Below are 144,179 nucleotides of genomic sequence, written 5' to 3' on the forward strand. Positions count from 1 at the left end.
TATTCTGTGGGAAGGTCTGTTGAACCTTACCAGGAGGCTTTTATTTGAAAATAACTATCATGCTTTCATAAACAGAATCCCAAGAACAGAAATAATCTGACTTTATAACAAAATCAGCTCCTTTCACAGCATACTTTGCAATGCAATTTGTGCTTGTACATCTTTCTGGGGTATCTTGAAACTAAAAGACAAATTACAAAAAGAAATATACTGTCTACATTCCAGTAAATCCCATAGTTCCATCGTTTACAATGAAAAGCTGATTTAATAAGCATTGGGGCATTTTACATATGGAAAAATCTGACCAGATTTAAGAGAGAGAAACACAATACAGAAATACAGATCTATGAAGCCTGACTGCTATTTCATCTTGAGATAACCAATTTCAAGTCTTAATCTTTAAATAAATCTAATTACTCAAATTCCTTTCATAAAAAATGCAGGTATTCATTCTTTTAATCTCATTTAAAGTTTATGGGGGCACTTCAACAAGTAAATTTTATTCTTTACAAAGTGCTAGGGAAAATTCCATAGGCTGCTAGCTCTGTAGCTATTTAAAATTTTAAGTTAATGAAAAATTACGCTCTGCAGTCGCACTAGCCACGTTTCAAGGGTTCTGTAGCCACAGGTGGCTGACTGGCTAGTTGTTCAGGGCAGGATGTGCTGTTCAGTGGGTTTCAAAATACTTATCCACGCCATGATCTCATAATCTCACTTCATTTCTGTGCCCTTCCCTTACTATAGGGTGCTTTTATATACTGAGTAAATTAAATGCCACGCAACTTCTAATATTTACGAAAAAATTTATATTAATAAGCCACGTTTTCAGAATATTTGGTTTTTGAACGTGTCACAACATCACTGCTCTCGGGGGCTTGTGGAAAAGATACACGCTGGCGTAAGGAGCTGTGGAGCTCCGAGACCAAAGCAACACCTTGGCAAAAGTAGAGACCCCTGACCCGCTCATTACAGGTATCTAAAGGAAGATCGTCTGTGACGGCGTTCTGGTATCCCTGTTCGCCACGTCTGCGGACACCGCCTCCTCTCGGGGCAGACTGCATCCCTTCTTTCCCGGGCTCTCCTTCGCCGCCGCCTCTCCAGGACGCCCGAGTCCTCTCCCGCGTGGACCCTCGTCCTCCTCGCACCCTGTCAGTTCGGCGGCTGCTGCCTCCAGCGCGTCCAACAGCAGGAACGTATCCTCCGCGGACTCGTACACATTGGTGAAGGCGCCGTGGCCCACGTGCCCATAAAGCGGTGTGGGGAAGCTCGGAGCTGCCACCTTTCTTCCCTCCGTCCCACGCGCAGGCGCCCAAAATCCCCGCGCACGCCCGGCAGTGGAGGGCGGGTCAATGGGGGCGGAGCAATGGGGGCGGAGCAGTGGGGGCGGGGCGCCAGAGGCGGAGAGACGAATCTGGGCTTGTTATTTCTAACAGTTTGTCGGTAAATGTTCTTGGAAATCCTAAGTAAAGGGTTATGTAATCTGGAACTGCTGACCTTTGCTTTCTTATTTACAATGTTTAAATTTATTTTATTTTATAGGTTAGCCCTTGATGCAGGGCATCCTCGATTGTTTTTGACTAAGGGGAGTGTTTTTTCCTTTATATTCAAAAGTTTTCTTCTATTTCTTGTTTGCAAAGAATTGAAAAAATACATATGGTTACTAAATTTTACTTTTTTAATATCAATTGAACTTTAAGTTTTGAGCTTTAAGATTAAAATTTTTTCTCACTTAATTTTTTACTGTAGTATATTATAAAAATTACCTTCCTAATGTTGAATCATGAAGGCACTTTTTATAAGTCTCACTCAAGCAAGATGATTTTTCTTTTAACATCCTGCTGAATTTGGAGTGCTAATAATCTAGCTCTGTTTTGATCATGCTGTCCTCACAGGATGAGTTAGGACATTGTTTCTGGAACATTTGGTAGAACTCACCCATAAAATTGGATGGATTTAGTGCTTCTTTTTTTTTTTTTATTTGACAGACAGATCACAAGTAGGCAGAGAGGCAGGCAGAGAGAGAGAGGAGGAGGAGGCAGGCTCCCTGCCGAGCAGAGAGCCCAATGTGAGGCTCGATCCCAGGACCCCGGGATCATGACCTGAGCATGACCTGAGGCAGAGGCTTTAACCACTGAGCCACCCAGGCGCCCCTAGTGCTTCTTTTTTTTTAGTGGGTGGTTCTCTGCTCTTTGGGGGCATCTTCTATAGATTGTTAGATTCTTCAGGCACTTGCACTCTTTTTGAGTCAATTTTTGTAATTTCCCAATAAGACATTTTTACATCTAGTTTTTAAAAATTTGAGTAATAAAAATACAGGTAAATACCTAGATACCATTTTTTTAAAACCTGAGTACCTATCACCCAGAATTGATCATTAATACTACTTTCTCATATTTCCTTAGGAGTGTTTATTTTATTTTTAAAATACATATTATACTATATATTACTATTTAATAATTGTGTTAAATGTAATATTTATTTATTTATTTTTTAAAGATTTTATTTATTTATCTGACAGAGATCACCAGTAGGCAGAGAGGCAGGCAGAGAGAGAGGGGGATGCAGGCTCCCCGCTGAGCAAAGAGCCCAATGTGGGGCTCAATCCTAGGACCGTGGGATCATGACCTGAGCAGAAGGCAGAGGCTTTAACCCACTGAGCCACCCAAGCGCCCCAAAAGTAATATTTATTATAGCGAATTAGCTCACATGGTTATGGAGACTCACAAACCCAAAATCTGCAGAACCAATTTCCTATCCTTAAAAGAGATTTTAAATATAAGAACTAACATAATACAGATGAAGTGGATGTTTTTTCTGTATTCACCCTCAGTTTCATTTTGTAAACTTCTCTCCAACCCGACTTCTCTCATGAATTTAGCGTGTATCCCTCTAATCAATGTTTTTATGTTTTTACATTCAGATATTCATGAGCAGTGAATGGCTAGTATGTTTTCAAATTTGTTTCGCTGGTAATAGGTTGGACAAATTGTTCTTCCCATTTATTTTTCACTGAAAATTCTCACTCCGTGTCTTCATATATATAAAGTTAGTTTACTCCTTTTCATTCTTTTTCATTGCCAGATAGTATCATATGTAAATATAAAATATCCTATCTGGAATGGATAAATATCTATTGTGTAAACATTTAATCCTCTCCAGATTTTCATTATTTTAAACAACACTGTGATTAACTTTCTCAAACAAGCTTTTTTCTGATCCTGTACAAAAGTTTCCTGGGATCCAAGCCAGAATGGATTACAATATTGTATACACATTTTCAATTTTACTAAACATTTTCAAATTTCTTTCCAAACTAATTGTGCTTAGTTGGTGGGAGACTTAACATTTGATTTTTTATTATTAGACTTATTTTTAAAATTTATTTTAAACTGAATTGGCCTGGTTGTCATTGAGTTTAGGCATGTGTTCATATGCTCTTCATTTGAACTTCTTCCTTTGTGAACTGTCTGTCCATTTTTGCCTATTTTTTCCTTTTGAATTTTGTTTTTATTTCCATTAAAATTGATACATGCATAATTTAATAAGCCAAATAGTGCTACATGAGTTATGAAAAGCAGTCCAGTCTAGTGCACTAAGATCTAACTTCTCATGTCTCATTCTTCAGAAATGTCCATTTTCAACTTTTATCTGCTTCTTTGGCCATTTATTCATATCTCTATGTACGAAGCTTATAACAATATTACTTCATTTCTCAATTTTCACGTTATCTATTGAGTTCTTATGATAGAAGGTAAAGTTCACGTGATAGAAGGCAAGAATTTGATTCTCCTGCTGCCCGTAAACAAATGTAATTGCCAGGCCCCCTCTCCCTCTTTTCCCAATATGGTTATATTGTGATTGATTGATTGATTGAGTTTTACATTATTCTGTCTATAGAAATGGTATCTGGACCTGATTTCTGTATTATACCTATTACTTCCTTGCACAACTCTTTGCATTTCCTTAAAGTTAATAATCATCTGTTGTTTTACTTTCCTAGGTCTGCCATAACAAATTATTTCAGACTAGATGGCTTAAAAGAATAGAAATTTATCCTCTCTGTCTTGGAAGTCTGAAATCAAGGTGGTAGAAGGGCCATGGCTCCCTATGAAGGCTATAGGGAAGAATCCTTCCTTGCCTCTTCTAACCTCTGATGGTTGACAGCAATCTCTGGCCTTCTTGGCTTGCATGAGCAGCATAACTCCCATTTCTGCCCTGGTCTTCATGTGGACTTCTTTCGGGCGTATCTTTCTTCCTCCAAAGCTCTTTCCTTATAAGGACAGCAGTCATGGGGTTTGGGGCCCACCTTAATCCAGTATGACTTCATTTTAACTTGATTACATTTGCAAAGACACATGTGTGTGTGTGTGTGTGTGTGTGTATGCATATGTATATGTGTATATGTGCATATGTACATACATATATACATATACATATATATGTATGTGTGTATGTATGTGTATATATATATATATATATTCAGGATTTCAGCAAATCGTTTTGGAGAATGTGATTGAACCCACACCTAGTAATAACTGCTCTTTCATTTGCATAGGTATCTATATATCACAGTTCAGCCTCAAAGTCTTTTTTAGTTGTTTACCCCCTGCCTGACTCTACCTCACTCCAATACATTTAAAGACATTGAGCATCCTGGTTAATTCTGTCTAATCTATTTAAGCACCACTTTATGTCTCTGGGACCCATTCCCGGGTTCTGTTTCTTCAGCTCTATCCTCAGGCTAACCCTCGCTCTGATGCCAGGATGGTTGCATCTTACAGCTTCACTCCATAAATTCAGTGGCAGAGTCTTTTTCAGTCGCTTGCACTCAAGTCCTGTCATTCACTCCTTCTTACTGGCCCCAAATGTGTCCTATGCTCATGCTTGAATTGATCCTGTGGCCAGGTATACGATGAATTGATTTCCTCACACCTGTCTTGGGGCCTGGAGGGAGGTCTCATCACCACCAGATAGCCAGCATGGTAACCCAAGAGCAAAATCATAGTGCTGATATAGGTGCTGGGCAAAAACACAAAACACACTGAAGCATGTTGGTGATTACTTTACTCTGGCTTGCTATTGCCTTTTTGTTTTGTTTATAATATATCTTACTCTGCAGATATTTAAAAATGATTAAATCTGGTTTTTTTTTTTGTTGTTGTTGTTCGTTTGTTTCTGATTTATGTGTTGTGCTAAGAAAATACTCTCTAAGAAAAGTTTATTTTCTGGCTTCAAAATATAGACGTCACTATATTAATTGGATCTACCTTATTAACTAGGTCGTTAGATTTTTTTAAAAAAATTTTAAAGATTTTATTTATTTAATTGACAGAGATCACAAATAGACAGAGAGGCAGGTAGAGAGAGAGAGGGAAGCAGACTCCCTGCCGAGCAGAGAGCCCGATGCGGTGCTCGATCCCAGGACCCTGGGATCATGACCCAAGGCGAAGGCAGAGGCTTTAACCCACTGAGCCACCCAGGAGCCCCTAGAACATTTTTGAGCCCTAAAAAGAAATGAACTATCAAGCCATAAAAAGATATGGAGGAAACTTACATATATATTATTAAGTGAAAGAAGCCAATCTGAAAATGCTATGTATGTTATGATTCTAATTATATGACATTGTTGAAAATGCAAAACTATAGAGACAGGAAAAAGATCAGTAGCTGCCAGGGGTTAGCGAGGAGGAAGGGATGAATAGGTGAAGCACGGAAGATTATAGGGCAGTGAAATTATCCCATATAATACTGTTATGGTGGAGAATATGAAATATATATATATTTTTTTTTAACAAAATCTTTAGAATGTACAACACCAAGTGTGAACCTTCACGTAACCAATGGACTTCAGGTGATAATAATGTGTCACTGTAGGTTCACTGATAGTAACAAATGTATGTCTTTGCTGTGTGTGTAATGTTGATAGTGGAAGAAGCTTGGTGTGTGTATGTGTGTAGGAGGTATATGAGAACTTTTCACTTTCCACTCAGTTTTGCTGTAAATCAAAAACTGCTTCAAAAAATAAAGTCTATTTAAAAGAAACTTTATGTGGGGTGCCTGGGTGGCTCAATCGGTCATGTGTCTGCCTTCTTTTCAGGTCACAATCTTGGGGTCCTGGTATCAAGCCCCATATCAGGCTCCTTGCTCAGCAGGGAGCCTTCTCCTTCTGCCTCTTATGACACATTAATAAAAAAATATTTTTAGGGACACCTGGCTCATTCAGGAGTGCATGCAACTACTGATCTTGGGGTTGTGAACTCAAGCCCCACATTGGGTAGAGAGGTTACTTAAAAATAAAATCTTTAAAAATTATATATTTTCTGTTATTTGTTTAGACTTAGAAGGTAATTTTAAGTATGTTTACTAAAGTAGAGTTAAAAGATAAGCATGTTTTAGTTAACAAAATGCCTCCTGTTATTATCGTCATAATCATTATTATTTGACTTCAAAAATCCTCAATAGGCTTTAGAAATGTAGTGATCAGTGATGTTCACGTTGAGAAAAAACATATCTACACAATATTGCTTTTGTACTTCTGATGTTGCTATTGCCTTTTTTTTTAAGATTTTATTTATTTGACAGAGAGAGTGAGCGAGCACAAGCAGGGCAGCAGAGGGAGAGGGAGAGGCAGGCTCCCTGCTGAGCAAGAACCCCCCCCCCCACCATGTGGAGCTTGATCCCAGGACTCTGAGATCATGACCTGAGCCAAAGGCAGATGCTGAAATGACTGAGCCCCCCAGGCACCCAAGATGTTGCTATTGTTAATATTATCATGCTATAATGATCTCAGTTAAAAGCATAGGAAAGATTCCCTCTAATACAGCATGGTCAGTACAGTAAGCGGGATGCTTCCTAACCAGACAGCTTTGCTTGCCTCAGCCAGTTGAACTGTCAGGATGGTTACTCATCCACTGGATGATTTCACAACGCTCTTCTTTTTTTTTTTTTAAGACTTTATTTATTTGACAGAGAGAGAGAGATCACAAGGAGGCAGAGAGGCAGGCAGAGAGAGAGGGGGAAGCAGGCTCCCCACTGAGCAGAGAACCGGATGTGGGGCTCTATCCCCACTCTGAGATCATGACCTGAGCCGAAGGCAGAGGCTTAACCCCTTGAGCCACCCAGGCGCCCCTCACAACCCTCTTCTTAAATTTGGTTGCTTTTGGACACATTTTATCCTGGAAACAAAATCTAGGCTCCATAATACATTCAGAAAGAGGAAATTCCTGTCTTTTTTCCAGCTGGTACTGGTAGGGTTTACACATTTACTCCTGCACCATAGGAACAGCTGTTAGAAAAGCCGAGGGAGGGTGCGTTCAATTCCATTACTTTGGCACAATAGAAGGTCCTGTAAAAGAGGGAGACTCTCCCAGCTTGTCCATAGTTGGAAAACTAACTCTTTCAAGTGCTCTAAAAAAAATCTCTACAGGTGGTCAGATCTTATGAACTTAGGACCAGCAATGACCTAATCACCGTGAGCTAGTTTAAAAGTTATCTTTGGCTGCTGAGCACTTTATGAAATCTTGTTAATTATGATTGTTTTTCCTAGTTATAAGTCCTTCTGGATAAATTTTTACAAAACATTTATTTTTATTGTTTACATAACTACATAAAATATTTTCATTGGTGTCAAAATGTCATGTTATTGCCAAACAGATTCCATTTCAATTCCTAGAAATTATTGGAAAGTTAATATTCACATTTTAATGGCACCCTTGCTGTAGTATTAAATCATGCTTTACTGAAATTTACAACGGAAGTCATAATTACATTGCATTTTACACAGAATAAAGCACAGAACAGACAAACTTTCCAGTTAATCTCTATGGTTAATAATTATATTTTCCTTTCTTTAAAGGATAAATCATGAATGAAATTCAGTGTCTTTTTGAAAATGAGTTTTCACAGAAATGATTTGCCTGGATACTCATCATTCATCTTTGTTTTCAACACAGTAGCATTTTAGTTTAGAAATCATAAATTGAATTGTTCTTCAGGTTTGTGAAAATTTACCCTATCCATTTCTAAGTCAAGAAAAGTAAAAATACTTTAAAAAAGTAAGATTAGTTAAGAAAGTCATACTCCTACCTAGGCATTTGTTTTCTCCTTAGAGATGTCATTTCAGGAAAACTCACTGTCCATAGGCATCATTTCAAAGATGTAATTGTTTAAGTGTAAAGTTACACTTTGGGGTAGAAAACATCCTTCAGGGTTACACAATGATGTTCATTCATTTAGTGATCCTGAGAAATGAGCTTTCAGCAGTTACCACATTTACTCTTTGTTCCCAGACTGGAAGAAACCCCAGAAGAGCTGGAGGATAACAAAAGAGCTGACTTTAGTCAGGTTTCCCAGAACATGTACCATCCCTTGGAGGCTCTTCTTTGTCTGGATCTTGCATATCCCCTCCTATGGAGTGAATTGCGCAACCTCCTCACCCTCTCCCCTTTCTTTTGGAGGTGTGGCCTTTGGGAGATTAAGTAGATCTATATTATGTCAGGAGAGAGCAGGCCTTCATAATGGGATTAGTGTCTGGTTAGAAGAGAAGTCAGAGAGCTTGCCATCTCTCTCTTTCTGCCCACTGTGTGCTCACTGTGAGCACACTGAGCACACAGTGAGAAGCCAGTCATCTGCAAACTGGGAATAAAGCTCTCCACGGAATTCAATCCTGCTGGTGCCCGGATCTTGGACTTCCGGCCTCCAGAACTGGGAGAAATAAATGTCTGTTGCTTAAACCACTCAGTTTCTGGTGTTTTGTTATGGAAGCAGCTGACTAATACATCCTCTGAGAGACTTGGGGCCTGAGCACAGTGGGGAATTCAGATGGTGATCTAGGCAGTTCAGGAACACAGGGTCATAAAATTTCATTGATTGGCTCAATACCCTCTTTTAGCATATAAATAGAACAGCAGAAGAAGATTTAAGTTGAAGAGATGGAATAAAAAGGACAACATTCTGTCGGGTTCAGTTAAAAGTTTGTAAGTCAATTACCATTTTGCCTGGACTGATTTTTCAGTGAAAGGAAATTTTAAAAGGTGAGGTTTTTTTTTTTTTTTTTTTAAGAAAGCTCAATTTATAGTTTAAGCAATTGAATATTCCACCATAATACTCTCATTAAATATTTGTTGATTTGACTTAAATATTTGTTGATCTACTTTATAGCACAAATTTAGCAAAGAATAGGACTCCTATCAAAATGTTTATTACATTTTTTTGTGGGAAAGTATACCTTTATGCTCACTCATGCTAGATGTGACACTAATTACTTGGGAGTGAGAGTGAAGATTTGCCCCAGGAAATTTGGAAAAGCATCTTAAAATAATTAATACAAACCTGGAGTCCCTTTCTCATGAGCCCCAACTCAGGCACCTGTTTATCTTGTTTTTCCCTAAGTCATCAGAGCATATCTTTAAATTGCTTCCATCTCCCCATCTTATTAAAATGTAATTGCCTTATAAACTTGCAACGATCATCACAGCAAGTTTTTAGTAAATGTCCATCACCTCATATAGTCACAATTTTTTTCCTTGTGATAAGATCTTTTAAAATCTAGTCTTCTAGCAAATTCCAAATATACTCTTCAGTATTGTTAACTATACTCATTATGCTATATGTTATATTCCCAGAACATATTTATTTTGCAAGTAAAAGTTTGCAACTTTTGACATATTTGCACCTTTTGAATTGGGTGAAGGTGGTCAAAAGGTACAAACGTCTATCTTAAATTGCTTCTAGAAACTGACAAATCCTACTTAATAAAAAACAAATGGGGTGCGTGGGTGGCTCAGTGGGTCAAGCCTCTGCCTTCGGCTCAGGTCATGATCTCAGGGTCCTGGGACCAAGTCCACATGGGCTCTCTGCTCAGCGGGGAGCCTGCTTCCCTCTCTCTCTGCCTGCCTCTCTGCCTACTTGTGATCTCTGTCTGTCAAATAAATACATAAAATCTAAAGGAAAAAAAAAAAGTCATGAGCCCTGATCTACAGGGTTATTATTAAAAACAAACAACAAACACCAAAAACCCACAAATGCATATGTTTAACATTGTACTACATTTTTATTCTTGTGAAATATTGCTTGAAGTAAGCAGGGTTCATCTAGGACGTAGCTAGTTTTCAGTCACATGTCGCTCTCTGTCATAACTAAGTGTTACTAGATGTGACAGTATTCTACTGTAGACCTGAGTAGGACATATTCCACTGTGAGAGACAGAATAATGCTCCCCAAAGATGTTCACATCCTAACCCCCAGAATATGTGACTATGTTACCTTATCTTGCAAAAGGGACATTGCAAATGTGATTAAATTAATGATTTTGATAGAGGAAGATAGAGATTATCCTGGATCCTCCCCAAGGCTCCTTCTAAGAAAGAGCAGGCAGAGTAAGGGTAGACGATGTGATGAAAACAGAAGTCAGATTGAGAGGGAGAGAGAGAGAAAAGGGCTTGGGAAGAGAAACAGAGACAAAGGTATTGATGCTCTGTTGCTGGTTTTGAAACTGGAAAAAGAGGGCAAGTCTAGGAATACAAGTGGCCTCTAGAAGCAGGAAAAGGCAAGGAAATGGATTCTTCCCTAGAGCCTTCAGAAGGAATACAGCCCTGCTAACCCATTTTAGACCTCGGACTTCCTTAATTATAAGAAAATAAATTTGTGGTTTCCTTCCTTCCTTCCTTCCTTCCTTCCTTCCTTCCTTCCTTCCCTCCCTTCTTCCAGTAATCTTTACACACAATGTGGGGCTTGAACTCACCACCCCAAGATCAAGAGTCACATGCTCTATCGACTAAGCCAGCCAGGCACCCCTGTTTTGTTTCAAGCCACTAAGTTCATGGTAATTATAGTTGCAAAAGGGAAGTAGTGCATCAATAGCCACTGATTTTATTTTCTTAACATTTTATTTTTTTTAACTTTCTTATACCTAATATCAATTAAAAGCAATTTAAACCTTAGGCTCTAGTTTTCAGATCTTTAAAGAAACAAGCATGGTGGGTTATTAGACTGGCTAATTTACACTTCTGACATATAATGGAACTTCAAACCCTGGAAGAGCTGGTGGTGAGCATCGTGTGTGTGTCCATTACTACTCGGCATGCTGTAGACTTGCATGGTTGACCCACCTGGGACCATTGAACACTGGAAATTGGGCCAACGAGAGGCATGCTGCAAGTGTAAAACACAACGTGAATTTTATAAAGAAGAATGTAAAATAGCTCATTAATAATTTTTTAATATTGATCACATTGTCATTGAAATGTTACTATTTTGGAGAAATTGGGTTAAATAAAATTCATTACTCAATTTCAATTTATTTTTATGTTTTTAATGTGAAATGAAAAAATTTAAATTACATTTGTGCATCATGTTATGTTTCTGTTGGACAGTGCTTCTCTAAACAGATAATTCTATGTAATGATGTAATTAGCATGCTATAGATTTACCATGTTGATTAATATATTGTTGAGTAAGGAATATAGCAATGCAGCTAAGAGTGTGGATGTGTTTATTTTCATCTGTTTTATACATTTTAAAACTAATATCTCCAGTTTTTATAGTCATAGTCCCCTGAGCACCACAATCTCCAATTAAACTGTGGTGAGGTCAGTCAGACTTTATTTTTTTTATTTCATTTTTCAGAGATTTTATTTATTTATTTATTTGAGAGAGAGGGACAGAGATAGTGATGGCGACAGAGAGCATGAGCCTGGGAAGAGAGAGAGAAGCAGAGTCCCCTCTGAGCAGGGAGCCAGACCCGAGGCTGCATTCCAGGATCCTGAGGCCATGACCTGAGAAGAGTATGTGGCATAGGATAGGCACCCGGGAAATACTTGTGGAATGCAGTAATGGATTTACCTAAATGAGACGTTAATCATGGGTAACATTTATGTTTACTAGGTTTCTCAACACTGCCTCATTGAGCTTCAAAACTCTTGAGGTAGGAAGTATTAATATTCCCATTTTGGAGATGGGGAAACCGAGGCTTAGGGAATTAGGTAACTCTCCCATTGGTGACCCAGGACTTTGTACCTAAGTCATCTGGCTCTGAAGTCCATACCTTTGGCCACTCTGTTGCCCTGCATGTTATGCTGCCATCTTGCTTGGGGCAAAAGATACTCCTACCATGGTTTTAGAACTATAATCAAGGAATGTTTACAATGGAATCTCACTTGTGGTATAAACAGTAAGCACATTAGAAAGTTTTGTAGAGGGGTGTCTGGATGGCTCAGTGGGTTAAAGCCTCTGCCTTCGGCTCAGGTCATGATCTCAGGATCCTGGGATTGAGGCCCACATTGGGCTCTCTGCTCAGTAGGGAGACTGCTTCCTCCCTCCCTCTCTGCCTGCCTCTCTGCCTACTTGTGATCTCTGTCTATCAGAAAAATAAGATCTTTAAAAAGAAAAAAGAAAAAAAAAAGTTTTGTAGAGTCTGAAACAAATGTGGAACCAAAACTGCCTGGGGGGGATAGGAAGGATTTAAAAGGTGAGAAGTAGAGTTCATCTCCCTTTGACTTCTGGGAGATGACCTTGAAAATCCTCTTTGCAATATGATTATATTATAAACATATACAACATTATGACATTATTTTTCTTCTTCATTCCCATTTCATCACATTAGACAGTTCGTGTGGGGAAGAATTCAGTCTTGTTTATATTTTGCTTTACCCTCAGTACTAGCATGGCACCTTTCCACTGATTTGAAAGGAATTGAAGTTTCACTAGGATGGTAAGCTTGATGGATTGGGGAAGGCTAGTTACACCAACATACCCTAGACAAATTTGAATTCTGATAAGCTTGCCTCTTTCATGCTTTTCTCCAATCCATCCTTTTCTTTTTAAGAAGTCCCAAAGAAGAAAAAAAAAAAAAACCCACAGGATTTCATATAAAATCATTTTTGACCCTTTAGATGTCTAAGCTCTGGTCCAAGCCTGAGTATTGTTCAATTCTACCTACATTCTTCCTACACTTGAGGGATTTCAAAAAATGTACTTAATGATTTGGACTTGTTTTAATTTTCTCTAACTCATTTTCTCTTGAGGTTAAGAACATTTTGTAAATCTGCAAATACCAAAAGTATTTTGCACACAATGAATAGGTTTAAAAAATAATCAGATCAGATTCAGAACATTTCCCCAAGGAAAGGAAGTGCACAAAACAGCCAAATGACTAATTGAAAAAGAAAGCAAAGGCACTAAAATATCTCCCTGAACTATTTCCTAAGGTAAGCTCTTTTTCCATTATGAAACACCGACTAGTCTGCACTCTATGTTTTTTGAAGTAAAACTTTGGTGGGAAAATTAATAACTGAATCCACTGTGTATTTCACACTAACATTAACATTCCCTTTCTTGCCAAACATTTTGCTATGAGCTTAGGCATTCATGCTCTATACATTTTCAGCCTGTCCACCTTTCTTGTTCCCATAAATATTCTACTAAATTTTCAAGTGTTACTCCTGGAAAGGTAGAACATCACCATATCGCTGTAGAGATTGATAATAAAACCACATTTTCTTTTCTTGTCCATAGAGATAGCACAAACTCCTAGTTTGAGTTTCACTCCATTATGTAGGGTCTCCATAGGATCTGATATTGGTAAACTACTCAGTTTTGGAAATGCTTGGTATCTGAAGAAGAGTGACAAACGATGCAGGACCTAACTGACAAACTGATAAACTGGTTGAAATTGCTAAATTGACAAAATGATTAAAGTTGATAAATCGATAACTAAGTGTTTCTTGAGCATGACTATTTTCAAAGCCAACTTCAACTTGGGACTTGCTACCTACTAGACAGAGGCAAGGATGTAGGGTCTTGAGTACAGACCCAGTTAGGGATGTGCTTCCTGATATATTGCCAGCAAATCATGGACAAGATTCAGCTTTTCTTTCTTTTTTTTTTTTTTAATTTTTTATTTCTTTTCAGCATAACAGTATTCATTGTTTTTGCACCATACCCAGTGCTCCATGCAGTCCATCCCCTCTCCAATACCCACCACCTGGCTCCCCCAACCTCCCACCCCCGACCCCTCTAAAACCCTCAGATAGTTTTTCAGAGTCCATAGTCTCTCATGGTTCACCTCCCCTTCCAATTTCCCCCAACTCCCTTTTCCTCTCTAACTCCCCTTGTCCTCCATGTTATTTGTTATGCTCCACAAATAAGTGAAACATATGATAATTGATTCTCTCTGCTTGACTTATTTCACTCAGCACAATCTCTTCCAGTCCCGTACAAGTTGCTACAAAAGTTGGGTATTCATCCTTTCTGATGGAGGCATAATACTCTATAGTGTATATGGACCACATCTTCCTTATCCATTCGTCCGTTGAAGGGCATCTTGGTTCTTTCCACAGTTTGGCGACCATGGCCATTGCTGCTATAAACATTGGGGTACAGATGGCCCTTCTTTTCACTACATCTGTATCTTTGGGGTAAATACCCAGTAGTGCAATGGCAGGGTCATAGGGAAGCTCTATTTTTAATTTCTTGAGGAATCTCCACACTGTTCTCCAAAGTGGCTGCACCAACTTGCATTCCCACCAACAGTGTAAGAGGGTTCCCCTTTCTCCACATCCCCTCCAACACATGTTGTTTCCTGTCTTGCTAATTTTGGCCATTCTAACTGGTGTAAGGTGGTATCTCAATGTGGTTTTAATTTGAATCTCCCTGATGGCTGGTGATGATGAACATTTTTTCATGTGTCTGATAGCCATTTGTATGTCTTCATTGGAGAAGTGCCCGTTCATATCTTCTGCCCATTTTTTTTTATATGATTGTCTGTTTTGTGTGTCTTGAGTTTTTCTTAGCTTGTTCTTTCTAACTTACAGTAACTGGGCAAGAATTTGACTTTCACACCCAAATCAGTTCCTCAGTGTAACTGACACTTTCTAACGTGTTATACTCCTTAGCAAACCATGCCACACTCTATATTACTCTTGGCTTACATTGGAGTTAACACAAACTTTTCTTTCTCTGGATCTCATCTTGCTAAGAAACATTCCCCATGCCTGCAAGATCTAATTATATCTGTTTTCGTAAGTCAAACTCAAAAATGTTGATAGACTTATTGAGTCCCTTATGTCAGGGACTTAGGAGACTGTAAAGTGTCATGAATAATAGTAGCAGAAACAGCAGTAACAATAGTAGTGAAAGTAATAAGAATGGCAAAAGTTAATATTTACTGATGCCTTCTATGGAGCACTGTGCTAAACACTTTACATGCAATAATGTAACAAACAAACCAAAATGCAGAGAGTTGAAATAACCTGCCCTAAAACACACAGTCCTGTGGTCGACATGGGAAATGATTTTTTCTGTAAGGTTTAGCAGAACTCACCATCTGAGAATTTTTTTTAAAGGGAAAATTTTTTTACTATCATTTCAATTTCCCACTATTTCCTGGATAGGTTTTCTTCTTTGGGTTTAGTAGAGATACATTCGCTTTTTCTTCTTATGGTGGTTGCTCCTCACTTAAGCACATTGTATTTTTCTGTCGAGTTCTGAAATTTTTTAATGTCCATTTTTTTCCCTGAACCAGACAAGTTATGTAGTATGTTCTCATGTCACTTTGCTTTCTTCCCCACATCTTATGCTGGTATTTTTCTAGAATAATTTTGGGTCATTGAGGATATATATTCTTCTTCTTCTTCTTCTTCTTCTTCTTCTTCTTCTTCTTCTTCTTCTTTCTTCTTCTTCTTTTTTGCTTTCATCTTACCCTTTCACAAGTAGGCAGAGAAACAGGCAGAGAGAGGGAAGGAAGCAGGCTCCCCACTGAGCAGAGAGCCCAATATGGGGCTTGATCCCAGGACCCTGAGATCATGACCTGAGCTGAAGGCAGAGGCTTAACCCACTGAGCCACCCAGGTGCCCCAGTTAATTTTTATTTTTTAAAGTAGGCTGCATGCCCAGCTTGGAGCCCAATGCAAGGCTTGAACTCACAACCCCGAGATCTAGACCTGAACTGAGATCAAGAGTCAGACACTTAACTGACTGAGCCACCCAGGTGCTCTACATCTTACCCTTTTAAAGGCTCTTTTCATGAAGTTTAAGTCTCTCTGCCCTTATTGATTTGTTTTTGTCTTCTTGCTCTATCAGACAGAAAGAGATGTACTACATTCTCCCCCTGGGATTGCTTTTTCTTTTAGCTTTTTCAACTTTTGCATTATAGATTTTGAACCTCTCTTAACAGATGATCACACTTGTGATAAATATGTATTCTCGGTGAATTGAGTCTTTATCATTGTGAAATGTTTCATTTTTAGTAAAGCTGCTTATCTGAAAGCATATTTTGTGTGATACTAGGATAGCAAAACTAGGTTTTCTTTGATTGATGTCTAGCATGTCTTGACTTTGTCCATCATTTTACTTTGAATCTTTTTGTATTTTTTTTAGCTTAGGTATATATCATGATATATATATAATGTGAATTGGATGTTTCTGTCCCCCACCAAATACATATATTAAAGTGCTAACCCCTCATGTGGCTGTGTCTGGAGAGAGGTCCTCTAAGGAAGTAACTAAGGTCAAATGAGGGTATAAAGGTGGGGCCCTGATCAGATAGGGTGAGGGTCCTTATAAGAGACATCAGAAAGATTGTTCCCTCTCTCCATAAAAGGGCCTTCACACAGCAAGAAGGCAACTGTCTATAAGGCAGGAAGAGAGCGATGACCTCCATCTTGCACTTCCCAGCCTCCGGAAATGTGAATAAATTTCTGTTGTTGAAGTCACCCAGTCTGTGGTATTTTGTTGTGGCAGCTGACTTATAATACAGATTTTGGTACCAAGAAGTGGGATGCTGCTGTATAATTACCTCCACCTGTGGACATGGCTTTAAGACAGTAATGGGCAGAAGCTTGGAGAGTTTTGGAGTACATGCTAGAAATTCTCAATTGCCCCGAAGGGAGTGTTGATAGAAATATGCACACTAAAGGTAATTTTGGTAAGGTCTCAGGTGGAAATGAGGAATAAGTTAACAGGAACTGGAAGCAAAGCAAACTTCATTAAAAAGTGGCAAAGAGCACGGCTGAATGATGTTCCCTGTTCTGGGGAAGTTAGAGCCTGTGAGCAATGAAATGGGCTATTTAGGGAGGGGGTGTCTAAGTAAAGTGCTGAAGGAGCAGCGTGGTTTCTCCTTATTGCTTACAATAAAATTTGAGAGGAGAGAGATACATTGAAGGAATTGTTAAGCAAAAACGAACCAGAACTTGGAGATCAGGATGTTTTCAGTCTATCCATATTGTGAAAATGAGGGACTGCTGCAAGAATGAGGGACTGAGTACTAAAGAGAACAGGAAGGGAGTGGCTAAACAGCCATTTGATAGAGATTGAATGAGCTTCACGGACTTAGTGTACTTCTCAGGAGAGGCCAGGGGTAAAAACTGAATTACACCAGTAAGATGTTGCCAGTTTGAACTAAAGGAGACAGAAAAAGTGCCTTTCTCTGACTGACTTATTTTGCTTAAGCTTGATATTCTCTGTTCCATCCGTCTTGGTGCAAATCTATTATCTTTTATCTTATTTATTTCACCTTGAGCATAAATTACTTCTCTGGGTTCTAGTGTCCTCATTTATAAAGTGAGGTGGTTGGCTTAGATAGTGGTGCAGTCATAATTTGCTGGTTAGAAGGCATGAGCCCAAACAAATGATCCCTTCAAACTCCTTCTATTTAATCAGAGTATTCTACCCCCAAATTCAGACAACTTTACAGAGAGCCTGTTAATTTCACATCAGGCAGGTTTTTTGTTTTTAGTTTAAACCAAAATAAATGTTAGTAAGCAATATTTTTCATAAGAAAGTGTAGCTGACCTTTGAATAATGTGTTAAGGGTGCTGAACTCCCCACACAGTTAAAGATCCACATATTAATTTTGGTTCCTCAAGAACATAACTATACTAACAGCCCACTGTCGAAGCCTTACCAATAACATCAACAGTTGATTAACAGATATTTTGTATGTCATATGGGATGAGGGAGCATAAGGCAAGCTGAGGACAAAGCCCAAGCTGACAACCCTCCCCCCACCACCCACCATAGGATATGTGTGACATTCCTTCTGGAAACTTCCAACTATCTTAATGTTAATGCTGTGCCAGGGGGAAAAACAATCGTAGCTTGACAATGGCAAAGCCTCCAGAATCCTGAGAGTCTCCTTTAGCAGACTCCTTTTGGACACCTCCCTTTGCCCTTATCTCCCCCAACTCCCATGTATATAATCAGCCATTCCTCAGAACCCCAATGCAGCTCTTTCTGCCCACAGGTCCTGTCCCCATGCTTTAATAAAACCAGCTTTTTCACCAAAGACATCTCAAGAATTCCTTCTTGGCTGTCAGCTCTGGATCTCACTTACACTGAAAAACTACATCAATATGAACTAACATAGTATTCTTACAATAAGGTAAGCTAGAGAAAAGAAAATCAGGAGAAAATACATGTATAGTACTGTGCTGTATATGCTGAAAAAATGTCAATATAACTGGACCCATGCAGTTCAAACTTGTTGTTCAAGGGTCAGCAGTAGTAGGGAAAACAGTTCTGTGTTTTCAGCTTCTGTTTCTGGTTTCCAGTTTTTGGCTTATTGACTATCAGACTCTAAAACCCCAAGGACCACCTTTTAGGAGTTTTCTGGTATTGCTAAATGCTCCTGGTGAGCTTAATGTACAGACCACGATAATGGGAGAAGATTTGGGAAAATAGAAATTGGCAAAAGGAAGAAATAATTGAGGGGCACTTGGGTGGCTCAGTCTTAAGTGTCTATCTCTGGCTCAGGTCTAGATCTCAGGCTCTGTGTTCAGCTCCCTGCTCAGTGCAGAGTCTGCCCCCCACTCCTGTGTGCATGTTCTCTCTCTCAAATAAATAAATAAAATCTAAAAAAAAAAAAAAAGGAAGGAATAATTGACAAAAGAGATAAAGGAAAGAGAAATAAACCAGTATGGGAGGAGAAAGAGATTGGAAGGGAGTGTTTTGTGGGGAAAAAAAAAAATGTGATGACCCTACCTCAGGTGTGCTGATTACCCATTAGAAACAGCACCATTTTATTAAAATAATCTGAAAAAGAGACATTTTGGAAATGTTAGGTTGTTGAATTATGAGAGGTACAAACTGTTTAACTCTAAGGGCATGGGTTGGATGAGAATCCACTTCTTCCTGGCCTGTGAACTTAAATTGTCATTTCCTCACCTGTAAAACGAGTGCCTTAGTGAGAGTGTGCCTCATAATGTAGTTCTGGGGATTAAGTATTCATGGTTCAGATTTTGACACATTGTAAATCTTTAGTAAGTGTTACCTTCTTTCAATGTTATTATTATTGTTACAATTATTATTGTTGGCATCCTAGGTGGGCAAAAGAAAGTGATAAGCCTCATGCTTTAATTCAGCCCTAACTAGAGATTATAATTCATTCTAGCAGCCATGAGTGTCAATCAGCTGTTTCATGAGGAACTAGCTGTCATAAAAATTTAATTATGTCTATTTGCATTTAGTTTCTTCTTATAATAAAATCGAGTTCTTTTCCTGTCTGCTAAGAATGGAAAAAAGCTTTCCTGAAATAAGTTTCTTTTTTTTTAAAGATTTTATTTATTTATTTGACAGAGAGAGAGATCACAAGTAGGCAGAGAGGCAGGCAGAGAGAAGGGGGGGAGGAGCAAACTCCCTACTGAGCAGAGAGCCCGACGTGGGGCTCGATCCCGGGACCCTGAGACCATGACCTGAGCCAAAGTCAGGGGCTCAACCCACTGAGCCACCCAGGCACCCTGAAATAACTTTCGTTTAATAGTTTTAAGGACCATTAATTTCTAACTTGGAGATGTTCTAACTTTAAATCTGGTTAAAGAATGTAAAGATGGAACCACATGTAGAATGTACTATGTGTCTGCTATCCTTGCTCCTTCTGTGACGTTGCATTTGCTAATTATATGAAGGTTAAAGTAAATTGTATTTATTAGAATATGTTTGCTCTAGGAATTACATTTACTCACCAAGCCTTATAATGTACACCAGCACTATAATCTTAAACTCGCCATCCATAATTTCTGACTCGAATCTGGGACTTCATTAGAATAACAATGACCTTTGTCTCTAGAGGCATATCTGTGATAAACTTACCTGTGGTTTTGCTTTCTGTGGCCAGCCGTGGTCTGGAAGCTGATGATCCTCCTTCTGACATGTGGTCAGGAGCTTCGATTAGCCCAGTACTATGTCACAAAGCCTGTGGCATTTACTTCCCCTCATCTAATCATGTAGGCATTTTCTCATCTCATCTCATGACAAGATGAAGGGTGACTACAGTAAAAGAAGACATCTTGAGAGACCATAGTCACATAAACTTTGTTACAGTATACTGTTATAATTGTCCTATTATTAGTTATTATTGTTAACTTTATGGTGCATAATATATAAATTAAAATTTATCATAGGTATGTGTGTATAGGAAAAAGCAGAGTACCTGTAGGGTTCAATACAGTCCATGGTTTCAAGCATCTGTTGGGGATCTTGGAACACATTGCTTATGGATAAGGAGGAACCACTGTGTTTTAACAGATTTAGTTAGTAAAGCAGATACAAGGGTTTCTCTCACTATAAATGCAGCATTGTAGAAATAACATTATGTCCTTGTGAGATGTTTTCTGAGGAAGATAATTCTCCAAAAATTCCTTATGTCATCAGAGTTTATGCTGTTTTCTGGAGTGGAAGGCTATTATTCCTATTTTGTCAAAGAGTACGTGGGGATGAGGGGCTTCATAAATGCCAACAGCAGCTCTCCAGTGTGACCAAGACCATAGCCTGAATCCTTTATTATAGATTCTCTTTTCAGTCTACACCATTGCTGTACAAAATTACAATAGTTATGTAACACCAAAAAAAAAAAAAAAAGAAAGAAAAAGAAAAGAAAGCCAAACCCCAAGCTAGTAAGTCCTAAATTAGATGTAAACCCTTTATATAGTTTCTGGATAGGAAACTAATAAAGTTTATTTGCCCTATTGGATGGAATTCTAAGAAGCTATTTTTGTTGGATTGTGAAAATTCATTAAAGTCTCTACATGAACAGCAATAAAGGTTTCCTATCTCTTGAAAGTTACCTGCTAGCTGATTTTGCCCACAGTTTTCAGGTATGAGACTTGGCATTTCAACAAAATTAATGACCATCCTATTTTGGGTCACCAATTCCTTGCAGTTGATTATTGTTCCCCAGAAATTTCCCTGGTCCAAGTCTTAGAGCCAAACTAATTCTTTAAGAAAAAGTAATAATTGTGAATAGGTGTCGTAACTCCATAAAGTCATAAAATAGATGGAGCTTCCAGTGTTTGATAAATTGAGAGAATAAATGAATGATATATACATAAAAGAGTAAATGACCATCAATAAGTAGTACCTTCACTCTTCCACCTACCAGAAATATCACCTTTGTGGTTGTGGGTAATGCTAATTATTGAAACAATTAAGCAAATATGGGAGAAAACCATAGACTAATATACCGAAAAACCAATGTGTTCATGTCTATCCTGAGTGTGACATTTCCATAGATTCTATGGGAGCTAAAGATATGTTTAAGGCACATCTACTATTTCTAAATACTTCATAATTTGACTCATAAAGCAATACTTGATACAGACAAATAGAATTTTAGATCATGAATTAAATAGGGAAAGTTTTATAACTGGAGGAGAACTTAGAGATCACCTAGCCTAATCTACATGATTAAAGAAATAATTTAGTAAGATTTTAAAATTAGTTGGCTCCTTATAATTGCAACTGACATGACAGGCTCAGTCATCTATTTTTTTCCTCCCTCATACTGAGTGCTATGGTCTCAGCTAACCATATAAATTGATTTATGAATTCAATTCATAATTGAATTAGGAATAAGAATTGAGTTTTCAATACACATGTTGAAATGCTCCCCCCCAGGGCAAAAGCATCAGGAGGTGGGTCTTTTGGGAGGTGACTGGGTTATGAGGGTGGGGTTCTCAAGAGTGGGGTGATTGCTCTTAAAAAAGGGATCTCACAGAGCTCCCTTGTCTTTAGTCATCTATAGGTGTCCCTTTACTATGGAAGGCTTTTGGTTTTAGAACTTTCTAGAAACTTACAAGGGGTGTGAGTGGCTAAAGTTCAAGCATCAAGTGCTAGCTCTTTTGTGGCCACAGCTTATAACCCCCTCATTAAGCCAAAAGAAGGGTTCTGCTTAGTGGAATGGATAAGACTGTTTCTGGGAACAGAGGCACAAATGTTCAGGAAGGGCAAGGTTTAAGAGCAATTTCATTTTATTTTTTTCAGTGTTCCAAAATTCATTGTTTATGCACCACACCCAGTAAAATTAAAAAAAATAATAAAATAAAATCTTTTAAGAGAGAGAGAGAGAAAAAAAAAGAGCAGTTTCAATGATCCTGCTGTCTGTGGTCTGAAAAGCAGAGGAGTGACAGAACTGTTGCTCTTTGGCGATCTCTTTGAAGTTCATGGACTTCAGAGATCTGGCAACTCTCTGAATGCACATGAAAGTATTTTCCTTCTAGAGAAAGAGTGTCTACCTTTTTTCAGTTTCTCACCCACATCTGTTATCCCCCTGAAGTTAAGAACCACTTATTTCCTAAAGGCCTGAAAACACGATAAAGTCAAACCTCAATTTATCTTGCTACAAAAGATAAAGCTCAAACAGTTCATTTATTAGTTCATTAAAAACAAACGTTGAGGAAAAGGATGGATACCAGGAGCGCTCTGGGGGAAATGGTCACCTAATTTTGGTTCTTTTTCTCTTTACAGGAAGAGACTCACAGGCCTACCAAGCAGAGGCTGCTTCTCCTTCCAGCACCAGGGGAGTCTAGCCATTCAGAGCTCTCCGCACCAGGACCTGGTCCCCATGAGCTGCCAAAGATAAATGGCAATGTAAGGGTCTCCTAGATGAGGGGGGAAAATGGAAAAACTACAGCACAAGTCCAGTGCAAAAGAATTGTTAGAAGAACAGAAGAATGATTAAAACAAAAACAAAAGGAGTGCTGTTATAAGCAGCAGATACGAGACTTCTATGAATTTGAATTTGACAGCATGATGTCTGAATTAAACAACTATGCAGGTAAATTGAAGGTAAGGATGGTTGTTACTGATGCTTCCATGACCAGCTGCAAGGACATCCTCAAAGCACAAGGGGAAACCCTGGCTATAGGCAGCTTGTGGCAGCCAGAGCCCCACCACAGGGTGAGGCCAGGAGGGCACGGAGAACCGCACAAGCCCGTGCGCATAAGGGAGGCCATGACCCCGGGGCTCTATCTGAGACCTGTTCGTGGTGCTGGCTCTTCTTGTGGCATTGTGCCACGTTCCACTGCCTCTCAGCCCACCAGATGGTACGGTATGGTCTCCTCACCTGTGCCTGGAAGGGGAGCGTCGCCCGGTGGTCTTCAGTGACCAAGGTGTGCAAGTGCGTTCCACCAAGGAGGCCTTTGGCTTCGAGGTGACCGTGGTCGCCCCCACCGTCCATCACGCCATCATTCTGCTCATGTCCGTGGCCTTCCTCACCCGCTGCCTCATCCGCTGCGTGAAAAGGAGCGAGCAGTGAGGGACACGGCCACCCGAAGGTGGCTCCGGCTGAGAACCGGGCACCTGGAGACGGTGCAGGACGTCTACCTGGGCCCTTGTCAAGGGCCCGAAGAGCAGGGTGGCATCGGGGAGCTGGGAGCAGACCCTGCCGCTGCCCGACCACCGCAGCTTCCCCGCAGAGCTGGACAAGGGCTCCGGAGGTCTGGCCCGCGCGGACCGCGACGTGGACTAGGATCCCCGGGCCCGCCATCCTGGAGGCTCGCCTTGCGCACAGGACATGCTTCCCAAGAGGAGAACCTGGGTGCACCCCGCCTGCCCCACCTTGGGGATATCCCCACAGCACGCAGCCTGAGTCCCCCCAGGGTGACGGAGAGTCAGGTCTGACCGCACCGCTGGCCACTTGCACCTTGAAGTGTGTCCAGCCTGAGAATGGTCGGAGAAATCAGCTTGGCGATCCCACAGGGAGCAGCGCTGGGACTCCAGCGGGATGTCCTGTCCCAGGGGAGCTCAGCTGGAGCAGTTTTTTAGATGCTTCCCTAAAACTGTCGCGGCGGTTCTGGAACCAGCTGGGTCCTCCCTCTAGCCGAGCCCCTTCAGAGTGGCTGTGGGACGTTTTAAGCAAATCTACCTCTGCGTGGTGTAGGAAGCCGACTGCAGACTTCCCGAAGCTGCTGCTGGCCGCCTGGTCGTCCTTCGCGGGTCAGGGCCTGTGCCTACAAGCAGGGACCTCGCAGGGGTGCTGCGTCCTTTATCTGCAAAGTAGTCATGAGGGAGGAGAGATGTGGAAGAAACAATTCTAATACTGAAAAAAAAAAAATTTAGGCAACTTGGATGTATGATTTGAGGATCCCCACCATGGCAATAATTGGCATTTCTGAAGTGAAAAAAACAACAAAACAAATACTAGAAAGACATTTATCCAAAGTAAATAAATTCTTGAGATTGTAGATTGTAAGGACTGCCTGAATTACAGGCTTTGCTGATGAGAAAAGACCTGCGTGTGTATCAGTAAAATCCTGGAACTTTCAGTAAGGAAGAGAATATTAGGAACCTCTAGGCAAGAAGAAAAACCAACCAACCAAAGCAAATTATCAGTGAAGCATTGGACAATGGCATTCTGTCTAATATTTAAAATTATTTCCTGAAACCTGACAGATCGTGGAATAACAGCAGTCAGAGAGCTGCAAGCTAAGTTGTTGTGAGGTAAGATACCATGGGCTGGAATGATAGAATGAAAGACAGATAGGTGAGCATAAGTAGGAATGCAGAGTATATCAACTACGCACCTTAACAAAAATGCCTTGTGAAAATGGCTGAACAGTAATTGAACCACAATGGAAATCTTAAGGTGGAGAAAATAAAGAAGCAAGGCAACCGTGGTGAGCAGCAAAAAATGTCCCTCCCTCCTGTCATCCCTTCTTCCTTCCTTCTTAACTTCTTTCATGTTTCCATCTACACATCTATCTGAATAGAATTTATTATCTTGAAATGTGATCCATAAGTATTATGCAAGGTTTTTGAAATAGGAGGATATGCTTTAAGGAAATTTCTTTTCCTCCCTCTTTCCTTCCTCCTTCCTTCTTCCCTTCCTCACTCCCTTCTTTCCTTCTTCCTTCTTCCCTACTCCCCTCCCTCCTTCTTCCTTCCTCTCCCTCCCTCTCTCTCTTTTTCTCTTTCCTGCCCTCTCCTCTCCTCTCCTCTTCTCTCTTCTCCTCTTTTATGGTCTTTCTAACCAATTAGTCTTAAGGGCAAGGAATAAACCTCACACTGAAGAAGTCTACCTTCGTGAACTTGGGTGTTTCTTCTGCCCTGTAAGTGCTCCTTTTCTTTGTTTTTAAACCACTTTATTGAGTATAAGTATTTAGTGTCTACAACTTGATGGAGTTCGAGGTACACACCTGTGAAACCATCACCATAATCAATACCATAAACATATCCATCAACTCCAAAAGTTTCCTTCTGACCTTTTTACTTTTAGTTTTTATATTTGTGATTTGGGGACCATGAAATATTGGTTCTTTTGTGTCTGGCTTATTTCACTTAATATCCTCTAGGTTCATCCATGGAGTCACATATGACAGTATTTCCTTCTTTTTTAAAGGCTGCATTATATTCCATTGTATATATATACATCATATTTTCTTTATCCATTCATATGTCATTGGACATATGGGTTGCTTCCATGTCTTAACTATTTTGAATAATGGTGCAATGAACATGGAATTACAGATTATCTCTTTGAGATCCTGATTTTGATTCTTTTGGATATATGCCCAAACATGAGATTGCTGGATCATACGGTAAATCTATTTTTGATTTTTTGAAGAATTCTTATACTGTTTTCCACAGAGGCTGTGTCAGTTTACATTCCCACCCACAATATAGAAAGATTCCATTTTCTCTACATCCTCACCAACAATGTTATCTTTTCTTTTATTGATAACAGACATCCTAATAGGTGTGAGGTGATATCTCCTTATGGTTTTGATTTGCATTTTCTGATGATTAATGCTGTTAAGTATATGTTCATATGCCTCTTGCATGTCTTTTTTGGAGAACTGTCTATTCAGATCCTTTGCCCACTTTTAAATTGGGCTATTTGGAGGTTTTTATTTTGCATTTGCTTTTTTCCCTATTGAGTGCTTTGAGTTCCTGAGATAATTTGGATGTTAACCCTTTATCAGATACATGGTTTGTGAATATTTCCTTCCATTCTGTAGGTTGCTTTTTCACTCTGTAACTTTTTTTTCTCTGTTGTACATAAGTACTTTAGTTTGAAATTTTTAATATTTACTATATTAACTCAGAAAAGCCTGGGAATTGGTGATTGTGGAGAGTGGTGGGAAGTAGAAACATTCCATGGGTCTCATCAGGGGCAGAAGGTCAAGGAGGCAAGGGAAGAGGGGAATGAAGTTACTCTATGGGCCTCTTCTTACTGGCATTGAGAGAAAAGTAGAGGTGAAGCAGAGCAACCTGGTTGGGAAAGAGTCGTTAGGGACACAGTTGACTAAGAGTGTAGACTGGGCTACAAATAAAATGTAGCTACATGCTACCTACAAGAAAATAAAACCTCCTTTAGGCCATGTTAACAACTATAACGAAAGATTGGACAGAGAGATAGGATATTATTTCAAATTTAAAGAAAAAAAAAGGAGTGTGTAGTGGATCTTTGTAGCTGTTAGGCAGTCCAGTCACATAAAGATAAGAACAAGGATAGAAGGTCTTAACAGTGAGATTACAGACTGCATTGGGTCAGCATGCCTCTGAAACAAGAATCTGTTATTTACTAAAAGAAAAACCAACCATAATACCTGCTTTCATCTGGATAGTGTTTAAATGAACATCTGACACTCAAGAACACTGTTCCTAGAACATACATAGCTTTATGACATAAATGCATGCTAGTTAAACAGTATCAAGACTTATAGAGAGTGTAGCTCATAGAACACCTTTCCCAAAAGGAGGGCATTCTTTGGCCATTCTACGTAATATCTGGAACATCTAATTTCTGATATATGCATGCAATTTGTTTTATGCAACAAATGATAATATTAATAACAGACAAGGTCAAATTTAAAGTTAAATGTATTGGAGGGTTACATTATGTAATAATGAAAGGAAAAGTTCATGAAGACTATATTACATTTCTAAATTTGTTTGCATAGCAGCTAACTATACAAAGCAAATCAGCATAACTTACTGTGTCAACACATTGAAGAAAAAAATTGTAATTATACCAATAGATGCTTAAAAGTCATTTGGTAGAAAACATCAATCATTTCTAATAAAACTACTGAGTAAAATAGAATGTAATGAAATATGAAAATATAAAGCCATTCAGCAAGTAATTTGAATTTAAAAACATGAAAACTATTTTAATTAAATTAGTTACTAGATAGGGGTGATCACTATTACCATTATATTTAGCATTATTTTTGGAGGTGCTAGTGAATGTAGAAGGTAAGAAAAGAAAACAGATATAAACTTTGAGAAAAAAAATACAAAATTATCTTTTTTTGCTGATGATATTATTATACATCTAGAAAAGTCAAGATGCTCTAGTAAATATTACTGTATTTAAAAAGCAGAATTTGGGGGCGCCTGGGTGGCTCAGTGGGTTAAGCCGCTGCCTTCGGCTCAGGTCATGATCCCAGGTCCTGGGTTCGAGCCCCACATCGGGCTTTCTGCTCAGCAGGGAGCCTGCTTCCTCCTCTCTCTGCCTGCCTCTCTGCCTACTTGTGATTTCTCTCTGTCAAATAAATAAATAAAATCTTTAAAAAAAAAAAAAGGCAGAATTTGTTAAGGGCATGGATATAAGATAAACTTTTTTTAAAAGCAAGAGATTTTATCTACTTTAGCAAAATACATACAAAGGGGAAAATTTTCCTACTTACAGTCACTGAAAAATATAAAATACTTAAGAATAAATTTAATAAGAAAGACAAAGTATCTCTATAAAGACTAAAAAGTTTTACTGAAAGGGGCTCATGAGTGGCTCAGTCAGTTAAGTGTCCAGCTCTTGATTTCTGCTCAGGTTGTGATTTCAGGGATGTGAGATCAAGCTCGGTGTCAGGCTCCATGCTAGGTGTGGAACCTGCTTAAGATTCTCTCTCTTTCTCTGCTCCTCCCTACCCCCTCCTTTTTTTTTTTTTAACTGAAAGAAATTCAATAAGATTCAAACAAATGGAAAGGCCTATGTTGGAAAAGAATACTTAATACAACAGACATTAAGTCCATACACCTAGTGGACGTACAAACATAAATACTAAAATTAGAATTGGCATTCTTTTGGGGCATTTTAAAAAGGAAGATAAAGGGGCACCTGTGTGGCTCAGTAGGTTAAAGCCTCTGCCTTCAGCTCAGGTCATGATCTCAGGGTCCTGGCATCGAGCCCTGCATCGGGCTCTCTGCTCAGCAGGAAGACTGCTTCCTCCTCTCTCTTTGCCTGCCTCTCTGCCTACTTGTGATCTCTGTCAGTCAACTAAAAAAATAAAATCTTAAAAAAAAAGGAGGTTAAAGTCCCTACTAAAGAATAACTTCCCCACGATAGCTCAGAAAATATACAAGGGAAGTATAGTGGGAGATCTTTTCTTACCGGATATTAGTACGAATAATAAAGGTATTGTGTGTAGGGGTGCCTGGGTGGCTCAGTGGGTTAAAGCCTCTGCCTTCGTCTCAGGTCATGCTCCCAGGGTCCTGGGATCGAGCCCTGCATTGGGCTCTCTGTTCGGCAGGGAGCCTGCTTCCCCTTCTCTCTCTGCCTGCCTCTCTGCCTATTTGTGATCTCTGTCACAAATTAAATAAATAAATAAATAAATAAATAAATAAATAATAAATAATAAATAAAAATAAATAAATAAATAAATAAATAAATAAAATATAAAAAAATAATAAAGGTATTGTGTCTCAGTCATATGGTATTGGTAGAGGAATAGAATAAATAAAGGAATAGATAAAGAATAAAAATAGAATAGAATAAAATAAAGAAAGAGACCAATGAAGATGATAGTTTAATATATTTTTAAAGTGGTAGCTCATTTTAGAGGGAAATGGATCAATTATTTAATAAATGGTATTTGGACAACCGACTATACATCTGGAAGAAAAGAAAAATGGATCCTTATCTCATTCTACATTTAAATGTAAATTTTAGATGGCTGAAAAGCTTACATAGTAAAAATAAAATTGCATAAGTCTTGTAAGAAAATCTAAAAACTAAATGTATAAAATCTATAGACCAAGAAACATATCTTCCAAAAGCTCTGGAAATACAGAATCTATAAAATATAGAAAAGAGAGACAGGGGTGCCTGGGTGGCTCAGTCAGGTAAGTGTCTGCCTTTGGCTCAGGTCATGATTTCAGAGTCCTGGGATGGAGCCCAACCTCAGGCTCCCTGCTCAGTGGGAAGCCTTCTTCTCCCTCTGCCCATCTCCTTCCCCGCATTCGTGTTCTCTCTCTCTCACATAAGTAAATAAGATCCTAAAAAAAAAAAAAGAAGAAAAGAGAGACATATTTGAATTTATATTACAAAAGCTAAGAATCTTGATATGACAAAAGATCTCATAAATAAAACAAAGACAAACATTCAATTTAGAACAAAGTACTTGTAACTGATGGGTCCAAATAGCTAAACATTTGACAAAAAAAAGAAAGAACTCAGTTGAAAAATGGACAGAGAACAGTGAATGCAGATGGCCAAAAAATTTATAAAAAGATTTTCAAATTCATTATTAGTAAGGAAAATTCAAATTAATGTAAAAATAAAATGTCCCTTTACATCAGACTGACAAAAATAGAAAAGAGCTATGATAACTGTTATTGGTGGTGGGGGAAAGGATTACTGTCACGGCAGGCAGAAATATGGGGTGTTATAGGTTTTGGAAAATCCATCTGCCAACATTTATTAATTTTTTAAAAATATGTATACTTTTTGGCCCAGCAGTTCCAGTCCTTGGACTCTTTCCCATAAAAAGAAAGGCATCAGTATGTAAGGCCATGTGTTTGTAGTGGCAAAAACCTCATTAGAAGTAATGAATCAGTGCAGCATCTTTTGACTTGTAGTGATTTCCACAAAGTATTTTTGTGAGAGAAGAGCAAGACATGGAAAGTTCAAGATCCTCTTTTGTAAAATTACCAATAATACTCACATATGTAGACATATTTACATGTACATTTTTTTTTTTAGATTTTACTCATTTGACAGAGATCACAAGTAGGCAGAGAGGGGGAAGCAGGCTTCCCGTTGAGCAGAGAGCCCGATGTGGGGCTTGATCCCAGGACCCTGAGATCATTACCTGATATGGGGCTTGATCCCAGGACCCTGAGACCATGACCTGAGCCAAAGGAAGAGGCTTAACCCACTGAGCCAACCAGGAGCCCCTATATGTACAGTTCTATATAGGATTATATGGCCAGGGATTATATGGAAAGTTAGGCTAATGTGGGGAATGGAGAGAAAGAAGATGGGTAGCTAAAGAAAACAATTCCTTTTTCCCTTATAAAGGGTGAATACTAGCCATAGTTGAGGATATAAAATTTCATGATATGAATTGTGAATAAAATTCCCAATGACAAATTCAATCAAATGGATCCTGTCAAATCATCCACTTTGGAGGATATATAGACTTTTGGTATTTGTGTATGTGTGAAAGTATATGATTTTTTTTGCTTATGTTTATTTATAGTCTCACATTTTTGAAAGTAGATGTTATAAAACCCATACATAAACAATAGATTTTTAAAAACTTTTTAAAAAGATTTTATTTATTTATTTGACAGAAAGAGAGAACACAAGCAGAGAGAACAGTAGAGGGAGAGGGAGAAGCAGGCTCCCCACTGAGCAGCAAGCCTGTCCCAGGACCCTGGGATCATGACCTGAGCTGAAGGTAGATGTTTAATCGACTGAGCCACCCAGGTGCCCCTAAAATCTTTTTTCTAAAACAGTCATACCTATAATACCCTAAATAACATTTATAAATATATGTCTTATATTTCATTTTAAATAACTGATGGAAAAGTAAAAGTAAAGGATTTTGATGTTAGAAGACAGTCTATTTCAGACTGATGAAAATAAATATTTTCTTCTTCTATTTATATAGTTATTTTTCCCTTCATGTTCTTTTACTACTTTCAACCAAGGGAAAAACCTCTGTTGGAAATTAAAATTGGACGATAGAATGCTTTTGAAGGAATATGAAGAATGAAAGCCAGACATTTTCTAGGTGTCAGCATCAGTTTCAGATGATCTTCTTTAGAAGAAAAACCAGGGATGTTCTTTTCCTGTCTGTCTGCTAATTATCTGAAGTATTTGAAAACTCAGCATTGTTCATAGAGGTTTCAACATTTAGGTCTGTCAACTCTTAAATTCATATTCCAATTTCAGAAGTATTTTTAACTCAAGTTTTGGACCAAGGTATGGGATGTAGAATTTCTGTCCATAGTTTTCAAGTGAAAACCCTGTCAAACCTCATTTGAGGTAGTGTGACATAGAGGTGGACTTCTCTCACCTCACCTCCATCTCCCCACCACAGTAATGAAAAGTGTAGGCACTGACACATTTTACTTTGATAAACACCTTGACTTTTATGCTCAGCTATATTGAATTTCAAAGAAGCATATATGGCCAATTTCAACTATTGCAGAATAATGTACAGGAGAACTAAGCCTAAGTCATCAGAAACAATTCAAATAACAGTAACCATCTTTGGAGTAGATGACCTAAAACCACCTTTGAAAAAGGAAATTAAAATATTTAAACTTTGGAGGTGTACCTAATGTACTCACAGGATAAATGCAAATTCAAATTACGGTAAGAAATTATTCTCCTACTAGTTTGGCACTGAAAAGCGCATATTGACAAAGGTATGGAAAAACAAGAACTCTCATTTATTACTGGTGGAAATATACCCTTCCAAGTTTTTTGAAAGGTAGTTGCCAATATCTGTAATAATTTAAAATAAACAGAATCTTCAACCCAAAATTCACTCTACTGGAATTTTTCTACAGATGAGTTTTTTATGTGTATGCACAAAGATGTTCATTGTAATATTTATTTGAAGTAGCACAATACTGGAAGCAACCTGGATGTCAGCCAGTAGGGATCTGGTTAAATAAGTTATGGTATAACTATAAAATGGAATATTATGTATAAGTTAGAGAGGGAATTGTCAGATCTACATGGGTCAATATAGAAATATCTCCAAAATATTTTATGTATTTAATTAATTGTTTTAATTTTTAAAAAAGATTTTATTTACTTGAGATAGAGGGAGCATGAGCAAGGGAAGGAGCAGAGGGAAAGAGAATTTCAAGTAAACTCCACCCTTGGAGTGGACCCTGAAGCAGGGCTCGATTGCATGACCCTGAGGTCATGACCTGAACCAACATCAAGAGTTGGAGACTTAATTGACTGAGGCACCCAGCCACCCCTCCCAAATATTTCAAAAGAGAAAGCAATGTGTGTAGGGTATGCTTACATTTGTGAAAAAAGGAAAACATGCATACATATTATATAAATATATACTTAAATATGTGTGTGTGTGTGTGTGTGTGTGTGTGTGTGTGTCTATATGTACGTAGAATATATATACATAGAATATATGACCTGATACTAAGGCTCATCTGGGGAGGGAAACTGGGAAACTGGAGGTCGTGGATGGGCTTAACTGTATATTCTTTTATACTATTTGAATTTAAAAAGATAAGCATTTATTTATCACTTAATATATCCCAGATTTTATGCTTATTTTATGGATGAAGAAACAAGCCCCATAAAGCAAGTTGCTTGTGTTTCCATAGCTGGTAAGTAATGGAACCTGTGTTTGCACGAAGGCAGTGTAAGTTCAGAGCCTACCATCTTACCTAAACATGAATATACATGACCTCTTTCCACAAGTTAAGACAAAACAAAACAAAAACCTAAAGTTCATTCACCAAGTTAGAAAATCCACAATAGTGGATACTATTTAAGAGGTATCATTTCACTTATGCTTGTGTAATTGGGAAATGGTTTCTGTTTGGTTAAAGTGCTGGGTTGCACCTAGTAAATCATTCTCAGTCTTGGACATGTTGTAAAAGTCATTTAGAAAAATCTTGAAACTACATAGCTGCTCTCACTGGACTATGTCACATCCATCTGCTTATGTGTCTCTGCTCTGAAGTTGTTAAGTAGTAGCCTTATGGCCCTGGGAGCTGAAAAGCTATGATAACATGTACCACATCATTGAAATTTACATTTGCTTGACATTGTGTGAACTAATCTATCAGCCCATGGGCAAAACTGATTCCAGGTGTCCGTAGTTTCATTTCTGTCTGATTAATCTATAAGTGGTTTTGCTTCTTCCTGATGAGACACTCTTTTACATAAAGCAGGGAAGTTAAGGCATGAGCATAAGACAGAAAATATTACCAACTGGAAAGAACCAGAGGAGTTAGGACCAAAATACAAACTTTAAATCTTGGCTGATTATATGGCTTTGGACAAATCACTTAACTTTCTGAGTCTCAGTTTACTATCTATATAATTAAAAATGCTTCTACCCACCACAGAGGTTGTTATGAAGATCAAGTGAGGTAACATGTCAAAGTAACTAGCTCAATACCTGGTAATGATCAATGTCTTCATGAATTAAGAGTGTTCAGCTCAATACATAGTGCATGGTTGCTTCTCAAAATAATGAGCTAAATCAGAATTTGTGTTCCTTGAGAGTAGGCACTCATAGCTGTTACTTGACTGTATAAATTAGTGAATGAATGATTATGATTATCACAGCTGTGTGCAACCTTTGTGTTGTAACTTTACCTTCTAATTATGGATAGAGAGCCAGGCTGAAGACCCAGAGTGTGAATATTTGTCATGGGGGTATGAGAATGGGGGACTTAACAGTTCTTAGAGGAAGTGCAATTTAAAAGAAAAAAAAAACTTTATTTATTTGAGAGAGAGACTGTATGAGAGGGAGAGCATGAGAAGGGAGGAGGGGCAGAGGAGAGAGGGAGAAGCAGACTCCTCACTCAGCAGGGAGCCAGATGTAGTCCTCAATCCCAGGACCCCGGAATCATGACCTGAGCCCAAGGCAGATGACTAACTTAGCCATCCAGGCACCTGAAGTGTGATGTTTTGAGAGAGTTTTAACTCAGGGAGTATAGTTTAGAACAATTTTCTTAGTTAATATCACAGTACAGTTTCTTTAGTTCAGTAGGATCGGCCTTCAATTTAGTGATTCATTTGTTAGTTTACTACTGTAATTATATTTGTGTTCAAGAAAACTTAAGTGTTCAAAAACCTTTGCTTCCAGCTCTTATTACTAATTATTTACTTCAGCAGTAACTGAAGCTCTTGGAGAGTTAGAAAGGGAAAAGAACAGGAAGAGGCCAGGCATTGGGAACACACTCAAGACAACTCCCGATTGTCATTTCCTCTCTCAGCCCAGTCTTGTGATCATATCATCCTTGGCTGAACCACACCCTGAAACATGACTGTGCCTCTTTGTCTTGGCTCAAGAGTGTTTGCCCTACAATGTGAGATTTTTGTGCCCCTTCCAAGGAAGGATATTTAAGTCCGGTGCTGATAATAAGGCAGAGTGACTCCAGGGAGAAATGCCTAGTGTCTGGTCCCTGCTCTGTTGGGTTTATGCTGAAAAACTGCAAATCGAGAAGTCTTAAGCACAATAATTATGCTTTTAAAGTCAGGAAGCACTGGGGTGCCTGGGTGGCTCAGTGGGTTAAAGCCTCTGCCTTTGGCTCAGGTCATGATCTCAGGGTCCTGGGATCAAGCCCTGCATCGGGCTCTCTGCTCTCCAGGGAATCTGCTTCCCTCTCTCTCTGCCTGCCGCTCTGCCTACTTGTGATCTCTCTCCGTCAAATAAATAAATAAAATCTTTTAAAAAAATTTAAAAAAATAAAGTCTGGAAGCAATACATAAGTGTGTGAATCCTGTTCAGAATAGTTTAATTAGTGAATTCTCCTTAGCAATTTGCTAATAACTTAAATCCTGTTGCCCCTAGTTTTTTTTTTATTTTTAGTAAATAATTATACTGTATATATTACATTAGAAAAAAAGAATCTGAACTAAACAGTGATTTTATGTTGTTGTTGTTTTCTGTTAAATTGTGCAAAAATAGTGAAAATGACAGAACATAAATATTCATGAGTCTGACAATACTTGGCATATAGATGTCAGGGATCAATCATTGTTTGAAAGGGGATAGCACTATTTTCTTTAAATTTAAATTACCAAGGCACTGTTGTTTTTGTAGTCCTGGCATCCCACTTTATCTCTCTTGTCCCCATGAACTGATTTCTACTCATTTACTGACTACCGGAGATCCTTGGCTCATAGACCCATAAATTGAGTCCAAAAGGAATCATAATGGAAGATAATACACATTTTTTAAAGTTTTCTTTTTTCCCCACTGATGGAATTTTTCTCTTCCTTCCTGCCTTCTTACCCATTTTTATCTTCTACCTACCCATTAAAAAACATTTTGAAGATATTTCCTGCTTCAAGTGTAGGGATGTACATGTCCAGTATTCTTGGTCTCAAATAACTGGGTTTGACTCTCATTAACTTAGGCTAAAAAAAAAAAATTACATGGACCTACATGGGATAACTCACAGCCTGGAGGACAAAGCTCTGGAAGAATTTGGGGAGGCAGAGCCTGGCTAAGATCTTGGTGGAAGAAAGACCCACTCTCTGTGGGAATAGGAAAGATCTTCTGCCTTTTAGGCTTGCATATAGGTCATAGTGGGACCTTTACCTGCCACCTTTTTAGAGATTTCCTCCAAATGAACAGAGCATTTCATGATACTTGGCCTAATGAAATACGACTTACATTGGGTATCAATGAAACTTTTGCTCGGGTGGAACTGCATCTCTGTTTTCCAAAGTTCTAGGAACAAGTAAAGAGCTCAGGTTCTCGTCCTGATTGTCCTCTTTGAGGGGACACACTTAACTCTCCCTGCCCAGATGACTTAGTATCCATGGAACTGCAGTTGAGAATGGGACACTGAGGAGCAAATCACAACAAACAAGATTTGGGTGATGGGAGATGCCCAAGAACATGTTGTATAATTAGAAATTTCACTGTTCTAAGGAAGGATTCCTCAAAAAGCAGCCATAGACCATCATCAAAATCCTTGCTTAAAAAAAAAATCCTTGCAGGGTGCCTGGGGGGCTCAGTGGGTTAAAGCCTCTGCCTTTGGCTCAGGTCATGATCCCGGGGTCCTGGGATCGAGCCCCGTATCGGGCTCTCTGATCATCAGAGGGCCTGCTTCCTCCTCTCTCTCCACCTGTCTCTCTACTTGAGATCTCTCTGTCAAATAAATAAATAAAATCTATAAAAAAAATCCTTGCTAAAAATGAAAGTTCTTAAGGATCACTTGAAGCTTACAGAATTTGAAACTCTGGGAGTAGCTCTAAGAGTTGGCAATTTTTATAAACTCCTAGATGCACTTTAAGCCCACTAAGTTTGAGAAACACTAGGAATGTAATGGAATGTAGATCCATCAAAATTTTGTTAAAGTTCTTGTTACAATCACTCATTTTTTTGCTTCTCATTTCCCCATTTACACATATCTATCTATCTCTCTCTATATATATATTAAAAATTACAGTTATACTTTATGAAGAAAGATACTATTCTAAGGTTTAATGAGTTTTAAAAGTAAAAACAGGTTGTTGCTGTTGATTAAGGCACTTTATAGAAAGATGGATATTTGTAAAGTGCTAGCCAACTATTTGGGTAAAAGGTCAATGAGCCCAGTGGAAACTCTTAGAAGGTGAGCAGGTATGGAGTTTCTGGAAGGAAAGGGCACATTTCCTTTTCCTTTTTTTTTTTTTTTAAAGATTTTTTTTGGGGCACCTGGGTGATTCAGTTGGTTAAGTGCCTGCCTTCAGCTTAGGTCATAATCTCAGAGTCCTAGGATCAAGCTCCCTAGCAGGCTCTTTGCTCAGTGGGGAGCCTACTTCTCCCTTTGCCCTCTGCAGCTCCCTCCGCTTCTGCTCTCTCACTCTCACTCTCTCTCATATAAATAAATAAATAAGGAGCACCTGGGTGGCTCAGTGGGTTAAAGCCTCTGCCTTCAGCTCAGGTCATGATCTCAGGGTCCTGGGATTGAGCCCTACATTGGGCTCTCTGCTCAGTGGGGAGCCTGCTTCCACCTCTCTCTTTGCCTGCCTCACTGCCTACTTGTGATCTTTGCCTGTCAAATAAATAAATAAAATCTCTAAAAAATATATATAAAATAAATATATAAATAAATAAGATCTTTAAAAAAGTTTTTTTATTTATTTGTGGGAGAAAGAGAGAGAGCACAAGCAGGGAGAGCAGCTGGCAGAGGGAGAAGCAGGCTCTCTGCTGAGCAAGGAGCCTGATTTGGGACTCAATCCCAGGACCCTGAGATCATGACCTGAGCCAAAGGCAGAGGCTTTAACCCACTGAGCCACCGAGGTATCCCAGAGAGGGTACATTTCTGACAGTGGTTGGTCAGCGGTCAACTTCTCTCCACTTATTTTGAGTTTCAGAAGATTGGCAGTCCAAGGTCTCCATGAACTCAGCGGCAAAGAGTCTGTCTGTGGGTTTTCTTTTTGTTTTTGTTTTAGCCGCTTAGTGTCTAGTAGCTTCTCAATTAAAGAAAAAAAAAACCTTGAAGCTTTAATTTTTTTCTTCCAAATTTGTTCAGAGCAGGTACTGCTATCATGAGAGGTCACCTAGTAGGTCTTAGAGCCAAGCAAATGTTAAAGACACCTTACCCTCAACTTTTCAGTGGTACATCAAGCATTAAAAGGGCAGATTCAGTGTCTGGTGAATCTTTCTGGTTTGCAGATGGCTTTTTGCTGTATTTTCATGGGACAGAGAAAAAAAACAAGCTCTCTTGGGTTTTTTTCTGAGATCTATGAGGTTACCTACTAAAGGCTTCATCTCCAAATACCACCACATTTGGGGTGAGGATTTCAATGTAGGTACTTGGCAAGGGGGACATAAACATGTTCATAGCACATCAGATGTGGCTTACTTATGACTCCTAATAACTACTTGCTGAGTGAATGATTGCACGAGTGAGCAACTTATGTTCCTTCTAGCATTCTCTCCCAGATTTTCTGGGAAATTTTCATTTTCTTCACTCTTCTCTGAACTCTCACTTAAGCTCTGAGACCTGTCCTTGTTGGATCCTTCTGCTGCAGCTTATTGGATGATGTGGCTCGTTCAGAAAGGACTCAGCTGCATTTCAAAGACCCAGGTTAGGCTGAAGTCTTCTCCATCAAGAAGACTTAGCATATTGGAGCCCTTTTCTGTCTAACCCATGCTGGCTGAAGTTCATCACCGTAAGTGTGAGTGAGGAGATTGTTTCCATGTAAGCAGCATTTACATACTTGGTTGCTGGGAAGATGGGCTAGTTCAGGGTTTGGCTGCAAATTCTTTATACCAGTTGGATATTCTCCTTGGGGATGATCTTCATTACTGTTGGAAACTTTTCTGTTCTTAGTTTATTTTTCTATAGTATGTAGATGTCCTTTATGAAGAACACCTTAAAGAGCAGTCATTTCACAGGATGTGCTATTGTCATTAGGGGCTTCACAGTCCTCATTCTCATGGAATATGAATTGATATTTAGTCATGGGAGAGATTTAAATGGCTCTGGCATGCTCGCTGATGGCACTAGAGATCTTACACATAATCCATGTTCCCACCATAGAGATTCTTTCCCCTTGGACTTAAATGTTCTTTAGTGTTTCAATCATCTTAAACTGTGTGTTTATTCCACTTAGCTTTGAGAAAAAAAATTTTTATAGGGGGAACCAAAATAACATAGGATAGTCTGCCAATATTTACAATTTTGTTTTCCTATTGGGTGTGTGTGTGTGTATACATGTCAGAGCCCTTTAAGACTATACTCATGATGGTATCTTAAGTATGTGTGAAGATTTTCAAAAGGCAGCGAGGGTGATTTCCATCTACGGGGTGTCTGGGTTGCTCTGTTTTTGCTGAACTTTTCCACTTTGGTGAGTTTAGGAAAACTGCAGGCCTGTGGAGTCCTTCTACGTTTATTGACCATTTAAAGCAAATACATTCCATCATTTATAGACTACTTTTCTGAGTGCCCTTTTCCCCTCCCTTGAAGGTAATATGCTGAAATGGCCAATCTGGTGCCCATTCCAGCTGGGCCCTTTTCTATCCACTTGTTCCTCCTCTTCTGTGCCTGCAGCCTCCTGACCAGGAGATGCAGGTGGGTCTAGGCTCCAGTCTCCTGAGATTACTTTTAGATAATCAACTGTCCTGAGACTGAGAAGTTTTCTAGGCCATGGCTTGATAGCGTTAAAAATTGGGAAAGTGCTAGGCAAACCAGGATGGTTGGTCATTCTTCTTTAATTCTTATCAGAGGATCTTTAAGAATCCCTAACTCAGTAACTCTAGTGACTGCATGTAAAGGTCACTCTAGTGACCTTGCATTGTTGCCCCAGCACTGAACTTTGCCTTGATCTAAGGTCAAGAGCTCACCTTGCACCTATACCGAATAGAATGGTGTGGCCATATTTCTTTACAATGGAAGTCCTGTTTTGATTATCTTTCTTGTTCTGTGTAGACTGGGTCATGTTTTGCCTGCTCTGATCTGCTCACGGTTTCCTTGAGCCTACATCTCCGTATAATGTGGTCTGCTTCTAGCTCTTTGTTACCAAGATACCCCCTGCACCACCTGTTACTTATGCTACCGAACTGGCAATCTACTTAGGACTTAGAGCAGTGGTTCTCAAAGTGTGACTTGGGACCAAGAACATCAGCATCATATGGGAATGTGTTAGGAATGCAAATACTCAGGCCCCACCCTAGCCCTGCTGAATCACAACTCTGGGGGTGGGTCCCTGCAAGTGGTGCTGTAACTAGCCCTCCAGGTGAGGATAATACACCCTCAAATTTGAGAGCCACTGCCCTAGATTGTGTACACTACCTTTCCAGCTAGACCTTGAAGCCTAAAGGCAAGCATGCCTACTTTGATAAATATTTATTGTCTTACTCCCTGTCCATTGCTGGTGTGGCCTCTTTCCTGACCAGCCTCCAGTTCTGATTCCTGCATAGATCCTTCCAGCATTGTTAGTTCCGCTACTGAGGGGTTTACTGGTTTAGTTTTCTGGATGAACTGGACAGATGAAAACCCTAACTGAACAGCCTATTAACCTATTCAATGTTTATTAATGTGCAGAGAGAGTAAAAATAGGGAAATAGAAGGAGGATTATTGATCCTTCAGGATATCCTCTCATTTACAACCGAAAAAGAAAGAATAGTCAAAAGGAAGAACAGTCTATTACAGGGTATGAGTATACTGATTATGTATTGGAATAATTTTCAGAATCAAACAGGTTACATTTCAACCAGGACTGTTTAAAGAATTTTTTTTTTTTCCTTTCTGGAAAGTAAATCCAGTGGAATCAGGTTTTTAGAATGAACTTGCTGTGTTATCTCAGGCAAAATAATGGTCTTCTTTATCTGTAATTGGGGCAGCAATAAATTTTTCTACTAATTGCATTATGGGGGATGAATTGAGGATAAATGAGATTAAGTGGTGTCTGTAAAAATACTGTTTCTTGGGCGGATGCTGTATAAATATGTCATTTTGTTAGTGATAATAAACCCATATACAGACACTGTCCAAAGAGAACATAATGTCTTTTGCAAGATATGAAAAGAAACTAAAGGTAGCATCTGATCTCCCTAAATGGGAATTATTTCTGCCTCTTGTGAATTCCTGGAGGGCTTACAGTGCAGGCTGCTTCTCATCCTTGACTGCACATCAGAATCACTTGGGGATCCCTTCGAAAACAAAACCCAAAACAACAAACTGATCTCAAGGTCCCCTTCCCTCCACCGGGCATGTCTGAACTGATCTGCTGTATTACTTGGTCTCCTGTGGCTTTAAATTCACAGATGATTCAGATGTGCAGCCAGGTTCTATAGTCATGGGTCTAGAATAGTTCTCTAATATTAGTCATAAGAATCACCAGGGATGGTGTTAGAAATATAAACTTAGCCCCTCCATTAACCTGGTTAAGTAGATCTAGGGTAGGATTCAGGATCTGCTCAGTATGTAAACTTATCCAAAGTTTCTGATGGAGCTGGCTGGACGTCTGGTCACTTTTCAGAAACCTTCCACTCTGACGTGTGTTGTTTTTTGTATTTGTATTTGTTTTTGTTTTTAATTTTGCCTATTATGTAGAGCATGGTTGGTAAACTTGGTTGGTTGGTTGCCTAATGTGTGGCAGGTATCTAATAAATGTATACTGAATGAGGCTTGCTGGGTTTTGTCCCCTGAGTGACAGTGATTTCAGTTCTTAGATTGTAGGGCACCAGGTCTTTGGACCTGGGGACTACTTTTAAAATGATCTGTGCTTTGGTTAAGCTTGACACCAATGAGGTCATGTAAGACCTCAGTATACATCTCCATAGCATTGAGGACCTCACCCAGCTGGAAAGTGTCCCAACAGTAGAAAGATCACCCCACACTGTGTTTATAACTCAGCCCTGTGATTCTGTTTCTGAGATGGTTCAGCAGAAACAGAGATCCCATGCATACTCTAAAAAGGTATCAGCCAAAAGAAATGAACAGAGTGCACCATGATATCCAAATTAATGATTTTATTCCATTATTATTTTTTTCTTTTACAACCCATTTTTCTAAGGTTGAATTCAGCAAACAATGATTTATTGACCTTGCTAAGTGTTATCATGGCCTGAGAAAGGATCTTCCCCTCCTCCACCCTGCTCCTGCCCCAGGCACTTTGAACTTTCCTGATGAAAAGTCACAATAGAAAAGCATAGCCTTCAGATACAAAATTTTCAAAAGCCTTTGGATATAAAATTGTCAACTTGGCAGTTTAACAAGACCCATCCTGTACATGGCAAAGGCTGAAAGTCCAAGACAAGCGAAGGCCTATAGCAATCACTTAACAGAATTAGCCCCACTACCTGTTCATATTACATTGCATTTGTCAAGCTCAATAAGGATCTCTCTCTTCTTGGATGAACTAACTTCTTTTTTTTTTTAAGTTGATTTTGGTTTTCTGAGCCATGCCAACATTCCAGACACATGAGAAAGCCCGAACATATTTAAAAGCCCACTTTAAAAGTACTGTCTGTACTACAAACATGTTCCAGTTGACAGTGAACAGTTCACAGACATATTGGGGAGGAGGGTTTTCAAATTGGATGGACGTTAATTTCTGGGGTTAGCTGCCAGGGGCAATGCTATATTTCAGAAGGTCTAGCTATCCAAACTACAATAGCCTTCTCAATGGTGTAGTTCAAGTCATTATGGGACAAAGCTTTGTTGATGCTAATTACAGCAGCTCAGCTAGATAATTAAATCAAACCTTCACTAACAATTGGGGAAAGGAAAAGACTCTGGCTGGAGTTCCTTAGCTCTTTCATAGCAAAGCTCCTCTCAGCTAACAATCCAACAATTAAGAGGGCCCAGGAACATTATATATATAAAAGTGGTTATAACCGCTTGTATGGTGTGGCTCATTTTAAGGAAATAAACTGGAGAAATTCCTCACATATTTTATTCCACAAATGTTCTATAAAATTCTTGCTACAATCAGTCCCTTTAAAATATCCTTTTAGAACATGGGTCAAGAAATTGAGCATTTTAAAAGAAAATTACACTTTCATATGATTTGTGATTTATTGTGGATATCTTAATATTGTCAATAAAACTTAAAACAAATTTTCAAATGTTTAAAATAATTTTATTTTATTTTCTGCTTAATTTGGACTGATACCATTAAAAATTTGTAAGCTAAGGAAATGAAAAAATACTTTATTTTCTTTGTCCCAGAAGGTATATAAGATACTTCTCCAAGGGCTTCTAAATCCATTGGCTTCACTATAATTTTGAGTGGGAAAATGACTTTTCAGAATGTGGCTACTAAATTGTTGACTAGAATTTTGAAGGACAAAATGTCCATAAAAAGGGAACAGAGAGAGAGGAGTCAAGATGGCAGAGAAGTAGCAGGCTGAGACTACTTCAGGTAGCGGGAGATCAGCTAGATAGCTTATCTAAAGATTGCAAACACCTACAAATCCAACGGGAGATCGAAGAGAAGAAGAACAGCAATTCTAGAAACAGAAAATCAACCACATTCTGAAAGGTAGGACTGGTGGAGAAGTGAATCCAAAGCGACGGGAAGATAGACCGCGGGTAGAGAGGCAGGCTCCTGGTAAGCGGCTGAGCAACGGAGCACAAAATCAGGACTTTTAAAAGTCTGTTCCGCTGAGGGACATTGCTCCAGAGGCTTAACCGGGTGAAGCCCACGCGGGGTCAGCGTGGCCTCAGGTCCCGCAGGCTCACAGAAGGATCCGGGGTGTCTGAGTGTCGCAGAGCTTACAGGTATTAGAACGGGGAAGCCGGCTACAGAGACAGAGCCAAGGAGTGAGCTCTAAGCTCGGGGTTACCTTGAACCGGTCGCAGGCTTGGTCAGTTCGGAGCGCGGCCGGAGGCCAGGGTGACGGGAGTAATTGGGCGCTGTTCTCTGAGGGCACACTGAAGAGTGCGGCCCTGGGCTCTCGGTTCCTCTGGGACGGAGACCAGGAGGCCGCCATCTTCATTCCCGTCCTCCAGAACTCTACAGAAAGCGCTCAGGGGAACAAAAGCTCCCCAAAGTGAACCCAATCGGATTACTCAGCCCGGCCCCGGGTAAGGGGGCTGCAACTCCGCCTGGGGCAAAGACGCTTGAGAATCACTACAACAAGCCCCTCCCCCAGAAGATCAATGAGAAACCCAGCCAGGACCAAGTTCACCTACCAAGGAGTGTAGTTTCAATACCAAGGAAAGCTGAGAAATTCCAGAGGAGGAGAAAGCAAAGCACGGAACACATGGCTTTCTCCCCATGATTCTTTAGCCTTACAGTTAATTTAATTTTTTTTTCTTTTTCAATTTTTTTTCCTCTTCTGCTAAATTTTTTAAACTTTTACACTTTTCTTTTTTAACGTTTTTTAACTAGTTTATCTAAATATATATATATTTTCTTTTTATATTTTTTCTTTATTGGTTTTCTTTTTTTTAATTGTTTCTTTTTTTTTTCTGAACCCCTTTTTATCCCCTTTCTCCCCCCTCACGATTTGGGATCTCTTCTGATTTGGCTAAAGCATATTTTCCTGGGGTTGCTGCCACCCTTTTAGTATTTTACTTGCTCCTTCATATACTCTTATCTGGACAAAATGACAAGGCGGAAAAATTCACCACAAAAAAAAGAACAAGAGGCGGTACCAACGGCTAGGGACCTAATCAATACAGACATTGGTAATATGTCAGATCTAGAGTTCAGAATGACGATTCTCAAGGTTCTAGCCGGGCTCGAAAAAGGCATGGAAGATATTAGAGAAACCCTCTCGGGAGACATTAAAGCCCTTTGTGGAGAAATAAAAGAACTAAAATCTAACCAAGTTGAAATAAAAAAAAACTATTAATGAGGTCCAATCAAAAATGGAGGCTCTCACTGCTAGGATAAATGAGGCAGAAGAAAGAATTAGGGGTATAGAAGACCAAATGACAGAGAATAAAGAAGCTGAGCAAAAGAGGGACAAACAGCTACTGGACCACGAGGGGAGAATTCAAGAGATAAGTGACACCATAAGATGAAACAACATTAGAATAATTGGGATTCCAGAAGAAGAGGAAACAGAGAGGGGAGCAGAAGGTATGTTGGAGAGAATTATTGGAGAGAATTTCCCCAATATGGCAAAGGGAACAAGCATCAAAATCCAGGAGGTTCAGAGAACCCCCCTCAAAATCAATAAGAATAGGTCCACACCCCATCACCTAATAGTAAAATTTACAAGTCTTAGTGACAAAGAGAAAATCCTGAGCAGCCGGGAAAAGAAGTCTGTAACATACAATGGTAAAAATATTAGATTGGCAGCAGACTTATCCACAGAGACCTGGCAGGCCAGAAAGAGCTGGCATGATATATTCAGAGCACTAAACAAGAAAAACATGCAGCCAAGAATACTATATCCAGCTAGGCTATCATTGAAAATAGAAGGAGAGATTAAAACCTCCCAGGACAAACAAAAACTGAAAGAATTTGCAAACACCAAACCAACTCTACAGAAAATAATGAAAGGGGTCCTCTAAGCAAAGAGAGAACCTAAAACTAGTAGATCAGAAAGGAACAGAGACAATATACAATAACAGCCACCTTACAGGCAATACAATGGCACTAAATTCACATCTCTCAATACTTACCCTGAATATTAATGGGCTAAATGCCCCAATCAAAAGACACAGGGTATCAGAATGGATAAAAAAACAAAACCCATCTATATGTTGCCTACAAGAAACTCATTTTAAACCTGAAGACACCTCCATTTTAAAGTGAGGCGGTGGAAAAGAATTTACCATGCTAATGGACATCAGAAGAAAGCAGGAGTGGCAATCCTTATATCAGATCAATTAGATTTTAAGCCAAAGACTGTAATAAGAGATGAGGAAGGACACTATATCATACTCAAAGGATCTGTCCAACAAGGAGATCTAACAATTTTAAAAATCTATGCCCCGAACGTGGGAGCAGCCAACTATATACACCAGTTAATAACAAAATCAAAGAAACACATTAACAATAATACAGTAATAGTAGGGGACTTTAACACTCCCCTCACTGAAATGGACAGATCATCCAAGCAAAAGATCAACAAGGGAATAAAGGCCGTAAATGACACACTGGACTGGATGGACATCACAGATATATTCAGAACATTTCATCCCAAAGCAACAGAATACACATTCTTCTCTAGTGCACATGGAACATTCTCCAGAATAGATCACATCCTCGGTCCTAAATCAGGTCTCAACCGGTATCAAAAGATTGGGATCATTCCCTGAATATTTTCAGACCACAATGCTCTGAAGCTAGAATTCAATCACAAGAGGAAATTTGGAAAGAGCCCAAATACATGGAGACTAAACAGCATCCTTCTAAAGAATGAATGGGTCAACTAGGAAATTAAAGAGGAATTGAAAAAATTCATGGAAACAAATGATAATGAAAACACAACGGTCCAAAATCTGTGGGACACAACAAAGGCAGTCCTGAAAGGAAAGTATATAGTGGTACAAGCCTTTCTCAAGAAACAAGAAAGGTCTCAGGTACACAACCTAACCCTACACCTAAAGGAGCTGGAGAAAGAACAAGAAAGAAACCCTAAACCCAGCAGGAGAAGAGAAATCATAAAGATCAGAGCAGAAATCAATGAAATAGGAACCAAAAAAATGATAGAACAAATCAACGAAACTAGGAGCTGGTTCTTTGGAAGAATTAATAAGATTGATAAGCCCCTGGCCGGACTTATCAAAAAGAAAAGAGAAAGGACCCAAATAAATAAAATCATGAATGAAAGAGGAGAGATCACAACTAACACCAAAGAAATACAGACAATTATAAGAACATACTATGAGCAACTCTACGCCAACAAATTTGACAGTCTGGAAGAAATGGATGCATTCCTAGAGACATATAAACTACCACAACTGAACCAGGAAGAAATAGAAAGCCTGAATAGACCCATAACCAGTAAGGAGATTGAAACAGTCATCAAAAATCTCCAAACAAACAAAAGCCCAGGGCTAGACGGCTTCCCGGGGGAATTCTACCAAACATTTAAAGAAGAACTAATTCCTATTATCCTGAAACTGTTCCAAAAAATAGAAATGGAAGGAAAACTTCCAAACTAATTTTATGAGGCCAGCATCACCTTGATCCCAAAACCAGACAAGGATCCCATCAAAAAAGAGAACCACAGACCAATATCCTTGATGAACACAGATGCAAAAATTCTCACCAAAATACTAGCCAATAGGATTCAACAGTACATTAAAAGGATTATTCATCACGACCAAGTGGGATTTATTCCAGGGCTGCAAGGTTGGTTCAACATCGGCAAATCAATCATTGTGATACAACACATTAATAAAAGAAAGAAAAGGGACCATATGATACTCTCAATAGATGCTGAAAAAGCATTTGACAAAGTACAGCATCCCTTCCTGATCAAAACTCTTCAAAGTGTAGGGATAGAGGGCACATACCTCAATATTCTCAAAGCCATCTATGAAAAACCCACTGCAAATATCATTCTCAATGGAGAAAAACTGAAAGCTTTTCCGCTAAGGTCAGGAACATGGCAGGGATGTCCGTTATCACCACTGCTATTCAACATAGTACTAGAAGTCCTAGCCTCAGCAATCAGACAACAAAAGGAAATTAAAGGCCTCCAAATCCGCAAAGAAGAAGTCAAACTATCACTCTTTGCAGATGATATGATACTATATGTGGAAAACCCAAAAGACTCCACTCCAAAACTGCTAGAACTTGTACAGGAATTCAGTAAAGTGTCAGGATATAAAATCAATGCACAGAAATCAGTTGCATTTCTCTACACCAACGACAAGACAGAAGAAAGAGAAATTAAGGAGTCCATCCCATTTACAATTGCACCCAAAACTATAAGATACCTAGGAATAAACCTAACCAAAGAGACTAAGAATCTATACTCAGAAAACTATAAAATACTCATGAAATAAATTGAGGAAGACACAAAGAAATGGAAAAATGTTCCATGCTCCTGGATTGGAAGAATAAATATTGTGAAAATGTCTATGCTACCTAAAGCAATCTACACATTTAATGCAATTCCTATCAAAGTACCATCCATTTTTTTCAAAGAAATGGAACAGATAATCCTAAAATTTATATGGAACCAGAAAAGACCTCGAATAGCCAGAGGAATATTGAAAAAGAAAGCCAAAGTTGGTGGCATCACAATTCCGGACTTCAAGCTCTATTACAAAGCTGTCATCATCAAGACAGCATGGTACTGGCACAAAAACAGACACATAGATCAATGGAACAGAATAGAGAGCCCAGAAATAGACCCTCAACTCTATGGTCAACTCATCTTCGACAAAGCAGGAAAGAATGTCCAATGGAGAAAAGACAACCACTTCAATAAATGGTGTTGGGAAAATTGGACAGCCACATGCAGAAAAGTGAAATTGGATCATTTCCTTACACCACACACGAAAATAGACTCAAAATGGATGAAGAACCTCAATGTGAGAAAGGAATCCATCAAAATCCTTGAGGAGAACACAGGCAGCAACCTCTTCGACCTCAGCCGCAGCAACATCTTCCTAGGAAAATCGCCAAAGGCAAGGGAAGCAAGGGCAAAAATGAACTATTGGGATTTTATCAAGATCAAAAGCTTTTGCACAGCAAAGGAAACAGTTCACAAAACCAAAAGACAACTGACAGAATGGGAGAAGATATTTGCAAATGACAAATCAGATAAAGGGCTAGTGTCCAAAATCTATAAAGAACTTAGCAAACTCAACACCCAAAGAACAAATAATCCAATCAAGAAATGGGCAGAGGACATGAACAGACATTTCTGCAAAGAAGACATCCAGATGGCCAACAGACACATGAAAAAGTACTCCACATCACTCGACATCAGGGAAATACAAATCAAAACCACAATGAGATAGCCCCTCACACCAGTCAGAATGGCTAAAATGAACAAGTCAGGAAATGACAGATGCTGGCGAGGATGCGGAGAAAGGGGAACCCTCCTACACTGTTGGTGGGAATGCAAGCTGGTGCAACCACTCTGGAAAACAGCATGGAGGTTCCTCAAAATGTTGAAAATAGAACTACCCTATGACCCAGCAATTGCACTGCTGGGTATTTACCCTAAAGATACAAACATAGTGATCCGAAGGGGCATGTGCACTCGAATGTTTATAGCAGCAATGTCTACAATAGCCAAACTATGGAAAGAACCTAGATGTCCATCTACAGACGAATGGATAAAGAAGATGTGGTATATATATACAATGGAATACTATGCAGCCATCAAAAGAAATGAAATCTTGCCATTTGCGACGACGTGGATGGAACTAGAGGGTATCATGCTTAGCGAAATAAGTCAGTCGGAGAAAGACAACTATCATATGATCTCCCTGATATGAGGGAGAGGAGATGCAACATGGGGGGTTAAGGGGGTAGGAGAAGAGTAAATGAAACAAGATGGGATTGGGAGGGAGACAAACCATAAGTGACTCTTAATCTCACAAAACAAACTGAGGGTTGATGGGGGGAGGGGGTTGGGGGGGTGGGGTTATGGACTTTGGGGGGGGGGTGTGTGCTGTGGTGAGTGCTGTGAAGTGTGTAAACCTGGCGATTCACAGACCTGTACCCCTGGGCAAAAAATATATTATATGTTTATAAAAAATAAAATTTAAAAGAAAAGGGAACAGAGAATGTGATTTTCCACAAGATAGAATAACTCTGTTCTTTGCTGTTGTTTGTCCAAATTCCCTTTTTCAGTTATCCTAATATTTGTGTTTATGTCACTTTTTGGTCCTCCAGAATGTATTGCTAGTGTAAGCTACTAATATCATGCTCTAAAGAAGTAGACTCTGAAAATAACCAGGATAAACTACAAATAAATGTTCCTAATCACCGAACAGGAATAGGACAAAGTCTTGAATTATTTTCTGACTTGTAAACAAAATACTACATTAAACTTTTTTTTTTTTTAAGTAGTCTCTGTACCCAGCATGGAGCCCAATATGGGGCTTGAACTCCGACCCTGAGATCAAGACCAGAGCTGAGATCAAGAGTCAGATGCTTAACTCGCCAAGCCACTCAGGTGCCCCAGCAAAATACTACATTATCCTTTAATTGGAATTCTTAGGATACAGAGTCGACCACCCCTCAATTAGACAGAGAACACTCTCGATAATGCAAATCACACAGAGGTTTATTTCCAGTTAGCTGGGTTCCAAGTATCCGCCCTGCATAGCGGGTTTCAACAAGGACCCCGAGCACTCAAAGCCAGGGGTTTATATAGCATTTTCAAGGCACTTCTTCATAGCTAAAATCATATCTTGCACCCTACTTTGACAGTCTAACTTTGTTTAACCTTTTGCCACCCCGGCATCACCCTGGCGCCATCCTGGCGGTTAAGTGAGATTTAGGTTTAGAAGAAATTTACCTTTATTTACATTTCCTTCTGCCTCAGCCTCCCTCAGTTTTATGGTGGGGAGGGCGACCTTAGGCTTTGAGGAACTGAGCCATTGTCTCTGGAAATTGGGCCATTGAAGAGATAGCCTTTTTGTTGTAAATCACCAGGACACTTGCAAACCAAGGGAGACTCCTGTCTTGCAGGATTGTGATCTCTGCAAGTGAACTATTTGTTTTCTTTAACATCTGGTCCCTGTAGCGCCATCGCCTAACCGCCCTGGTGGTATATGATTAAGTTGTTTCTTAGGTTTTAGCTACTTTCTCTTATCTCAAGTTAAGTGCACCTGTGGGCTGGTTAGGGACGTTCAGTAAAATGGCTTCCTGGCCTTCAGGATGGCCATTCTTATGCTAACCCACTCATACAGTGCAAGGTGCCTGCTTTTGCTTTGCCAAGATGGCTGTACTATGTCAGGGCTAGACTGGAGGTGGGTACAGCCTTGTTTTTCTTGGCCTCCACACCTAGAGCTGGTTTCTGGGACTTGTTTTTTAAGTCCCCTGGGGGAATGGGAGCAGGGAAAGTTTAAGGGTTAAACAACAAATTTGTTGTTTAACCTCAATGGAAGCCTCTGGCTAAAATAAAAATATAAAATAGGTCTTTACAGAATGTATTTGGTTATATTAAAATTTTACTCAAGACTGAACCACCACTGTATTCTATGTTTTTTTTAAAGATTTTATTTATTTATTTGACAGAGAGATCATAAGTAGGCAGAGAGGAGGAAGCAGTCTCCCCACCGAGCAGAGAGCCCGATGTGGGACTCGATCCCAGGACCCCAGGACCATGACCTGAGCTGAAGGCAGAGGCCTTAACCCACTGAGCCACCCAGCCACCCCCCCACCACTGTAAAAGTCAAAAATGTCATTTCTGTTGGTCTTATCATTAGCAATTGGTGGAGTGATGGTGGAATTTCTTGGTAAGAGTATTCTGGGTTGTTTGAGACTGCACTTGGCAGAGGATTTTTAGTGATTTTTTTTTTTTTTTTCGGACAAACATTTTAGGCTCTTTTCTTTGGTACACTGCCCTTGAATGTGCATTGAAATTCTTAAGATAAAGGTTTGTGGAGGTCTAGTGATACAAGTTTATAGACACATATACTGTTGTTCTTCCTTCCACATCCCTCAAACCAGGGAATAGAAACCAGTGCTTACTAAGCATCTGTTATGGGCCAGTTTCTTTCACATGGGTCAACTCATTTAATCGTTTCAAGATGACCTTGTGCTATTATCTCCATTTTTACAGGTAGGAAAATGGAGGCTCAGAGGATATAAGACCTTGCATGATATCACCCTAACACTTAGTAGGGTGGCAGAAATTCAGACTGAGTTCACTGACTCCAGAGCACACACCTGCTTCCACTCCAGTGGCCTGTGAGGCTAGGTGTTTGAATGGGATTTGGATGGAGGCAGAGTGAGGGTACTCAAGGAAAAGAGAACAACTGGATGAGTACCAAGTCAGACGAAAGATACATTTCAGGCATGTCATGTCTGTAGCTTTACTCTGCCTGTTTCTTTGGGTTATTGCCTTTTTGGGGCCCCAGGTGGCTCAGTTGGTTAAGCTTCCTACTTTCATTTCAGCTCAAGTCCCAATCTCAGGGTTATGGGATTGAGCCCCACTTGGCAGTGAGTCTGCATGGGACTCTTTTTCCCTTTCCCACTACCCCCAACTTACACACTCTCTCTCCCCAAAATATATAAGTAAATAAATCTTTAAAATACTAAGAACTGGGATATAGTGAGGAAAAAAAATTTACAGCCTTTTGGAGGCATCTGACTGGGTCAGTTGGTAGAGCCTGTGACTCTTGATCTCAGGGTGGTGAGTTCAAGCCTCACACTGGATGTGGAGATTATTTAAAAATAAAATCTTTAAAAGAAAAAGAAAAGAAAAAAAGAAAAGAGTTACAACTTTTTGGATATAGGGAATGAAAACATTTGGTTTGTAGAAACCTGAAAAGAAGAAACACCCTTGTTGTGGGCAGGGAGTGTTAGGATAGCAGGGCTATATTTAGAATTTATTCTCTGATGTAGATACGTGAGGAAAAGCCACCTTACTTGGGTATTTTGTATCAGAGGTCAAACCAAACCATATAGTATTGTTTTGGATTCCCTGCATTTTAGGTTCCCCACATTTTATCAGATAAAGAAAATCCATTATCATAAACATTTATAAAAACCCACAAAAAACTAGTGCGAGGAATATATTCAATCAAACCTTAACATGCTTTAAAGCATTTGAACGTCACAACGAAATTTGGAAATTTTGTTCCCTTAACATTTTATGAAAAGGAGGTAAAGTGCCAACACAAATTTTTTGGATTTTGAAAAGTATACAAAGGTCATCACCTGTGATGGACATGCTATCAGTTTAACTTCCCACATTCTGTGCCTGGATTCATATCATTTACAATAAACTGAAAACCAGAATGACATTTCTGAGGCTTTTTTTTTTCTTTCAGAGAACATATTTTTATTCCTGTTTCTCACCTCTTAGGGTAAAACAGTTTGGGGCACACTGAGGTCAATATCTGCTCCTCACCAGACCCCCCCCCACTTCTCCCCAGGCCAGTGCCAATTGATGAGGAGCTGAGCCAGCCAGCTTTCCTCAGGATGGATGATGGCTTCATGAGATACAAACATATTTACAGTGAAAGAAGGGTTCTCTATCTTAACCAGAAAGGGGATGTACATGGTAGCATCTCAGGCACTGAAGCAGGCTAGGGGAGATGAGGTATGGGGTTTCAGGGTCTCCTACAGTGAGGGAGGACTGTCCCCCCCTCTATGCATTGTTGCTGGCTGTGAGGAGAGACATTGTCTGATCCCATGCCAGTCTTCTTCCCATCTCCACTTCTCTCTCTTGGAATATATTTGGTTATATTACAATTTTATTGAAGACTGAACCACCACTGTATTCTAATAGTAAAAAATGTCAGGTCTGTGTGTTTGACATTAGCAATTGGTGGAGTGATGGTGAAAGGAGCTGTTGTCTGAAAGGAGCTAGGAGGGAAATTCTACTTGATGACACAACACTAGATATGTGAGGTTCAGCCCTGTCAGGTAGTCTGCTGGAGGGACAAGAGGACAAGGCCCCAGAGAGTGTCCATGTAAGCTGCTTCAAGTTGACCAGAACACTTGGGTGTAAAATCTTAATGGGATTGATCCCAGTGTCCTGGCCTGAGACTTGGTGTAAGGGCCTTGGGTCTCACCTCTGAATCTGAGTGTCTGTACACCCTTCAGACTGAGAACCCATGTTCCAGAAGCTTCCTCTCCACTTTCCTGCCATTGCAAGGGCCTGTCTTCATTGAAGCCCTTACCCCCAACTTGGGGATGCAGGAAGTACAGAGGTGTAGGCAACCTTACTCTGAGACACCTCCTCCTGCTTCTGTGGGTAGAGGATGTTGTCTTTGGAAATGGCTTCCATCAAGTGATTGTGGAGAGTGGGTTCCGTCAGGTCTGAGACATTTTAAAATAGTGCCTCAAATCATTGGTGAAAACAATTGTGCTCCTTAACATGATATACCTATTGAGTCAAGGATCTGATTTTTTATTTTTTTTATTTATTTTTAAAGATTTTATTTATTTATTTGACAGAGAGAGAGAACACAAGTAGGCAGAGAGGCAGGCAGAGGGGGAAAGCAGGCTCCCCACTGAGCAGAGAGCCCAGGATGGGCCTCGATCCCAGGACCCTGAGACCATGACCTGAGCTGAAAGCACGAGCTTAACCCATGGAGCCACCCAGGCACCCCAAGGACCTGATTGGTTAAAGAAATCATTGGAAAATAGAGATGGAGAGCTGAAGGAATATGGGCTAAATCCTCCACTAACTAGGAATTCCATAAGCCAAAAAACTGCACAACTATTCTATGTATTTGGTTTTTAATTTTTTACTGTGACCTGTGATTAAATAAAAGAAGTTAAATGTCTTCACACATAAAGTATGTAAAAATACTTACAAACAGGGGCGCCTGGGTGGCTCAGTGGGTTAAGCCGCTGCCTTTGCCTCAGGTCATGATCTCAGGGTCCTGGGATCAAGTCCCGCATCGGGCTCTCTGCTCAGCAGGGAGCCTGCTTCCCTCTCTCTCTCTCTCTCTCTCTCTCTCTCTCTCTGCCTGCCTCTCCGTCTACTTGTGATCTCTCTCTGTCAAATAAATAAATAAAATCTTTAAAAAAAATACTTATAAACGCATGAATGACATATATTTAAACGAGCATCATTTTTTAAAGCTGATACACTATATGGTTGTTATTCAGTTTAGAGGCACATTTTGACTCTGCAACACAAAAGACTTTGTGTATCCTTATATCCTGTGTCCCCGACAATATCCATTGAGGCTTTTCTTTACCCTATTATTTGTTGACTTCTTCTTGAACAACTAACTACCAGAACTTCAAAAATTCCCGTTTCTTCAAATATTCTCTGACTGAATGCAACTAAAACATTAATGACTGATTATAGATAACCTGTAGTTCTAAGGCTTGGAAGTGGTTAGGGAGTGGCAGATAAGGAAGAACATTTAAGATAAAACAAATATAGTGATCATTCAAAACAGCTTTTAAATCAGTAAGAACAGGGCCCTGTAATTCTGCTCCATTTGGCATTAAGGAATAGATCCGAATGCCTTTCTCTGTGGTACGATCCCCTTCTTTCGATGAACAATCCAACATGATTTGTGAAGATTAGGAAAACGTAATTCTTCACCTCAGTATGGTGGTGATCAGTGTTGAAACAAGCCGATACTGCAGGGCTTGACACCAAACCCCCTGGGCTGTGATGAAGATTCACTGTTGTGACTCTTTCCGCACACAAATGGCTAGTGATGGAAGGGGCGACTGAGGAATTTCATTGCTCTCTGCCCCTGTCATAAGCCCATCCTTCATTCCATCTGAAATCTCTTAGCGGGTATTTGGTACAATTACTAATCTTAACAAGATCCCTCATTTCCCTTAAGGACTCCTGCAAGGTATGTATTTCTCAAAAATGAATACCTAGGAAATGAGCCATTTTAAACTTATGTTTTTCTTTTTTTTTTTAAGATTTTATTCATTTATTTGACAGAGAGAGATCACAAGTAGGCAGAGAGGCAGGCAGAGAGAGAGGGAAGCAGGCTCCCTGCTGAGCAGAGAGCCTGATGCGGGGCTTGATCTCAGGACCCTGGGATCATGACCTGAGCTGAAGGCAGAGGCTTAACCCACTGAGCCACTCAGGCGCCCCATGATTTTCTTTCTTGAAAAAGATTGTATTTATTTATTTAGAGAGAGAGGAAGAGTGTGAGTGAGGGGGAGGGGCAGGGGAAAAGGGAGAGAGAGAATCTTTAAGCCAACTCTGCACTGAGAGGGCTCAACCTCAGGACCCTGAGCTGAAATTGAGAGCAGATGCTTAACTGACTGAGTCACCCAGGCACCCCTAGGCTTATGTTTTTCAGTTGAAATCTAGAGTTAATAAGTATCTAAATATTACTCCCAAACAAGAAAGGTATGCTTTCACTTTTCTTCCTTATTGATTAACTCCATACCTGCCATGTTGACGTTGTTTGTGATTTTGGTTATAAATGATTATTAAAATTTTTTTTTAAAAATGATTATTAAATCTAAGAAATACATCAATAGCTTTTGGAATAGCTACTGTTCTCTTTTACGTTCTACAATTTATTGTATTCTACATCTTCTTTCTTTTATTTAATTTTTAATTTTGGGGGGAGTATATCCCTTGAAAAGTTATTTCAGAAAGGTTAAAAAAATAAGTTTTCTGAGTCCCTGTGTTTCCCCTCGAAATTTGGTTGGCATAGGATTCAAGGTTCATGGTACTTATTTTTAGTATTTCGAGTATGGTACTCCAGCATCTTCTCAAGTTCAGTGTTGGTGTTGAAATGACAGATAGTAATCTAACTGCCATTCCTCAGTTGATAATCTTTCTCCTTCTATGGAAGTATTTAGAATTTTTTTTTTTTTAATCATTGGATTTTTGAGGTTTCGTGTGGTTGTGACTTACTGTGGTTCTCTTATTCATCCTGATGCACACTTGATGGGGCATTCAAATGAAAAGACTCAAGTGTTTCTTAATCTCTGGGGGAAGTTTCTTCAACAACTTCTGTGTTATCTCCGTTTTCACCCTGGGATACCTATGAGACAGATATTGAAACTCTTGGATCTGTCCTCCTTGTCTTCTACCTCCTCCTGCATGCTTTCTATCACATTTTTCTTTTGTGCAACATTTTGAAAGAATTGCTTAGTCTGCTCTTCCAGTTCACCAATTCATCCTTCAGCTGTATCTGTTCTATTTAATATAAAAAAAATGAACACAATAATAACATTTTAAATTTCTAAACTCTTTAGTTTGGGTTGTTGCTTTAGTGTGTGAGGGCTGCCATAGCAGAACCATAGGAGAGACCTGGGGGCTTCAACAAAAGAAACTTATTTTCTCACAGCTCTGGAGGCTGGAACTCCAAAATCAAGGTGCTGTTAAGTTGTTTTCCTCCGAGGCCTCTCTCCTTGGCTTGCAGATAGCTGCCTCTTCATGTGGTCTTCCCTCTGTGCATGTTCATAGTGGGTGTCCCATTTAGGTCCTAAGCCCCTCCCTTTCTTTTTAGGACACCAGTCAGATTGGATTAGGCCCCATCTTGATGACCTCATTTAATTTACTTACCTCTTTAAAAGCCCCATCTCCAAATACAATCACATTCTAAGGTATTGGGATTTAGGGCTTCAACATATGAATTTTAAGGGGACACTATTCAGTCTATATCAACTCCATATAAATTTTACTCAAAGTTCTTATCCTTTTGATTGTTCTATTATGTTGTCTCAGCTGTTAGTTACTTGGTTGGTTGGATTTGGTGCCATTCATTGATGGTGTTCCTTTTACTCAAATATTTGGTAATTTTTGGTGGTTTTACCATCTTTGTCCTTGTCCCGTGCATGAGAATGCTGATTGTGGTAACTGTATCTCACTTTTAGCGATTGTGTAGGAGGAATGGAATGCATAGCTGGCTGAGAAGGGCTGTGTAAGGAGTTCTCCTCCTGGGGTCAGTTTCTACCACCTTGGTCTTGGACCCTGACATCATGGCTTATTTTGTTAAACTCTCTCCCGGCAGCTGTTTAGCAGAATATGGAAATGATTGACCAGCTTTGCATCTTCAAAGCTATCTTCAGACCCTTCCCTATTAGTTTATTTATTGACTCTGGAACTTTCTGAACTGCATGTAGCCTTCTCCTGTATGTGTTTCACACTGAGGCTCTCTTCAGCTTTGTGACTCTAGAGATATGATTCTGTCTGCTTACCACCTTTTGGACAGTCCTCAAAATGTCTTCAGATAGTACACTTCCATTTCTTCTAACGTGATGGTGGTGAATTTATGTTCATTTGTGTCTTTTTATTGATTTATTTTTTGGCTTTTCATGAAATTTGGGACAGAAGTGATAAAATTTCAATTGTTCCTAAAATTTATTTTTTTAATTGTATTTATATATTTATTCATGAGATATATAGAGAGATAGAGAGGCAGAGGGAGAGGCAGATTCCCCATGGAGCAAGGAGCCTGATGCAGGACTTGATCCCAGGACCCGGGGCTCAACTACCTGAGCCACCCAGGCACCCTGCTCCTAAAATTTTATATCATGGTGGGAATGCCATTATTTAATAGCAATGGGTATCAAGATACTTTAAAAATGCCATCAGTACCTCTGGATAGATCACAGTTAGTTATTGCCCAATGCTCAATAATTTTCATTTTTGTCTTCCTGGAAAGTTTGTTCTCTATTTTTGTTCCCACATCTCTTAAGTGTCTTCAGTAGCTACATGGATCCAAAGGACATCTAGATCTGAGGGTTTATCCATTTTTTAAAAAATCACTATTATCTTGTTGAGAGAAGAAAAATTTAAGAAATAAATTGATTTTATTTTGGATATCCTATGTTTGAAGTGACTAGATGATTATACACAGGAACGTTGAACAGCCAGTTAGAGATATGGTAGAAAACTTTTCAAGCTCCATCTTAGCATTCCATTTCTTCATGGAAATCCTGCCACATAGTTGGTATCATATTATGCACCAGAGATACAAAGATGAGCAAACCATGATACTCGCACTCAAGTAGCTCACAACCCAGGGAGAAAGTCAGATACATGAGAGAGACACATACTGAATTACTATAAAAGATACGTGTGTGCAGTGTCTGAGTGGCCCATTCAGTTAAGCGTCAGACTCTTAACTTTGGCTCAGGTCATGATTTCTGGGTTGTGAGATCCAGCCCTGTGTGGGGCTCTGTGCAAGGATCCTGCTTAAGATTCTCATTGTTCCTCTCTCTCTGCCCCTACCCACTGCCTCCCACTCACCTGTCTATGGTCTCTCTTTAAAAAATAAAAAGGAAATGTGTGCAGTGGGTATGGAGGGTGAGTGGAATAATGAGGATCAGACACACCAAATCTCTGCCTACTCTGCAGATTGTTTTTAGGTTGGAATATTCCAAACTAAAGTAAAGTACGCACTTTTTGATTTTTTTGTATGTACTTGGCTGATGAACTGGTCACTGTTCAGTAGGTTTTGCACAACCTATTTTCTTCTTGTGAGGGTCTTCATCTTGGGTTTAGTGAAAGCCTCTCTACGCTATTCTTCCTCTACTTCTCCAAACATGATAGCCCACACCCTGTGTTATCTGAACTATGGAAAAATGACTCTTTGGAAGATTAAATATAGTTTCCATAGGAAAGTAGATATAGTTACAGATGACTGGAAGAACACAGTATAGGGAAGGAGGAACACTGAACTACATCTCTGAAGGGAAGTCACAATGAGAATACTATGAGGGAATGAGTCTTGATTTCCTGGGAATGGTCTTAGCTATGGAAATCAAGAAGAAAAGTTGTGCTGGATATTGGTTGTCGGCAATATCCTTGTCTTTCTAAGCCCCTTGCTGCATCGCAGGGCTGGGATGCTAAAAATTACATTTCTCAGTTTATCTTGTCACCAGATTCCAGTTTAGGTTCTCTCAGTGTGAGGAATGTGTGTGAGTTTGAGAAAGTGGAAAATATATTTGAGATTTGAAAAATAAATATTTTAATTATATTTAACAATCATCTTGCTTTTTTCACCTTAAGTAAAATTTTTTCTCCTCCTTGGTGTAGAGTTCTATGCATTTTAACACGTTTAGATTCATGTCAGCACCATCATAATCAGTTACAGAACAGTTGACTCACCCCCTAAAAATCTCCCTGGAACTATCATATATTTAAGGTAAGATCATCATACTTTTCATAGTCCCTAGCAATCACTGATTGCTTCTGTATCTCAATAGATATGACTTTTGAATCGTGCTATAATATTAGAATCACACCTTTTGACACTGACTTCTTTTATTCAGCATTAACAGTTTGAGATGCATTCTAAGTCTTGCATACTTCAAAAGTTTACTCCTTTTTCTTGTTGAATAGTATTCCACTGCATGGACAAACAAACCATAATTTATCCATTCCTTGAAGAACATTTGGGTTGGTGATAGTTTTTGTCAATTATCAATAAAGCCACTATGATATTTGTGTTCAAGTTAATGCATAAACATACGTTTTCATGTCTCTAGAATAGACACTCAGGCATGAGATTGCTGGAAGCTCAGTTGATTAAACCTCCATGTCTTGATTTTGGCTCAGGTCCTGATCTTAGGGTCCTGAGATTGAGTGTGTGGGACTCTGCCCTGGACATGGAGCCTGCTTGAGACTCTCTCTCTCCATTTCTCTCTGCTCCTCTCCCTGCTTACATGTGCCTGAGCCACGTGCACATACTCTCTCTCACCCTCCCCCCCCCCCGAAAAAAAGGTGGGAGGGGGAGTGGGATTTTTGGGTCACAAGTAAGTTTATGTTTACCATTCTACCAAACCTTTTGCAAAAAGGCTGTGCCATTGTGTATTCCCGCCAGCAATGTTGTGGAAGTTCCAGTTGCTGTGCGTACTGTCACTTTGTGAACTTTTAAACGAATACATAGAAACACACGCGTGCACACACACACACATACATACATACAAATTTAAGCCGTCTAATGGTTGTGTAGGAGCATCTCAGCATGTTTCATTTTGCATTTCCTTAGTGGCTATCAATGTTGACTATCCTTTTTGTTAATCCTTATCTCTTTGGTGAAGTGGGTATTCGTGTCTTTTGCTAATTTTTAAACTGGAAGGTGTTTTCTTATTTTTGAGTTTTGAGCTTCCTTTATATATACTCTGTACACCAGTTATTTGTGGGCATGTGATATAAAAATATTTTCTTTCATTCTGTGGCTAAACATTTGAATCTCTTAGCAATGTGTTTTATGGAGTTTTGGGTTTTTCTTTTCTTTTCTTTTCTTTTTTGTTATTATGTCTAAACCTAATATACAGATTTTTTCCATTATCTTTTCTAAATGTTTTAGATATTTTACATTTATATATATGATTCATTTTGAGCAATTTCAGTAGGAGATATTAAATTTAGAACAAGGTTCATTTCTTTTGACTATGAATCTCTAGTTATCCCAACACGATCTGTGGAAAAGTCTAGTCTTTATTCCTTCAATTGCTCTTGCACCTTTGCCAAAATCAATTGGTCATATTTATTTGGATCTATTTCTGGAATCTCACTTCTGTTCTTCTTATTTATATGTCTATCCTTTCACCAATACCATACTAACTTAATTACTATAGTTTTATAGTAAGTCTTAAAATTGCCAGTGTAACTCCTCCAACTATATTCTTTTTTAATTAAGATTCATTTATTTATTTATTCAACTGAGAGAAACACAGCCAGAGAGGGAACACAAGCAGGGGGAGTGGGAGAGGGAGAATCAGTCCTCCTGCTGAGCAGGAAACCCAATGTGGGGCTTGATCCCAGGACCCTGGGACCATGGCCTGACCCGAAGGCAAACGCCCAATGACTGAGCCACCCAGGGCGCCCCCCTCCAACTTTATACTTGTCTTTCATAATTCTTTCAGTCATTCTAGTTCTTTTGTTTTTCTTTATAAATTTTAGAACTGGTTGGTTTATATCTGGGGGGAAAAAATCCTGTTTGGATTTTGATAGGAACTGCATTCAATCTACAGAATAATTTGGAATTAGCATCTTTAATGAGTTACTGATTAATGAACATGATAAGGCTCATTTATTTCTTTTATCACATTTTTTAAAGTTTTCAGCATATAGAACTTATGCATGTTTTATTTATATATATACATATATATGTGTGTATATATATATATGCGTACATACACACATTCAGTTTTTTTTTAAGATTTTATTTATTTATTTGACAGAGAGAGATCACAAGTAGGCAGAGAGGCAGGCAGAGAGAGAGAGAGGGAAGCAGGCTCCCTGCCAAGCAAAGAGCCTGATGTGGGGCTCGATCCCAGGATCTTGAGATCATGACCTGAGCTGAAGGCAGAGGCTTAACCCACTGAGCCACCCAGGTGCCCCACAACATTCAGTTTTTTAAAATATTTATTTATTTAGAGATAGAGAGTAGGGTAGGTGAGGGGCAGAGGAAGAGGGACAAGCAGGCTACATGCTGAGTACAGAGCCTGATGCAGGGCTTGATCCAATGACCCCAAGATCATGACCAAGAGGGAGCCTAGATTTTTACTATTATCCCACTGTAATATGATTCTTCTCCTCCCTTCAAGACAATTACAAAGGACCCAGTGGAGAAGCAAAACTTTCATCCCAGCCTGAAGGTGAGAAACCCTCCTCTGCTCCAAACCCACAGACACAAGGGTGTCAGTGCAGATCATGTGGAAACAATAATAAGGTGCTCTTCCTAGCCAGGGTAATGCAACCAGAGGCCTCGTGGGGATCCTGAACTTCCACCTCTGCATCTTTCCCCCAAGACACTGAAAGGAGACTAAGTGAGGAACCTGGATATCTTTTCCACATTTCCCTTTACTGTACTATCAGGAGGTGTCTGCTAAACAAAAGACTGAAATAGAAGGCAGAGTCTCAGATCACAATACCTAAGCCCTTTAGGATACAGTCTCCTGACATAGTAGTGGGTAAACAAATTGTAGTTCATCCATACCAGGGGATATAATCACCAGTACAAAGGAATGGACTATTGATACATGCAGCAACCTGGATGGATCTCAGGGCATTATGCTGAGAAAAAAAAAAAGTTAACTTCTAAAGCCCACATATGATGGGGAAATAGAAAATATCTTGAAGTCAAAGATAATAGAAACTACTCAAAATTGTTTGAGCAGTTAAAGCAATACACAGAGAAAACTACAGCCTAAAATGCATACTAAAGAGAAGAATGGTTAAAAATTGATTAGCAGAGATTGTGTCTCAGGACATTAGAAAAAGTTGAGCAAAATAAATCCACAAGAGAGTTGAGAAAAGAAACAAACATAGAGTAAGAAAAGGATAAACTGTATATGGTCACCTGTGTGCCCAGCATTCTATTTTACCAAAACTTACACAGATGATTCTGATACATGTGAGACTTTGAGAACTACGGATCTAGACCTGTGAAGTCTCATGTGTACGAAGATGCATGAACAAGAAAGTTTATGGCAGCATTGTTTGTCATCTCCAACTGGAAACCACTAGATGCCAGTCGACAGGACATTTTGGTGTACTATAAAATGGTAGACTGTAAAACAATAAAATGGACAAATGGCAGGTATGTACAACAATATGAATGGATTTGACATATTATTCAATGAATAGAGGAAAACAAAATAATGGATTCAGTTTATTCCTTTTTATGTAAAAGTTCCAAAAGAGGAAAAACTAGGCTATATTGTTTAAAGATGCACAAGTAGTTGATTTTAACAATAAAAATGTCTAGAAAGTAAAGCCAAGAATATGGAAGGTAGAAAAGGAAATTATAATGCTTATTCAAGAGCCATTCTGAAGTCTTACCTTGTTCTTTTGTTTGAAACGTGTTCCTGCTTCTTCATTTTACTTGGCTCTGTTGGTTTGCATGCAGTAGATAAAACAATCACTTCTCCCAGTCCTGAAGGAATGGCCTTGAGATGAAACTTGTCCTTCATCCCTGCCCCAGCTCTTGATTGTCTCTCACACCTCTGTGATTGTCCAAGCCATCTATTGTATCGTTTTCATAGCTCCCAGCAGTTGAAAGCATGCCAAGACCTGTTAGTGCCACAAAAGGGAGGATGTCCAGCACCCAGACTCAGGCTGATTGGAAGCCCGACCCTCAGACAACAGATTCTAAAGTATGCAAATCTGGGACATTTGGGTGGCTCCCTCCTTCATTGGCTGCCTACCACTCGGGTCATTACCCTGGGATCCTGGACTAGAGTCCCACACCTCGCTTCTTGCTCAGGGAGGATGGCTGCTTCTCCCCATGCCTGCCGCCCCCTCCCTCCCGCTTATGCACTCTCACCTTTCTGTCTCTGACAAATAAATCTCTAAAAAAAAAGTATGCAAATCTATGCATTCCAGTGAGACCACCAGCATCAGTCTTCATAGCCAGCAGAGCCAGGTGCTCTGGACGTGTTTTCTGGATGGCGGTGGCATTTTGGTTTGGCGGTGGTCTTCTGGAGGGCTCAGACGAGTGGATACGCTCTTCTCAGGAGATGGGGCAGGATGCTGAAGGATGGCTGTTCCACATTGCTTGAGAGCAGCTCCCCAGACCACGAGCTGTGTGTCCCAAGCCGAAAGCCGTCCCTCAGGCTGAAGCTCCAGGGAGCCAATCAGGCCCTTTTACAGAGACATGGGTGTGGTTTGGTCTGGTGCTCGGCAGCAGCCTGAGGGTGGTTAAATTGCCAAGAGCTGTCTTGGTGATTGTCATAATCCTGTGAGACCCAAGCCCCTCCCAGTCAACCAGAACCAGGGGAGCAAGGAGGTTCCCTTTGGCAGCAGCCATAAAAATCCAGGCGCCAAACACTTGCAGAGTCTCTTCTGGGAACTACGGGGGCTCCAGGGCACAGCCCAGTGAGAGCAGGAAGATGGCGCCACTGGCTGTGGTGACGCCAAGGAGGCAAAGCGAAGATGGCACCTGCCCCGGAAAAGAGAGAGAGAGAGAGAAAAAAGGTCTTAAAAAAAATGGCACTCACCACCTCCATCAAGGCAGAGGAGGAGAGCAAAACTGGAAAATTGGCCCTCACCAGCTTCCTTCCCTGGAGTACTCCTGCAGGCTCGGCCTTTGTGCAGGATTAGGCGACCCCGCAGGCCAATGTTTTCCTGTAAGCAAAGGAGCCCGTTTTACAGGAGTCTGGGTGGGTAAGTCTGACGAGCGGTCCTTTTCTTTTTTCTATTTTTTCCCTTAGATTTACTTATTGGAGGGAGAGAGAGCAAGATGGGGAGGGGCAGAGGGAGAAGAAGATAATCTTAAGCAAACTGGTCCTAAGCTTCTGCCAAAGCGAGCTCCATCCAGACCTGAGCCAAAACTAAGAGTCTCCCACTTAACCCACTCCACCGCCAGGCGTCCCTGGGCAGAGCTCTGTAAGACCCATTTCTTAGATCGCCGCAGTCTTGTGTTCTCTTAGACACAAGCCCCATTAGTTTTCAAAGCTAGATGTTTGGGGCTTTGCCTCTCAGGTGCTGGTTTTAAAAGCTGGGGTGCCGAGTGTGGGGTTCAAACCCCTCGATACTCCGGGAAGTTTGGGTGTTGAGCTCCTTCCTGATTGCAGGTGGCTGCCTGTGCCGGGGTTTAGGGGATTGTGACCCAGCCTCTCCCAGCCTGTTTGATGTGGTTTTCTTCTCATTATCCTGGTGTGTCGATAATTACTCAGCCAGACCTTAGGTTTTCTTTTCGTTTCTTTTTTTTTTTAACTTTCCCTTTAAACCCACCTCCCCTGAAATTGTTTCATATATAGACAAGTGTATGGGGAAGGAGGTGAGTTCAGGATCTTTCAGAGTCACCAATTTGAATCTTAAGATTCACAGACCATACCCCTGAAGCAAATAATACACTATATGTTAACTAAAAAATAATAAAATTAAAAGGGAACTCTAAAAGGAGAGAATAAAACAAACTGAGGGAAAAAAATAAGCAGTAGAGAATACCATAGTACACAAGAATTATAAGAAAAATTGTAGTCAAACTGAAATAGTCTCTAAGAGCTAAACAGTAAAAAAATGCTTCTCCATCTCTCACTGACCCCCCCCAACTTGTGTTCTCTCTTCTCTCAAATGAATAAGTCAAAATTTAAAATAAATAAGATGGAGTCAAGTTCAGCCGCTAATCTAACCTTGTAAAATAACTTCAAACATAAAGTTGAGGAAAGTGAACGCCATCCATGGTAGATAGATGGTTTGCTCTGCTAGACACAGGAAATTAAAACAGAATCAATATAAAAACGTTAGTTCTGCAAAACCCTGGAATCAGAACCTTTCTACTGGATCATGATGGATATTTGGTTAAATTACTACTATATATACATATACACACACATATGTGTGTGTATAGACATATATATATTTTTAGATGATTTATACTATTTATAAAGTTAAAAAAATTAAAAAGTTAAAAGTTAAAGAACCCTATGAATTAAAATTAAAAGTTAAAAAAACTATAAATAAAAAATTAAATATTAGGAAAGCATATATGTTTTTATACAAGTATAAAAACTCTATTCTTTGTAGGTTTTTCAGAGAATGCAACTGATTTCTCCCTATACTCTGGCTTCTAAAGCATACAATTCTATGTAAAGAACTAAGTAAATTATGAAATAACCTAATTTGTCTATTTTACCAGTTCTCTTGAACATAAGACCCTTTCCGCTGGTCCTTTCTGTGGTTCATTGCTCCATCTTGTAGTTGATAGTGATTACAGTTAGCATTTACTGTTCACTTAAAGTTCCAATCCAGACACAGTGTTAAGTGCTTCAAAAGATTTATAAACCATTTTACAGACAAAGAGACTAGGTCACTACTTATTTAAGAACGTTGTGCAAGAGCACACAGATATTAATGGACACGTTCAGATTCAGAGATTGTGTTGTGAACCACAAAGCTACATTCATCCCTGTTCAGAATATCAGTGGTGTACTTTTAAATGTTTAGCAGCAGCTGCCTTTGGGATGGAGGGGGATAAAACACCTTGCATTGCAGCTTTAGTTGATTTCTGTGCTGTTAAGTATCTCCACCATGGTCGATTTTAAGGCACCAACTAAAAGCAGTGAAAGAGGTGTTGCAAAGAGATGTTCAGTGGCACATGATTATAGAGTGTTTCCCTGGGGCTGGTATAATAACCTGTCTTAAACCACCTCAAGCACATTGAACAATAGTAAAATGTAGCAAAATAATTAGGAAATTATGAATTTTTAGTTTCTATCACCTTTGTTTTTAATATCTTATTCAATTGTAAGCTTCAATTTAGTTTTTACTAATGGCTATATTTAATAACCAGCTCCCCAAATTTCTGAGAATTTAACAATTGTCTTATGTAAGCTGAAATGGCTCCAGTGGGCTAAAGGAGTTAATCATGACTGTTTTTGCTCTACCTATAATTTTGAGGTGTAAAATACTCCTAAATTGCCTTTGTTTTTACAAATACACAGTCCATTGCTTTTTTTTTTTTTTTTTTTGGAAGGTGGGGATTGCTATTTAGCTTTCTTTCTTTCTTTCTTTCTTTCAATTTCTTGTTTTGAGGTATGCTGGGTTACTTTGCTACTCCTTAAAGCAAGAACCATTGTAGTACATTACACAGTATAGTAAATTAATGATATGTGTTATGTATGATCGCATATACATGTGTACATACATTTACATGGAAAGGGCATCTCTGATCTACATACATGTAGTCATATTGAGACACAGAAAGCAATAAATTTGGGATAATAGGTTAAATTAAAAAATAATAGTTCAAAGAGTATTCTTAGAAAGTACCTGAAGGCTTTGCATTTATGATACTGTATGGATTAGAATTAAGTAAAGGGTGAAATTTGATTTACTCAATTTTAAATCTGACTCCTCAAGGATCCATAGAAAGTTTAGCAGTGACTGTAGACAAAATATGGTCTCCAGTTGAATCCTCTACTAAGAACTTTTCTCTCTCAGGGGTGCCTGGGTGCCTGGGTGGCTCAGTGGGTTAAAGCCTCTGCCTTCAGCTCAGGTCATGATCCCAGGGTCCTGGGATCGAGCCCTGCATCAGGCTCTCTGCTCGGCAAGGAGCCTGCTTCCTCCTCTCTCTCTGCCTGCCTCTCTGCCTGCTGGTAATCTCTGTCTAGCAAATAAATAAATAAAATCTTTAAAAAAGAACATTTCTCTTTCAGACACAAAATTCAAGATAAGGTCATTGATTGTGTTCCATAAACATCCTTTTTGATTATGTATGGCTTCTGCATTTTTGCCTTCAGATCTTTTCCATTCACCCTAGTACTTATCATTCATCCATCTGTACTTTCTATGGAATATCTTATTTTACCATTGAGCAGTTGAAGATAAATGACTACTTTACTAGAAAGTAAATAAGACTCTTGAATTTTTTTATATTGAAGAAAGTATTATTTGATTCAAAACTATTAAAGGTACGTGACATTGTAATGCAAGGAAAAAACCTTAGTGATAGCCCCAACTTTCTTTTCTCTCTTTTTTAAAGATTTTATTTATTTATCTGACAGATAGATCACAAGGAGGCAGAGAGGCAGGCAGAGAGAGAGAGGGAGGAAGCAGGCTCCCTGCTGAGCAGAGAGCCAGATGTGGTAGCCCCAACTTTCTACTGATGCTATTCAGTTCTTAAATTATTTGATTTGAATATATATATATATATATGCTCTGATTCTGCTCTCCCTATATATATAGAGAGAGCAGATATATATATATAATCATGTATTTCAAGGCTATCATGGAAACTGATAGAGTTTACATATACATATGTGTGTGTGTGTGTGTGTGTGTGTGTGTGTGTGTGTGTGTGTGTGTGTATATATATATATAATGTATATTTTCTCAGTTTTTTTTCTCAGTCTTGGTTTCAGGCTCTCAAGAGTCCCTTTCACAGAGCCTGGATTTTTAAGTTTGGTGAATTCCAGCTTCTCTGTTCCTTAAATGAATCACACTTTGAGTGTCCAGTCTAAAATCTCTTTGCTTAACCCCAGAGTCCACATATTTTTATTAGAATTTTTCCTTTAAAGTTGTATTTTCTTACCTTTACCTTTATGTATGTGGTCTATTTGGAGTTCATGTTTGTACAAGTTGTGGTAGGATGAGTGCTTTTTAAAACAGAGACCCTGGATCTAGACTTCAAGTTATAGAAGAAAGCTGTAGTAACCAAAACAGTCTGGTCCTGGCACAAAAACAGACATATAGACCAATAGAACAGAATAGAAGACCCAGAAACAACCTACAACTACATGTTCTGTTAATCTTTGACAGAGGAGAAAAGAACATCCAAGAGGAAAAAAGTCTCTTCAACAGATGGTATTGGGAAAACTGGACTGCTACAGGCAGAAGAATGAAACCGGACCATTTTCCATACACCATACACAAAAATAAACTCAAAATGGATTAAAGACCAAAATGTGAGACCTGAGACCATAAAAATCCTGTAAGAGAGCACAGGCAGTAACTTCTTTGACATCAGCCATAGGAACTTCTTTCTACATATGTCTCCTGAAGCAGGAGAAACAAAAACAAAAGTAGAGTATTGGGACATCATCAGAATGAAAAGCTTCTGCACGGGAAGGAATCATCAAAACTAAAAGGCAACCTACTGAATGTGAGAAGATATTTGTAAACGACAAATCTGATAAAATGTTAGCATTCAAACTCTATAAAGAACTAATACAAGTCAACACCCAAAAAAAAACAAATAATCCAATTAAAAATGGGCAGAAGACATGAACAGACATTTCTCCAGAGAAGACATCCAGATGGACAGCAGACACATGAAAAGATGCTCACCATCACTCATTATCAAGGAAATGCAAAGCAAAACAATGAGACCACCTCACATGCCTCAGAATGGCTGAAATCAGCAACACAAGAAACAAGTGTTGGTGAAGATGGGGAGAAAGGGGAGCCCTCCTGCACTGCTGGGGAGGATGCAAATTGGTGCAGCCACTCTGGAAAACAATATGCAGTTTCCTCAAAAATTTAAAAATAGAGCTACCCTCTGATCTAGGAATCACACTACTTGCATATTTACCCAAACAATACTAAAACACTAATTCAAAGCGACACACGCACCCCTGTGATTACTGCAGGATTCTTTACAATTTACAGTGCCAAACGATGAATGCAACCCAAGTGTCCATCGTGAAAGGAATGGATAAGAAGATGGGACATATATATACAATGGAATATTATTCAGCCACAAAAATGAAATCTTGCCATTCATAATGACATGGCTACAACTAGAGAATATAATGCTAAGTGAAATAAGTCAGAGAAAGACAAATATCATATGATTTACTCATGTAGAATTTAGATAACAGATCAAATGAGCAAAGGGGGGAAAAGGAGAGAGAGACAAATGAAGAAACAGAGTCTTAGCTATAGAGAACAAACTGATGGTGAGCAGAGCAGGGGTAGGTGGTGAGGGGGATGGTTGAAATAGGTGATGTGGAGCAAGAAGGACACATGTCCTGATGAGCACTTGGTGATGTAAGGAATTACTGAATCACATATTTTATACCTGAAACTTAACTATCCTGGAATTAAAATAAAGTATAAAAAATAAAAATAAATGATACTGCATAAAGCTCCCTAGATCTTTCCACCATATGAGATTATAAGGGAAGCCTGTAACTCAGAAGAGGGCCCTCACCTAACCATGCCAGTGCCCTGACCTTGGACTTCTAGCCTCCAGAAATGGGAGAAGTGAATTTCTGTTGTTTTAAAGGCACCCAGTCTCTAGTCACTTGACACAGCTGACTGAGTTAGACTGCTCATAAACCAGAACACACACAGATAGTACTGCATTATATGGACACACCAGAGATTCATCTGGCTCCTCTGAATGGCTATTATTTTTTCCCAACTTTTTGTTCCTGTAACAAGGAATGCTGAAATCAATATTCTTAGTACATCCATATATGCCCAAATGCTCCCCACACCCATTTACTGTCTACTGACTTTCCTTGTGGTTTATGAAAAGGTAAATTGTATTTACTCATTAGGTGGTCAAGTTGATCAATCATTTTTCCTTTATGGATTCTGGACTTACTTTTATGCTTCCTAAGACCTTGTCCACTCCAACGTCATACACTGAAATGGATCCATCCACGTTTTTGCCCAGTACTTTCATGGTTTCAGCTTCACAGGCAGGCCCACCAGGCCCCCATGGAAACTTCTCTGCCACCCTGGAGATCTAGGAGCACTGCTGTCACTCTGGGAAGCTGGGGTAGGGCATGGGGGCTGCTGGCATCTCCAGGAAACTTTGACATTTTACTCCTGGCACAGGAGTCTCCGAGAGTCGGCCCCCTTCTCCTTGGCTGTCCCGGGCAGGCAAAGGCGGTTTCAGGAGACCTGGATAAAGAAGTCAAATCGCTCCTTCTGCATTTGGAGTCGCGCGGTGCAAGGCACTGCCGATCCCGCCGGCCGTCCTATCCGGATCCACCACAGGCGCTGAGAAGCGGGATCCCAGCTGGACCTGACGCGATCCAACCTGCCGCCCGCCGCCTGTGGGCGCGCCTGTAATCCTGGAGCAGTGTACCACTTTTGCGCCTGTTGTCTGGCGCCACCTGGCGTCACCATCATAGTGTTCGTCCGGAGTAAGGGATGGGATTTGGCTGCAGTTGGCAAAGCTGCATTCCAGAAGGTCCATGGCACTCACAGGAACTCCTTGAGGGGCTTTGGTGTCTGCAGGTCTCCAATCTGCTGAGGATTGTACCAGTAGCTTTGCTGGGGAAGAGGCAGACCTCACATTTCCCAGTAGGGTTTTGGGGCCCCACAGATGGGTCGACCAGCACACGCCAATGCCTGGCCGCCCATGGGAACTGGCTGAACAGCAATGGGGTTACAGGAGAGGGCTTCTGGGACCCAGAGATGGGGACCCGGCAGTGTGGAAAGGGTGCCATGGGTTCTCCGTGGTTCCGTGTGGATCGCTACCATCGCCCTTATCCAACAAGGCTGAATCCCACTTCCTTCCCTACCTCGCCAGGTCTTAACGGGGGCAGGGACAGGTTTGGGAAGCAGTGGGAACCACCAAGAAAGGCAAAAGGACCTGGCAACTCACGCAGTCCCCTTCCCAGGGAGACGCCAGCAATGGGGCCAAGTGTTGGGGCACCAGGAGTGCGGGAGGAAGGAGCAGGTTGGTAGCGGTCTTGACAGCTTCTGGGTGTAAGGGCCTGATTAGCCAGAGCGAGCCATTTTGTTGTTTATGCAATAAACTTAGATTGACCCTGCCGCCCTCCCCCCCCCCCCCCGAGAAACTTACTTAGACACAAGTCTGGGAAACCAGAAAAATATGACTGACCAGCCCCTGATAACAGAGCTCATATACCAGGACATGTTAGGTCAGGGGGAGATAACAGAGCCCAGAATACAAGCATGAGTCAAGCCAGGTGGAGACATCCAATCAGGAAAATACCTCCCTAACCACCCAAGAATGTGGGCCCTGCCTTTTGGGTGCCAATTCTGACCAGAGTGATAGGCTAGTTCAAATAACTACTATAGGGTAAATTGTAATTCAATTGACCACCTGTGTTTGGCCACGTTCGGCCACATGGCCTTTGCTCTATAAAAGTTAGTCTGTGAGACTGGGAGGGGTCGCCTCTTTGCAAGAGATGGCCCTGGCAGGTCCGTTTGATTCTTGATGCTTGGCATGAAATAAAGCTTTGATTGAACTTCGCTTTGTATCAGTCTCGCTCCTTCAACCATGGACCCAACACTGGGGTCCAGGTTGACCAGCAGGACCTCAGGATTGCTTTTGGATCAATTTGAGGTTTCAGACATGAGAGCCCCCCCCATTGATTGGAAAATCAGACTTTAAAACTGGCACCAAGATGCCGGGGGAATAAACGAACTTGGTCGCTGGCGCCAAAATGAGGGCTGGAACACTTTTGTGTCATGGAGGGTAGACCAGGTGGACAGACTGGAACCCCAAATGAACAGGTTAATCTGTGATGTTTGTCAGATGGAATAGGAATAGGTGTCCTGAGATTCACTGCAATGATACTTTTTATAGAAACATAAAGTATTATAAGGACACTGGTGCTAAAAGATTTTTACATACATGTGAATTATAATATAAATTTAACTATAAATTTGAGCTACTATAAATAGTAAATAATTCTGTTTTTGTCATTTATTTAACCATTATGGTAATAGTATGGATAATTTTATTATTTATTTTTTCTTTTTAAATTTAAATTCAATTATTTAACATATAGTGTATTATTAGTTTCGGAGGTAAAGTTCAGTGATTCATCCGTCTTATATAATACCCAGTGTTCATTGTATCACATGCCTCCTTAATGCCCATCACCCAGTTACCCCACTCTATCCCCCTCCCATCCAGCAACTCTCAGTTTGCTTCCTCTGATTAAGTCTCTTAAGGGTTGTCTCCCTCTGATTTCATCTTGTTTCCTTCTCTTCCCCTATGCTCCTCTGTTTTGTTTCTTAAATTCCACGTATCTGAGAGATCATACGGTAATTGTCTTTTACTGATTGACTTATTTTGTTTAGCAAAATCCCTCTAGTTCCATCCACATCATTGCAAATGGCAAGATTTCATTTTTTTAAATATCTGAGCAATAGTCCATTGTTTGTGTGTGTGTGTGTTTATCCCACATCTTCTTTATCCATTCAACTGTCATTGGACATCTATCTGGTCTCTTTCCATAGTTTGGCTATTGTGGACATTACTGCTATAAACATTATAAACATTGGGGTTCAGGTGCCCCTTCAGATCACTACGTTTTTATGTTTGGGGTAAATACCCAGTAGTGCAGTTGCTGGCTGGTAGGGTAGCTCTATTTCCAACTTTTTGTGGAAACTCCAAATGGTTTTCCAGAGTGGCTGCTCCAGCTTGCATTCCCAACAGTGGAGGAGGATTCCCCTTTCTCCCCATCCTCTCCAACATCTGTCATTTCCTGACTGGTTCATTATAGCCCTTCTTACTTGTGTGAGGTGGTCAGCTCTTTGTGGTTTTGATTTGTATTCCTTGATCCTGAGTGTTATATAGCATTTTTTTTTCATATGTCTGTTAGCCATCTGGTTGTCATATTTGGCAAAATGTTTGTTGGTGTCTTCTGACCATTTTTTGATTGGATTATTTGTTCTTTGGGTGTTGAGTTTGATATGTTCTTTATAAATTTTGGATACTAGCCCTTTATCTGATCTTCCATTTGCACACATCTTCTCCCATTCTGTCCCATTGTCTTTTGGTTTTGTCAGTGGTTTCCTTTGTTGTGCAAAAGCTTTTTTATCTGGATGAAATCCCAATAGTTCAGGTTTGCCTTTCCTTCCCTGCCTTTGGAGACGTGTCTATCAAGAAGTTGCTGCAGCCGAGGTCACTGAGGTTGCTGCCTGTGTCCTGCTCCAGGATTTGGAGGGATTCCTGTCTCCCATTCAGGGCTTTCATCCATTTTGAGTCTATTTTCATGTCTGCTGAAAGGAAATGGTCCAGTTTCACTCATCTGCATCTGGCTCTCCAATTTTTACAACACCATTTGTTGGAGAGACAATCTTTCTTTCCATTGGATAATCTTTGCTGCTTTGTTGAAGATTAGTTGGCCTATTTATTTTTTTAATATTTTATTTATGTATTAGAGAGAGAGAACATGAGTGGTGGGAGGGAGAAACAGACTTCCTGCTGAGCATGGAGCCCAACTCGAGGCACAATCCCAGGACCCTGGGATCATGACCTGAGCAGAAGGCAGATGCTTAACAGACCAGGCCACCCAGGTGCCCCACTGTTACATTTTTTGAATAGTTCTCTATCCACAAAGGGTGTCCAATGGACTGAGGACCACAAAGGAAGGATGGGTTTTTGTCCACGGATATTTCTGAATCGTACTTGTGAGAGCAGCAGTGCTCACACTGGCTGAGAGGAGCCCAGGCAGGGTGCCCCTGGTGAAATTTTCAACTCCACTCGCTAGCCCAGAACCGGCCAAGCCTGGCCCTGGACGTGCCTGGGAGAGCCCATCCTTCACCTGACGGATATCCCTGGCCCAGAGTCCTGTGGACAAATTTTCCAAGGCTCTGTCTGTGGCTGGGGTTGTATCTTTATGACTGGTGTGGGCAGGCAAGCTCATCAAGACACATGAGCAGTTAATGGATGAATATACAGATGACTCTGGACTTTGTTATCTTGTGAAATTCATGTCAGCTTGCATTTAGCTGGTATAAACTACGCTTCTTTGGCTGGTTTTAAAATTTTGTATCTATTACCTGAAAAGTGCTTTTCTTTTTTTCAAACACTTAAGACTTTTAGGAAAATATACCTATGTTATGTTGTATCTTGATTTTTTTTTAAAGATTTTACTTATTTATTTGACAGAGAGAGATCACAAGTAGACGGAGAGGCAGGCAGAGAGAGAGAGAGAGAGGGAGCAGGCTCCCTGCTGAGCAGAGAGCCCGATGCGGGCCTCGATCCCAGGACCCTGAGATCATGACCTGAGCCAAAGGCAGCGGCTTAACCCACTGAGCCACCCAGGCGCCCTGTATCTTGATTTTATACAGTAATCTTCCATTAAAAATATTTGAAAATGATAGAATAGTAATTAGTGATGCCTGCACTGTGCCTAAATTTCATCTAATTCCTCTTAAAAACTAAAACAATGTCTTTGCTCTTAAGAGTGGGATGAGGCTTCAGATGTCATCAAAGAAACATATATGTTTTTAAATTTTTTTTTAAAGATTTTATTTATTTATTTGACAGAGAGATCACAAGCAGGCAGAGAGGCAGGCAGAGAGAGAGGAGGAAGCAGGCTCCCCACAGAGCAGAGAGCCCGATGCGGGGCTCGATCCCAGGACTCTGAGATCATGACCTGAGCCGAAGGCAGCGGCTTAACCCACTGAGCCACCCAGGCGCCCCACATGTTTTTAAAATTTTTAGGTTAATTTTACTATGGCAGGTTACGCTTTTCTGTTAAAGAGATTAACTGAAATTTTTGGTACTTATTTTTTCCCCAATATATAAGGCCAGTATACAAAAAACAAACAAACACACCCCCCTACACACACACACACACACACACACACACACACACACACACACACTAAAATAAAATCCTTAGATCTTGGAACTGATAGAGATCTTAGGGAAAGTACCAGTGACACAACACGCTGCCCACAGACTCAGGCTGAGTTTTTCATAAGGGATTGATTTCCCTGAGCCATGAATTCCATCCACTTTCACACAGAATATAGAGGAGACAGTTAGAACAGAAGGAGGAAGCAGGCTTTGAGGATAAACAGAGAATCCAGTGGTAAACAGAGAATCCATTCTCTCTCAGTTGTGTGTGCGTGATGTGAATGCCAATGATCATTCTTCTGATTTACAGAATATTCACTTGACTAGAAAGGAGAGTCTGAGATAACTAGAGGAATATTGGAGCTATTATAGACTTGATGCCAAAATAAAGTAGCAATGAGAAAAGATCACGATAGGTTCAAGGCCTTTGGGAAACCATTGTGTTCATTAGATTTCATCTTCTCACAGCCTCACACCTGTCTTTTCCTTCTAACAAATTCATCACCTGAGAGAAGTTGTCTTGGAGGACATGCGAGTCATCCAGCAAGTAAGGATAAAGATCTAGCACTTTCCACATGCAAGTGGTTCAGATTCCAAGTAGCTTTTGGTCTCTTGTACTAAGTGAGCAGATGGCTTGTCTTGATGATGTGCAAAAGTAAAAAGGTGGGGTTATGGACATTGGGGAGGGTATGTGCTATGGTGAGTGCTGTGAAGTGTGTAAACCAGGAGATTCACAGACTTGCACCCCTGGGAATAAAAATACATTATATGTTTATTAAAAAATTATTTAAAAAATTTTAAAAAAAGTAAAAAGGACACAGTGCTTAACCATGGGTGCTGAACAGCTGAGTTGCAGTCCTTTTCTAGCATTTCCAGATCCCTTGAGATCCTTGGTAGTATTTCCAGATATTATCAGTCTCTTCAAGTTCTTTTACATTCAAGATGGCATTTTTTTTAAGTAATCTCTACGTTCAATGTGGGGCTCAAACCCATGAACCCCAGATCAAGAGGCACATGCTATACCCATGAGCCAGCCAGACAACCCTCAAGATGGCATTCTAGAATACCAGTGCTTTTAAATACTAAAATTTGTTGTCAATCCAACATTGTCCCTCATGCCTCTGTGCATTGATTTTTCATTACACAATTTTTCAAGTTGAGATCAAATTCTCAGGGCTTTCACTGAGGACCTTTGACATCAGAAGAGTCTTGCCAGAGTTGGTGGGGCCCACACAAAGCAGATCATAGTCTGGTCATGCAGGTGATGGTTATTTGCACAAAGTGCTCTAAACACTGATGATCCGTGTACAGAAACACTCGGTTATCTGGAGATCAGACACCTGGCAGCCTAAAGCATTGCAACCAGCTCACAATAAGGAAAAGGAGCATCTCTGGCTCCCAGTGAGCCAATTATTTTTATCATAATTTATTATTTAATACTTTGTTAATGTATTACTTTATTATGTTTTAATTTAGTTTATCACTTATGTTATCATAATTATTATAAATATGTATAATTACATACATGCTATAAGCATGATATATAGATTATATAATTTCATACATATTAATATTTATACATTGAATGATATGTAGATGATTATAATTATTATTGATCATTATTGTCATTATTATGTACAGTACTGATCATAGTTGTTATGAAATACAGTTTCTCTATCCATAGAAGGTGTTCAGTTGTCTGAAGACAGCTTTGGAGAGGGATTCCAGCCTACAGAACTTTCTAAATCTTCCAGGAAACCAGGCAGGACTGGACCCACAAGCTCTGCAGAGGCCCTCAATGGAAAGGCAAGCCACATCTCTGCAGTGATTGGCCCCAAATAGCTTTTCTTGTTCTTGCTCCCAACTTCTCACACACACCCCTGAACTTGAGACCAAGAGGGGAAATAGATATGCTCTTCAGATATGGTCTATAACATAGAACAGCCCTCTTCTGTCAGCTCCTGTCCTGCTTCCCCACCCCAACAACCTGTCATCTGACCTTCTCCTTTCACCACCCAAAAGCGTTCCCGCTCCTCCACCTGCCTTTGACTTGAGTCTCTGCCCAATGCAGGGGGTGGAGGTGCCCCCCTGACTCATTCTCCTGTTGTCAGTAAGTAGTTCCTGTTCTGTCATGGGTGATCATTCATTATCTCGGGATTCCCTTTCCCTCTCCCTCTCCCTCCCCCTCTGCACCTTCTTCTGTTCACACAAGAGTTAGCACATGCAGTCTCTCTCAAATAAATAAAGCCAGGACCCCTGGGTGGCTCAGTTGGTTAAGCATGTGCCTTCGCCTCAGGTCATGATCCTGGGGTCCCAGGATCAGATAGAGTCCCACATCGGGTTCCCTGCTCAGCAGAAGAGTCTGCTTCTCCCTCTCCCTCTGCTTGCCGCTCCCACTGCATATGTTCTCTCTCTTAAATAAATACATAAATAAAATCTGTAAGAAAAATAACAATTCACATGAAAATTCCAAATTGTATTGTGGTTCTAAATCAGGACCCTAGGTCAGAAAGTAGCCAACTGAAAATGGTTATTGGCACTTATTGTGACTTAGGAGAGAACAGTTCTCCCTATGGAGGCCAACCCAGACAAAGCCATGCATGCCTCCTGGAGTCCCTGCTTCAAACAGTCATGAAAACAGAATAGTGGGCCCTGCAAACAGCCCGTCAGAGAACTAACCGAGTGCCCTCGGGAAGATGCAGCGCAGGTATAGACATGACACAACAGGTGGACAACTATTTGCAAAACAGCAAGATGTCAAAGTTGCATTAGAATTGTATTATCTCAAAGAACTGTTTAGAAACCAACGTTATCCAATGATACAGCCCGTAAGTGTGCAAATGCGGAGACTGTGAATGTGCCTAAGAACCCAGAGTCTGTTAGTGGTTCCAATGAAAGAAAGACTTTTGTGGATTCAGGAACTTCTGCCCTCCAGCAAAAACAAGGGAAAACTTTGACTTGTCATGGCATTATGAGGAGGCTGTTTCTGAAAGATCATAACAACAACAACAAAAATGCTGCCCCCTTCTGCAAGGGTTTGGTAAATGTGGGATGGAGCACTGTCTTTCTACGAAGGACAGAGGAAGCAAGGGTGAGAAAAGGTACGTGGGTCTCTTCCAGGTATTGTGGCAAAGCTGTTTCTTGAGATGCTATCCATTTCATTGCTGGGAAATCTGTACTTTTAGGTTACTGCATGGTGTGCAGGTCCCACAGAATCTGGAGATTTCCTCAAATGTGCCACGTGGATCCAAGAGACTATTCCCTGGAGTTTGCCAGCACAGGGTTGGTTAGCAAGACCTGATATGGGCCTTTCCAAAGGGCTTGAAGAATTTTTTTTTTCTGGAGTTCTTTTCCAGTAGACAAGATCTCCAGGTTGCAAGATGGGATGCTTAGGGTCATCCCCTTAAATGCACTGGGAAACCACTCCTCTCCCAAAGCATGGTTATTTTTAACATGAACAATTAAGCCCTTACATATCAATTTCCATTCATTTTATTTATAAATTCCCTTTATTAATTTTCATAGCCTGAAATTCACATTGCCTGTGTGGACTGAGAAGTCTGAGCCAAAATGTGAGTTTACTACATCTACTCGCATTGAAGGTACCTAGAGGAATACGTATAAAATTTACTCTACAAGAATGTGCTTTAAAGCCAGGCATTAATATATTCCTATTGAAAAACTTTTGAGGAAATAATCAGAACCCACACAACAGTGAAGAATGTGAACTAAAGAAGAAGGTGGTGGAGGAGGAGGGGACAGGGGCAGGGAGGGGAGGGGAGGGGAGGGGCGGGAGAAGGAGAAGAAAAGCTTGCAAAGACCACATACTGCAAATGACAAACTCTGCATATTTTCAAAAGAATGTATTGACATCAAGATGAAAGATTGCCAAAAATGTCCAGACATTGAAAAGGAACCCAGGCAAAACTTTTATAATTGACAAATGAAATAACTAAAATTATAAACTCAGCTAGAGGGCTAAGCAGATACAGAGGAATTAATTAACTAGAAGGCAAATTTGAAGGTACTCTCAATGATGCCACAAGGATTAGAACATGGAAAATGTGGATAAAACTCTCCATGAAATTTCAAAGCACTTAAAAGGTCCTCAAATGTACTTGCACAGCCTCCTAGATGGGAATCTCTCTTTTCTTCCTCTGTGACCTCATTTGGTATTATTTCCCCATGACCCAGAAGCTTCATTCACTCTTGTGGAATATGCTGTGATGGTTCATTTTTTGTGTTGGCTTCGCTGGACCACAAGGTGCCCAATTGGGTGAAACTTTGCTCTGGGCATATGAGAGTGTTTTTGGATGAGACTAACATTTGAATTGGTTACACAGTAAAACAGATTGCCACCCCAATGCTGCTGGGCCTCATCCAACTGGTTGAGCCAGAACAAAAAGGTTGAGTAAGGGAGACGCCCCTCTTTCTAACCCTCTGTCTTTGAGCTGGGACATTGGTATTCTCCTGCCTGGGTCATAACCACGTGAGCCAGTTTCTAATAAATCCCTCTCTAGAGAGAGATGACATGGAGATGTAGGTATAAACAGTCAGTTGTTTCTGTGGAGAATGCCGACTAATACACATTCAATTCCTCCTCCTGACTTAGTTCCATTGATTTAACTCCTTCCTTTCTTTGGGAAATGAGGATCCAAGTTAGATGCCCTTTCCGACCTAAACAACTTTAGACCACACTGATCGGCAGTTCCCGCCCCAGTGAATGGAAACACCACTCTGTGGTCCAGATGGTGGATCTGCATTGTCACAGCTCTGTCCTAGGGAGGCTTTGGGTAGTTTCCCATGTTCCCCCAGGACCACAAGAATCCCTTATTATTTCCCAAGTGGACTGATAAGAGGCCACATCCTATGTCAGCTACAGGAGAAATAGAGCAGAACAACAAGTGGATGAACCCAAAGAGCAGCAATTCGCTTGCGAATGAAAAATGAAATGAAATGAAAAATTGAATGAAAAATGAAATGAGAAAACGCTTGTTCAACCAATTCTCATTTAAATTAGGAAATCTGGGTTGCAATTCAGATAAAATCAGCAACTTAATATGGCAGAGGGTATTTTAAAAATTTTCTTACGAAGACAGGAAACTTGCACCGGGGAAAGTTAAAATCCCTTTTAACTGATGATTAAACAAAAAATTCAAATTATTTATTTGACCAAGAAACAGAGGATCTCAATCTAAGGAAATCTCAAGGAAAAAAAAAAAAAGGACTGATAGAATGGGAGTGCAGATTTAGACATTAACTAAAATTGAGTAGAGAATATATGAAAATTATGGATATAGAAATATCATTGAAACCCAGAGACTTGCCACATTCCTCATATCTAAATGTCACAGTCAAGTACTTCTACTTATGCTCAAGTCCCAGGCCATGCTGTGCTATGTGATACATTCCAGACCCAGAGGAGGAAGCAAACCTCCCAATTTCTTTGAATGAAACCCTGTAGCCTGGATCACGAAGGCTGTGGGACACAGCCAAGTAGAGAAAGACTCCCTCCCTCAGCCTCACTCGTAAATGCAGACTCCAATGTCCTCACTACAATAAGAGCAGCTATCATCTCTCAGTAAATTAAAATCCTAAAAGATATTATGAAAAAGCCTCAGTAGAGGAATGCAGATATATTTCAAGAACATATCAAATGGTATAGGGTAGATTAATAGTTGCACAGGCAGAAATAAAAGGACAATAAAGGGTGAAAATATATTAGATGTAACCTGAGCCTCCTCCCACCTCGCTGCCCCAGAGACCCAGAGGCCCCTGAGGATGACACGTGACCCAGGCCAACTGTTCCCCTGAGTGGCACCATTTGCATAGTGACTAGGAGAATGGACTGTGGATCCAGGCCACCAGGATTCCAATCTTGGCCCCATCATTTCCTTTGTGACCTTAGTGAGCTACCCAATTTAAGTGCCCCACTTTCTATAACTGAAAAATGCTGATAATAATAGTACCTACCTCCTGGGGTAGACATAAGAGAGGGGTGAATTAATATACATGAAGTGCTTAAAATGGCAAGATGACAGTTCAGTGTCCTCTTGTTGGTATTTGCATTATTATTGTCACTGTTGGTTTTTTACGGAAGCCAGCTCTCTGAGATTTCCTCTCACTCTCTCCTCCAAAAGAGTGACCTAGATGGGCACCTGGGTGGCTCAGTTGGTTAAGGGTTCCACTCTTGAGTTGGGCTCAGGTCGTGATCTCAGGGTCCTGGGATGGAGCCCCAAGTTGGGCTGCACTCAGCAGGTGGTCAGCTTGAGACTCTCTCTCCCTCTGGCCCTCCCCACCCTCTCTAAAATAAATAAATAAACAATCAAATAAGTAAATAAATCTGAAGGAGGAAAAGAATAAGAAGAGGAAGAGGAAGAAGGAGGAGAAGGAGGAGACGAGAGACCTAGATGGGGAGAAGGGAGGATGGGGAAATTTTCTGTTGTACTCAGAAGGCATCATCCAGAGACTAACATCTATTTTGTTCAACCAGTGGGATTTTGTGTTTGTTTACTGTCACAGATACAGTTAAGGTAACAACGATGAGGCTTAATTATTTGTCTAAAAATGTAGTACAAGTCACTGTGGCTGTTTCAAGGTTGGTTTTCAATTCTTGATTTTCAAAGGCCTTTTATCTGTAAAAAGAAACAATCTGTCCTGGAGAAAATTCATTATTGTATACTGTTTACTACATGCTTTGAGAATGCACACATAAAGGTTTTGTTTAAAAAAAAAAAATAGCAGGCCCAAAATGGAGTCATTTGTGCTAGACCCACCAAGACTTAATATCTTAGGCTAATTCCTGTTTCAGCCTCCCTCAGAAATGTAGTCTTAACTGGTCAGTGTGGAATTTTCTGGTCAGCACCAATAATGTAATCTGCCACATGGCTCCTTTCCATCCTCCAAAAGAAAATGAAGTAATCCCCCTAATATACCCTTTTATCCTCAAAAGGAAGGTGACTTCACCCAGAGCAATTATTTAAAAAAAAAATTATGACTTACTTGACTTGTCTTTAAAAACCTTTCCCTATCTGTAGACTTTGGATTGCCTTTCTAGTGTTAGATAGGATGTTGGCTGATTCATGAATCATTTGATAAAACCAATTAGATCTCTAAAAATGACTCATTTCAATGTTTGTTGCTTAGCAGTCTTGACATTTCTGGTTAATTCTGAATATTTGAAGAAAATTCTGCCATCTTCCTGTTTTCCCATTTGAGATGGACTCAGTCTATTTATATTTTTATTAAGAGAATAAGAAGATTCAAAGGTGGTTTTCAGAAATATAAGGATCTTGCTTTCTTCTCTCATTTGGCCCCAGGAAATTTGAAATCTAAACATCTTTGAATGGGAGATCTCAAATAATTATTTTCTGGAGTCTCTGTCATTTTAAAAGTACATATGAAAAAACCCTCCCTGTAAATTTTAATTAATTTTTCATAAAAAGAAGCTACAAATAAAAGTATCAAAGATATCTTTTAAAAATTTTTAAGGTTTTATTTATTTATTTGACAGACAGAGATCACAAGTAGGCAGAGAGGCAACCCGAGAGAGAAGAGGAAGCAGGCTCCCTACAGAGCAGAGAGCCCAATGTGGGGCTTGATCCCAGGACCCTGGGATCATGACCCAAGCTGAAGGCAGAGGCTTATAACCCACTGAGCCACCCAGGCGCACTTAAATTTTTTTTTTTTAATCTTCTAAATTTTTAAGAATTTTTAAGTTGGTAAGTTCTATGAGATAAGATTTTGGTATATAATATTATACACCTTTTCTAGTCTTTTTTCTTCCAACAAAATATTCACTTTGTTGAAAGAACTCATAGTCCTTTTCTTAGTTCAGTTGTTAAATTTTCAAAACAATGTATATAATTAAGAATGGATGTTCTTGGACTAAAATATCTGGAGAGTTAAGACAATATTTAAATTAATATTGTCTTCATATCCCTGTGTTTTAAATATCACTGATAACCAAATGAGGTTATATTTACATTTACAATATGTTATAAGCTTGCTACAAAAAGAAAGTTATTGAATACTTAGAAAAGTACATCAAGTTTATTCACTGATCTAGGAATTTTTTTTTACATTTTTTAGGTTATTCCTTTGCTTTCTATCTCTCTGAAATAGAAATATAACAGAACTATTTGTTCTGTGACTCCATTTCAGGCACAAAACCTCTGTAATTTCCAATGAGGATAGCAATAAAGCTTTCTTTTGTTATGAAAATGAGGTGGCTTTTGGACCTCACCTAGGAACTGGAGCTGGTTGGCAGTGGGATGAATTTGTGATTAGAGGCATGGACCCTTGAGCCCCACCAGCCAGACCTCTGGGGAAAGAAGACAGCTGGACATGAAGGTCAATGGAAAATAGTCAATAATGTAATCAATCATGCCTGTGAAATGAAACCTTCATAAAACAATATTTCTCATAATATCGTGCATGTGTAAACCAGGCTTTGATTTTAGACTTTCTGTTTTAGCCAAACTAGCAAAAGGGTTAGGCTTTTGTTTTGTTTTTGTACATTCTCATATTTGGAATCATAAGTGATCTGTTCCCAATTCCACCACGGGTGTGGGAGGGTGTTCCACTCACCAACAACTCTCTGACACCAGCTAGGTGTGCTACAATATAACTCAAATCTGACACTATCTATGTGGACATAGATACCTGGAGATAGCAGGGGCTCAGTCCCATAAAATGTCCCCCAACCTCTGCCCCACCACACACATATTACACACTTCATACAAGAATCACAAATCCGGGTTGTCACCTGTGCCTCGGACCGAACTATTCTAGGAATTATAGCCATTACTGTTATGGCTACCATTGCAGGAATGGCCTTGCATCAGACCATACAAACCACACAATGTGTGCAAAAATGGCACGAGAATGCTAGCAAGGCTTGGAATCAACAAACAGTCCTAGATCAAAGATTTCATGAAAGAGTCTCTGATTTAGAAGAAGTCTTAATATATATAGGAGAGAGGATCTTCCAAATATAATGTTTCACCTTCTGTGTGATTAGAAAGCTTCTTCCTTCTGTATTACTCCTACATCTATAATGAATAAGAAATACCGTGGAACAAGATTTCACCATATTACTAGTCATTATGGCGGTAATTTAACTGTGGATATTAAACAGCTTCGAGATTCTATTCAGGGCATTCCTTGCTATCCTTACAATCAGTTCCAAGAGTGAGTTTAATGATTAATGATTAATCATTAATGATATTAATGATATCATTAATGATATTCCGTCTGATGTAAACCCCTTTGCTTGGATCAAAACACTGGTCTTGGCATTATAGGTGGAATGATGACACTTTTTATTGCTATAATCATTTTATGCTTAGTCCTCAGAAGCTCACCGAAATCTGATGACTACTGGTTCGAGAACTTGCAAAACGGATTTTGCTGCTTCTGCATTAACAAAAAGGGAGGAATGTAACCATCCCTCAGAAGGATAGGTTGCTTAAAATATCACTAATGAGAAATTGTACTGATCACGCAAGCATGCTTGATGATGACCTTGAGAAAACCTGTACTAGCAGCAGGCCTCCAGTGGAGAGGAGGATACACGTCCTTGACGCACAGCAGCTCAGATTGGAACATCGCCTGTTTCCCTTTTCCATTGTCTCCCCTGCCTCATTAAAGCCTGCTGTTAGAATAATCCCTTTATGTGCCCTTGCTCAACCAAAAATTCCAAGCTGCTGGACCAGGCACACCCTACTCTGTTTACCTACAAGACTATGGTCGACGTAGGACTCCCATTCCTTCTGGTTGACCTACAAGACCCATGACTAATGTATAACCTCCTCCTTTGTTGGTTGTGATCTTGTATCTAATAAATACGGGACTGAGGAGTTTTTTGGGGTGACAGTCCTTTCAGCTGTCATCCCTGCTCCCTCCCTCTCCCAGGTGACTTGTTTGCACCTCATTCTACTCCTGAGTGCCATGAGGAAGCAGCACCCCAAATGCCTGGCAGAAGGAAGCGATGCACGGAGGGAGGCCTGGTGCTTGTGTGAAGTGGGATGTCACTCAGCGCTCAGGGAGCTGTCACACCCTCAAGGAAAAGCTGTCCTCCTTTGCCCTGAGCCACAATCTTTGATGCCAGACCCATACTCTAGGCCAGGAGTGTCTTTACATTGCCCTAGGGCTGTGAAGCAAAAAGATTCTGTGGGGTCCCCAGTGGGAGAGAAGCAGCGCTTCCAATAGGCAAGGATGAGTCTCCCCACTTTGCCCTCCCCAGGCCAGTGTTCTCCCAGGCCCATCCCTGAAACGGAAAACCTACTCTCACTCTTCAAGGGTCCATCCTTCTAGCCCTACCCGCTCTGCTGGGCCACGGGAACCTGGAAACGATGGCGTCTGGCTTCCCATGCCAGCACCCATTCGACTCCCAACTTTTGCACACTTGACCCACAGAAGACACTCAGGAGAGCTATGCAGAGAAACTAGAACAAGGCTTTAATTAATGAAATGAACACTGCCTAAAGGTTCTACAAGGAACGTTGGGAGAGGGGAGGGGAAACCTATGGGCAGTGGCAGGAGTCCCGGGAGCTGTGGGACTGGAGGCCAAAGAGACATGGATCTCTGTGTACTGTCCCAAGGCCCATGGCCCCTGGGATCACAGACAAGGAATCAAGCCCCCACCTTCCTTCAAAATGGTGGGTCAGGGATTGGGAAGTTTCCCCAATGTTGGCTGGCAGGCTGGGAGCCCAGTTTTGCTCCAGGAGCAGGCTTGCTTTGTGTCTCCCATCCCACACTAGTCTTGCACCGGTGTCACCTGGAAGGAAGTGCAACACCGGCTCCTTCTCCAGGAAGCTATTGGCTCAGGCGAGCCTCTGCCTCTTGGGCCCCAAGGAAGTGGGCTGTGATGTGGAGGAAAATGGCTTGTTGCACGGTGCGGCTCTTTTGCGCCTAATCAAGCGCTGGGCAAGGAATGAGGGGGTCTTGGTGGCAAGGCTGCTCTGGGCCATGCTGACCAGGGAGGTGGGGCCACTAGGAGGAGAGGCCAGGATGCCCCCGCCCCCGCAGGTGGCCTTGCTGGCAGTGCTGCCGCCATCTGAGCTGGACCTCTCCTTGGTCAGGTGCCTGGGGATGTGACTGAAGGGAGGGGCACTCGGGGCTCGCAACACAGGGTGGTACATCGTGCTGGCTCCAACGATCCCCGACAGGGTGCTCTGGCATGGGCGACCCCCTCTGTTTGGGCCCAGGCCTGCCCTAGAGCCCTGCCGGTGGCTTGGGGCCCTGCTCATTCCTGCTGTGATGCTGAGTGCCCCAAAGCTGGAGCACAGATCTACAACATCATCTCCTCTCCCCAAACCTGGGGGTGCTGCCGAAAGCCCCATGCTGATTGGGGCCAGCATTGTGCTGACACCTGGGGGGCGGGGCTGCTGTCTGTTGGGCCCAGCATGGGACACGGCGCCGGGCACCTGGGGGACTGCTGCCAAGCCAGGGACAGCGGCCGCTCCAGGGGCGAGTACAGCAGGGGAGGTATCCGAACCTGGCTGGGCACTGGCACGGGTGCCCTGGGAGGCAGATGTGGGTAAGGGAGCCACATAACCCGCCTGGGTGCCACTGCCCAAGGACAGCTGGGCTAGAGCTGTGCTCAGGGCCTGGAGTGGGTCTGGAGCCTGAGCTGCCAGCTGTCTATGTGGGGGAGAGCTGTGAAGGGTGCTGGCTCCAGGCCACTGCCCACCAACAGCCCCAAGTGGGGCCTGGGCAGTGGATCCCAGGTTGCCACTACCCCCAGGCAGCACAGGCAGTCCTGGGAACTGTGACTGAGGCCATGCTATCCCTGGGCGACATGGAGAGGGCCTGGGTAGATGCAAAGTTGCTCCCACTGCAGCCAGGGTTAGACCCCAAGAGGAGAGGCTGGGAAGAAGGGAAGCTGTCCATGGAAGTGACCTGGGTGTCAGAGGCTGGCAGGGGAGCAGCCACTGCAGCAGACAGGCCAGGGCACTGGATGGCCAAGTTGGGCCACAGCTGCAGGTGGCCTCTGTGTCCCCTCTAAGAGCACCTTGGATGCACTGGAGAGCAGCTCTCTTATTCCAGTCCAGGTCCTCAGCAGTCACTCGAAACCCCAGCTCAGGGGGTGACGGCAGCCTCAGAAGCCCCCCTCGCCTGTGAGGCAGCAGACAAACCTTGCATTTTCAGAGCCTGGAACTGTCAGCTGGGGATGAGCAGTTCCTCTGTGTTGCCATCTGCCCGGTGGTGGTATCGGCATCCTTTTCCAGCTGGTTCTTCTTCTGGCAAAGTGCAGGCACTCCGGCAGGACACAAGGGGCTCTCTTGGCTGACATTTTTGGGGGACCTCGGGGGCCGCGAGGCCTGACTTCTGGCCAGACCCCTCCTCCTCTGCACTGGGTGGCAGCACCTGGTGGAACTGTAGGAACTCGTGATGGCATTTCGAGTGGGGCAGGAGATCCTATGGGACCTGGGGACTTCTTACTGCATGGGTCTTCTGAGCTCTCTTCCTGGGGTATGGCTCTCAGCAGAGGCCCAGGCCTGGGCACAAAGGAAGAGAGGCCTCTGTGGACCCCCAGGGGCCTAAATGCTCCCTGTGGGGCCCCAGTGCCTTTAGGATCCTTTCTGTGAGTCTCTAGCTGGGTCATCCCTTTGCCGCTCTCTCTGGGGTCTCTGCACACCCGCTCTGCTGTGGAGACATCGTGGACATTCCTGGGAGTTGAGGGCGGCAGTCCAGTGACGACCCGCCTCTGCAGCACACGGGGTGACCGTGTCCATGATGGACTCACAGCGGTGACAGCAGGACAGGTGAGGAGCCCCAGAAGAAAGCTCGGGTTGTCCAGGATCCCAGAGTACCTTCTGCAAGCTGCTAGGACTGAGCACAGTTGCCAACTCGCGGGGTACTTGGAGGACCGCCTGCGAGTGGACCCCGGGGCGTGGACCTCTGGGTGAGCCCTGGGTGCCAAGAGTAGTCTCCATCCACAGTGAGCCGGCTGGGGGCAGACCAGCCCTCCTGGCTGGTGCGGACCCAGCAGAGACCGGGGCTGGGGGGAGGGGCACGGCCTGCTCAAGGAGGTGCCCATAGAGCAGTCAGGTAAGGCCAGATGCTGAGGATAGCAAACTAGGCTCACAGCGCTCTCCTTCAGCTGCCAAGTCGAGGCAGAAGGCCTAGAGCACAATGCGGGGCCTGTTGCCAGGACACAGCTTTGGAACCTGGAACCTGAGGAACGAGCGCGTGTGCAGGAACCCCTGTGCACGTGCACAGCTTCTGTTGGGCTGCCGCCCAGTGCAAGAATTAGGCCTGCAGAGGTGCTGTGGAAGGGTTGACTCCCTTATTCCCCACCCTCGGGGGTTCACAGATCTCTCGGGCTTGAAGGCTAAACTCAGGAAGAGGAATGGGGGTGCAGTGGGTGCCAGCCATCTCCCCTGGCTGGGCCCCAAGCACTAAGGGACAAGAGCTGGTCCCATAGCAGCGCCCCTGCGGACCCATCAGGCGGGCATTGCAGGGCCGCACGCATCCTCTCTTCCCTCAGCAAGTGCCTGAATTGCCTTCTTCTCTGGGTGTCAGGCCCTTTGCTTCTGGGTGACATCCTGGACAGTGTACTCACAGTGTTGTGGGACTCTGGCCTCTAGGAGATGCTCTGAAGACCTTTAGGGTTCTTTCCCCATTTTGATTAATCCAGCAACAGAGTGAAGGTCCAAGTGGGCTTTCCATCTTGCCTTTTGTCCACCATTCTTGTTCCAGTGCCCTTGGCCTGCCCTTGCCATGCTCTTTGTGTACACTTGGCACACCCACGTCTGAGGTTACACCTACAGCTGAGTGTCTCCTCTACTCTCCCTGAAGATCCCACAGACTGGATTCCATTCACAGAACTTTCCTTACTTTCTGACAGCACCCGGTGTGGAGTCTCCTTGGACAGTCCCCACAAGCACCCACTGAAACCCAAACGGCAATCGTTTCTGGTAACACCCTCTCACAGAGACCCCAGCGGTCCCTGACGCCTGTGGGTCCATACAGCAATGGGTGGTAAACCCCCCAGTCAGCTACAACTGAGATCCTGGTGGTCTCTGGGCTTTTCTCTCTTGCTGCTGCTGCCACTCAGAACTGAATTCTCACCTCTGACTGCAGCAACTGCCGTGCCATGTTCTTCATGTCTGTTCATCCCTATCCAGTCCTGAGAGGCACATTAAGAAGGAGGGAGTCTTCTCTTCCCTGTTCCATAGTTGGGAACGCTGAGACATGCAGATGATTCATCGCCTGTCCCAGGTCACCCAGCTGGTAGGCTGGTGCCAGCCTGAGTCCATGCTGAGAGCTGGGTCCTAGAGGCTTGCAGGCCTGGCTAGAACTCAGGCCCTGAACTTCCCTCATCCGTATAGGTCTTAGAGCTTGCTGGACAAGGGTGGGAAGGGGGAGAAGGTGCTGAGATGTCCCCACACTGGGACTGGGACCTGAGCGGGGCCTGTCCCCTCTGCCCTGGCCCTGACCCCAACAGCTATATTTGCAGTGTGACCCATAGGCCGGGTGGACCCCTGTCCCCCACAGGGTCCCCTTTTGCCACTCTCCCAGGAAGTACGGCTTGGGCTTTAAGGATGCTGGCCTGAGCATGCAAGAAAGGTGGCCTGGGGGCTGAGAGATGATGCTAACTGCCCTGGACACAGTGGCAGGTAGATGGGAAAGATGTGGCAGCAAGCAGACAGAGAAGCAGAGAAGGGGCAGCACTGCAGAAGGAGGTGGGAGGGTAGAGGAACAGAGGGGACAACACACACACACACACACATGCATATGCACATGCACACACAGAGAGACACAGGGCAGATAGGAAAGAGGGGAGGAGCAGTGACCCAGGGATACAGTGAGGCCATCTAGATCCTGCCCTTCCTCCTGGCTGCACGTCAGGTCCCCAGCGGGTCCTAGTCAGTCTCTTCCTCATCTGCATAGCAGTTTGGTGGGACCCTGTTCCTGCTTGCATGAGTGGGTGGCAGCTATGGTCCCCTGTGTCCAGGGCTGACCTAGTACCAGAGGTTTCATCTGCTCAGGGCCCAACCCACACCAGGGGCACACAGAGAAACTTCAAGCAATCACAGCTCCTGAGGCCACAGACATGTTGCTGGGGGCTCAGGTGGCTGAAAACTTGGCCTGGGAAGAGAATTTCTTTCCCTGGTGTTTTGCTGCTGAAAACAATTCCCCCCAGGCCAGAAGCCAGCTGTGTTCTTGGATAGTCTGTGGCCATGGAGCAGCAGGACAACCCCCCACTCCATATGGGAAGACTGGGAGGTGGGTTCTGAAATCCTGAATTGTAATCCCATCAGTAATAGTCCAACAGTTTGCTTTGACCAAAGATCCTCTGTATTTGAACATGCTTTCCAATTGTCCAGTAATGGGAGTCCCAACATAACATGGCTCACATATTTTCATATGTGGGTATAGATTTTTATCTATCCATAGAGAAAAATGACAAAATTCTTTGTTTTTAGAGGTTATTTCTCATACCTGAATTCATCTCTACACCCAGGGTGGGACTCAAACTCACAACCCTGAGACCAAGCATCACACACTCCACCAAATGAGCCATCCAGGCATGTCGTCTTTTTAGAGGTTATTTCTAAAATTCTGCCTTAAAATTTTTTTAAGATTTTATTTACATATTTGCCAGAGAGAGATGGAGAGCACAAGCAGGGGGGAGGGGTTGCAACAGAGGGAGAAACAGACTCCCCTTTGAGCAGGGAAACTGATGCGGGCCTCCATTCCAGGACCCCGGCATCATGACCTGAGGAAAGGCAGATGCTTAACACACATAGACAGTCAGGGGTCCCAAAACTTCTGCCTTGAATTGTAAACCTGGCAATTATCAATTTATTTATTTATTATTAATTTTATTTATTATTCTTATTAATTTTTAATTTAATTTAATTTTATTTTTTCCTTTATTAATTTTATTTTTAAATTAATTTATTTTATTATTTATTTTTATTTATTATTATTATTATTTAGTATTTATTTTATTTTATTATTTATTTATTATTTAAGGACAAGCTTAGGGAGTCTGTGACACTCACCCAGGCCCTCCATGAGCCTGCTGTCTGGGACTATAAATAGGAACATTTGCTGATAGAACTGTAGGCCGAGGTGGAAATGGCCCTCTAGACATGTATCTGGGGACCTAAAGAATCAGAAATAAAGAACAGTCACTGACTAACTAAAACTACATTCCCAGAGCTAAAAGCAGATCCCTCTGAAAATAGAGAATTCCAAAAATAAACTGAAAACAAACAGCAGGAAAGTCAAATGAATCAAACATCAATATCAAAAAGCAAAGGCATGTCATGACTGAAACAAAGCAGAAGGCACTAGAAAGTAGTCACTCTAAGATGGAAGGACTGATGTGACCAAAATAATTCAGAGAGGAAATAGGGTTTAAATACCGAATAAAAATAGGTCTTAATGATTCTGAAAACCCACATCCATTTTAAAAACTGCAGGGCCCCTCCTTCCCTGCTGTCCACCCAGAACCTGGAAAGCACACACAGGTGCTGCAATGATGGGGGAGGCACAGAGACAGATGGAGGAGGCCCCCTGGGTTGGGTGTCTGGGACCTAGAAGGCCGCATAGATTCTAGAAGGGGACCTTGGCCCTGACATCCCCAGGGTACAGAGCTAAAGTGCACCAGGGCCCTTGCTGGTCTCAGCTCACTGTGTTTTCTGTAGCTGAGAGTGTCTACAAATGTCCCCCAGGAGAGACTTCACCTAGGCATTTGGTTGGGCAGACTTCAAGGGACTGGTCCCCTGGACAGTGATGTGATGTGCAAGAAAGGGGAGACTCTAGGCTTCAGGATGAACAGGCTCAGTCCCACCCCTGATCCCCGTGAGCAGCAGTGGCCCTGAAGACACAGGGTGGGAACCGTCACCCTGCCCCTGCCTCCATCCCCCGCCACACACGAAGACCCATCATGAGACCAACACAGTCAAAGTGCACAGTTCATGGAGCTCCCCCTTCCTTCTGTGAATCCTTTCCTTTCTAATACCTGAGCCAAAGCTGAAGGTGCCTAAAATAAAAGGTATTATGCTATGGTAATGAAAACATGTCATTTCTCTCTAGTGTATTCCAACATGAAAGCTTGCCAAAACGTGAGCTTTTATTTATTTGTTTTTTTGAGGGATTTATTTATCTATTATTTATTTGGAGAGAGAGCCTCTGTGCAAGAGAGGAGGGGTGGGGAAGAGGGAGAGTTGCAGACTTCCTGGTGAGCAGAGAGCCCAAACTGGGGCTCCATTCCAGGACACTGAGATCATGACAGGAGGTCAAGGCAGATGTTAGTGGACCTGGCCACCCAGGCTCCCTGAAACAGGAGCCGGTAACACGCGACCAAACCAGTTATGATTACATTATTGAACAGTAGAATTGGAAAACGAATAGAAGGAATATCAGTCACTTGAATCCTGCTTCTTTAACTATTTCCAGGGAAATAGGGCATGAACACTGGCCTCAGGTGTCCCTTTTGTTCAACTACAGAAGAAGCTACTGGAGCTCACACCTCAGGTTGAGAAACGGTGCCATCATGTGTCCCCATGTCCCCTGCATGAGGCGGGGAGCCTCCAGTGTCCCCTCCTTGATACCAGCACCAACCTGTATCCACAGGGAAGCAGGGTGGGTCCTGGCGAGCTGTTTGCATGAGCCCTGCCCTGCCTGTGTCTTCACACTTTTCCCAAGAGCTCTGAGTTGGGGGAGTCATAGCTATCCCCAAAGTCTCTTTTTTTTTTTTTTAAAGATTTTATTTATTTATTTGAGAGAGAGACAGTGAGAGAGAGCATGAGCGAGGAGAAGGTCAGAGAGAGAAGCGGACTCCCCGCAGAGCCGGGACCGATGCGGGACTCGATCCCAGGACTCCAGGATCATGACCTGAGCCGAAGGCAGTCGTCCAACCAACTGAGCCACCCAGGCGTCCCCCAAAGTCTCTTTATTTAAAGATTTTACTTATTATTTGAGAGAGAGATCTGGAGTGCAAGAGCAGAGGGTAGGGGCAGAGGGCGTGGGAGAAACAGACTCCCCGCAGTGCAGGGGGCCAAATGAGGGGCTTGATCCCAGGACTCTGGGATCAGGACCCAAGCCAAAGGCAGAGGCTTTAAGCCACTGAGCCACCCAGGCGCCCCTGTGAATAGGTTTATTACCAGTGCTTTGAACGCCCTGGCGTCTACCACAGCATCTTCCTCCTCCTCTTCCCCGTTTTCAGAGTCAGTGTGCTTGGACTCCTCCGCGAAGTTGACCCCCTTACTGGGGGTGCCGCCCCAGGCGGCGGTGCCCACGTCCCCCCAGATCCCGCCCTCATGGCCAAAGTCCATGGCGCCTTTGCCCTGTTCTGCTGCAGGCGCCTGAAGTGTGGCTGCGCGAACTCCAGCAGGTCCGCAGGCTGGTGCCTCAGCACCTCCACCGTGCAAAGCCCTGCAGCAGTTCAGTCAGTCGCGGGGGGGTCTCGATGCATCCTGCCTGCAACCTGGAGGGCTCCTGGGTGCCGCCCTCACCACCTCACCAGCCGAGCGCGCTAGGCCGGCGCTGGAGGTGCTACTCTCTGCTAGCGCGGCGCTGTGGGCCCCAGCAGCTCCCCGCGCTTGGCCACTCCCTGCGGCGGTGGCTGAGGGAGCGCGGCCCTGGGAGGGCAGGCAGCATCTCGGGCTCCTCCCGCTCGCCCCTGGCCGGTTGCTTCTCTCCCAACCCCTCCCACTCTCAACCCTTGTTCATTTCTGTGGAGGGTTTTCCTTGTTTGTTTTCGGGAAAGAGCACCTGGGAGTGGGGGAGGTGGGAAGGGTAGGACCAAGAGACAGTCCTAGTGGACTCTGGCCTGAGCCCAGAGCTTGCCTCGGGGCTCAATCTCAAGAGCCTGAGATCACCACCTGAGCCAGAACCAAGAGGTGGGCACTTCACTGAGGGTGCCGCCCAGGTGCCCCTCAGCTGTTGTGGACCACTTTTCTGGAGATGGGCGCCTGCGTGGCTCCGTTGGTTGAGCGACTGCCCTGGGCTCAGGCCATGACCCCGGACTTGCAGGATCTCGTCCCGCCTCAGGCTCCCAGCTCCTTGGGGAGTCTGCTTCTCCCTCTGACCTTCTCCTCTCTCATGCTCTCTCTCACTCGTTCTTATTCAAATAAATAAATAAAATCTTTAAAAAAACTTCTTGAGCCACAAATAAGTGAAACCATATGATAATTGACTCTCTCTGCTTGACTTATTTCACTCAGCATAATCTCTAGCATGGAGGACAAGGGGAGATGGAGAGGAGAAGGGAGTTGAGGGAACTTGGAAGGGGAGAGACTATGGACTCTGAAAAACAATCTGAGCGTTTTGAAGAGGCGGGGGGGGAGGTTGGGGGAACAAGGTGGTGGGTGGGTATTAGAGAGGGCACAGATTGCATGGAGCACTGGGTGTGGTACAAACAATGAATACTGTTACGCTGAAAAGAAATAAAAAAATTTTATTTTAAAAAAATTCTTGAGCCTTGTTTTATGGGCTTGAATGTGGTTGATCTCAATGAGTATTTCCTGCGTCCTTGGGCATTCTGCATTTGTTGGGCGTTGTGTTCAAGTGCCAAACAGGTCAAGAAGGTTGAATGGATTTTCAGGTCTACTTACTTCCCAGTTTTCTATCTGCTTCTTCTATGAATTATTGACAGAGGAGTGTTGAATTCTCCCAACTGAATTGTGGATTTGTCCATTTCTTTTTTTCAGGATGTTTTTGCTTCATGGATTTTGAAGCTTTCTAATCAGATGCAGGCACCTTTATGATGGCCATGTCTTTCTAAATGGATCCTTAGTTGTCCTGAATTGTCTTCTTTCTCTGTTCATTATATTTGTTGTCTTTCTATTGTCTCTTGTCAAGACCTATGAAATTCAGCTTTTTAGGATTAGTATGTGTACAGGATAGCCCCTGCCATCGTTTTTCTTTTTCACAAAATCTATATTATCCTCTGCATCCTTCTATTTAAAGTTTATTTTTCACTGAAATATTTAGTTCTTTTATTTAAATAGAATATTAGTAGTTATTTCTTAAGATAATTGTTGAAATGTTTAAGTTGAAGTCTACTGCCTCGCTAGTTGTGTTTTCTTTTTCCCGTCTGTTCCTTCTTCCCTTTTGAACTGCCTTCCTTTTGATGACCTGAGTCATTTGGAGGCTGCTCTCTGCCTTCTATTATTGGCTGTCCCATGGGCAGTGAGATATTAGTAGGTAATTCTCTTTCTAAAGTTGTTCTTCCACTTGTTTAGGGAATCTGTAGACTAACCTTTATTTGAGTAATCATTTAGTCCCACAACTAACTCATGATCCTTACCTGGTCTCTACTGAATATTCTGACTTAGCCAAAAGAAAACTTCCCTCTGACTGGTTGGAACTCAAATGACCTCTAGCCTTGTATGAGTCTTGGGAACCATCTGGTTCAGTTGCCTTTACTCTTTGTTAGAACCTGGGGCATTTTCTTAGACACACACTGCTTCCTACTGAGCAAGGACTCAAGAGGACTCCAGTGTGTATTTCCAATAGCTTGTTTTCTACTTGACTTCCTTGTTTCTGGAAGCCATGACCTTTTCATCACTCCAGCCTTCCTGAATTCCAATCTCTCTTTCCTCACACCAGTGAGACTCCCACCTTTTCCTTGGAATCTCCTCCATACCCCCACCATCCAGAACTCCTCCAGGTGAAAAGCCGAGTGAATCCTAAGGCTCAGTTTTGTTTGTTTGTTTGTTTGTTTGCTTATTTTCCTTTTCACAGGGTTCACAAATGTGTGTTCCTTTTCAATGTTTTAAAGAGTTAGATAAATATATTTTTTTTCCAATTCCCCATGGGCTTATGGTTGGTTTCTTTTTCTCTAACAAGGTTTGTATTAGTTTTCTAGGGCTGCTCTAACAAGATACCACAAACCTAGTGACTTAAACAACAGAAATGTACAGTCTCACAGTTCTAGAGGCTACAATGTTGGTAGGCCATGCTCCTTTTGTAGGTATTAAGGAATGATCTGTTCCAGGCCCCTCTCCCAGCTTGAAGGATTGCCCTGGCTTTGGACTTCTTCACATGGCCTTCTCCCTCAGTGCATATCTGTGTATCCCAAGTTTCCCTTCTTAGAAGGACACAAGTCCTCCTGAATTAGGGGCCCAGTCTATTCAAATATGACCTTATCCTGGCTAGTTACATCTCCAGGGACCCTATTTCCAAATAAAGTCATGCTCCCAGGTGCTGGGGTTTAGGACTGGGGTAGTTTATATGCCTACACACACACACACACACACACACACACACACACACACACATATATATATTCTATTTTGTAGTTTATTTATTTATTTATTTATTTTGCTAATACAACATTTTTGTTAAGAATCTCAGTCTTCCTTCCTTTCATTACAAGGTTATCCACATGCTTTTGGTGCCTACTGAACAATTCGACCACCTCTACCTCCTCAATCTCCATGAAAGTTATTGTTACCTAAAGTCGTCTGCCATCTTTTTTAAAAACAGTTGGCATCTTTTTGGAGTTTACAGTTCTTTTAGTATTGAGTATCCGTTTATAGGCTGACGAAGGTGACTTTCATCCTACTCTTTCCTTCTGAATTTGTTTCTTTTTGGGAAAGTAAATGCTCTAATGTTTTAAAAGAAGGATCTATAAAAGCTAAATGGTTCTTCTTTGTAAGTTTACATTCCTTTTTCTCATTTTGTATGTACTTTAAGTGACCAGAGATTTGGAGGCTGACAGCATTTATCAGCATTTAAAAGACATAAAAGAAAAAAATGTATTTTTTAAAAGGGATATAAAAAGTGATGAAGCAAACAAATTGCAAGGCAATGGACAAAAATTTAGGGGCTCAGTCATTTCATGAAATGTCAATGGGTTCTATACTCTAATGAAAAGATTAAATGTGTTAGATTGCATCAATACACACATAATGATGTGCTGCTTCTAGGAGATACGTAATAAGCTCACCAAGGCAGAGATAAAATTTTGTACTATGGAATACCTAAAATTGAACAACTAATCTACAAACCTAGAAGGGGACATCCTAGCCAGTATAATAAATTATGGAGGAAACATTAAAGGTATAACAACTGGATAAAATGAGTGAAATTTGTATAGAAAGATATTCTAAGAGAACATACAAAATATGAGAATCAGGAAGTGAATTAATCAAGGTCATCGGATATAAGTTAAAAATTCAGAAAAATTCATTGGAATTCTGTGAAATACGAACAAAGGTTGAAAATCCTATTGATGAGACCACTAAAACCAGGACTTAATCTATCCAAAGACTTTATACAGTCTCTGCACGGCAAGTGTCCACCCAGAAAACCATCAAAGATGACGAAGGGGAATTTATGATCTAAAGAAATGGAATGTCCAATATGTTAATATGTTACCTATGTTAATAGAACAGGTTCATAGATTGGATGATTGGTATTGTAAAGTTTCAATTTACCCCAGCTTGATTGAGAGATTCAGTGCAATCCCAGTTTCCTATCTAGCAAGTGCCTGTGTACAAGGAAAAGCCAATTCTTATATTTCCATGGAAATGAAAAGGACTAGTCATTCCCCAACAAATCTGAAGAATGAAGTGAGAGCAAGAGTGAGGGAGAAAGAGAGTGAGAGGAGAATCTGATGGGATAGATTACAAAACTAAAAATCTAATCATTGGTTTGACCCACCCACTAAGATCTGGAAGAATACACTCCATATTTTTAGCAGTGCTTATTTCCAAGGGATGGCATATGGAAGATACCACTTTTTATGTATTTTAGTGTATTTATATTTCTTTTTCTTTTCAGTGAACATCAAGAAAAGAGCCCCAAAGGATTAAAAAAAAAAGTAAAACAGAAAAAACTATTTATAAACCATGGGGACTTATCATATTTGAAGATGTTAAAGAAATAAAATGTCATTATAATATGTCTAAAATGATCTTAAAACTAACATTTCATTTGTTCCAAGTATAACGTTGTTTTTATCTTCTTAATTGCTTATGGAAAGTTTATGTAGAGCATATTCTAGAGTTGTATGTTCACATACAGAAGTATGTTCACAAAGGATTTAGTAGGGAGGGTCATGGATAATAAATCCCTAAGGTAGATTCAAAGAATCACACTTGTGACTTTTAGATCCATTGTAATAAAAGTTTATCTTTGTGTATTGACTATATATGAATAGTTACTCTGTGCTAGGCTTTTTCTAAAGTCTTCATTGCTAAAGGTGCTATCTTGTTTGACTGTCACAATAACCACATGTGGTTAGTCTGTTTTCAGCTTTTCTAGATGAGGAAGTAGGCCCAGAGGGTTCATCATCCAGGGTCATGCAGTGAGGAGGTGGAGGAGCTGGGATTTGGAGAGAGGCTGCCTGACTCCCGATCAAGCTGTTAAGATAATGTATCCCCTGGCATACACACAGACACACTGGAGTGGCCACTGTCTTATGACTACCCTCCAATAACATCCATACCATCTCTCTATAGTATGAAAACAAGTAGAAGTGTTTCTTCTTAAAGGTGCCTAGTGATGAGAGATACTGCGGTGGGGCAGGAGTGTTGCAACAGGAAAGACTAGGGAGAGCCCTGTGGGAGCGCAAACCCCTCACAGCTACAAGTGGTGGGAAAAGGTCCCAGTCTCCATTCATTGAACCCACCTGCATTTAATTTGTGCTCACATAATGCCCAGAATGAAATCTGGACGTTTATCCCAGACCGTTGGCTGATAACAAGGGACACTTCTATTTTAGTTTACTGAGGGGCTTCCTGTTTGCAGAGTACCTGAGTGTGTCAATGGGAGTTTCAAACATTCAGACTGACCAATGAGGGAGGGGGGCTCGGTTTGACGTCACATCCGCCTACGTCTTATCCTTTGACATCACATCCGCCTGCGTCTGCATGAACGAACCACCACACAGTGACTCTCCATTCAGGGAGGGGGGCGGGGTATGACGTCACATCCGCCTATCTTCTCCTGTGAGATTACAACCGGTTCCGGATCACGCCTCCTACATCGTCAGCACATGACGGCCCCGGGGCTGCACAATGACGCCATTTGTCTTAGCCTAGAGTGTGTCACTGGGGGGGGGGTTCCTTCATTCAGACCGACCAATCAGGGAAGGGGGTGGGGTTTGACGTCACATCCGCCTACATCGTATCCTTTGACACCACATCCACCTACGTCTTATCCTTTGACATCCCATCTGGTTCCGGTTCACGTATCCTACCTCACCAGCAAGCGACGGCCCGTCGGCTGCCCCATGACGCCTTTCTTCTTAGCCTAGAGTGTGTCACTGTGTGGTTAGTTCATTCAGACCCACCAGTCATGGAGGTGGCCGGTGTTTGACACAACATCCACCTCCGTCTTCTCCTGTTACATCGTGTCCGATTGCGGGTCACGCCTCCTACATCAGAGCACGTGATCGCCCTGCAGTTGCTTCACCTTGACGTCTTTTTTCTTAGCCTAGAGTGTGTCACTGGGTGGTGCGTTCCTTCAGACCGACCGATAAGGGAGGGGGGCGGGGTTTGACGTCAAAATCGCCTACGTCTTCACCTGTTACATCACATCCGATTCCGGGTGACGCCTCCTCCATCAGCAGCACGCGGCGGCCGCGGTTTTATCATGACGCTTTATTCTTACCCTAGAGGGTGTCACTGGTTGGTTCGTTCATTCAGACCGAACAATCAGGGAGGGGCGCGGGGTTTGACGTCACATGCACCTACGTCTTAACCGGTGACATCACATCTGGTTCCGAGTCTCGCCACCAAAGTCATCAGCATGCTATCTCACTCGTCCTTTGTAACACTGAAACCCCTTAAAAAAACGTGTATTCGTTCCAATAGGATCCTGTCTCTGCGCCTTTTTTCTTAGCCTAGAGTGTGTCACTGGGTTGTTCGTTCACTGTGACCAGCCAATCAGGGAGGGGGCTGGGGTTTGACGTCACATCCCACCTAAGTCTTATCCTGTGACATCACATCCGGTTCCGGGTCACGCCTCCTATGTCATCAGCACGCGACGGCCCCGGGGCTGCCAATTGACACCATTTTTCTTAGCCTAGAGTGTGTCCCTGGGTGGTTAGTACATTCAGACTAACCAGTCAGGGATGTTGCCCGTGTTTGACATCACATCCGCCTCGGTCTTAACCTGGTACATCCTATCCGATTCCGGGTCACGCCTCCTATGTCAGCACCACGGGACGGCCCCGGGGTTGCTTCATGACGCCCTTTTTCTTAGTCTAGAGTGTGTCACTGGGGGGCTTTCTTCATTCAGACCGACCAATCAGGGAAGGGGGCGGGGTTGGACGTCACGTCCTCCTACCTTTTATCCTTTAACATCACATCCACCTTCGTCTTATCCTTTGACCTCACATCCCGTTCCGGTTCACGTATCCTACGTCACCAGCAAGCGACGGCCCATCGGCTGCCCCAGGACGCCATTTTTCTTAGCCTAGGATGTGTCACTGTGTGGTTAGTTCATTCAGACTAACCAGTCAGGGAGGTTGCCGGTGTTTGACGTCACATCCATGCGTCTGTCTTATCCTGTTACATCATATCCAATTCCGGGTCATGCCTCCTACGTCAGCAGCACGCGACCGCCCCCGGGTTGCTTCATGACGCTTTTTTCTTAGCCTAGAGTGTGTCCCTGGGGGGCTCATTCATTCAGACTGTCCAATCAGGGAGGAGTTCAGTGATACAGAAAGATCGGTTTGGGCAGAACGCTCGTGAGAATTGGCCGCAAAACGCCTGGCGAACTCATTTCAGGCGCCATATGTCTACAGGGCCGCCCCCTGGCCTGGCACGGCATGGCGAGCCATCGCGTACGAACCCCGCCAGAAAGCCCTCTGGGAGGCAGGCTCCAGTGAGGCCGACGCCTCCTGCTCCTCAGCCTCCAGGGGGCCCCTCCCTGGTGCTGTCTGATGGGGCCGGGCCTGCCCCGAGTCCTGGGCAAGAACCCGCGCCTGCTTCCCCAGCCTTCTGTATCCGGAGTCCTGTCAATCGGGGCCTCCAGCTGTGGAACCCTGAGTCCCACGCCAAGCCTCCCCCACCAACCCCGGCGCAAGCGGTGCCTTTAGGTGTTTCGGACAGGCCTCGGAGCGAGAGAAACCTCCGTGCCCTCAACTAGGTCAGCCGCATCCTTGGACAAACCAGCCGCCCAAAAAGCGGGATGCGAACGCCCGGCCGCAACGCGTCCCTCAACACTGCTCCGGGAACGCTCCCTTGTGCCGGGCCCCCGGGTGGGCCGCGTCATCTCGGCGCTTTTTCCGGGTACCCGCGAAAAGCCCTGAGTGAGAAAGGATCCACGGCCACTGGGAGGAGGACAGTCCACGGGGCCGCCCAACGCCGGCCAATTCTCACGAGCCTTCTGCCCAAACTGATCCCGGTTTGGGCAGAAGGCTCGTGAGAATTGGCCAGAAAAGGCCTGGCGAACTCTCTTCGGCTGCAGAACGTCTACAGGCCCGCCCTCTGTGCCTGGCAAGGCCTCGCGAGTGGTCACGTCCGAACCCTGCCAGAAAGCCATCCGGGAGTCCGGCTCCAGCGAGGTCGACGCCTCCTGCTCCTCAGCCTGTGGAGGTCCACTACCAGGCCCTGTCAGTTGGGGCCGGGCCTGCCCTTATCCCTGGACTCGTGCCCTCACCTGCTTCCTCAGCCTTCCGTTTCCGCTGTCCTGCACCTCGGGGCCTCCAACTGGAGAAACGTGATTCGCGCGCCATGACGACCCCTCGGACCCCAGTGAAAACTCTGCCTTTCGGTGCTTCTGACAACCTCGGAGCGAGAGAAACCTTCATGCCCGCACTGCAGTCAGCCCAATCCTTGAGCTCCCCAGCCGCCCGAAATGACGGAGGCGGATGCCCGGCCGCAACCCGTCCCTCAACTCTGCTTGTGTCACACGGTGGTTCGTGCATTTTGACTGACCAATCAGGGACAGACCGGGGTTTGACGTCACATCCGCCTACGTCTTATCCTGTGACATCACATCCGGTTCAGGGTCACGCCTCCTACATCCTCAGCACGCGACGGGCCTGGGGCTGCTTCATGATGCCTTTTTCTTAGCCTAGAGTGTGTCAATGGGAGTTTCAAACATTCAGACTGACCAATGAGGGAGGGGGGCTCGGTTTGACGTCACATCCGCCTACGTCTCATCCTTTGACATCACATCCGCCTGCGTCTGCATGAACGAACCACCACACAGTGACTCTCCATTCAGGGAGGGGGGCGGGGTATGACGTCACATCCGCCTATCTTCTCCTGTGAGATTACAACCGGTTCCGGATCACGCCTCCTACATCGTCAGCACATGACGGCCCCGGGGCTGCACAATGACGCCATTTGTCTTAGCCTAGAGTGTGTCACTGGGGGGGGGGTTCCTTCATTCAGACCGACCAATCAGGGAAGGGGGGGGGGTTTGACGTCACATCCGCCTACATCGTATCCTTTGACACCACATCCACCTACGTCTTATCCTTTGACATCCCATCTGGTTCCGGTTCACGTATCCTACCTCACCAGCAAGCGACGGCCCGTCGGCTGCCCCATGACGCCTTTCTTCTTAGCCTAGAGTGTGTCACTGTGTGGTTAGTTCATTCAGACCCACCAGTCATGGAGGTGGCCGGTGTTTGACACAACATCCACCTCCGTCTTCTCCTGTTACATCGTATCCGATTGCGGGTCACGCCTCCTACATCAGAGCACGTGAACGCCCTGCAGTTGCTTCACCTTGACGTCTTTTTTCTTAGCCTAGAGTGTGTCACTGGGTGGTGCGTTCCTTCAGACCGACCGATAAGGGAGGGGGGCGGGGTTTGACGTCAAAATCGCCTACGTCTTCACCTGTTACATCACATCCGATTCCGGGTGACGCCTCCTCCATCAGCAGCACGCGGCGGCCGCGGTTTTATCATGACGCTTTATTCTTACCCTAGAGGGTGTCACTGGTTGGTTCGTTCATTCAGACCGAACAATCAGGGAGGGGCGCGGGGTTCGACGTCACATGCACCTACGTCTTAACCGGTGACATCACATCTGGTTCCGAGTCTCGCCACCAAAGTCATCAGCATGCTATCTCACTCGTCCTTTGTAACACTGAAACCCCTTAAAAAAACGTGTATTCGTTCCAATAGGATCCTGTCTCTGCGCCTTTTTTCTTAGCCTAGAGTGTGTCACTGGGTTGTTCGTTCACTGTGACCAGCCAATCAGGGAGGGGGCTGGGGTTTGACGTCACATCCCACCTAAGTCTTATCCTGTGACATCACATCCGGTTCCGGGTCACGCCTCCTATGTCATCAGCACGCGACGGCCCCGGGGCTGCCAATTGACACCATTTTTCTTAGCCTAGAGTGTGTCCCTGGGTGGTTAGTACATTCAGACTAACCAGTCAGGGATGTTGCCCGTGTTTGACATCACATCCGCCTCGGTCTTAACCTGGTACATCCTATCCGATTCCGGGTCACGCCTCCTATGTCAGCACCACGGGACGGCCCCGGGGTTGCTTCATGACGCCCTTTTTCTTAGTCTAGAGTGTGTCACTGGGGGGCTTTCTTCATTCAGACCGACCAATCAGGGAAGGGGGCGGGGTTGGACGTCACGTCCTCCTACCTTTTATCCTTTAACATCACATCCACCTTCGTCTTATCCTTTGACCTCACATCCGGTTCCGGTTCACGTATCCTACGTCACCAGCAAGCGACGGCCCATCGGCTGCCCCAGGACGCCATTTTTCTTAGCCTAGGATGTGTCACTGTGTGGTTAGTTCATTCAGACTAACCAGTCAGGGAGGTTGCCGGTGTTTGACGTCACATCCATGCGTCTGTCTTATCCTGTTACATCATATCCAATTCCGGGTCATGCCTCCTACGTCAGCAGCACGCGACCGCCCCCGGGTTGCTTCATGACGCTTTTTTCTTAGCCTAGAGTGTGTCCCTGGGGGGCTCATTCATTCAGACTGTCCAATCAGGGAGGAGTTCAGTGATACAGAAAGATCGGTTTGGGCAGAACGCTCGTGAGAATTGGCCGCAAAACGCCTGGCGAACTCATTTCAGGCGCCATATGTCTACAGGGCCGCCCCCTGGCCTGGCACGGCATGGCGAGCCATCGCGTACGAACCCCGCCAGAAAGCCCTCTGGGAGGCAGGCTCCAGTGAGGCCGACGCCTCCTGCTCCTCAGCCTCCAGGGGGCCCCTCCCTGGTGCTGTCTGATGGGGCCGGGCCTGCCCCGAGTCCTGGGCAAGAACCCGCGCCTGCTTCCCCAGCCTTCTGTATCCGGAGTCCTGTCAATCGGGGCCTCCAGCTGTGGAACCCTGAGTCCCACGCCAAGCCTCCCCCACCAACCCCGGCGCAAGCGGTGCCTTTAGGTGTTTCGGACAGGCCTCGGAGCGAGAGAAACCTCCGTGCCCTCAACTAGGTCAGCCGCATCCTTGGACAAACCAGCCGCCCAAAAAGCGGGATGCGAACGCCCGGCCGCAACGCGTCCCTCAACACTGCTCCGGGAACGCTCCCTTGTGCCGGGCCCCCGGGTGGGCCGCGTCATCTCGGCGCTTTTTCCGGGTACCCGCGAAAAGCCCTGAGTGAGAAAGGATCCACGGCCACTGGGAGGAGGACAGTCCACGGGGCCGCCCAACGCCGGCCAATTCTCACGAGCCTTCTGCCCAAACTGATCCCGGTTTGGGCAGAAGGCTCGTGAGAATTGGCCAGAAAAGGCCTGGCGAACTCTCTTCGGCTGCAGAACGTCTACAGGCCCGCCCTCTGTGCCTGGCAAGGCCTCGCGAGTGGTCACGTCCGAACCCTGCCAGAAAGCCATCCGGGAGTCCGGCTCCAGCGAGGTCGACGCCTCCTGCTCCTCAGCCTGTGGAGGTCCACTACCAGGCCCTGTCAGTTGGGGCCGGGCCTGCCCTTATCCCTGGACTCGTGCCCTCACCTGCTTCCTCAGCCTTCCGTTTCCGCTGTCCTGCACCTCGGGGCCTCCAACTGGAGAAACGTGATTCGCGCGCCATGACGACCCCTCGGACCCCAGTGAAAACTCTGCCTTTCGGTGCTTCTGACAACCTCGGAGCGAGAGAAACCTTCATGCCCGCACTGCAGTCAGCCCAATCCTTGAGCTCCCCAGCCGCCCGAAATGACGGAGGCGGATGCCCGGCCGCAACCCGTCCCTCAACTCTGCTTGTGTCACACGGTGGTTCGTGCATTTTGACTGACCAATCAGGGACAGACCGGGGTTTGACGTCACATCCGCCTACGTCTTATCCTGTGACATCACATCCGGTTCAGGGTCACGCCTCCTACATCCTCAGCACGCGACGGGCCTGGGGCTGCTTCATGATGCCTTTTTCTTAGCCTAGAGTGTGTCAATGGGAGTTTCAAACATTCAGACTGACCAATGAGGGAGGGGGGCTCGGTTTGACGTCACATCCGCCTACGTCTCATCCTTTGACATCACATCCGCCTGCGTCTGCATGAACGAACCACCACACAGTGACTCTCCATTCAGGGAGGGGGGCGGGGTATGACGTCACATCCGCCTATCTTCTCCTGTGAGATTACAACCGGTTCCGGATCACGCCTCCTACATCGTCAGCACATGACGGCCCCGGGGCTGCACAATGACGCCATTTGTCTTAGCCTAGAGTGTGTCACTGGGGGGGGGGTTCCTTCATTCAGACCGACCAATCAGGGAAGGGGGTGGGGTTTGACGTCACATCCGCCTACATCGTATCCTTTGACACCACATCCACCTACGTCTTATCCTTTGACATCCCATCTGGTTCCGGTTCACGTATCCTACCTCACCAGCAAGCGACGGCCCGTCGGCTGCCCCATGACGCCTTTCTTCTTAGCCTAGAGTGTGTCACTGTGTGGTTAGTTCATTCAGACCCACCAGTCATGGAGGTGGCCGGTGTTTGACACAACATCCACCTCCGTCTTCTCCTGTTACATCGTGTCCGATTGCGGGTCACGCCTCCTACATCAGAGCACGTGATCGCCCTGCAGTTGCTTCACCTTGACGTCTTTTTTCTTAGCCTAGAGTGTGTCACTGGGTGGTGCGTTCCTTCAGACCGACCGATAAGGGAGGGGGGCGGGGTTTGACGTCAAAATCGCCTACGTCTTCACCTGTTACATCACATCCGATTCCGGGTGACGCCTCCTCCATCAGCAGCACGCGGCGGCCGCGGTTTTATCATGACGCTTTATTCTTACCCTAGAGGGTGTCACTGGTTGGTTCGTTCATTCAGACCGAACAATCAGGGAGGGGCGCGGGGTTTGACGTCACATGCACCTACGTCTTAACCGGTGACATCACATCTGGTTCCGAGTCTCGCCACCAAAGTCATCAGCATGCTATCTCACTCGTCCTTTGTAACACTGAAACCCCTTAAAAAAACGTGTATTCGTTCCAATAGGATCCTGTCTCTGCGCCTTTTTTCTTAGCCTAGAGTGTGTCACTGGGTTGTTCGTTCACTGTGACCAGCCAATCAGGGAGGGGGCTGGGGTTTGACGTCACATCCCACCTAAGTCTTATCCTGTGACATCACATCCGGTTCCGGGTCACGCCTCCTATGTCATCAGCACGCGACGGCCCCGGGGCTGCCAATTGACACCATTTTTCTTAGCCTAGAGTGTGTCCCTGGGTGGTTAGTACATTCAGACTAACCAGTCAGGGATGTTGCCCGTGTTTGACATCACATCCGCCTCGGTCTTAACCTGGTACATCCTATCCGATTCCGGGTCACGCCTCCTATGTCAGCACCACGGGACGGCCCCGGGGTTGCTTCATGACGCCCTTTTTCTTAGTCTAGAGTGTGTCACTGGGGGGCTTTCTTCATTCAGACCGACCAATCAGGGAAGGGGGCGGGGTTGGACGTCACGTCCTCCTACCTTTTATCCTTTAACATCACATCCACCTTCGTCTTATCCTTTGACCTCACATCCGGTTCCGGTTCACGTATCCTACGTCACCAGCAAGCGACGGCCCATCGGCTGCCCCAGGACGCCATTTTTCTTAGCCTAGGATGTGTCACTGTGTGGTTAGTTCATTCAGACTAACCAGTCAGGGAGGTTGCCGGTGTTTGACGTCACATCCATGCGTCTGTCTTATCCTGTTACATCATATCCAATTCCGGGTCATGCCTCCTACGTCAGCAGCACGCGACCGCCCCCGGGTTGCTTCATGACGCTTTTTTCTTAGCCTAGAGTGTGTCCCTGGGGGGCTCATTCATTCAGACTGTCCAATCAGGGAGGAGTTCAGTGATACAGAAAGATCGGTTTGGGCAGAACGCTCGTGAGAATTGGCCGCAAAACGCCTGGCGAACTCATTTCAGGCGCCATATGTCTACAGGGCCGCCCCCTGGCCTGGCACGGCATGGCGAGCCATCGCGTACGAACCCCGCCAGAAAGCCCTCTGGGAGGCAGGCTCCAGTGAGGCCGACGCCTCCTGCTCCTCAGCCTCCAGGGGGCCCCTCCCTGGTGCTGTCTGATGGGGCCGGGCCTGCCCCGAGTCCTGGGCAAGAACCCGCGCCTGCTTCCCCAGCCTTCTGTATCCGGAGTCCTGTCAATCGGGGCCTCCAGCTGTGGAACCCTGAGTCCCACGCCAAGCCTCCCCCACCAACCCCGGCGCAAGCGGTGCCTTTAGGTGTTTCGGACAGGCCTCGGAGCGAGAGAAACCTCCGTGCCCTCAACTAGGTCAGCCGCATCCTTGGACAAACCAGCCGCCCAAAAAGCGGGATGCGAACGCCCGGCCGCAACGCGTCCCTCAACACTGCTCCGGGAACGCTCCCTTGTGCCGGGCCCCCGGGTGGGCCGCGTCATCTCGGCGCTTTTTCCGGGTACCCGCGAAAAGCCCTGAGTGAGAAAGGATCCACGGCCACTGGGAGGAGGACAGTCCACGGGGCCGCCCAACGCCGGCCAATTCTCACGAGCCTTCTGCCCAAACTGATCCCGGTTTGGGCAGAAGGCTCGTGAGAATTGGCCAGAAAAGGCCTGGCGAACTCTCTTCGGCTGCAGAACGTCTACAGGCCCGCCCTCTGTGCCTGGCAAGGCCTCGCGAGTGGTCACGTCCGAACCCTGCCAGAAAGCCATCCGGGAGTCCGGCTCCAGCGAGGTCGACGCCTCCTGCTCCTCAGCCTGTGGAGGTCCACTACCAGGCCCTGTCAGTTGGGGCCGGGCCTGCCCTTATCCCTGGACTCGTGCCCTCACCTGCTTCCTCAGCCTTCCGTTTCCGCTGTCCTGCACCTCGGGGCCTCCAACTGGAGAAACGTGATTCGCGCGCCATGACGACCCCTCGGACCCCAGTGAAAACTCTGCCTTTCGGTGCTTCTGACAACCTCGGAGCGAGAGAAACCTTCATGCCCGCACTGCAGTCAGCCCAATCCTTGAGCTCCCCAGCCGCCCGAAATGACGGAGGCGGATGCCCGGCCGCAACCCGTCCCTCAACTCTGCTTGTGTCACACGGTGGTTCGTGCATTTTGACTGACCAATCAGGGACAGACCGGGGTTTGACGTCACATCCGCCTACGTCTTATCCTGTGACATCACATCCGGTTCAGGGTCACGCCTCCTACATCCTCAGCACGCGACGGGCCTGGGGCTGCTTCATGATGCCTTTTTCTTAGCCTAGAGTGTGTCAATGGGAGTTTCAAACATTCAGACTGACCAATGAGGGAGGGGGGCTCGGTTTGACGTCACATCCGCCTACGTCTCATCCTTTGACATCACATCCGCCTGCGTCTGCATGAACGAACCACCACACAGTGACTCTCCATTCAGGGAGGGGGGCGGGGTATGACGTCACATCCGCCTATCTTCTCCTGTGAGATTACAACCGGTTCCGGATCACGCCTCCTACATCGTCAGCACATGACGGCCCCGGGGCTGCACAATGACGCCATTTGTCTTAGCCTAGAGTGTGTCACTGGGGGGGGGGTTCCTTCATTCAGACCGACCAATCAGGGAAGGGGGTGGGGTTTGACGTCACATCCGCCTACATCGTATCCTTTGACACCACATCCACCTACGTCTTATCCTTTGACATCCCATCTGGTTCCGGTTCACGTATCCTACCTCACCAGCAAGCGACGGCCCGTCGGCTGCCCCATGACGCCTTTCTTCTTAGCCTAGAGTGTGTCACTGTGTGGTTAGTTCATTCAGACCCACCAGTCATGGAGGTGGCCGGTGTTTGACACAACATCCACCTCCGTCTTCTCCTGTTACATCGTATCCGATTGCGGGTCACGCCTCCTACATCAGAGCACGTGAACGCCCTGCAGTTGCTTCACCTTGACGTCTTTTTTCTTAGCCTAGAGTGTGTCACTGGGTGGTGCGTTCCTTCAGACCGACCGATAAGGGAGGGGGGCGGGGTTTGACGTCAAAATCGCCTACGTCTTCACCTGTTACATCACATCCGATTCCGGGTGACGCCTCCTCCATCAGCAGCACGCGGCGGCCGCGGTTTTATCATGACGCTTTATTCTTACCCTAGAGGGTGTCACTGGTTGGTTCGTTCATTCAGACCGAACAATCAGGGAGGGGCGCGGGGTTTGACGTGACATGCACCTACGTCTTAACCGGTGACATCACATCTGGTTCCGAGTCTCGCCACCAAAGTCATCAGCATGCTATCTCACTCGTCCTTTGTAACACTGAAACCCCTTAAAAAAACGTGTATTCGTTCCAATAGGATCCTGTCTCTGCGCCTTTTTTCTTAGCCTAGAGTGTGTCACTGGGTTGTTCGTTCACTGTGACCAGCCAATCAGGGAGGGGGCTGGGGTTTGACGTCACATCCGCCTAAGTCTTATCCTGTGACATCACATCCGGTTCCGGGTCACGCCTCCTATGTCATCAGCACGCGACGGCCCCGGGGCTGCCAATTGACACCATTTTTCTTAGCCTAGAGTGTGTCCCTGGGTGGTTAGTACATTCAGACTAACCAGTCAGGGATGTTGCCCGTGTTTGACATCACATCCGCCTCGGTCTTAACCTGGTACATCCTATCCGATTCCGGGTCACGCCTCCTATGTCAGCACCACGGGACGGCCCCGGGGTTGCTTCATGACGCCCTTTTTCTTAGTCTAGAGTGTGTCACTGGGGGGCTTTCTTCATTCAGACCGACCAATCAGGGAAGGGGGCGGGGTTGGACGTCACGTCCTCCTACCTTTTATCCTTTAACATCACATCCACCTTCGTCTTATCCTTTGACCTCACATCCCGTTCCGGTTCACGTATCCTACGTCACCAGCAAGCGACGGCCCATCGGCTGCCCCAGGACGCCATTTTTCTTAGCCTAGGATGTGTCACTGTGTGGTTAGTTCATTCAGACTAACCAGTCAGGGAGGTTGCCGGTGTTTGACGTCACATCCATGCGTCTGTCTTATCCTGTTACATCATATCCAATTCCGGGTCATGCCTCCTACGTCAGCAGCACGCGACCGCCCCCGGGTTGCTTCATGACGCTTTTTTCTTAGCCTAGAGTGTGTCCCTGGGGGGCTCATTCATTCAGACTGTCCAATCAGGGAGGAGTTCAGTGATACAGAAAGATCGGTTTGGGCAGAACGCTCGTGAGAATTGGCCGCAAAACGCCTGGCGAACTCATTTCAGGCGCCATATGTCTACAGGGCCGCCCCCTGGCCTGGCACGGCATGGCGAGCCATCGCGTACGAACCCCGCCAGAAAGCCCTCTGGGAGGCAGGCTCCAGTGAGGCCGACGCCTCCTGCTCCTCAGCCTCCAGGGGGCCCCTCCCTGGTGCTGTCTGATGGGGCCGGGCCTGCCCCGAGTCCTGGGCAAGAACCCGCGCCTGCTTCCCCAGCCTTCTGTATCCGGAGTCCTGTCAATCGGGGCCTCCAGCTGTGGAACCCTGAGTCCCACGCCAAGCCTCCCCCACCAACCCCGGCGCAAGCGGTGCCTTTAGGTGTTTCGGACAGGCCTCGGAGCGAGAGAAACCTCCGTGCCCTCAACTAGGTCAGCCGCATCCTTGGACAAACCAGCCGCCCAAAAAGCGGGATGCGAACGCCCGGCCGCAACGCGTCCCTCAACACTGCTCCGGGAACGCTCCCTTGTGCCGGGCCCCCGGGTGGGCCGCGTCATCTCGGCGCTTTTTCCGGGTACCCGCGAAAAGCCCTGAGTGAGAAAGGATCCACGGCCACTGGGAGGAGGACAGTCCACGGGGCCGCCCAACGCCGGCCAATTCTCACGAGCCTTCTGCCCAAACTGATCCCGGTTTGGGCAGAAGGCTCGTGAGAATTGGCCAGAAAAGGCCTGGCGAACTCTCTTCGGCTGCAGAACGTCTACAGGCCCGCCCTCTGTGCCTGGCAAGGCCTCGCGAGTGGTCACGTCCGAACCCTGCCAGAAAGCCATCCGGGAGTCCGGCTCCAGCGAGGTCGACGCCTCCTGCTCCTCAGCCTGTGGAGGTCCACTACCAGGCCCTGTCAGTTGGGGCCGGGCCTGCCCTTATCCCTGGACTCGTGCCCTCACCTGCTTCCTCAGCCTTCCGTTTCCGCTGTCCTGCACCTCGGGGCCTCCAACTGGAGAAACGTGATTCGCGCGCCATGACGACCCCTCGGACCCCAGTGAAAACTCTGCCTTTCGGTGCTTCTGACAACCTCGGAGCGAGAGAAACCTTCATGCCCGCACTGCAGTCAGCCCAATCCTTGAGCTCCCCAGCCGCCCGAAATGACGGAGGCGGATGCCCGGCCGCAACCCGTCCCTCAACTCTGCTTGTGTCACACGGTGGTTCGTGCATTTTGACTGACCAATCAGGGACAGACCGGGGTTTGACGTCACATCCGCCTACGTCTTATCCTGTGACATCACATCCGGTTCAGGGTCACGCCTCCTACATCCTCAGCACGCGACGGGCCTGGGGCTGCTTCATGATGCCTTTTTCTTAGCCTAGAGTGTGTCAATGGGAGTTTCAAACATTCAGACTGACCAATGAGGGAGGGGGGCTCGGTTTGACGTCACATCCGCCTACGTCTTATCCTTTGACATCACATCCGCCTGCGTCTGCATGAACGAACCACCACACAGTGACTCTCCATTCAGGGAGGGGGGCGGGGTATGACGTCACATCCGCCTATCTTCTCCTGTGAGATTACAACCGGTTCCGGATCACGCCTCCTACATCGTCAGCACATGACGGCCCCGGGGCTGCACAATGACGCCATTTGTCTTAGCCTAGAGTGTGTCACTGGGGGGGGGGTTCCTTCATTCAGACCGACCAATCAGGGAAGGGGGTGGGGTTTGACGTCACATCCGCCTACATCGTATCCTTTGACACCACATCCACCTACGTCTTATCCTTTGACATCCCATCTGGTTCCGGTTCACGTATCCTACCTCACCAGCAAGCGACGGCCCGTCGGCTGCCCCATGACGCCTTTCTTCTTAGCCTAGAGTGTGTCACTGTGTGGTTAGTTCATTCAGACCCACCAGTCATGGAGGTGGCCGGTGTTTGACACAACATCCACCTCCGTCTTCTCCTGTTACATCGTATCCGATTGCGGGTCACGCCTCCTACATCAGAGCACGTGAACGCCCTGCAGTTGCTTCACCTTGACGTCTTTTTTCTTAGCCTAGAGTGTGTCACTGGGTGGTGCGTTCCTTCAGACCGACCGATAAGGGAGGGGGGCGGGGTTTGACGTCAAAATCGCCTACGTCTTCACCTGTTACATCACATCCGATTCCGGGTGACGCCTCCTCCATCAGCAGCACGCGGCGGCCGCGGTTTTATCATGACGCTTTATTCTTACCCTAGAGGGTGTCACTGGTTGGTTCGTTCATTCAGACCGAACAATCAGGGAGGGGCGCGGGGTTTGACGTCACATGCACCTACGTCTTAACCGGTGACATCACATCTGGTTCCGAGTCTCGCCACCAAAGTCATCAGCATGCTATCTCACTCGTCCTTTGTAACACTGAAACCCCTTAAAAAAACGTGTATTCGTTCCAATAGGATCCTGTCTCTGCGCCTTTTTTCTTAGCCTAGAGTGTGTCACTGGGTTGTTCGTTCACTGTGACCAGCCAATCAGGGAGGGGGCTGGGGTTTGACGTCACATCCCACCTAAGTCTTATCCTGTGACATCACATCCGGTTCCGGGTCACGCCTCCTATGTCATCAGCACGCGACGGCCCCGGGGCTGCCAATTGACACCATTTTTCTTAGCCTAGAGTGTGTCCCTGGGTGGTTAGTACATTCAGACTAACCAGTCAGGGATGTTGCCCGTGTTTGACATCACATCCGCCTCGGTCTTAACCTGGTACATCCTATCCGATTCCGGGTCACGCCTCCTATGTCAGCACCACGGGACGGCCCCGGGGTTGCTTCATGACGCCCTTTTTCTTAGTCTAGAGTGTGTCACTGGGGGGCTTTCTTCATTCAGACCGACCAATCAGGGAAGGGGGCGGGGTTGGACGTCACGTCCTCCTACCTTTTATCCTTTAACATCACATCCACCTTCGTCTTATCCTTTGACCTCACATCCGGTTCCGGTTCACGTATCCTACGTCACCAGCAAGCGACGGCCCATCGGCTGCCCCAGGACGCCATTTTTCTTAGCCTAGGATGTGTCACTGTGTGGTTAGTTCATTCAGACTAACCAGTCAGGGAGGTTGCCGGTGTTTGACGTCACATCCATGCGTCTGTCTTATCCTGTTACATCATATCCAATTCCGGGTCATGCCTCCTACGTCAGCAGCACGCGACCGCCCCCGGGTTGCTTCATGACGCTTTTTTCTTAGCCTAGAGTGTGTCCCTGGGGGGCTCATTCATTCAGACTGTCCAATCAGGGAGGAGTTCAGTGATACAGAAAGATCGGTTTGGGCAGAACGCTCGTGAGAATTGGCCGCAAAACGCCTGGCGAACTCATTTCAGGCGCCATATGTCTACAGGGCCGCCCCCTGGCCTGGCACGGCATGGCGAGCCATCGCGTACGAACCCCGCCAGAAAGCCCTCTGGGAGGCAGGCTCCAGTGAGGCCGACGCCTCCTGCTCCTCAGCCTCCAGGGGGCCCCTCCCTGGTGCTGTCTGATGGGGCCGGGCCTGCCCCGAGTCCTGGGCAAGAACCCGCGCCTGCTTCCCCAGCCTTCTGTATCCGGAGTCCTGTCAATCGGGGCCTCCAGCTGTGGAACCCTGAGTCCCACGCCAAGCCTCCCCCACCAACCCCGGCGCAAGCGGTGCCTTTAGGTGTTTCGGACAGGCCTCGGAGCGAGAGAAACCTCCGTGCCCTCAACTAGGTCAGCCGCATCCTTGGACAAACCAGCCGCCCAAAAAGCGGGATGCGAACGCCCGGCCGCAACGCGTCCCTCAACACTGCTCCGGGAACGCTCCCTTGTGCCGGGCCCCCGGGTGGGCCGCGTCATCTCGGCGCTTTTTCCGGGTACCCGCGAAAAGCCCTGAGTGAGAAAGGATCCACGGCCACTGGGAGGAGGACAGTCCACGGGGCCGCCCAACGCCGGCCAATTCTCACGAGCCTTCTGCCCAAACTGATCCCGGTTTGGGCAGAAGGCTCGTGAGAATTGGCCAGAAAAGGCCTGGCGAACTCTCTTCGGCTGCAGAACGTCTACAGGCCCGCCCTCTGTGCCTGGCAAGGCCTCGCGAGTGGTCACGTCCGAACCCTGCCAGAAAGCCATCCGGGAGTCCGGCTCCAGCGAGGTCGACGCCTCCTGCTCCTCAGCCTGTGGAGGTCCACTACCAGGCCCTGTCAGTTGGGGCCGGGCCTGCCCTTATCCCTGGACTCGTGCCCTCACCTGCTTCCTCAGCCTTCCGTTTCCGCTGTCCTGCACCTCGGGGCCTCCAACTGGAGAAACGTGATTCGCGCGCCATGACGACCCCTCGGACCCCAGTGAAAACTCTGCCTTTCGGTGCTTCTGACAACCTCGGAGCGAGAGAAACCTTCATGCCCGCACTGCAGTCAGCCCAATCCTTGAGCTCCCCAGCCGCCCGAAATGACGGAGGCGGATGCCCGGCCGCAACCCGTCCCTCAACTCTGCTTGTGTCACACGGTGGTTCGTGCATTTTGACTGACCAATCAGGGACAGACCGGGGTTTGACGTCACATCCGCCTACGTCTTATCCTGTGACATCACATCCGGTTCAGGGTCACGCCTCCTACATCCTCAGCACGCGACGGGCCTGGGGCTGCTTCATGATGCCTTTTTCTTAGCCTAGAGTGTGTCAATGGGAGTTTCAAACATTCAGACTGACCAATGAGGGAGGGGGGCTCGGTTTGACGTCACATCCGCCTACGTCTTATCCTTTGACATCACATCCGCCTGCGTCTGCATGAACGAACCACCACACAGTGACTCTCCATTCAGGGAGGGGGGCGGGGTATGACGTCACATCCGCCTATCTTCTCCTGTGAGATTACAACCGGTTCCGGATCACGCCTCCTACATCGTCAGCACATGACGGCCCCGGGGCTGCACAATGACGCCATTTGTCTTAGCCTAGAGTGTGTCACTGGGGGGGGGGTTCCTTCATTCAGACCGACCAATCAGGGAAGGGGGTGGGGTTTGACGTCACATCCGCCTACATCGTATCCTTTGACACCACATCCACCTACGTCTTACCCTTTGACATCCCATCTGGTTCCGGTTCACGTATCCTACCTCACCAGCAAGCGACGGCCCGTCGGCTGCCCCATGACGCCTTTCTTCTTAGCCTAGAGTGTGTCACTGTGTGGTTAGTTCATTCAGACCCACCAGTCATGGAGGTGGCCGGTGTTTGACACAACATCCACCTCCGTCTTCTCCTGTTACATCGTATCCGATTGCGGGTCACGCCTCCTACATCAGAGCACGTGAACGCCCTGCAGTTGCTTCACCTTGACGTCTTTTTTCTTAGCCTAGAGTGTGTCACTGGGTGGTGCGTTCCTTCAGACCGACCGATAAGGGAGGGGGGCGGGGTTTGACGTCAAAATCGCCTACGTCTTCACCTGTTACATCACATCCGATTCCGGGTGACGCCTCCTCCATCAGCAGCACGCGGCGGCCGCGGTTTTATCATGACGCTTTATTCTTACCCTAGAGGGTGTCACTGGTTGGTTCGTTCATTCAGACCGAACAATCAGGGAGGGGCGCGGGGTTTGACGTCACATGCACCTACGTCTTAACCGGTGACATCACATCTGGTTCCGAGTCTCGCCACCAAAGTCATCAGCATGCTATCTCACTCGTCCTTTGTAACACTGAAACCCCTTAAAAAAACGTGTATTCGTTCCAATAGGATCCTGTCTCTGCGCCTTTTTTCTTAGCCTAGAGTGTGTCACTGGGTTGTTCGTTCACTGTGACCAGCCAATCAGGGAGGGGGCTGGGGTTTGACGTCACATCCCACCTAAGTCTTATCCTGTGACATCACATCCGGTTCCGGGTCACGCCTCCTATGTCATCAGCACGCGACGGCCCCGGGGCTGCCAATTGACACCATTTTTCTTAGCCTAGAGTGTGTCCCTGGGTGGTTAGTACATTCAGACTAACCAGTCAGGGATGTTGCCCGTGTTTGACATCACATCCGCCTCGGTCTTAACCTGGTACATCCTATCCGATTCCGGGTCACGCCTCCTATGTCAGCACCACGGGACGGCCCCGGGGTTGCTTCATGACGCCCTTTTTCTTAGTCTAGAGTGTGTCACTGGGGGGCTTTCTTCATTCAGACCGACCAATCAGGGAAGGGGGCGGGGTTGGACGTCACGTCCTCCTACCTTTTATCCTTTAACATCACATCCACCTTCGTCTTATCCTTTGACCTCACATCCGGTTCCGGTTCACGTATCCTACGTCACCAGCAAGCGACGGCCCATCGGCTGCCCCAGGACGCCATTTTTCTTAGCCTAGGATGTGTCACTGTGTGGTTAGTTCATTCAGACTAACCAGTCAGGGAGGTTGCCGGTGTTTGACGTCACATCCATGCGTCTGTCTTATCCTGTTACATCATATCCAATTCCGGGTCATGCCTCCTACGTCAGCAGCACGCGACCGCCCCCGGGTTGCTTCATGACGCTTTTTTCTTAGCCTAGAGTGTGTCCCTGGGGGGCTCATTCATTCAGACTGTCCAATCAGGGAGGAGTTCAGTGATACAGAAAGATCGGTTTGGGCAGAACGCTCGTGAGAATTGGCCGCAAAACGCCTGGCGAACTCATTTCAGGCGCCATATGTCTACAGGGCCGCCCCCTGGCCTGGCACGGCATGGCGAGCCATCGCGTACGAACCCCGCCAGAAAGCCCTCTGGGAGGCAGGCTCCAGTGAGGCCGACGCCTCCTGCTCCTCAGCCTCCAGGGGGCCCCTCCCTGGTGCTGTCTGATGGGGCCGGGCCTGCCCCGAGTCCTGGGCAAGAACCCGCGCCTGCTTCCCCAGCCTTCTGTATCCGGAGTCCTGTCAATCGGGGCCTCCAGCTGTGGAACCCTGAGTCCCACGCCAAGCCTCCCCCACCAACCCCGGCGCAAGCGGTGCCTTTAGGTGTTTCGGACAGGCCTCGGAGCGAGAGAAACCTCCGTGCCCTCAACTAGGTCAGCCGCATCCTTGGACAAACCAGCCGCCCAAAAAGCGGGATGCGAACGCCCGGCCGCAACGCGTCCCTCAACACTGCTCCGGGAACGCTCCCTTGTGCCGGGCCCCCGGGTGGGCCGCGTCATCTCGGCGCTTTTTCCGGGTACCCGCGAAAAGCCCTGAGTGAGAAAGGATCCACGGCCACTGGGAGGAGGACAGTCCACGGGGCCGCCCAACGCCGGCCAATTCTCACGAGCCTTCTGCCCAAACTGATCCCGGTTTGGGCAGAAGGCTCGTGAGAATTGGCCAGAAAAGGCCTGGCGAACTCTCTTCGGCTGCAGAACGTCTACAGGCCCGCCCTCTGTGCCTGGCAAGGCCTCGCGAGTGGTCACGTCCGAACCCTGCCAGAAAGCCATCCGGGAGTCCGGCTCCAGCGAGGTCGACGCCTCCTGCTCCTCAGCCTGTGGAGGTCCACTACCAGGCCCTGTCAGTTGGGGCCGGGCCTGCCCTTATCCCTGGACTCGTGCCCTCACCTGCTTCCTCAGCCTTCCGTTTCCGCTGTCCTGCACCTCGGGGCCTCCAACTGGAGAAACGTGATTCGCGCGCCATGACGACCCCTCGGACCCCAGTGAAAACTCTGCCTTTCGGTGCTTCTGACAACCTCGGAGCGAGAGAAACCTTCATGCCCGCACTGCAGTCAGCCCAATCCTTGAGCTCCCCAGCCGCCCGAAATGACGGAGGCGGATGCCCGGCCGCAACCCGTCCCTCAACTCTGCTTGTGTCACACGGTGGTTCGTGCATTTTGACTGACCAATCAGGGACAGACCGGGGTTTGACGTCACATCCGCCTACGTCTTATCCTGTGACATCACATCCGGTTCAGGGTCACGCCTCCTACATCCTCAGCACGCGACGGGCCTGGGGCTGCTTCATGATGCCTTTTTCTTAGCCTAGAGTGTGTCAATGGGAGTTTCAAACATTCAGACTGACCAATGAGGGAGGGGGGCTCGGTTTGACGTCACATCCGCCTACGTCTTATCCTTTGACATCACATCCGCCTGCGTCTGCATGAACGAACCACCACACAGTGACTCTCCATTCAGGGAGGGGGGCGGGGTATGACGTCACAACCGCCTATCTTCTCCTGTGAGATTACAACCGGTTCCGGATCACGCCTCCTACATCGTCAGTACATGACGGCCCCTGGGCTGCACAATGACGCCATTTGTCTTAGCCTAGAGTGTGTCCCTGGGTGGTTAGTACATTCAGACTAACCAGTCAGGGATGTTGCCCGTGTTTGACATCACATCCGCCTCGGTCTTAACCTGGTACATCCTATCCGATTCCGGGTCACGCCTCCTATGTCAGCACCAAGGGACGGCCCCGGGGTTGCTTCATGACGCCCTTTTTCTTAGTCTAGAGTGTGTCAATGGGGGGCTTTCTTCATTCAGACCGACCAATCAGGGAAGGGGGCGGGGTTGGACGTCACGTCCTCCTACCTTTTATCCTTTAACATCACATCCACCTTCGTCTTATCCTTTGACCTCACATCCCGTTCCGGTTCACGTATCCTACGTCACCAGCAAGCGACGGCCCATCGGCTGCCCCAGGACGCCATTTTTCTTAGCCTAGGATGTGTCACTGTGTGGTTAGTTCATTCAGACTAACCAGTCAGGGAGGTTGCCGGTGTTTGACGTCACATCCATGCGTCTGTCTTATCCTGTTACATCATATCCAATTCCGGGTCATGCCTCCTACGTCAGCAGCACGCGACCGCCCCCGGGTTGCTTCATGACGCTTTTTTCTTAGCCTAGAGTGTGTCCCTGGGGGGCTCATTCATTCAGACTGTCCAATCAGGGAGGAGTTCAGTGATACAGAAAGATCGGTTTGGGCAGAACGCTCGTGAGAATTGGCCGCAAAACGCCTGGCGAACTCATTTCAGGCGCCATATGTCTACAGGGCCGCCCCCTGGCCTGGCACGGCATGGCGAGCCATCGCGTACGAACCCCGCCAGAAAGCCCTCTGGGAGGCAGGCTCCAGTGAGGCCGACGCCTCCTGCTCCTCAGCCTCCAGGGGGCCCCTCCCTGGTGCTGTCTGATGGGGCCGGGCCTGCCCCGAGTCCTGGGCAAGAACCCGCGCCTGCTTCCCCAGCCTTCTGTATCCGGAGTCCTGTCAATCGGGGCCTCCAGCTGTGGAACCCTGAGTCCCACGCCAAGCCTCCCCCACCAACCCCGGCGCAAGCGGTGCCTTTAGGTGTTTCGGACAGGCCTCGGAGCGAGAGAAACCTCCGTGCCCTCAACTAGGTCAGCCGCATCCTTGGACAAACCAGCCGCCCAAAAAGCGGGATGCGAACGCCCGGCCGCAACGCGTCCCTCAACACTGCTCCGGGAACGCTCCCTTGTGCCGGGCCCCCGGGTGGGCCGCGTCATCTCGGCGCTTTTTCCGGGTACCCGCGAAAAGCCCTGAGTGAGAAAGGATCCACGGCCACTGGGAGGAGGACAGTCCACGGGGCCGCCCAACGCCGGCCAATTCTCACGAGCCTTCTGCCCAAACTGATCCCGGTTTGGGCAGAAGGCTCGTGAGAATTGGCCAGAAAAGGCCTGGCGAACTCTCTTCGGCTGCAGAACGTCTACAGGCCCGCCCTCTGTGCCTGGCAAGGCCTCGCGAGTGGTCACGTCCGAACCCTGCCAGAAAGCCATCCGGGAGTCCGGCTCCAGCGAGGTCGACGCCTCCTGCTCCTCAGCCTGTGGAGGTCCACTACCAGGCCCTGTCAGTTGGGGCCGGGCCTGCCCTTATCCCTGGACTCGTGCCCTCACCTGCTTCCTCAGCCTTCCGTTTCCGCTGTCCTGCACCTCGGGGCCTCCAACTGGAGAAACGTGATTCGCGCGCCATGACGACCCCTCGGACCCCAGTGAAAACTCTGCCTTTCGGTGCTTCTGACAACCTCGGAGCGAGAGAAACCTTCATGCCCGCACTGCAGTCAGCCCAATCCTTGAGCTCCCCAGCCGCCCGAAATGACGGAGGCGGATGCCCGGCCGCAACCCGTCCCTCAACTCTGCTTGTGTCACACGGTGGTTCGTGCATTTTGACTGACCAATCAGGGACAGACCGGGGTTTGACGTCACATCCGCCTACGTCTTATCCTGTGACATCACATCCGGTTCAGGGTCACGCCTCCTACATCCTCAGCACGCGACGGGCCTGGGGCTGCTTCATGATGCCTTTTTCTTAGCCTAGAGTGTGTCAATGGGAGTTTCAAACATTCAGACTGACCAATGAGGGAGGGGGGCTCGGTTTGACGTCACATCCGCCTACGTCTCATCCTTTGACATCACATCCGCCTGCGTCTGCATGAACGAACCACCACACAGTGACTCTCCATTCAGGGAGGGGGGCGGGGTATGACGTCACATCCGCCTATCTTCTCCTGTGAGATTACAACCGGTTCCGGATCACGCCTCCTACATCGTCAGCACATGACGGCCCCTGGGCTGCACAATGACGCCATTTGTCTTAGCCTAGAGTGTGTCACTGGGGGGGGGGTTCCTTCATTCAGACCGACCAATCAGGGAAGGGGGTGGGGTTTGACGTCACATCCGCCTACATCGTATCCTTTGACACCACATCCACCTACGTCTTATCCTTTGACATCCCATCTGGTTCCGGTTCACGTATCCTACCTCACCAGCAAGCGACGGCCCGTCGGCTGCCCCATGACGCCTTTCTTCTTAGCCTAGAGTGTGTCACTGTGTGGTTAGTTCATTCAGACCCACCAGTCATGGAGGTGGCCGGTGTTTGACACAACATCCACCTCCGTCTTCTCCTGTTACATCGTGTCCGATTGCGGGTCACGCCTCCTACATCAGAGCACGTGATCGCCCTGCAGTTGCTTCACCTTGACGTCTTTTTTCTTAGCCTAGAGTGTGTCACTGGGTGGTGCGTTCCTTCAGACCGACCGATAAGGGAGGGGGGCGGGGTTTGACGTCAAAATCGCCTACGTCTTCACCTGTTACATCACATCCGATTCCGGGTGACGCCTCCTCCATCAGCAGCACGCGGCGGCCGCGGTTTTATCATGACGCTTTATTCTTACCCTAGAGGGTGTCACTGGTTGGTTCGTTCATTCAGACCGAACAATCAGGGAGGGGCGCGGGGTTTGACGTCACATGCACCTACGTCTTAACCGGTGACATCACATCTGGTTCCGAGTCTCGCCACCAAAGTCATCAGCATGCTATCTCACTCGTCCTTTGTAACACTGAAACCCCTTAAAAAAACGTGTATTCGTTCCAATAGGATCCTGTCTCTGCGCCTTTTTTCTTAGCCTAGAGTGTGTCACTGGGTTGTTCGTTCACTGTGACCAGCCAATCAGGGAGGGGGCTGGGGTTTGACGTCACATCCCACCTAAGTCTTATCCTGTGACATCACATCCGGTTCCGGGTCACGCCTCCTATGTCATCAGCACGCGACGGCCCCGGGGCTGCCAATTGACACCATTTTTCTTAGCCTAGAGTGTGTCCCTGGGTGGTTAGTACATTCAGACTAACCAGTCAGGGATGTTGCCCGTGTTTGACATCACATCCGCCTCGGTCTTAACCTGGTACATCCTATCCGATTCCGGGTCACGCCTCCTATGTCAGCACCACGGGACGGCCCCGGGGTTGCTTCATGACGCCCTTTTTCTTAGTCTAGAGTGTGTCACTGGGGGGCTTTCTTCATTCAGACCGACCAATCAGGGAAGGGGGCGGGGTTGGACGTCACGTCCTCCTACCTTTTATCCTTTAACATCACATCCACCTTCGTCTTATCCTTTGACCTCACATCCGGTTCCGGTTCACGTATCCTACGTCACCAGCAAGCGACGGCCCATCGGCTGCCCCAGGACGCCATTTTTCTTAGCCTAGGATGTGTCACTGTGTGGTTAGTTCATTCAGACTAACCAGTCAGGGAGGTTGCCGGTGTTTGACGTCACATCCATGCGTCTGTCTTATCCTGTTACATCATATCCAATTCCGGGTCATGCCTCCTACGTCAGCAGCACGCGACCGCCCCCGGGTTGCTTCATGACGCTTTTTTCTTAGCCTAGAGTGTGTCCCTGGGGGGCTCATTCATTCAGACTGTCCAATCAGGGAGGAGTTCAGTGATACAGAAAGATCGGTTTGGGCAGAACGCTCGTGAGAATTGGCCGCAAAACGCCTGGCGAACTCATTTCAGGCGCCATATGTCTACAGGGCCGCCCCCTGGCCTGGCACGGCATGGCGAGCCATCGCGTACGAACCCCGCCAGAAAGCCCTCTGGGAGGCAGGCTCCAGTGAGGCCGACGCCTCCTGCTCCTCAGCCTCCAGGGGGCCCCTCCCTGGTGCTGTCTGATGGGGCCGGGCCTGCCCCGAGTCCTGGGCAAGAACCCGCGCCTGCTTCCCCAGCCTTCTGTATCCGGAGTCCTGTCAATCGGGGCCTCCAGCTGTGGAACCCTGAGTCCCACGCCAAGCCTCCCCCACCAACCCCGGCGCAAGCGGTGCCTTTAGGTGTTTCGGACAGGCCTCGGAGCGAGAGAAACCTCCGTGCCCTCAACTAGGTCAGCCGCATCCTTGGACAAACCAGCCGCCCAAAAAGCGGGATGCGAACGCCCGGCCGCAACGCGTCCCTCAACACTGCTCCGGGAACGCTCCCTTGTGCCGGGCCCCCGGGTGGGCCGCGTCATCTCGGCGCTTTTTCCGGGTACCCGCGAAAAGCCCTGAGTGAGAAAGGATCCACGGCCACTGGGAGGAGGACAGTCCACGGGGCCGCCCAACGCCGGCCAATTCTCACGAGCCTTCTGCCCAAACTGATCCCGGTTTGGGCAGAAGGCTCGTGAGAATTGGCCAGAAAAGGCCTGGCGAACTCTCTTCGGCTGCAGAACGTCTACAGGCCCGCCCTCTGTGCCTGGCAAGGCCTCGCGAGTGGTCACGTCCGAACCCTGCCAGAAAGCCATCCGGGAGTCCGGCTCCAGCGAGGTCGACGCCTCCTGCTCCTCAGCCTGTGGAGGTCCACTACCAGGCCCTGTCAGTTGGGGCCGGGCCTGCCCTTATCCCTGGACTCGTGCCCTCACCTGCTTCCTCAGCCTTCCGTTTCCGCTGTCCTGCACCTCGGGGCCTCCAACTGGAGAAACGTGATTCGCGCGCCATGACGACCCCTCGGACCCCAGTGAAAACTCTGCCTTTCGGTGCTTCTGACAACCTCGGAGCGAGAGAAACCTTCATGCCCGCACTGCAGTCAGCCCAATCCTTGAGCTCCCCAGCCGCCCGAAATGACGGAGGCGGATGCCCGGCCGCAACCCGTCCCTCAACTCTGCTTGTGTCACACGGTGGTTCGTGCATTTTGACTGACCAATCAGGGACAGACCGGGGTTTGACGTCACATCCGCCTACGTCTTATCCTGTGACATCACATCCGGTTCAGGGTCACGCCTCCTACATCCTCAGCACGCGACGGGCCTGGGGCTGCTTCATGATGCCTTTTTCTTAGCCTAGAGTGTGTCAATGGGAGTTTCAAACATTCAGACTGACCAATGAGGGAGGGGGGCTCGGTTTGACGTCACATCCGCCTACGTCTCATCCTTTGACATCACATCCGCCTGCGTCTGCATGAACGAACCACCACACAGTGACTCTCCATTCAGGGAGGGGGGCGGGGTATGACGTCACAACCGCCTATCTTCTCCTGTGAGATTACAACCGGTTCCGGATCACGCCTCCTACATCGTCAGTACATGACGGCCCCTGGGCTGCACAATGACGCCATTTGTCTTAGCCTAGAGTGTGTCCCTGGGTGGTTAGTACATTCAGACTAACCAGTCAGGGATGTTGCCCGTGTTTGACATCACATCCGCCTCGGTCTTAACCTGGTACATCCTATCCGATTCCGGGTCACGCCTCCTATGTCAGCACCACGGGACGGCCCCGGGGTTGCTTCATGACGCCCTTTTTCTTAGTCTAGAGTGTGTCACTGGGGGGCTTTCTTCATTCAGACCGACCAATCAGGGAAGGGGGCGGGGTTGGACGTCACGTCCTCCTACCTTTTATCCTTTAACATCACATCCACCTTCGTCTTATCCTTTGACCTCACATCCCGTTCCGGTTCACGTATCCTACGTCACCAGCAAGCGACGGCCCATCGGCTGCCCCAGGACGCCATTTTTCTTAGCCTAGGATGTGTCACTGTGTGGTTAGTTCATTCAGACTAACCAGTCAGGGAGGTTGCCGGTGTTTGACGTCACATCCATGCGTCTGTCTTATCCTGTTACATCATATCCAATTCCGGGTCATGCCTCCTACGTCAGCAGCACGCGACCGCCCCCGGGTTGCTTCATGACGCTTTTTTCTTAGCCTAGAGTGTGTCCCTGGGGGGCTCATTCATTCAGACTGTCCAATCAGGGAGGAGTTCAGTGATACAGAAAGATCGGTTTGGGCAGAACGCTCGTGAGAATTGGCCGCAAAACGCCTGGCGAACTCATTTCAGGCGCCATATGTCTACAGGGCCGCCCCCTGGCCTGGCACGGCATGGCGAGCCATCGCGTACGAACCCCGCCAGAAAGCCCTCTGGGAGGCAGGCTCCAGTGAGGCCGACGCCTCCTGCTCCTCAGCCTCCAGGGGGCCCCTCCCTGGTGCTGTCTGATGGGGCCGGGCCTGCCCCGAGTCCTGGGCAAGAACCCGCGCCTGCTTCCCCAGCCTTCTGTATCCGGAGTCCTGTCAATCGGGGCCTCCAGCTGTGGAACCCTGAGTCCCACGCCAAGCCTCCCCCACCAACCCCGGCGCAAGCGGTGCCTTTAGGTGTTTCGGACAGGCCTCGGAGCGAGAGAAACCTCCGTGCCCTCAACTAGGTCAGCCGCATCCTTGGACAAACCAGCCGCCCAAAAAGCGGGATGCGAACGCCCGGCCGCAACGCGTCCCTCAACACTGCTCCGGGAACGCTCCCTTGTGCCGGGCCCCCGGGTGGGCCGCGTCATCTCGGCGCTTTTTCCGGGTACCCGCGAAAAGCCCTGAGTGAGAAATCCACGGCCACTGGGAGGAGGACAGTCCACGGGGCCGCCCAACGCCGGCCAATTCTCACGAGCCTTCTGCCCAAACTGATCCCGGTTTGGGCAGAAGGCTCGTGAGAATTGGCCAGAAAAGGCCTGGCGAACTCTCTTCGGCTGCAGAACGTCTACAGGCCCGCCCTCTGTGCCTGGCAAGGCCTCGCGAGTGGTCACGTCCGAACCCTGCCAGAAAGCCATCCGGGAGTCCGGCTCCAGCGAGGTCGACGCCTCCTGCTCCTCAGCCTGTGGAGGTCCACTACCAGGCCCTGTCAGTTGGGGCCGGGCCTGCCCTTATCCCTGGACTCGTGCCCTCACCTGCTTCCTCAGCCTTCCGTTTCCGCTGTCCTGCACCTCGGGGCCTCCAACTGGAGAAACGTGATTCGCGCGCCATGACGACCCCTCGGACCCCAGTGAAAACTCTGCCTTTCGGTGCTTCTGACAACCTCGGAGCGAGAGAAACCTTCATGCCCGCACTGCAGTCAGCCCAATCCTTGAGCTCCCCAGCCGCCCGAAATGACGGAGGCGGATGCCCGGCCGCAACCCGTCCCTCAACTCTGCTTGTGTCACACGGTGGTTCGTGCATTTTGACTGACCAATCAGGGACAGACCGGGGTTTGACGTCACATCCGCCTACGTCTTATCCTGTGACATCACATCCGGTTCAGGGTCACGCCTCCTACATCCTCAGCACGCGACGGGCCTGGGGCTGCTTCATGATGCCTTTTTCTTAGCCTAGAGTGTGTCAATGGGAGTTTCAAACATTCAGACTGACCAATGAGGGAGGGGGGCTCGGTTTGACGTCACATCCGCCTACGTCTCATCCTTTGACATCACATCCGCCTGCGTCTGCATGAACGAACCACCACACAGTGACTCTCCATTCAGGGAGGGGGGCGGGGTATGACGTCACATCCGCCTATCTTCTCCTGTGAGATTACAACCGGTTCCGGATCACGCCTCCTACATCGTCAGCACATGACGGCCCCGGGGCTGCACAATGACGCCATTTGTCTTAGCCTAGAGTGTGTCACTGGGGGGGGGGGTTCCTTCATTCAGACCGACCAATCAGGGAAGGGGGTGGGGTTTGACGTCACATCCGCCTACATCGTATCCTTTGACACCACATCCACCTACGTCTTATCCCTTTGACATCCCATCTGGTTCCGGTTCACGTATCCTACCTCACCAGCAAGCGACGGCCCGTCGGCTGCCCCATGACGCCTTTCTTCTTAGCCTAGAGTGTGTCACTGTGTGGTTAGTTCATTCAGACCCACCAGTCATGGAGGTGGCCGGTGTTTGACACAACATCCACCTCCGTCTTCTCCTGTTACATCGTATCCGATTGCGGGTCACGCCTCCTACATCAGAGCACGTGAACGCCCTGCAGTTGCTTCACCTTGACGTCTTTTTTCTTAGCCTAGAGTGTGTCACTGGGTGGTGCGTTCCTTCAGACCGACCGATAAGGGAGGGGGGCGGGGTTTGACGTCAAAATCGCCTACGTCTTCACCTGTTACATCACATCCGATTCCGGGTGACGCCTCCTCCATCAGCAGCACGCGGCGGCCGCGGTTTTATCATGACGCTTTATTCTTACCCTAGAGGGTGTCACTGGTTGGTTCGTTCATTCAGACCGAACAATCAGGGAGGGGCGCGGGGTTTGACGTCACATGCACCTACGTCTTAACCGGTGACATCACATCTGGTTCCGAGTCTCGCCACCAAAGTCATCAGCATGCTATCTCACTCGTCCTTTGTAACACTGAAACCCCTTAAAAAAACGTGTATTCGTTCCAATAGGATCCTGTCTCTGCGCCTTTTTTCTTAGCCTAGAGTGTGTCACTGGGTTGTTCGTTCACTGTGACCAGCCAATCAGGGAGGGGGCTGGGGTTTGACGTCACATCCCACCTAAGTCTTATCCTGTGACATCACATCCGGTTCCGGGTCACGCCTCCTATGTCATCAGCACGCGACGGCCCCGGGGCTGCCAATTGACACCATTTTTCTTAGCCTAGAGTGTGTCCCTGGGTGGTTAGTACATTCAGACTAACCAGTCAGGGATGTTGCCCGTGTTTGACATCACATCCGCCTCGGTCTTAACCTGGTACATCCTATCCGATTCCGGGTCACGCCTCCTATGTCAGCACCACGGGACGGCCCCGGGGTTGCTTCATGACGCCCTTTTTCTTAGTCTAGAGTGTGTCACTGGGGGGCTTTCTTCATTCAGACCGACCAATCAGGGAAGGGGGCGGGGTTGGACGTCACGTCCTCCTACCTTTTATCCTTTAACATCACATCCACCTTCGTCTTATCCTTTGACCTCACATCCGGTTCCGGTTCACGTATCCTACGTCACCAGCAAGCGACGGCCCATCGGCTGCCCCAGGACGCCATTTTTCTTAGCCTAGGATGTGTCACTGTGTGGTTAGTTCATTCAGACTAACCAGTCAGGGAGGTTGCCGGTGTTTGACGTCACATCCATGCGTCTGTCTTATCCTGTTACATCATATCCAATTCCGGGTCATGCCTCCTACGTCAGCAGCACGCGACCGCCCCCGGGTTGCTTCATGACGCTTTTTTCTTAGCCTAGAGTGTGTCCCTGGGGGGCTCATTCATTCAGACTGTCCAATCAGGGAGGAGTTCAGTGATACAGAAAGATCGGTTTGGGCAGAACGCTCGTGAGAATTGGCCGCAAAACGCCTGGCGAACTCATTTCAGGCGCCATATGTCTACAGGGCCGCCCCCTGGCCTGGCACGGCATGGCGAGCCATCGCGTACGAACCCCGCCAGAAAGCCCTCTGGGAGGCAGGCTCCAGTGAGGCCGACGCCTCCTGCTCCTCAGCCTCCAGGGGGCCCCTCCCTGGTGCTGTCTGATGGGGCCGGGCCTGCCCCGAGTCCTGGGCAAGAACCCGCGCCTGCTTCCCCAGCCTTCTGTATCCGGAGTCCTGTCAATCGGGGCCTCCAGCTGTGGAACCCTGAGTCCCACGCCAAGCCTCCCCCACCAACCCCGGCGCAAGCGGTGCCTTTAGGTGTTTCGGACAGGCCTCGGAGCGAGAGAAACCTCCGTGCCCTCAACTAGGTCAGCCGCATCCTTGGACAAACCAGCCGCCCAAAAAGCGGGATGCGAACGCCCGGCCGCAACGCGTCCCTCAACACTGCTCCGGGAACGCTCCCTTGTGCCGGGCCCCCGGGTGGGCCGCGTCATCTCGGCGCTTTTTCCGGGTACCCGCGAAAAGCCCTGAGTGAGAAAGGATCCACGGCCACTGGGAGGAGGACAGTCCACGGGGCCGCCCAACGCCGGCCAATTCTCACGAGCCTTCTGCCCAAACTGATCCCGGTTTGGGCAGAAGGCTCGTGAGAATTGGCCAGAAAAGGCCTGGCGAACTCTCTTCGGCTGCAGAACGTCTACAGGCCCGCCCTCTGTGCCTGGCAAGGCCTCGCGAGTGGTCACGTCCGAACCCTGCCAGAAAGCCATCCGGGAGTCCGGCTCCAGCGAGGTCGACGCCTCCTGCTCCTCAGCCTGTGGAGGTCCACTACCAGGCCCTGTCAGTTGGGGCCGGGCCTGCCCTTATCCCTGGACTCGTGCCCTCACCTGCTTCCTCAGCCTTCCGTTTCCGCTGTCCTGCACCTCGGGGCCTCCAACTGGAGAAACGTGATTCGCGCGCCATGACGACCCCTCGGACCCCAGTGAAAACTCTGCCTTTCGGTGCTTCTGACAACCTCGGAGCGAGAGAAACCTTCATGCCCGCACTGCAGTCAGCCCAATCCTTGAGCTCCCCAGCCGCCCGAAATGACGGAGGCGGATGCCCGGCCGCAACCCGTCCCTCAACTCTGCTTGTGTCACACGGTGGTTCGTGCATTTTGACTGACCAATCAGGGACAGACCGGGGTTTGACGTCACATCCGCCTACGTCTTATCCTGTGACATCACATCCGGTTCAGGGTCACGCCTCCTACATCCTCAGCACGCGACGGGCCTGGGGCTGCTTCATGATGCCTTTTTCTTAGCCTAGAGTGTGTCAATGGGAGTTTCAAACATTCAGACTGACCAATGAGGGAGGGGGGCTCGGTTTGACGTCACATCCGCCTACGTCTTATCCTTTGACATCACATCCGCCTGCGTCTGCATGAACGAACCACCACACAGTGACTCTCCATTCAGGGAGGGGGGCGGGGTATGACGTCACATCCGCCTATCTTCTCCTGTGAGATTACAACCGGTTCCGGATCACGCCTCCTACATCGTCAGCACATGACGGCCCCGGGGCTGCACAATGACGCCATTTGTCTTAGCCTAGAGTGTGTCACTGGGGGGGGGGTTCCTTCATTCAGACCGACCAATCAGGGAAGGGGGTGGGGTTTGACGTCACATCCGCCTACATCGTATCCTTTGACACCACATCCACCTACGTCTTACCCCTTTGACATCCCATCTGGTTCCGGTTCACGTATCCTACCTCACCAGCAAGCGACGGCCCGTCGGCTGCCCCATGACGCCTTTCTTCTTAGCCTAGAGTGTGTCACTGTGTGGTTAGTTCATTCAGACCCACCAGTCATGGAGGTGGCCGGTGTTTGACACAACATCCACCTCCGTCTTCTCCTGTTACATCGTGTCCGATTGCGGGTCACGCCTCCTACATCAGAGCACGTGATCGCCCTGCAGTTGCTTCACCTTGACGTCTTTTTTCTTAGCCTAGAGTGTGTCACTGGGTGGTGCGTTCCTTCAGACCGACCGATAAGGGAGGGGGGCGGGGTTTGACGTCAAAATCGCCTACGTCTTCACCTGTTACATCACATCCGATTCCGGGTGACGCCTCCTCCATCAGCAGCACGCGGCGGCCGCGGTTTTATCATGACGCTTTATTCTTACCCTAGAGGGTGTCACTGGTTGGTTCGTTCATTCAGACCGAACAATCAGGGAGGGGCGCGGGGTTTGACGTCACATGCACCTACGTCTTAACCGGTGACATCACATCTGGTTCCGAGTCTCGCCACCAAAGTCATCAGCATGCTATCTCACTCGTCCTTTGTAACACTGAAACCCCTTAAAAAAACGTGTATTCGTTCCAATAGGATCCTGTCTCTGCGCCTTTTTTCTTAGCCTAGAGTGTGTCACTGGGTTGTTCGTTCACTGTGACCAGCCAATCAGGGAGGGGGCTGGGGTTTGACGTCACATCCCACCTAAGTCTTATCCTGTGACATCACATCCGGTTCCGGGTCACGCCTCCTATGTCATCAGCACGCGACGGCCCCGGGGCTGCCAATTGACACCATTTTTCTTAGCCTAGAGTGTGTCCCTGGGTGGTTAGTACATTCAGACTAACCAGTCAGGGATGTTGCCCGTGTTTGACATCACATCCGCCTCGGTCTTAACCTGGTACATCCTATCCGATTCCGGGTCACGCCTCCTATGTCAGCACCACGGGACGGCCCCGGGGTTGCTTCATGACGCCCTTTTTCTTAGTCTAGAGTGTGTCACTGGGGGGCTTTCTTCATTCAGACCGACCAATCAGGGAAGGGGGCGGGGTTGGACGTCACGTCCTCCTACCTTTTATCCTTTAACATCACATCCACCTTCGTCTTATCCTTTGACCTCACATCCGGTTCCGGTTCACGTATCCTACGTCACCAGCAAGCGACGGCCCATCGGCTGCCCCAGGACGCCATTTTTCTTAGCCTAGGATGTGTCACTGTGTGGTTAGTTCATTCAGACTAACCAGTCAGGGAGGTTGCCGGTGTTTGACGTCACATCCATGCGTCTGTCTTATCCTGTTACATCATATCCAATTCCGGGTCATGCCTCCTACGTCAGCAGCACGCGACCGCCCCCGGGTTGCTTCATGACGCTTTTTTCTTAGCCTAGAGTGTGTCCCTGGGGGGCTCATTCATTCAGACTGTCCAATCAGGGAGGAGTTCAGTGATACAGAAAGATCGGTTTGGGCAGAACGCTCGTGAGAATTGGCCGCAAAACGCCTGGCGAACTCATTTCAGGCGCCATATGTCTACAGGGCCGCCCCCTGGCCTGGCACGGCATGGCGAGCCATCGCGTACGAACCCCGCCAGAAAGCCCTCTGGGAGGCAGGCTCCAGTGAGGCCGACGCCTCCTGCTCCTCAGCCTCCAGGGGGCCCCTCCCTGGTGCTGTCTGATGGGGCCGGGCCTGCCCCGAGTCCTGGGCAAGAACCCGCGCCTGCTTCCCCAGCCTTCTGTATCCGGAGTCCTGTCAATCGGGGCCTCCAGCTGTGGAACCCTGAGTCCCACGCCAAGCCTCCCCCACCAACCCCGGCGCAAGCGGTGCCTTTAGGTGTTTCGGACAGGCCTCGGAGCGAGAGAAACCTCCGTGCCCTCAACTAGGTCAGCCGCATCCTTGGACAAACCAGCCGCCCAAAAAGCGGGATGCGAACGCCCGGCCGCAACGCGTCCCTCAACACTGCTCCGGGAACGCTCCCTTGTGCCGGGCCCCCGGGTGGGCCGCGTCATCTCGGCGCTTTTCGCGGGTACCCGGAAAAAGCGCCGAGTGAGAAAGGATCCACGGCCACTGGGAGGAGGACAGTCCACGGGGCCGCCCAACGCCGGCCAATTCTCACGAGCCTTCTGCCCAAACTGATCCCGGTTTGGGCAGAAGGCTCGTGAGAATTGGCCAGAAAAGGCCTGGCGAACTCTCTTCGGCTGCAGAACGTCTACAGGCCCGCCCTCTGTGCCTGGCAAGGCCTCGCGAGTGGTCACGTCCGAACCCTGCCAGAAAGCCATCCGGGAGTCCGGCTCCAGCGAGGTCGACGCCTCCTGCTCCTCAGCCTGTGGAGGTCCACTACCAGGCCCTGTCAGTTGGGGCCGGGCCTGCCCTTATCCCTGGACTCGTGCCCTCACCTGCTTCCTCAGCCTTCCGTTTCCGCTGTCCTGCACCTCGGGGCCTCCAACTGGAGAAACGTGATTCGCGCGCCATGACGACCCCTCGGACCCCAGTGAAAACTCTGCCTTTCGGTGCTTCTGACAACCTCGGAGCGAGAGAAACCTTCATGCCCGCACTGCAGTCAGCCCAATCCTTGAGCTCCCCAGCCGCCCGAAATGACGGAGGCGGATGCCCGGCCGCAACCCGTCCCTCAACTCTGCTTGTGTCACACGGTGGTTCGTGCATTTTGACTGACCAATCAGGGACAGACCGGGGTTTGACGTCACATCCGCCTACGTCTTATCCTGTGACATCACATCCGGTTCAGGGTCACGCCTCCTACATCCTCAGCACGCGACGGGCCTGGGGCTGCTTCATGATGCCTTTTTCTTAGCCTAGAGTGTGTCAATGGGAGTTTCAAACATTCAGACTGACCAATGAGGGAGGGGGGCTCGGTTTGACGTCACATCCGCCTACGTCTTATCCTTTGACATCACATCCGCCTGCGTCTGCATGAACGAACCACCACACAGTGACTCTCCATTCAGGGAGGGGGGCGGGGTATGACGTCACATCCGCCTATCTTCTCCTGTGAGATTACAACCGGTTCCGGATCACGCCTCCTACATCGTCAGCACATGACGGCCCTGGGGCTGCACAATGACGCCATTTGTCTTAGCCTAGAGTGTGTCACTGGGGGGTTTCCTTCATTCAGACCGACCAATCAGGGAGGGGAGGTTTGACCTCACATCTGCCTACATCGTAACCTGTGACATCACTTCCGGTTCTGTCATGCCTCCTACGTCACCAACACGTGACATTTCGGGGCTGCCCCAGACACCTTTTTTCTTAGCCTAGAGTGTGTCACTGTGTGGTTAGTTCATTCAGACTAACCAGTCAGGGAAGTTGTGGGTGTTTGAGGTCTTATCCGCTTCCATCTTAACCTGTTACATCATATCCGTTTCCGTGTCACGCCTCCTAGGTCAGCAGCACACGATGGCCACGGGGTTGTTTCATTATGGCTTTTTTCTTATCCTGGGGTGTGTCACTGGGTGTTTCGTTCATTCAGACTGACCAATCACGGAGGAAGGCGGGGTTTGACGTCACATCCGCCTACGTCTTATCCTGTGACATCACATCCGCCTACCTCTGCATGAACGAACCACAACCCAGTGACTGACCAATCAGGAAGGGGGGCGGGGTTTGATGTCACATCCACCTACATCTTATCCTGTGACATCACATCTAATTCTGAGTCACGCCTCCTAAGTCATCAGTAGGCTATGTGACTCGTCCTTTGTAATCCTGAAACCCTTTAAAAAACGTCTACGTCTACAGGGCCGCCTTATGTGCCTGGCCCGGCTTCACGAGCGATCGCGACCGCACACCACGAAGAAGTCTTCCGGGAGTCAGGCTCCAGTGAGGGCTACACCTCCTGCTCCTCAGACTGTGGTCGTCCCCTACCTGGTCCTGTCTGTTGGGGCCAGGCCTGTCCTGAGCCCTGGACACGAACCCTCACCTGTTTCCTCAGCCTTCCATTTCCAGGGTCCCGTCCCTCTGGGCCTCCAACTGGGGTACCCTGAGTCCTGCGCCACGACTCCTCCTTCCACCCTGGCACAAACCGTGACTTTCGGCTCTTCGGACAATCCCCAGAAGAAGAGAAACCTTCAATCCCCAACTGAGGTCAGCCCCACCCTTAGGCGCCTCAAGCTCCCGAAAAGTCGGAGGCGGACACCCGGCGGAAACCCGTACCTAAACTCTGCCCCGGGAACGCTCCCCTGTGCCGGGGTCCCTGGGTGGGCTGCATCGTCTTGGCGTGTTTTCCAGGTGACCCATACAGGCCCCGAGTGAGAAAGGGCCCTCAGTCACGGGAGCAGGGCGATCCGCAGGGATGCCCATTGTCGCCCAATTCTTAAGAACTTTCTGCCCAAACCATTCTGGTTTTGGCAGAAGCCTCATGAGAATTGGCTGGAAAAAGCAAGGAGAACTCAATTCGGGTGCCGCAAATCTGTATTTCCGCGCCCTGGGCCTTGCAAGGCATAGCGTGTAGTCGCGTCCGAACCCCGCCAGAAAGCCCTCCAGGAGTCAGGCTCCAGCAAGGGCAACGCCTGCTACTCCTCAGCCTGTGGTGTCCCCTACCTGGCCCTGTCCATTGAGGCCAGGCCTGCACCGAGCCCTGGACACGAAACTTCGCCTGCTTCCTCAGCCTCCCGTTTCCAGGGTCCTGTCCCTCGGAGCCTCCCACTGGGGAACTCTGAGACCCACGCCACGACTCCCCCTATGACCGTGGCACAAAGCGTGCCTTTCGGCTCTTCGGACAAGCCTCAAAGGAGAGAAACATTCGTTCCCCAACTGAGTTCAGCCCCGTTCTTGGGTGCCACAGCCACCCAAAAAGTAAGAGGCAGACGCTCTGCCGCAACAAGTCCCTCAACTCTGCTCCGGGAACACTCCCCTGCGCCGGGGCCTCCAGGTGGGCAACATCGTCTCGGCGCATTTTCGGGGTGACCGCGTCAGGCCCCGAGCGAGAAAGGGCCCTCAGCCACTGGTAGCAGTGCGGTCTGCAGTGCTGCCTAATGTCGGCCAATTTTCACGAGCGTTCTGCCCAAACCGATTCCGGTTTGGGACGAACGCTCGTGAGAATTGGCCGGAAAACACCCGGCGAACTCGCTTCAGGTGCCGAACGTCAGCAGGGCCGCCCCTGGGCCTGGCCCGGCATCACAAGCTTTCACTTCCGTACCCCGCCAGAAAACCCTCCATGAGTCAGGCTCCAGTGAGGGAGACGCCTCCTGCTCCTCAGCCTGTGGTGGTCCCCTACCTGGCGCTATCCGCTGGGGCCGGGCCTACCCCGAACCCGGACACGAAACCTTGCCTGCTTCCTTGGCCTTCTGTTTCCAGGGTTCTATCCCACGGGGCCTCCCATTGGAGAACCCTGAGTCCCGTGCCATGGCTCCACCACCCACCCTGGTGCAAAGCATGTCATTCGGCACTTCGGACAAGCCTCAGAGGGAGAGAAACCTTTGTTCCCCAAATGAGGTCAGCCCCTTCCTTGGGGGCCCCAGCACCCCGAAATGTCGGAGGCGGACGACCGGCTGAAACCCATCCCTCAACTCTGCTCCGGGAACGCTCCCCTGCTCTGAGACCCGCGGGTGGGCCGCGTCGTCTCCACGCATTTCCCGGTTAACACTGACAGGCCCAGAGCGAGAAAGGGTCCTCGGCCTCGGGGAGCAGGGTGGTCGGCAGGGCTGCCCAACGCTGGCAAAATTCTCAGGAGAGTTCTTCCCAAACCAACCCTTGCTGTTTGGGCAGAACGCTCGTGAGAATTGTCCGGAAAAGGCCCGACGAACTCGCTTTGGGCTCCGCAGGTCTGCAGGGCCGCCCCCTAGGTCTGGCCCGGCCTCGCAAGCGGTCGAGTCTGAACCCTGCCAGAAAGCCCTCTAGGAGTCAGGCTCCAGCGAGTGTAACGCCTCCTTCTCCTGCGCCTGTGGTGGTCCCCTACCTGGCCCTGTCCGTTGAGGCCGGGCCTGCCCTGAGCACCAGACATGAAAACTCTCCTGCTTCCTCAGCCTTCCGTTTACAGGGTCCTGTCCAACGGGGCATCCCACTGGGGACCGTGAATCCCACGCCATGATTCCCCCTCCCATGCCGGCACAAAGCATGCCTTTCGGCTCTTCGGACAAGCCTCAGAGGGAGAGAAACCTTCGTTCCCCAAGTGATGTCAGCTCCGTCCTTGGGCTCCAAGCCGCCCAGCATCATGAGTGGTTGCCTTGGAACCCCGCCGGAAAGCCGTCCGGGAGGCAGGCTCCAGCGAGTCTGACGGGTCTTGCTCCTCAGCCTCCAGATGTCCCCTCCCTGGCGCTGTCCGATGGGTTCGGCCTGCCCCCAGGCCCGGGCATGAACCCTCGCATGCTTCCCCAGGCTCCCGTTTCCAGGGTGCTGTTCCTCGGGGCCTCTAGATAGGTAAAACTGATTCCCACGCCACGACTTCCCCTCCAACCCCAGCGCAAATGGTGCCTTTCGGCTCTTCAGACAAGATCAGAGGTAAAGAAACCTTCATTCCCCAACTGAGATCAGCCCTATCCTTGGGTGCCCCAGCTGCTAGAAAACTCGGAGGCAGATGTCCTGCCACAAACTGTCCCTCAACTCTCCACCAGGTACAAAACCCTGCACAAGGGAAGCCAGGTGGGGCGCGTCGTCTTGGAGCATTTTCTGGGTGACTGCGATAGTCTCTGAGAGTGAAAGGGCCTCGGCCACGGGGAGCAGGGTGGTCCGCAGGGCTGCCCAATGCCGGCTAATTCTCAGGAGCGTTCTGCCCAAACCAATCCCGACTTGGGCAGAACGCTCGAGAGAATTGGCCGGAAAATGCACGGCAAAAGCGCTTCAGGTGCCACGTGTCTGCAGGTCTGCCTCCTGGGCCTGGCCCGGCTTTGCAGGCTGTCGCACCCGAACCCAGCCAGAAAGCCCTCCAGGAGTCAGGCCCCAGTGTGGGAGAAGACTCCTATCCCTCAGCCTGTGGTGGTAGCCTACTTGGCATTGTCCGTTGGGGTCGGGACTACCCCGAGCCCTGGATACGAACCCTCATTGGCTTCCCCAGACTTACGTTTCCAGCGTCCTGTCCCTCAGGGCCTCCCACTGGGGAACCGTGAGTCCCGCGCCATGACTCCCCCTCCAGCCCCAGTGCAGACAGTGCCTTTCAGCGCTTCAGACAAGCCACAGAGGATGAGAAACGTTCCTTGCCCAACTGAGTTCAGCCCCATCCTTGGGTGCCCCAGCCACCCGAAAAGTTGGAGGTGGACGACCAGCCGCAACCCATCCCTCAACTCTGCTCTGGGAATGCTCCCCTGCGCCAGGGCCCCCTGGGTGGGCCGCATCATCTCGGGGCGTGTTCCGGGAGGCAGCAATAGTCCCGGAGCGAGACAGGGCCCTAGGCCACCAGAAGCAGTGCACTCCGCAGGGCTGCCCGATGCCGGCCAATTCTCACGAGCATTCTGCCCAAACTGATCCCAGTTTGGGCAGAATGCTCGTGAGAATTGGCCGGAATATGCCCGGCGAACTCGCTTCGGGTGCTGCGAGTCTGCACAGCTGTCTCCTGTGCCTGGCTCGGCATCACAAGCGGTAACACCCGAACTCACCCAGAAAGCCCTCCGGAAGTCAGGCTCCAGCGAGAGCGATGCCTCCAGCTCCTCCGCCTGTGGGGGTCTCCTACCTGGACCTGTCCGTTGGGGCCGGGCCTGCCCCAAGCCCCGGACACGAACCCTCTCCTGCTTCATCAGCCTTCCATTTCGAGGGTCCTGTCCCTCGGGGCCTCCCACTGGGGAACCCTGAGTCCCGCACCATGACTCCCCCTCCCACCCCAGCGCAAACCGTGCCCTTCAGTGCTCGGATAAGCCTCAGAGGGAGAGAAACCTTTGTTACCCAACTGAGTTCAGCCCCATCCTTGGGCGCCCCGGCCGCTCGAAACGTCGGAGGCGGATGCCCAGCCGCAACACGTCCCTCAACTCTGCTCTGGGTATGATCCCCTGCGCCGGGGACCTGGGGTGGACCGCGTCGTTTCGGAGCATTTTCTGGGCAGCTATGACAAGCCCTGAGCGAGAAAGGGCCCTTGGCCATGGTAAGTAGGGCCGTCTGCAGGGCTGCCCAATGCCGGCCAATTCTCACAAGCGTTCTGCCGAAACCGATCCTGATTTGGGCATAACGCTCGTGAGAAGTTGCCAGAAAACGCCCAGAGAACTCGCTTCGGCCGCCACGCATCTGCAGGGCTGCCCCCTGGGCCTGGCCCAGCATTGCGAGTGGTCGCGCCCGAACCCCGCCAATAAGCCCTCCCAGAGTCAGGCTCCAGCGAGGGCAATGCCTCCTTCTCCTCAGCCTGTGGTGGTCCGCTACCTGGCCCTGTCCACTGGGGCCAGGCCTGCCCCGAGCCCCGGACACGAACCCTCGCCGGCTTCCTCAGTCTTCTATTTTCAAGGTCCTGTCCCTCGGGGCCTCCCACTGGAGAACCCTGAATCCCGCGCCATGACTCCCCCTCCCAGCCCGGCGCAAACTGTGCCTTTCTGCGCATCAGATCAGCCTCAGAGTGAGAGAAACCTTCGTTCCCCAACTGAGGTCAGCCCCGTCCATGGGCGCCAGAGTCGCCCAAATATTCAGAGGCGGACCGTCCGCTGCAACTCATCCCTCAACTCTGCTCTGGGAACGCTCCCCTAAGCCGGGGCCCCCGGGTGGGCCGCATTGTCTCGGCGCGTTTTCCAGTTGGCCGCGACAGGCCCCGAGCGAGAAAGGGCCCTTGACCATAGGGAGTACGGCGGTCCGCAGGACTGCCCATCGCCAGCCAATTCTCACGAGCATTCTCCCCAAACTGGGATCGGTTTGGGCAGAATGCTCGTGAGAATTGGCCAGAAAGTGCCCAGAGAATTCGCTTCAGGCGCCGCGGGTCTGCAGTGCCGCCTCCTGGGCCTGGCCCAGATTCAAGAGTGGTCGTGCCCAATCCCCAACAGAAAGCCCTCTGGGAGTCGGGCTCCGGCGAGGGCAATGCCTCCAGCTCCTCAGCCTGTGGTGGTCCCCACCTGTCCCTGTCCGTTTGGGCTGGGCCTGCTCCGAGCCCTGGACACCAACCCTCACCTGTTTCCTCAGCCTTCCTTTTCCAGGGTCCTGTCCCTCGGGGCCTCCCACTGGGGAACCATGAGTCCCGCGGCATGACTCCCCCTCCCTCCCCGGCGCTAACCATGCCTTTCGGCGCTTCCGAAGAGCCACAGAGGAAGAGAAACCTTCGTTCCCCAACTGAGGTCAGCCCAATCCTTTAGCGCCCCAGCCACCCAAATATTGGAGGCGGATGCATTGCTGCAACCCCTCCCTCAACTCAGCTCCGGAACGCTCCCCTGCAATGTGGCCCCCGGGTGGGCCGCGTCGTCTCGGCGTGTTTTCCGGGTGGCTGTGGCAGGCCTCGAGCGAGAAAGGGCCCTCGGCCATGGGGAGCAGGGAGGTCTGCAAGGCTGCCCAGCCTGCCAATTGTCACGATCCCGGTTTGGGCAGAACGCGCATGAAAATTGGCCGCAAAATGCCCGGCGAATTCACTTCCGGTGCTGGGCGACTGCAGGGCCGCCCCCTGGGCCTTGCCCGTCATCACGAGCAGTCGCGCCTGAACCCCGTCAGAAAGCCCTCCGGGAGTCAGGCTCCAGGGACAGCGATGCCTCCTGCTCCTCAGCCTGTGGCGGTCCCCTACCTGGCCCTGTCCATTGGGGCCGGGCCTGCCCTGAGGCTAGACACGCACCCTCTCCTGCTTCCTCAGCCGTCTGTTTCCAGCATCCTGTCCTTTGGGGCTTCCCTCTGGGGAAGCGTGAGTCCCGCACCACGACTCCCCCTCTGACCTTGGTGCAAACCGTGCCTTTTGGCGCTTCGGACAAGCCTCAGAGGGAGAGAAATCTTCGTTCCCCAACTGAGGCCAGCCCTGTCCTTGGTCGCCTCAGCCACCCGAATAGGCGGAGGCGGACGGCCAGCCACAAACCGTCCCTCAACTCTGCTCCAGGAACGCTTTCCTGCGTCGGGGCCCCCGGGTAGGCTGCGTCGACTTCGCATGTTTTCCGGGTGCCCACGACAGGCCCCGAGCGAGAAAGGGCCCTCATCCACGGGGAGTAGGGCGGTCTGTGTGGGTGCCCAACACCGGCCAATTCTCACGAGCGTTCTGCCAAAACCGATCGGTTTTGGCAGAACGCTCGTGAGAATTGGCCGGAAAAAAATGTCAGGCTCCAGCGAGGACGACGCCTCCTGCTCCTCCGCCTGTGGTGGTCCGCTACCTGGCCCTGTCCATTGGGGCCGGGCCTGCTCCGAGCCCCAGACACGGATCCTCACCTGCTTCCTCAGCCTTCCGTTTCCAGGGTCCTGAAACTCGGGGCTTCCCACTGAGGAGCCCTACATCCCGCGCCATGACTCCCCCTCCCATCCTGGTCCAATCTGTGCCTTTTGACGCTACGGATAAGCCACAGAGGTAGAGAAACCTTTGTTCCCAACTGAGGTCAGCCCCGTCCTTGTGCACCCCAGCCGACCGAGAAGTCGGAGACGGACGCCCGGCCGCATCCCTTAACCTCAACTCTGCTCCGGGAACGCTCCCCTGCGCCAGGGCCCCCGGGTGGGCCGCGTCATCTCGGTGCATTTTCCAGGTGGCCGCGACAGGCCCCAAACAAGAAAGGGCCCTCGGCCACGGGGAGCAGGGTGGTCCACAGGGCTGCCCAATGCCGGCTAATTCTCAGGAGCGTTCTGCCCAAACCAATCCCGACTTGGGCAGAACGCTCAAGAGAATTGGCCGGAAAATGCACGGCAAAAGCGCTTCAGGTGCCGTGTGTCTGCAGGTCCGCCTCCTGGGCCTGGCCCGGCTTCGCAGGCTGTCGCACCCGAACCTAGCCAGAAAGCCCTCCAGGAGTCAGGCCCCAGTGTGGGAGAAGCCTCCTATCCCTCAGTCTGTGGTGGTAGCCTACTTGGCATTGTCCGTTGGGGTTGGGACTACCCTCAGCCCTGGGTACGAACCCTCGTTGGCTTCCCCAGACTTCCGTTTCCAGGGTCCTGTCCCTCGGTGACTTCCACTGGGGAATCATGAGTTCTGCGCCAGGACTCCCCCTCCCATTTCGGCACAAACCGAGACTTTCAGCGCTTCAGACAAGCCTCAGAGTGTGAGAAACCTTAGTTCCCCAACTGAGGTTCGCCCCATCTTTCATCGCCCTGGTCGAGCGAAAAGTCAGAGGTGGACTCCCGGCTGCAACATGTCCCTCAACTCTGTTCTGGGAGTGCTCCCTTGCGCCGGGGACCCCAGGTGGGCCGCATCGTCTCGGCGCATTTTCTGGGTGGCCGCGATTGGCCCCGAGTGAGAAAGGGCCCTCGGCCATGGGGAGCAGGGCGGTCCGCAGGGCTACCCAATGCCTACCAATTCTCACGAGCTTTCTGCCCAATCCGATCCTGGTTTGGGCAGTACGCTCATGAGAACTGGCCAAAAAACGCCCGGCGAACTTGATTCAGGTGTCACACCACTGCAGGGCCGCCCCCAGGGCCTGGCCCGGCATCACAAGAGCTTGTTCCGAATCCTGCCACAAAGCCCTCGAGGAGTCAAGCGCTAGTGGGCCCGACAACTCGTGGCCCTCAGCCTTCGGCAGTCCTCTCCCTGGTGATATCTGATGGACCCTGGCCTGCCCCGGGGCCTGGGCTTGAAGCTCACCTGCTTCCTCAGCTTTTCATTTCCAGGGTCCTGAACCTCGTGGCCTCCAATAGGGGAACAGTGAGGCCAGTGCCATGATTCCGCCTACCGCCCCAGTGCAAATGGTGATTTTCAGAGCTTAGGACAAGCCTTGGAGCGAGAGATTCCTCTTGCCCCAAATGAGGTCAGCCCCACCGTGGTGCACCCCAGTTGCCTGAAAATTCAGAGGCCGACACCCGGCCACAACCCCAGCCTCAACTCTGCTCCCTCAAAGCTTCCCGCCTGGGCGCACCCAAGTGGGCCATGTCGTCTCGGCGCATTTTCCGAGTGGCCAAGAAAGGCCCCGAGTGAGAAAGGGCCTTTGGCCACGGAGAACAGGGCATTCCGCAGGGCTGCCCAATGCCGGCCAAGTCTCATGAGCGTTCTGTCAAAAGCAATTCCTGTTTTGGCAGAACTCTCATGAGGTTTGCCCGGAAAACACCCGGTGAACTCGCTTCAGGTACCACACATCTGCAGGGCCGCCCTTTGTGCCTGGCCCGGGATTGCGATGCGTCACGTACGAACCCAGCCACAAAAGCCATCCGGGAGTCAGGTGCTGGAGAGGCCGATGCCTCCTGGCCCTCAGCCTCCGGCAATACCCTCCCTGGCGCTACCCAATGTGCCCTGACTAATGCAGGGACCGGGCTCGAAGCCTAGCCTGTTTCCTCAGCTTTCCGTTTCCAGTGTCCTGACCCTCAGGGCCTCCATCTGGGGAACCCTGAAGCTGGCGCCATGACTCCCCCTTCCGCCTCAGCACAAACGGTGCCTTTCAGCACTTTGGACAAGCCTCGGAGCGAGAGAAACCTTTGTGCACCAAATGAGGTCACCCCATTGTGGGCTGCCCCAGGCACCCAAGAAGTCGGAGGCAGATGCCTGGCCACAACCCCTGCCTCAACTCTGCTCCGGCAAAGCTCACCTGCCCCGTGCCCTCTGGTTACGCTGCTATAGCTTGGCACGTTTTCCAGGGGGCCAAGACAGGCCCCGAATGAGAAAGGCCCTCAGCCACGGGGAACAGGGCAGTCCACAGGGCTGCTGAACGCCGGCCAAGTCTCATGAGTGTTCTGCCCATACCGATCCCGGTTTGGGTAGAACGCTCAAGAGAATTGGCTGGGAAACGCCCTGCGAACTTGCTTCGGGTGCCACACATCTGCAGGACCGCCTCCTGGACCTGACCCAGCATCGAGAGGTGTGCCGTCCGAACCCTGCCCTCTGGGAGTCAGGTGCCAGCGAGGCTGACACCTCCTGTCCCTCAGCCTCCGGCGGTCCCATCCCTGGTGAAATCCGATTGGTCCTGGCCTGCCTCGGGGCCAGGGCTCGAAGCCTCGTCTGCATCCTCAGCTTTTCTTTTCCAAGATCCTGAACCTCAGGGCCTCCAACTGGGGAACCCTGAGCCTGGCGCCACGATGCCCCCTACGGACCCAGTGCAAACGGTGCTTTTCGGTGCTTTGGACAAGCCTCGGAGCAAGAGAAACCTTCGTGCCCCAAATGAGTTCAGCCCCATCGTGGGGCGCCCCAGCCACCCTAAAAGTCAGAGTCGGACACCCGGGGAACAACCACTGCCTCTACTCTGCTCTGGCAAAGTTCCTCTGCTCCGGCCCCCGGATGTGCCACGTCCTCCTGGCGCATTTTCCATGTGGCCAAGACAGGCCCCGAGCGAGAAAGTGCCCTTGGCCACGGGGAACAAGGCGGTCCACAGGGTTACCCAACGCCGGCCAATTCTCACGAGCATTCTGCCCAGTCAGATCCAGTTTGGGCAGAACACTCATGAGAATTGGCAGGAAAACGCCCGGCGAACTCGCTTCGGGCGCCGCACATCTGCAGGGCTGCCCCCTGGGCCTGGCCCAGCATCGCAAGGGGTCATATCCAAATCCTGCCACAAATCCCTCCGGGAATCAGGCGCTAGCAAGGCCAAACCCTCTTGGTCCTCAGCTTCACACGGTCCCCTCCCGGGCGCTATGCGATGGGCCCTCTCCTGCCGCGGGGCCCAGAATCGAAGCCTCGCCTACTTCCTCAGCTTTTGGTTGCCAGTGTCCTGTCCCTCGGGGCTTCCAAGTGGGGAACCCTGAGGCCGGCGACACGACGCCGCCTACCACCCCGGTGCAACTGGTGCTGTTTGGCCCATCTAACAAGCCTCGGAGCAAGAGAAACCTTCATGCCCCAAATGAAGTCAGCCACATCATGTGGCGCTTCAACCGTCCGAAAAATCGGAGGCAGACGCCGGCCACAACACCTGCCTCTCCTCTGCTTAAGCAAAGCACCCCTGCCCTGGGGCACATGGGTGGGCCGCGTCCTCCTGCCACATTTTTCAGGTGGCCGAGACACGCCCTGACCGAGAAAGGGCTGTCAGCATTGGGGACCAGGGCGGTCTGCAGGGCTACCCAATGCCAACCTCTTCTCACGAGTGTTCTGCCCAATCCGATGCTGGTTTGGGCAAAATGCTCTTGAGAATTGGCCGGAAAATGCCTGGCGAACTCGCTTCGGGCA

This window comes from Lutra lutra, chromosome 14 (assembly GCF_902655055.1).
Source record: "Lutra lutra chromosome 14, mLutLut1.2, whole genome shotgun sequence".
NCBI classification, from domain to species: domain Eukaryota; kingdom Metazoa; phylum Chordata; class Mammalia; order Carnivora; family Mustelidae; genus Lutra; species Lutra lutra.